Source organism: Urocampus carinirostris, chromosome 11 (genome assembly GCF_059441175.1).
Source record: "Urocampus carinirostris isolate Australia breed hairy pipefish chromosome 11, RoL_Ucar_1.0, whole genome shotgun sequence".
Classification (NCBI taxonomy): domain Eukaryota; kingdom Metazoa; phylum Chordata; class Actinopteri; order Syngnathiformes; family Syngnathidae; genus Urocampus; species Urocampus carinirostris.
Genome location: NC_142359.1, coordinates 18,171,313 through 18,292,235, shown reverse-complemented (window position 1 = coordinate 18,292,235; position 120,923 = coordinate 18,171,313). Strand labels below are relative to the sequence as shown.

Genomic DNA, 120,923 nt, shown 5'->3' with positions numbered 1-120,923 from the left:
TCTGTTGCTGGGCTTGGAAATCTTCCTCACAGGTCATGGAGCAAATTTGGTTCTGTCTGAACTGTAAAGCCATCTTGGTCATGATTCACATCCTCCTTGAGAAGCAAGATAGTGTGGTACCTCTTTATATGAGCACTGCTTCACACGACAATTTCGATTTACAAGGTTTTTATTCAAACAAAAATCTACCTAGCTATACGAAGGAATATCCAGCTCACGAGCAGTCCTAGAGTCTACCACTAGAAACCGTTCAAGACCCCTCTCCGCTCAGGACTGCTTAGGGCCTGCATCAGCCAATTTTTGCATTCAGACTAATAAACCCCCCCAAAAACTGTGTTATAAAGATTTGTGAGTACATTTATATTTAAAGTTACAGCTACTTTAATTCTAAGTGTACAGTAAGTGGTTATTTTATGTTAACAATATCTGTTTATTATTTGTTATTGCAACATCCATTGCAGCCTGGTCATCCTGGAAGGGGGATTACCTCATGTGCAAGGTTTCTTCATTTTCCTCATGTTGAGGTTTTTGAGTTTTTCCTTGCCCTCATGTAAGTTATAGATCAGGGCACGGTGTAATAATAGTCTGTGGTTTGCAGTAATCTGTGGTCAGTGCAGCCCTTTGAGACTCTTTGTGATTAGATGGTAGTGTGCCCGCTTTGAGACTGGGAGGTCGCTGGTTCGCGCCTCGACCGAGACATACCTAATTGGTATAATGGCGGCGCCCTCTGGCTGCGGCTGCATCGACCCGCTACAACGGGTCAGGTGTATCGACATTTCGTTCTGTGTACATTGTTACAAAGAATGACAATACAAAGGAAATTATTATTATTATTATTATTATTATTATTAGGGGATATACAAATAAACATGACTTGACTTGACTTGGTTATGTCACGAAACGGACCGGGAAGCAAGAAGTCGGAACTCATATCCGTAGACGATCTGTCACTTTAATTTAGGAAAGAAAAGTTGTCCAATACACAAACGGACCAAAAACAAAACAAAACAGGTTCAAAGGCAATCAAAATTACAAACTAAGCATTACTCAGATCAAACAGGCATGAACAGGTCTTCAACAAGGTTAAGCAACGGTCTGGCAACGGGCAGTCCCAAAAGGAGTGTTTAAGTACTCCAAAAGCAATCAGTCCAATGCGTCTCAAGGGGCGGGGCCAGCTGGGCACCCGGACAACCGTGCAGGACATGACAGGTTACATATCATCAACATTTTCTCAATCTCATACCTGTCAACCTCAGCCAATTGCTCCCCGTATAAATGGTTGCACCTCCCTTTGTGAAGCGAGAATAAACCTTACAATCACAACGTGGCACATATTTACTCACAACAAGACGGACTATGTAGAGTATTTATCTATCTATCTATTTATTTATCTACCCTGGTCATATCCCTCAAAAGGGGTGACAGACAGCAAGACAAACACATACAAAAACAAAGAAATTTAAAAAAAGGGAACAAGAAGCAAAAAACACACACAAAATGTTTGGGACCATGGCCAACCCAAATGCCCAAACACTCAAACAAGTTAAGCACCTCGGCACCCAAATTGGTCATTCTTTCGTCCCTCCAGATGAAACAGGACTCAAGAAAGCGGCCATGTAACTCACAACACACTCTTCTGTTCAACAGCAGGGCCCGACAGTTTTCACTGGTTTACCCCTGCCGCATCATACAGGTGCCCTGCCCATCCCTCAGAATGCGTCTAAACATCCCACTATCCTTTTACAACACGACAATATTAGCCATCTACCACAACGTTGTCTGCTACTAGTGACAGAGACAATTCAGATTAGAGCTGAAATGGGCAAGATGACTTCTGTCTTTTTTTTTACATTTTTTCCTGTATTTTTTTTATATGGCATTCAACGATTTAAATGATCAAAAAACAAAATAAGGGGAAAGCATATTTGTTGACACGTATGAGATATCCGTGACTTCTCCCTGTAACTGCCCCAGACCATCACACTGCCACCACCATGCCTTACAGTTGGCACCATGTTCTTTTGTCAAATGCTGTGGCATTTTTAAGCCAGATGTAACGGGCTGCACACTTTCCAAAAAGTTCAATTTGTGACTCATCAGTCCACATATTGTTTCTTCAAAAGATTCTTTTTGCCAAATGTGAGAAAATTATTTGTGTTCTTTTGTGACTGCAGTGGTTTTCTTCTGGGAACCCTACCATAAATGCCATTTTTTGCCAGTGTCTTCTTATAGTGGAGTCATGAACACTGACCTTAACTCCAGAAAGACATTCTACTCTTTCAGACCAGAATGGGTTTGGCCAGCATCACAGTCTTTGACAAACAAGCAGGTGGGTCACTCTAGAGGTGAAAATGTCAGGAAAAAAAACAACTTTGTAGATAAATGATTGTAGATTTCAAAGATGTTGAATATTTTCATATATGAAACTGAATGGAGGACGAATAATGACCCATCGATTCCCAAGTTTACAGCTGTGTGTACGAGTTAACCTTTTGACAAGAAAATACATTTTATTCACACTCTTTTTTCTGCAGAAAAAACAATCCTATCTCCAAAGTATTTAAAAAAACGTCAACACGTGCTTTTTGAAAAATGGAAGTGGGAAACCTAAACTGAAATCTAATGTGATCGTGGGACTTAGTCTTGCTTCACAATAAAGCAGTTGTAGACTAAAATACTAGCCTCACGTCAAGATTTCTTCTGCTTGAATTTGAAATAGGGGTAGATATATAATTTTCTTTAAGCGGTAGGTATTTTTACGGGGTAAACTAAGCGGCCACTTAGGGCCCAACGACCACTAGAGGGCGTTAAAGAGCCGTTAACTTGTTTGGAGCCAACTTTGTCAACATTGTCACATTCGTGTGTCTCCAACAAAGACACTTCTACAGAAATACTACAAAACAACTGCAAAACTAAATATATTGCTTAGAAACAAGGCCCTCTTATATTATTTTGCTTTCATTCGGAAAAGAAAAAATAGTTATGGAAATACTACAAAAATACTGTGATATTTTGGTCAGTGTCTTCTTATAGTGGAGTCATAAACACTGACCTTAACTGCAGAAAGACATTCTACTCTTTCAGACCAGAATATCTATCTATCTATCTATCTATCTATCTATCTATCTATCTATCTATCTATCTATCTATCTATCTATCTATCTATCTATCTATCTATCTATCTATCTATCTATCTATCTATCTATCTATCTATCTATCTATCTATCTATCTATCTATCTATCTATCTATCTATCTATCTATCTATCTATCTATCTGATACAAAATACTACAGAAAATATTACCCCAGTATTACTACAAAAACACAACTACAGTAATATTATAAAAATACTGAAGAAATGTGACAAACACAATACTATTTGAACACTTTAAAAACATATAAAAATATTACTAAAAGGCTGCTTGGAAAATACTTAAAAAATACTTCTACAGAAATACTTTAAAAATACCACTTCATAATACTATAATACAAAATACTACCAGAAAAATATTACTAGAGAAGTACTACTACAGAAGCATTACAATAGAAATACTGCAAAAATACAACTAGAGCGATAGAACAAAAATTCGACTGGAAATACCAAAATATACTACAAAAATAAAACTACAGTAATACTTTAGTACAGAAATACTACATATGAACATAAAAAAAATCTACAACAGAAATACTACAAAATACTACAAAATTACAAAAAAATTACAATCAAGTTTTTTTTTACAAACACACTGAAATCATTAAAGTACGGTAGTACTACAAAAATACTACAGACATACAACAAAAAATCTATTACCGTAATACAACAAAAATACTACAGAAATACTAAGAATTTGTTACTCTGGAAAAACTACCAAGAAAACTACTGCAGAAATAGTACACAAATAAAACTACAATAATACTACGAAAAAACAAAAATTGTCTTCAGAAATACTAAAAAAATACTGTTAAAAAGTACAATGACTGTAATGCTTGAAAACTGAATATCAAATGAATTTCTTAAAATATGTATATTTTGCTTTAATTGTGATTGTTTCAAAACCAATTTGATTAAACCAATCTAGTTCAATCCCTGGATTAGAACATGGAGTGAGTTCCAGTAGGTATGCAAATGATCAAGTAATAAGGGGCTAATTTGTTAATTTGGTGTTTAGAACAGATCCCTTATCATCCATGATTATAATATGTGGGGTTGGTTACTAACGTAGACTGAATGATAACGCAAAACACCGAAAAACAAAGCTAAAAATTCGGAGTTGATATACTTTTACTGATCTGGCCCGCCTGAGAACAGAGTCTAAATCCGGCCTCTAAGTAAAACTGAGTTTGACGTCCCTGGTCTACATAGACTAGCAGCAGATTTTATAAAGCCAAAACACTGACAAGCAATGTTCCCTGTAATTTTCCAAGGGTCTGAGCGTTCACACAAAGTCGGTGAGCAACGCTTGAAACAACAGTGAGCAACCATAATCCCAAGTGTGGGAAGATAATTAATGATCAAACATGTCCAAAACTTGACATCAAGTTACATTTTGCTGAGTTTCTGGCAATGCAAAATTATTTTTCTTTTTTGAATGAATTGACTCATGTATTATTGCAAAGGTTGTACGGCCAACAAACGTCATTCGTTTTTACAACAATTATTTCACAAGATTTCCATTTCTTTTTATTTTCTGATATATATTGTCGCATAATATTAACATTTTTGGGGGCTTATATAGTCGGTTGTAAGATACAGAACAGTACTTAATCACATTTTTTAGTGGAGTACAATGATGGGAACAAGATTCACTTGATATAATTGGAAATTATTTGAATGCAACACAACTTTTTTTTCTTTTTTCCCTGTTTTTTTTCTACTTTTTTTTTAAAATTCCTTTAAAAAAATCTCATTGTGTTTATTTTTTCCGAGCTTTTATTTTTACTATTATTACACCATCCCCTGATCTAAAACCTACATGAGGGCAAGGAAAAACTCAAAAACCTCAACAGAAGGGACCTCACATTTACTTTTTTCCTACATTTCTTTCTTTTCTTTTTTTTCTGGCTTTTTTTTCTAAATTTTTCCTTCTTTTTTTCCTCTTCTTTTTTTTCTCAGCTTTTCACTACTTTTTCATTTTGGTATTTTTTTCTTTTTTGTTCTATTCCCCCCCTCCTTTAAGTCATTTTGTGCATCATTTTACATAATATTTGGTCATGTTGGAATTAAAGAAGCAAAAACAACCTGAGGGGCCGTTTAGGACCCGAAAGAGCCGGTTCCTTTTAGTGAGCCGAGCCGAAGAAGCCGTTTCTCGACAAACTTTACTCAACTTAACTCGACTTCAAAATACCGCATTTAGGACACAACGTGTTTTTACCTTGATGCACTGTAACTTTGACTTAAGTCGCTTCTTAATTTGTAAATTTTGAGCCCTCATTTTTTGTGCGCTGGCTAGATTTTCTTGTGCGCTGAGAATGTGCGAGCAGTGCGCAATTGCACACGCACGCAGCTTAGAGGGAACAATGCTGACAAGTCTAAAGCAGGGGTGGGCAAACTCTTTGAGTCGTGGGCCGCATTGGCTTAAACATTTTTTGAAAGGGCCGGGAGGAGAAAAAAATGTTGATTTCATTTTTTTGTATATAGCGATACAGTCTTGAATACAAACCTCAGCAATAACTGAGTGTAGCTCCTATGCTGTAAGACACAGGAAAGAACTGGACTTGTTCTAGGTTTGAAGAGTAACGTTTGTTTCGTTAAATATGTTTAATTTCGGGCAGCATGGCGGGGCAGTGGTTAGCACGTGTGCGGCACAGTTCTGAGGTCATGAGATCGTACCTTCCTGTGTGGAGTTTGCATGTTCTCCCCGTAGGTTGCGTGGGTTTCCTCCGGGCACTTTGGCCTCCTCCCACATTCCAAAAACATGCATGTCAGGTCAATTGGCCAGTCCAAATGGTCCCTAGGTGTGAATGAGCGAGCAAATTGTTTGTCCCCCTGTGCCCTGCTACTGGCTGGCAACCAGTTCAGGGTGTCCCCTGCCCACTGCCCAAAGATAGCTGGGATGGGCTCCAGCACCCCTGCGACTTTACGGAAGATAAGCGGTGCAGATAATGGATGGATGTTTTATTTATTTTTCAGTTTGATAGCCGGTCATCTACTCTAATTTCGTTGTTAACTTATTTTTAGTACCAAAATTTACGTTTATCTGCTCTGATAGGGTTTAGGATTAACAATCAATATATTTTGTGTCAGAATAAGTTACACAGTAATACACTTTGAATTTCAATGACAGTTCAAATGAATTACAAGAAGGTTCATTATATATGCAAAGAAAACACAATTCCAATGCTTTCCAGTTCAGGGGATCTCAAATGCATGGGTGGAGAAGCACCTTTTCCGTTACTGGCTCTATCTAGTGTTAAAACTGAGAAGTGCAACAGAGTTGAGCTCAAGCGCCATATGCGGGCCATATTCAACTATATTTTCAGAATTTGCTGCGGACCAATAAAAACTGACCCGCGGGCCGCGGTTGGCCCGCTGGCCGTAGTTTGGACACCCCTGGTCTAAAAACTCTAAACAAACGTCATGTCACCACCTAGTGATCAAACGTAAATTAGATGCACTAGCGGCAGAACAGATAATCATTTGAAATGCATTTTAAACATTGAGTCATGGATGGCAGAGAACTTCCTACTATTTAATCAGGACAATCAGAGGTCTTAGACATTGTTCCTCAAAGACAGAGAGGGATAAACTTTTCCCGTACCAAGAAGATTTTAATTCACAATCTGTCAAGAGCTTAGGCCCCCAACTAGTAGGGTGAAGTTATCTGTCTGTCTGTATGTCTGTCTGTCTGTCTGTCCGTCCGTCCGTCCGTCCCTCCCTCCATCTACCTATCGACCAATCGACCAATCGACCAATCGACCTATCTATCTATCTATCTATCTATCTATCTATCTATCTATCTATCTATCTATCTATCTATCTATCTATCTATCTATCTATCTATCTATCTATCTATCTATCCATCCATCCATCCATCCATCCATCCTCGAGAATTACCCTATTTTTTGATTACTTTGTTTTCATTTTATGTTATTCTAACCATTATGTGTGTGTGTGTGTGTGTGTGTGTGTGTGTGTGTGTGTGTGTGTGTGTGTGTGTGTTTGCGTGCGTGCGTGCGTGTGTGTGTGTCTGTGTGCGTGTGTGTGAATTTGAAGGGTTGGTAAAAATGAGGGAATTTTATTTTCCAAATGTACAGACACTAATTCAGACCATTGAACAACTGTATGCCAATGCCACCAGTGGGGTAGTTATCAGCGTGGTTTCAAACCCCAGTCGGTGTCAGACAAGGCTGCATTCTTTCTTCGACTTTATTCAACATCTTCCTGGAGAGGATCCTGTCCGAAGCTCTGGAGCAACATGAAGGTACATTCAGTATTGGGGGACACAACATCACCAACCTTCGTTTTGCTGAGGATATTGCCGGATTAGCAGGAGTCAAACAGGAACTTAGAGATCTGGTCAATCCCCTGGACAAAGCATCAACCTAGTACAGGATGGGAATCAGCACAGACAGAAGTAATGACCAACAATTCCCAAAGTATCAACCGAAACATCACCATCAACCACAGAGAACTAAAACCTGTCACCAAATTTAAATATATTGGAGGTGTCTTAACAGACAAGGGGTCAGAACCAGAAATCATGGATAGGACAGCTCAAACATAGCCGCACTTGCCAGATGTAAATCCATCTGGAGGAACAAGAACATAGCAGTGAAATCCCAAATCAGACTGATGTAGGCGCTGGTTACTTCCATCTTCCTCTATGCTTGCGAGACATGGACTCTCACAGCAAAGCTGGAAAAGAAAATCCAGGCCTTGGAGACACGATATCTACAGGAAACTTCCAGGCATCAGCTACTTGGCCCATGTGAGAAAAACGAAACGGTGCGCAACACCATCCGGGGCACATTATACCCTATCAGGGTTGGGTAGGGTTACTTTAATTTGATTACTTTCAATTACTTTTGGATTACTCCAATACCAAATATGCTAATAAAAGACAAAAGAAACTAAATATGAATAAAATGATGACTCACAACACGTGGTAAGCTTTCTCTCCTGGCTTTGATCTCTATTAATCTCCGGCAAAACTAACATAAAATGCGACAGAAACAAAATGAAAATAAATCCAAACAGCTTGCCAACATGTGTGGCACGGCGGCGCAGTGGTTAGCACGTGTGCGGCACAGTTCTAAGGTCTTGGGAACCTCCTGTGTGGGTTCAAATCCAGCTACCGGACTTACTGTGCGGAGTTTGTATGTTCTCCCCGTGCTTGCGTGGGTTTTCCTCCAGGGGGCTCCGGTTTCCCACATTCCAAAGACATGCATTTCAGGTGGATTGGCCGGTCCAAATTGTCCCTAGGTGTGAATGGGTGAGCGAGTTGTCTGTCCCTGTGTGCCCTGCGATTGGCTGGCAACCAGTGCAGGGTGTCCCCTGCCCACTGCCCGATGATTGCTGGGATGGGCTCCAGCACCCCTGCGACCCTATTGAGGACAAGCGGTGCAGCTAGTGATAATGAATGAGCTTGCCAACATCATTTTTGCCGTTCCATGAAATTCCGTTACTTCCCAAGCCTGCACAAAATTTAGTCATTTTATTCATATTTAGTTTCTTTTGTCTTTTATCAGCATATTTGGTATTGGAGTAATCCAAAAGTAATTGAAAGTAATCAAGTCAAAGTAAACCTACCCAACCCTGTACCCTATATAGGACCGTTGTCAACTGCGCAGACGGAAACTTCATGGAATGGTCATGTCACAAGATCCTCAGGACTGACCAAGATAATACTCCAGGGCACAGTCCAAGGGGGCAGGAGGAGAACTGAGCCGACAACATTAAGGAATAGACTGGTGCCAACTTTGCCGCGACCAAAGAACAGACCAGGAACTGTCAACAGTGGAAAAGGCAGTCCAGAACTGCGTCCTCATTGGTGCCCAGAAGACCTACGCGGTTACGGGGAACCGTGAGCCGTGAACATTGAATGCACTTTGAGCTGCAGTCCGTTGCCTAAAAACTGCTAAACAAATACAATTTGTTTGATTAGTTAAAAATTGCAATCTCTATCTCATGAGCCTTTGTGTGAATTATGGCCGTCACGTGCGCGCCAGACAGTCGGGACGTGGCGTCGTTCAACTTTGCTGTCCTATCAAACCGAAGTAGACTTGACCTTATCTGACCAACTGGCAGTTTCACCGAACTCTTGTACTCAGAAGTTTAGGAGATTATGCCACAGTGGACTTTGCTGTGTGTGCATGAGCAGACATGGGAAGGCATGTTGAGACACGTGTGCCAACATCTGTATGACCCACTGATCTGTTAAATCGGGGGGTTGGGAACCCATGGCTCGTGAGGAAGATATGGCCCTTTTTGGCTCGGAGATACATCAAGGGCCGTAGTAATCTTCTCTGGATTTTTAAAAAATTGTTATATACGAAGCTGAAGCAACACCGAGAGCCACTTGTTTGGTCCGAAATATATTGGGCAAAGTTTCAACTACAATTTACACCAGTCGTGGGCCGTCAGCGCCTGCAAGCCCTTCTCTGCTGGCCTAAGAATATCTAAATCATGTACCCAAGACGCAGAAGAAAGTGTCCCTACTACCCAGGGGGTAAAGGTATTTGTGAACACTGAAAATCAGGGTGGGTTTGATCGATGTTCTCTAGTTGTTTGACGGTCAGAGAAAAAATACGAATGTCTCAACTTAAGACAATATAAAAAAATTCAGGTTTGTGTGATAGTTCATGTATTTTGCAAATTATTTAAATCAATATTGTTTTTTTTCAACAAATAATAGACACTGTCCTTTTAAAATGATTTACCTGGAGTACTAATTTCTCTAGAAGGGGGTCACAAATGCTTCCAGACATCACCGCGGTGTTTTGTATTTAGAGTGCATGTGTTCTGGAAAAAAAAAAAAAGTAGAATAAGCCATATCGGATTTAAAGCTGCAGTGAAATGTAACATTTAAAATTTAGCAAAAAGGTTGTTATCCAGAATTTACTGTATTTTTTGATTACTTTGTTTTCATTTTATGCTATTTTATATATTATTAAGAAACTGAAAAGATGTGGCATCAGGGGTGTGGCTTTGCAATGGATTCAAAGTTATTTGACAGGAAGGAAGCAATATGTAAAAATGGGAGAGTTGTCACCTGAATACTTGGAGTACCACAGGGTTCCATCCTGGGTCCAAAGTTATTTAATTTATGTATTTAAATTACATATTATTAATATTGTTTTGTTTTTAACCACTAAATAATACACACTGTCCTTTTAAAATGATTTACCTGTAGTACGTGGTAAGATAAATTTGCTACATAATAATGCAGCGGGGAAAATGAGCTAATGAGCATTCTCCATACCACAGACCGACTTAATGTCTATATTCATGCCCGACAACACTAATAATAATACTGAGAAGCCCAAATTAACTGTTTATTAGGGATCTAGATGACATAAAAAAAGGTATTCGATTTGTTATCAACACACTATTCTTACACACGGTACCATTACGCACAATGATGTTTTTGCTGAACTCTTTCCCACAATGCTCAATTATAACATTGTACAACGTGGAACATTAAGTAACATTAGTGCGATGACATAAAATCAAATTATTTTTTTCTCTATCTACAATCCTGGTGGACCAGAGGTTAGGGGCTCTTTCCGATGAGATCCCGGTTTGATTTCCATTGCTGAGCAAATAAGTCAGTGATATTTGTCGAAACTTTTTGGGGAGAAGGAGTTTATTTACACAAATAAATACGACATAAGCCATTTTTTCTTTCAGTGCAGCCCAGGACCAATGGCTCCTTACCGATCCCCAGCCCAATGGTTGCCAACCACGGAGCTAAATAATCAGTATTATTGTTTTGTTAGGTTTGTTTCTTGGAACACTCTCAGAAAGGTTTCGTTGTACACTTGTTTGCCACAGCACACAGTGTGAGAAACAGAATTAATTCAAGAATCGGGATTGGATAAGAAATTGATATTTGGGAACTTTTCTTACATTTTAAACCCTGGGCACACCTGTCACCAACCACTTGGGGAATTTGGCAAGCACATATTGGTTAGCGCGTGTGCGGCACAGTTCTGAGGTCGTGGGAAACTCCTGAGTGGGTTCAAATCCAGCTCCCGGCCTTACTGTGCAGAGTTTGTATGTTCTCCCCGTGCTTGCGTGGGTTTCCTCCGGGCACTCCGGTTTCCTCCCGCATTCCAAAAACATGCATTTCAGGTGAATTGGGCGGTCCAAATTGTCCCTAGCTGTGACTGAGCGAGTGAGTTGTCTGTCCCCGCGTGCCCTGCGATTGGCTGGCAACCAGTCCAGGGTGTCCCCTGCCCACTGCCTGATGATTGCTGGGATGGGCTCCAGCATCCCCGCGACCCTACTGAGGATAAGCGGTGCAGCTGATGAGATGAGATGAGATATTTGCTACAGCCCCGAAACAAAAGCAAATGTGGGCTGCATGTAAAATATGAGGCCTGAATTTCCAGACAAAAGCGCCAGGGCAACCATACTGTGGAGAAGAGTGCTAGATTTTTGTGCTGTAGTCATTGGTGGTTGCCATAGTAATGTACTAAATTGCATTTGCTTGTCATCGTTCTTCGGAGATTAAAGGAAACAAATAAAAGGGAAGTGTAGCGTTTTTAATGGATAATGTTCATTGAGGACTTGTTTTGTGGGTGAAATGTGAAAACTATTTATAATATCGTAAATGTTGAATAAGGTTTTACTCAGTCAATGATACAAAAAAAAAAATTAATATTAAAAATTGGCTAAATCTGCTCATTAGTCTTTTGTGTTTGTTTTTTTGTTTGCCAAACCACAGTGTGAGAAACAATGAATTATGCCAGGACTAGGGATTACTGAGGAAATTCATAGATGCAGAAGTTGAGACCTAATTCATGGTTCTTACAATATCTTCATAGACACATTCAAGCACTTTTTAGGTTTTCAATTCTTCCAGTACCGTTAAAAGAAAAATGGGGTAAATCTTGACATTTGCAGACCCAAAAATTAAAACTCTGTTTGTATATGCGATTTTTTATCTTGTGTGTACATGTATCCAGATAATAGATTTTGGTAAAATTAATTGCTCTAATAGATTTTTGGATTTGAGCAATACGTTTGAAAATATTTTGGAGACACTAGGGTAAAATGACAATATGTAGCTTACTTTTTCGGAAATTCCACTGGGAAATACTACCTTCATGCATGGCCCATAATATATGACCATAATATGTAATCCTTGCACTAATACACATTTCAGAGTGCCCTGCTTAAGTGTAGTAGGCACCTGTCCTCATGGGCGCGATGATTCTTCATAGGACATTGCCATACAAACTAATTCAACTGTCATTAATCACGAGGGAAGAAATGCAATGATGGAGTAAAGCAATAGAAAGCAGTGTCTGCATCCTTTTTAAGTAGACTTGCTGTAAAACAAGGCAACAGTTTCAAGCATTCACAATTACTTCACACAAAATGCAAGCAGTTCCTTAAGATCAAAACATTAAAATTCAAGCATTTAAGGATTTCAAGTAACCCTACAAACCTTGCTAATGAAGAACAGAGATTAGCTTTTAGAAAACATGCTGTTCATTTTATTGATTTTCACTCACAATAAAAAAAAAAAGGGCACCGATGAACATTTCTCTCCTTTGTGCGTTTTTCTTTGGTTATAAATAGGTACAAAATCCACAATTTGAGCTTCACATCCTGCATTTTAAAATAGGGTCAGCGTCATCCTGAAGTGTGTTTAATAAATAAGCCATAACAGATATTGGAAATTTCAGATCGAGACGGCAGAGAAGAAGAGATGCTTTCAATGTTTGAGTTTCAGTTGGAGCAAGTTGGAGACGTTTATTTTAAGTGCTTGACACAAAAGTGAGGACGACTCGTGTACGCCCCGGTCCCGAACGAGCGCCGATTTCAAAGGTTAGCGGCGGCGCTAGCGACACGTGCAAGACTCCGCCACCATGTCCTCCAGTTCCTTGTATTCCACCTTCTTTTTGTGTACTACCAGCACACTCATGGGCATGTATTTGTAAGGTACGCAGGACGGGGGTGGGACGTCACCCATCCCCAGCTCGTGGATGATGGTCTGGATGATGGCATGGTTGGGCGAGTGGTAGCCGTAGGTTAGCACGCGCGGGCAGTCACCTTGGCAGAACCGCGGGTTATAGACGGGCGGCGCGATATAGTGACCCCAGTCCAGCTCGTCGAACGAAAGACGGAAAGAGTGCAGCTTGCAGCGGTTCTTGGGCGGACCTGTTTTGCGCATCGCCCCGGGGGGTATGTCGGCGATGACGGAGGCCAGGCCGGGGGTGGGCGTAGGGTCCGACGGGGGGCTTTCTGAGCTGCGGCGCTGGCGCAGAAGGTGATGCCACCGGCTCAGTCGCCTCATGACATTTCCTTCTCTAGCCACCGGCAGCTGGGCTGAGATCCAGTCCAGACCAGCTCGCTGTTCCTCCAGGTACAAAAGCAGCGAAGGGGCTTCCAAGTGGGGCAGCCCGAGGCCTATTTCAGCCTGTTCAATGCATAAGTACTGGACGCTTAGGTTCAAGTGTCCGCCCTCCCCACCGAGGAGGACGCGAGGACCGATGTCTGCTTCCGTCCAGCGCTGATGGGGCTCCACTGTAGCGACCAGGCTCTCCTCGCCCGGCCAAGTGACCCGGGCATGGCAGCGGGGCGACGGGAGGGCAGACGAATAAGCAGAGCGAAGGTGCACGAATGAGGCACGGATCAGCTGCTCCGATGGTAGCACTTCCACATCGTATTTGACGCTGAAGTTGTAATGGTGGTCTTTAAGACAAAATGGACAAAAAAAGGCATTAAGAAAAGGAGACCTCAGGAAGGGATATCTGACCCTAAATTCAGGGTGTTTTGACTTTTATTTAAAGCGGTGGTCCGCAAACTACCACCAACTTCCACAGTTGGTTCTGCTACCTGAACAGTACCAGAGAGCGTTTTGACGTATATTTGTTTATCCCTTAAAAGAACTCAAAGTTTGGGTGAATATTTTTGTTTGTAATGGGATTCAAACCCGGGTCACAGCAGTGAAAGCGCCAAATTTACCACTGGACAACCATTGATATAGATCTATGGTCTTCAACCTTTTTCAAGCTGAGAGCTGCTTCGTGTTACTCATTAGCGCAAAGGGCACCCAGTTTGATATGCATTCCTAAAATAGCAACTTAGCTAGATAACTTGCTAAATAACTAAAAAGTAGCTTGATAGTTAGCTAGAAAGGTAAAGAGGTATAAAACTGAAAGACAGCTAGATAGTTATCTAAAAGAGTAGAAAGCCAACTAAATAGCCATATAGAAAGCTGAAAAAGGCTAGATAGCTAGCTAAAAGGAGGCAAAAATTTAGCTTGATAACAAGCAAAAAACAGAATGTTAGCTAGATAGCCTGGAAAAATGGCTAAAAAGGCATGAAGATATCTAGCTAAGAATCCCAAACATTTTTTGTTCATTCGCGTTATAGAACCTATCTATCTATCCATCTACCTTGGTCATATCCCTCAAGAGGGGTGACTGACAGCAAGACAAACACATACGATAACAAAGAAAATAAAAGGGGAAAAAACAAAATAGCAAAAAAACAAACAAAAAAAAACAACATTTTTGGACCATGGCCAACCCAATTGCCCAAACACCCAAACAAGTTAGGCACCTCGGCACCCAAGTTGGTCATGCTTTCGTCCCTCCAGATGAAAGGGGACACCAGAAAGCGGCCAAGTCACTCGGGTCAGGGTGACACAACACTTGTTCAACAGGGCCCGACAGCTTTCACTGGTTTACCCCTGCCGCATCATACGAGTCCACAATCCCACTATCCTTTCACAACACAACATCTCTCAACTCCTTTCTATCACCAACAAGAGCTCTAGTATAGCTAGTTATAGAACCTATAATTTGGAATTCAGTTTTTTTGTATTCGATGTAAAAATAAGCCAGCTCCCCATCAATAAGAAGCCGTGGGACCCAGCTTCCTTAGAGACACTTTTTTGCCCCCTTTCCCTCACTCGCTCTCTAACTTTCGTTCTAGAAGGCGCCGTTGACTGGTTAATATGCGTGGCGTCATCTCTCTATCTGCCTGCTTTGCGCGCTGAACAATGGGCCTGAAGTTCAACACTGAGGACAAAAAGAAAGTTCTTTGTGTAAAAATAAATGAAGCCATTTAAATTATATGGATGCAAAGCAGAATGCATAATCTATCAGTGGCAGAAGAAGCCGAATCAATCCCTCAAACCTAGGGAATTTTCGAGATCGGTGTTTCTCAACCAGTGGGTCGCAGGCCTTTGCACGTTAACTGCAAAATAACTGAGGGTCATGTATACAGTAGATGGTGATCATGTCCTGCGAATGAGAGTTGACGCCTGCTATTTCAAACTACATAAAAGAACGGACAAGTTCGTTTACACATGTTCAGCATGGTAAAACGCAAAAAACAACGAAGAATAAACAATATATTGATTTTATTATCTTGAAGATAAAGCACGGCAAAAAAAACTCTTGGAATATATCTTGATAGTTTAATTTTATTGTTTACTGATTGTGCATGTTGAGTCCGTTAAGAATGGCTAAGGTCATTGTAGTGAAGTATTCTGGATTTTCTTGAAGCGTCAGAGTAATATTTAGTGCCGCCCAGTGGTATGAAAAACAGTAGAACTAACATTTATCAGAATATAAGCCAACAAAAAAAATGAACTATCATACCAACGTTAATTTTTATAAGAAATCATAGGTAAAAAAATATGTATCTCTTTTACACTTCGGTCGCATCCAGCCACCACACTGTTTTTAGTGGCCCTGCCCGTTGCTTGCATTAGATGGCACAGTGCCATCTAGTGCACAAATATTATACACTGGTGCTTTGAAAATGCAGAGGATTGAGCTTTAGAGGGAATATTAATACTTCATTTTGGTTTTGCTGGTCTTAATTGTTCTACCTCTGGTTTGAACTGAACAATTCTTTCATTCAGTAAAAAAAAAAAAAAAGTTTTTGATTTGTTTGGGTCAAGACAATTAGCCTAAGATGGTGGGTCCCGAGTCAAACCAGTTGGGAAAAATCTAATGGTTTGTAAGGCCTTGGAGGTTGATAGGTATGCAAACAAATAGACGAGGGTCTCAAACTCAATTGAGTCGGGGGCCGCTGAAGCTAGGATTCAGCTGAGGTTGGGCCAAATAGGGTTTTCCACAAAAACATTTGTCTGTTGTTAAAGGGACAGTGTTTTATATTAGATGTCGCTGTGGTGTGTAGTGCAGGGGTGTCAAACTAATTTTAACTCGGGGGCCGACGATAGAACAAACATTCTCTCGGGGGTCGGACTAGTAGATGAGAAATACAAAGAGAGAAAGAGAGGGAGAAGCAAGGAGGGTGGGACAAAGACGGAGAAAGGGAGAAAGAGAGAAAAAGAGAACAAGAGAAACAAAAGAGATAAAAAGAGAAACAGTGAGGGGGAAAGAGAGAAAGAAATCCAAAGAGAAATAAAAAAGAAAAGGGAAGGAGAGAAAGAGAAGACGAGAAAGAGAAGGGGAAAGCAAAAGAGACAAAGAGAGAAAAAGAAAAAGGGGAGAGAGGAAAAAAGGTAAAAAGACAAAGACAAAAAAAGGGAAAAGTAGAGTGAAAGAGAGAGAGTGAGAGAAAAAGGGACAAATAGAGAGAGCTAAAAAAAAATACAAGTACAGCATCTTTGTGAGAGGCACATGGCTTTGGCAACATCAAGTGGACATATTTCAACCTGCAGCTCGTTTTTCTCTTGCGCTTCCCTCAGCCTTGTCTTGTGGGCCTGATTCAATCCTTCAGTGGGCCTGATCCGGCCCGCCTGTTTGACACCCGTGGTGTAGTGGAACCTAATAAGAGTCCATGGAAGACTAAAAACTACAGAGACTGGGAGTGAACAAAAAGCACCCCTTTTTCTTCATTTTTTTGGAAAAAATATTTAATTGAAAAATTAAAAATAGGAAAGAGTAAAATAAATAAAAAGGAATAAAAAAGTAGGGAAAAGAAAGCAAAAAAATATGGAAAAGTAGAAAAAAAGAAAATAAAATAAAGAAAAAAACAAATGAAATGCAATTTTTTTTGTTCGTTTCTTGAGTTTCTCGTTTTTTCCCCTCGACTTTTACTTTATCTCTTAGTTATTTTACTTTCATTCTTCTGTTTTTTTTTCTATATCTGCTTTTCAAAAGTGATAAGGTGCGTTGCGGTCACTTCAATGTGTCCGTATATTGTCTCCTTCCGGTGCTTTTAGCACTCGTTTTCAGTGGCACGGCACAATACAGCCACATCTAGTGGAAAAACAATACACACTGCCCCTTTAATTCAAGTCAAGTCACATTTATTTGTACAGCCCTTCATCACAACACGTCTCAAAGGACTGTACAGGTTACAATCACACCGTCCCCTGATCTGAAACCAACATGCGAGCTAGGAAAAACTCTAAAACCTTAGCAACTTTTATCTTAAAGAGGGGGCTTCAAACTGTCATCCTGGGGGCCGCAATTGGCCCCAGAGTTTGACACTCCTCACACAGAATCAAGCAAGGGGAAAAGTAAGGCGTTCCTTCCTCACCTCCGGACGCAGCCAGGTAGTGCACCGACGACGCAGCGGGTCTGAGCATGCGCACTGTGTTGGAGCCGAACTTCCGGTGGTGCTTGGGTCGACCACCCGGCCCCGCCGCGCTGCGGTACAAACTCAACATAAACTGAAGGTTCTGGTCCGACTTTTGTTCTTCGGTCAAGGGCCGATGGCGAGCGCCTCTGACCTCGGGGTCCCGGCGGGAGGAGCGACGCTGGGATATTTTAGAACGGGCTGCGACTCCGAACGGCAGGAGCGTGAGGAGGGAGAAGGACAGGGACAGGATCAAGACGCGCGGGAAAGTGTGATGGCCGCGCATCTTTAGCAACGAGAAGCTAATCGGCTGGGACGCGACGGACGGCGACCATCGTCGGCGTGGCCGTGGGCTCAACTGACTGCAGGTTCACCCGGTCTTGCGTGGGCCATCCAGGTGGACTCGACCTATCGCTCACGCAGAGTCCCCGTGACCCCAATTAACCCTTCGGGCGCGAGGGCTACGCCCCCTGCGACCCCGCCCACGGAAATCACGTGACCAGCTCTTCCAAAACGGAGGTTAAATCATTGTTTCTCGACATGTTTGAAATGCAAACTTTTTATTTTAATTTTTATATAACTTTCTCTTTCACTTTTACAGTTTGAATGTACTTTTCATGCAACACTGGTAAGATCTTACCCGTCAAGCTCCAGGGCTCCATGCGCTTACAAACTCGTATTTTCCCGTACAAAATACAAAAAAACCTTACACCATATTGTTTTATTCAAACGTGTTTATTTATGTAGTTTAACAAGTTATATTGTACATGTGTTTCGTTGTATCATTCTCTACATATTCTTAATAATTAAAAAAAAAAAAATCGGGAACAATTGTAATCAGCGTGACTAAAATATCCGTTAATCTCATTAGCTGCACCGCTTATCCTCAGTAGCGTCGCGGGGGTGCTGGAGCCCAACCCAGCAATCATTGTGCAGTGAGCAGGGGACACCCTGAACTGGCTGCAGGGCACACAGGGACAGGGACAGACAACTCGCTCGCTCATTCACACCTAGGGACAATTTGGTCCGGCCAATCTACCTGAAATGCATGTCTTTGGAATGTGGGAGGAAACTGGAGTGCCCGGAAGAAACCCACGCAAGCACGGGGAGAACATACAAACTCCGCACAGGAAGTCCGGTAGCTGGATTTGAACCCACACAGGAGGTTCCCAAGACCTTAGAACTGTGCCTGCACATGCGCTAACCACTGCGCCGCCGTGCTGCCCATATCCATCAATAACACTTTAAATTTGTAAATTAAGATATTTTTGGAGGAAAAAAATCAGTTTCAATTTCTGTTTTGTAAACCAAACTACAATATCAGCCATTGATGTATAGCGCCTAATTTCGACTCCCCCGCAAAATCCTCCCCCCTCACGCGCATTCTGCTGCGCTTCCGACAATAGCTTTATTGTTTTAATAAGCTTATTATATAGAATAAGCTCAGTAGCCTAGATGGTAGTGTGCCCGCTTTGAGACTGGGAGGTCGCTGGTTCGCGCCTCGACCGAGACATACCTAATTTGTATAATGGCGGCGCCCTCTGGCTGCGGCTGCATCGACTCGCTACAACGGGTCAGGTGTATCGACATTTCGTTCTGTGTACATTGTTACAAAGAATGACAATACAAAGGAAATTATTATTATTATTATGATTGGGAGGGAGGGGGAGGATTTTGCAGGGGAGTCGAAATTAGGCACTACAGCGGCAGACGCATGCGTACTGTAGCATCAAACGCTCGCTTTGTTTGCAATGAAAAAAAACGATACCACGGCGAACTCGTTTGACTTGATTGATTTGCCGTTTCGTGATAGTCGGTGTATACCGGATGGTACCCACCATTGACAGATTTGCGTTTTTCCGTACGGATTTTCTTGTACGTCGTACACGTCTTAAAATGCATAAAAAACGTACTTTGTACGGCAAAAACGTACAGGTTGACAGGTATGTACGATGTCTGTATGGTAATGTATATGTAAACTTTTAATAAAGCAAAAAAAGATAAAAAACATCCATTGCTACCCTTATCGCAAGCCGCAAGCCAAATTAAGAAAATCAAAATACTCTTCTCAAATGTATTCAATGAAACTTTCGAGCAGTTTTAACCAGAGATAGTAGAATATCTCATCTCTCATCTCATCAGCTGCACCTCTTATCCTCAGTAGGGTCGCGGGGGTGCTGGAGCCCATCCCGGCAATCATCGGGCAGTGGGCAGGGGACACCCTGAACTGGTTGCCATCCAATCGCAGGGCACACGGGGACAGACAACTCACTCGATCAGTCACACCTAGGGACAATTTGGACCGGCCAATTCACCTGAAATGCATGTCTTTGGAATGTGGGAGGAAACCGGAGTGCCCGGAGGAAACATGCAAACTCCGCACAGTAAGGCCGGGAGCTGGATTTGAACCCATGCAGGAGGTTCCCACAACTTCAGAACTGTGCCGCACACGCGCTAACCACTGTGCCGCCGTGCTACTTATTAAAAAAGAAAAAAATTACCAGCCAAAATCATAACTACTTCAAGTAATACAATCCTCGCGTTTTTTTGTTTAGTTTTTGTTTGATTGATCCAAAACTTAACTCGGTTTCCCCTTTTAAGTCATTTTATTACATGTTTATCTTGGACACAGTTGGAAAGGTTACTTTAAAAATGTGAAATTCAATACTGTTACTAATTGGTTGGGTGGATCCCTTAACCACTAGGGTCATATGGGCACCATTACCTGTGGTGTGTCTTGGGCAAGTACAGCCTGGTGGCAACCATCCCTCCCCTGGCCAACATATGATTCTATTCGGTCTTAAACTGGTAACCTTTTGCGGTTTAGGCGGATGTGGTAACCACTGCACTACAGAAACGTTCCCGACCCCTGTTTTAAGGCAACAAAAACTTTGAAGAGCCGTTTTACACCCGGAAGAGTCAACTCTTTTTATTGAATTGAGCTGAAAGAGCCACTTCACCAAGGAGCTGGACTTCTAGTCACTACTTGCTTCGAGTCTTGTGCTTCAAAATTGTGCTTTAGCACCCTCAAGCGGCGGGAGTTCCAAAACTCATGCATTTTCTCTCACAGCTTCTCGGTATCCAAAAGCCATATTAAAAATAACCAATACACTCTACTGAACAACATTGAATCGATCCACGGGCTTTTCATTTAGGATAATTTGCTGGCCGTGTTTATTCATTCTAAACAATGGCTCAACTTGTTCAGTGTGGTGACGTGTCGTTCGGGAACGAAACGACTCTATGAGCCTCCTCTTTAAATCAATCGAGGGGAGCCGGCTCCCCACCAATCAAGAACCTGTTCCTTTCGAGACACTTTTTCTTCGCATGTGATTGGTCAATATGCTTTTTGTCATGGTTTCGGAGTTGTTGACATGAAATTTGTTGAGTATATGAAATTTTAAGAATATTTTTTGATAGATTACCTTCTTTTAAATCATTTTTCTTCTCCTTTTCTTCTTCTTTTGTTTGTTTTATTTATTTTCCCTAGTTTTACACATTTATTTTTCTTCTTCCTCTTTTCCCCTAGATCTTCACTTCCTTTGTTTGCTTTTTACACTATTTTCTTCTTTCTTTTTTCTCTCCCTTCTTTCCTTTTTTACAATGTTTTGTTTCTTGTTTTCACAGCTTTTTACTTATTTTACTTTATTTTTTTAACGAAAGAGTGGCGGGGCATTATGACCCGAAGACAATAGGAGACATTTTGTGCATATTCTTAAATAATAATCGGTGATATATGGATGAAAACAATACCATACCTGTCAACCTGTATGTTTTTGCCGTACAAAGTACGTTTATTATGCATTTTAAGACGTGTATGACATACGAGAAAATCCGTACGGAAGAACGCAAATTTGTCAATGATGGGTACCATCCGGTATACACCGACTATCACGAAACGGCAAATCAATCAAGTCAAACGAGTTCGCTGCGGTAGCCTCTATCTCGGTACCATTTTTTTTTCATTGCAAACGAAGCGAGTGGTTTGATGCTACTGTGAGCATGCGTCTGCCGCCTCGGATTTCATGTGGTAGTTATGTAGTGAAAGGAAGTCCGTCTCTTTTTAAAGAAACGGCTTTTTCGGCTCAACTCATTAAAGAGAGCCGGCTCTCAAACGGCTCACTTGCTTTGATGCATTATATTACGAATCATTATTGTTGTATAAGTAAGTTTAGAAAAAAACTGAAGTATAAAAGGAGAAAATGAAAAAAGACAGGTTTGTGGTTATCCCTTTAATCAATATATTACCAACAATAATTGAATGCAGAAAATGAATTCATAATTTGAATAAGAAAATGTATTATTCGACTTAATTATATTTGCATGTATGTTTTTCCTTCTACAGTGAACGTCCAAGCTAGTTCATTTTTGGACTTTTTTTTAATAATAAACCTCATTCATGTCGAGCAACTCAGGATCTCACAATAAAATGTTATTTAACAATATAGATGATATAACGAAACATGTTAAACTACATAAATAAACATGTTTGAAAAAAAATGGTGTAAGATTATTTTGTATTTTGTAAGGGAAAATACAACAGTTTGTAAGGGCATAGAGCCGTGGAGCTTGACAGGTATGATATTGTTTGATAATAATCAGTGATATATGGATGAAAACAATACATAATCGGAAGAGCCGGTTGGGATCCGAAAGAGTCGGCGGAAAGAGCCGGTTCTCGAAAAAGAGCCGGGATTCCCATCACTACTCTCCAAAGTTTCCCCAAGTCCCTCCCACTCCCTGGTGGTTCTTCTGCCGCTCGTGCTTGCTTCCATTGTGGCCTGAGCGCCGATGGGGAAGCGGCGGCCGGCTTCGGGACGTAGCAGGCAGCATGGAGACGGTGCAGCAGCTCGTCTCCTTCCACCGCATTCAGGTGCAACTGAGCGGCGGTGCGCCTTGGGGCTTCACGCTGAAGGGAGGCACGGAGCACGGAGAACCGCTCCTCATCACTAAAGTGAGTAGGACAGCTTGGCCGCCCGTAGCGTTGTCGCCAACTCTTTAGCCTCTCTTCCTTCCATTTCTACTTTCTTTCAATGTGTTTTGAACAATAATTGTGTTACTTTTACAGAACTTGCACAAGTTAAAACTTGGTCCCTCAAAGTAAACAAATACAAGTACAATAAGTATTAATGGGTAGTACTGATTCAGTGTTACCCATAGAATTTTGTGAAGGGTGGACAGTCTAGGGCAGTGTTTCTCAACTGCTGGGCCGCGGACTTGTTTTCAGTGGGTTGTGGGCCTTTCCCTTGGCTAAATAACACTTAGGAGAAAAAATAGAGGGTCTGTTACTTTCCTTTACTGTAAATGGCGATAATGCTTTGCTCAATCTTGACTTCCTGTTCTGTCAATCGTGCAAAATGTGTTACTTGAAAGTAAACCAATACAAATAGGGCTGCAACAACGAATCGATACCATCGACTATTAAAAGTGTCGACAGTCAATGGCCTCATTGATTCGTGGTGTTGCGCAGTTTATGATTCTCTAAGCACGTTAATCAATACAAAAAAATGTATTGGATATTGTTACAGACGCTCCCCTATTTACAAACATTCGAGTTACGAAAAGCGGTAGATACCACCCTTTTTTCCGGGATGTCGGAAAATATCCGGACATTGCTGTAAGTTATATTTTGTATTGTGGGCACCTTTTTCGGAGTACAGGACAGTACTGTAGTGCTTCTTTACACCGCGTGTTGTTGTGAGAGCTCACCCAGCATCCACCCCGAAGAAGAAATCCCCTTCCTCTTCCTAGTTTGTGTGTAAACACACTGCACTGAATCTCCAGCGTGCTAAGAACTTTGACATTTGTTAATATCCATTCAATATGGTTGGTGTAAAGTGTAAAGAAGAGGCGAGCTGTTTCATTTTAAATGAAAGTGGAATAAGAAAGCTTGATGCGGTTGAGAAAATGGTTGGATCGGTTTTTTTCTGACACTTTTTACCACAAAGGAGGAAATAGCCCAACTCTTGAAGCCATCTTCCAAAGGTAAATTCAACTTTATTTATCTTTAAAGAGCATATTATTCTATGAAATGTTTAGTTTTTCAATATGGTTGGTGTAAAGTGTAAAGAAGAGGCGAGCCTTTTCTTTTGAAATGAAAGTGGAATAAGAAAGCTTGATGCGGTTGAGAAAAATTGGATTGCTTGTTTTTGGCCACTTTCTACCACAGAGGTGGAAGTCGCCTAACTCTTGAAGCCCATCTTCCAAAATTAAGTTGAACTTAACATTATATATCTTTATAGAGCATATTATTGTATTAAATGTTTATTTTTCAATTCAAATGCTACAGGTTACTTATATGAGCCTTAATCTTACTTATACAAACCTTAAACATACAAAATATAGCACTGAGGCGACTTATGAAGAAATTCAACTTACGAACAATCGGCCGAAACCTCGTTAGTAAGTAGGGGAGCATCTTTATTAAGTTGTAAAGTTCTAGTACTACTTTGCTCCAGCAGCAGGCACCTTGAGACCGTTTTTATAAAAGTATCGTACTTTTTTACTAATTTTTTTTTTTTAACATTGTATCTTTACAAACAATGTTAGCATGAAGCAGTCAAACACTAGAAAGTTAACAAAGGAAGACAAAGTGCTGCAGAAATCGAGAGAAAAAATATAAAAATAAATTGGTAAAATATATAGAGTGAAAAGAAAATAATAATGATGACATGTTTATTTCAATTGTATATTCAAACAAATTCGTTGACAACAGTTTTAAAAGGGGGTTTAGACTTTTTCATAATTTTTGACGGATATAAATTTTCGCCCCACATAAAAAAACCTATTTATTTTTCTCCGTTTATGTTTTGTATGATAAGTCTACATGTAATATGATCTTTAGATGAGGTGGTATGAAAAAGCATCTCACACATTTGCAGGTGTATAGCATACATTTGTATGTATTTTGTTTGTTATTTTTCAAACTCTTTGTTTTTTATTGTTTTATATTATAGAATATTCTGTTGTGGTGTTACTGTTTTTTCTTCTTCTATCCGTCCAAAACTTCAATATTTCATTATAGGAGGAAATCATAAAAGTGGATTATGAAAATCTGATTCATGGATTAATCGAAAGAATAATCGGCCGATTCATCGATTATTAAAATAATGCTAAGTTGCAGCCCTGAATACAAGTACTTAAAGTTAGGTTTATTATACTATTTCTGCTTCGAACTGTACAATCATTTCATTTGAGAAGTGGAATTTTTATCTTGATTTGGGTCGCAGCTGGTTATTATGGTTGAATAGTGGGTCCTAACCAGTGCTTTAAAGTAAACAAATACAAGTACAAATAGTTAACTTGTGGTAAAAAAAAAACGAAAGAAAAAAAATAGTGATTCAGTTTTTTCCGTAGAATATTGTTAGACCCTGGTTTAGATTGAGGGTCCCTTTAAGGGCTGTTTGCTCAATTAAGTCCATAGTGGTCATCAATGCCACTACAGACGCTGCCCTACTTCCGAAAGGTTCCGGACAATCGTTCGTAAGTTGAATTTGATCGTAAGTAGCTTCAGTGTTATATTTAGTATGTTTATGGTTTATATAAGTCTTTTTAGGGGTTGTTTAAGTAACCTGTATTGTTTTGTACTGAAAAATAAACATTTCATAAAATAATATGCTCTATAAAGACAAATAAAGTTGAGTTTAACTTACCGTAAATTCCGGACTATAGAGCGCACCTGATCATAAGCCGCACCCACCACATTTTAAGAGGAAAACCGATTTTGTACTTACACAAGCCGCACCTGTATATAAGCGGCATGCGAACCCAAACCCGACTTTAAGTGCCGCGATTGAAACTAAATGTCTTTCATTAAAGTACACAGTCCAAAAATCACAGCCGGCATAATGAACGGAAAATGATACCGGTACTTAAGGTTTGATGCAGACCTGCAGAGTCCGGCTCCCGTTGAAAGTAATCCAAGGAAAAAAGTGTATATTTCCAAAGGTAAGGGTGGGAAAAATATATATCCACTATTGTCCGCCGCGTCCACTAACAGGTCTGTTCCTCACCTTTACCCCACTTCCCGTCACCCCCTGTGTGTTCCGCCCCTCCTTTTTCATTCGCCCGTGCAAAACATTTCAGAATAAGTGTCTAAAATAGATACATTACAAAAATATACAGTCGCAAATACATATTATACATGGGTTCCACATATTTACAAAGAAAGACGGTACACCGAGAGAGTTTTCAAAGCTTTAATAATAATAATATAACTTTCATCCCAAACGGTGCCTGTGACAGGGCAGTTAATGGTAGCAACACGCTCGCAACACAGTAAACGGGTCTGGTAAAAAAAAACATACCGTACTTGTAAAAATCACGGTAAACCGTCCGGACTGCTCGATTGCTTTTAGCTTGAATGCTGCGTCATGTGCCTTTCTTTTTGCATTTTGCATGATGAGGTTATGTTTACGCTAATTTCATTTATGCACAAGCCAAGAAGTTGCAGTCTTCCTCGGCGCATATATTCCACCGGTCTAAATCTTACCTTTTGTACTCGAGCGCCGCTAGCGGCCGTTACAAAAATTACATAAATTGGCCGCATCACTGAATAAGCCGCAGGGTTGAAAGTTTTGGAAAAAAGTAGAGGCTTATAGTCCTGAATTTACGGTACTTTTGAAAGATTCACTTCAAGAGTTTCTCCTCCGTGGTAAGAAGTGGCCGAAAAAAAGCGTTCTGACCATTTTCTCAACCGCATCAAGCTTTCTTATTCCACTTTTGTTTCAAAAGAAACGGCTCGCCTCTCCTTTATTTTTTTCATGAACCTACCTACACAAACGACACGCTACATTGGTGGCAGCGGTGGGATTACAAGCGGGAGAGATGTTTACACATGAACTAGGAAGAGGAAGCGGATCTTTTCACTTCCGGGGGGATGCTGGGTGACCTCTCACAGCGCCACACCCCGATAGCTGCGGAAGGAAGCCTGTACTCGGAAAAAGGTGCACACAATACAAAATCTAACTTACAGCAGTGCCCGGATATTTTTCGACATCCTGAAAAAAATGTTCGTATCAACTCTTTTATGTAAGTTGAATAGTCGTAAGTGGGGCAGCATCTGTAATACAATCATTAGTTAAAAGACCTTTGTCAATAATTTTATTTTCTAGTTTGTGAAAATTGTACTACCCAGCGGCCAATAATGTTGATGAGCACCTTGTAATAGGGCCTGATATCACCCTGATACTAATAACTAGGACTGGAACAAACAATTATTTTAATAATCATATTTTTTGATAGTTAAAGCTAAAATATTTGACTTTCAACTAGTGTATTTTAAAACAACATTAATTTACTATATTATAGCACTTAACATAACACTGATGATAGTTCGGTTACTGGTTTGGTTCCTTACATGGCAAAAAATAGGCAAAAAAATTGATACAGACGCTGCCCTACTTACGAACGAGATATATTTTGTATGTTTAAGGTTTATATTAGTATGTTAAAGGTTTGTTTAAGTAACCAGTATTGTTTTGTACTAAAAAACAAACATTTCATAAAATAATATGCTCTATAAAGTTGAGTTTAACTTACTGATGGAAGATGCGCTTCAAGAGGTCATCTTCCGTGGTAAAAAGTGGCTGAAAATAAGCGTTCCGACCATTTTCTCAACCGCATCAAGCTTTCGTATTCCACTTTCATTTCAAAAGAAACGGCTCGCCTCTTCTTTACACTTTACACCAACCATATTGAATTGATGCATGAGATATTAAACAATATAAATGTCAAAGTTCTTAGCGCGCTGGAGATACAGTATAGAATGTTTACACACGAACTAGGAAGAGGAAGCGGATTTCTTCTTCGGGGTGGATGCTGGGTGAGCTCTCACAGCGCCACAAGGCGGAAAGAAGCACTACAGTAATGTCCTGTACAGTGGAACCTCGGTTCTCAACCATAATCCGTTCCATTTCTTTGTACGAAAACCGATTTGTCCGATCTCAGAAGTTTTTTCCCATTAAAAGTAATGTAAAGTCGTTTTAATCCGTTCCAACACCCTGAATTTTCACAACGAACGTAAACATGAAGCTAACCCAGGCTAATCGTACGTTCACGTTAGCGTAATCTTCCGTACGAAAGATTACGCTAACATGAACGAAAAATCAGGTCGTTTACACGTCATTTAGCACCCGGGTCTCCACAACAAGTGGTGAGCGGTTAAAGGATAAAGAAAAGAATTATTTCTTACCGGTCGGCAGAAGCCATGCTCTATTCCTGAAAGAAGGGAAACTCGCACACCTTCTTCATATTTTGCTATTATTTCTTTCTTAAATGCAATAGTTGTACGCACTACTCCTCTTTTTTCACCTGTAGCAACTTTGCTGCTTGCACCAACCTTCTTCCGAGGCATAATGAGGGGCTAAAACACTCCCTTCACCGCTTTTGAAAAACGAAAGCAGAGAAGGAGTGCGCGTTGCCGTGACAACAGTTCTTCACGAGGGGTGGGGGCAATCTACACTCGTACGCCGCTCAGCATCGCCCCTAGCGTACCGGCGTTTTTTGAACGAAAAGCGAAGCAAGAATTTCTCTAAATTTTTGGTCAAGAACCGATTTGTTCGAACTGAGAGGCGTTCGAAAACCGAGGTTCCACTGTCCTTGGAAGAGGTGCACACAATACAAAATCTAACTTACAGCAATGTCCGGATATTTTCCGACATCCCGAAAAAAATCTTCCTATCTACCGTTTTTCGTAAGTATGTATTTATGCTCCAAAGTCAACTGAGTCGGACAAGCAGAAAGGGCGTGGCAACTGTTTAGCCAGAATGCAAAACTCAATGCACAATGAAAATCCACCAAGTAGCGAAAGCGCAATTATTAAACCGGGATTCAACAAGGTATTCCTGTATAGGTATACATTTCTGGCACGGACAGGAAGAAACTTGAAATGTTTACACATGATTTGCTCTAATGATCGAGAATTTTTATGACTTCAACCGCAAAATTTCAACAAATTGACGCCTACTGTTAGTGAACGACTTTGTACGAAACCTTAACCGTGATGACAGGAAATGAAACTTTTACCACCGGCAATTCCTGCTGCGTGTTTTCCTCTTGGTGGTCGTAGGTGTTTATGTTACATGTATGCATATGCGTGTCTGCAGTAGGTTTTGACTGGCTCGTGTCTCCCATTTACTAGCCAAGCAATGGAAAAGCCTAGCTCATTCATCTGGAAACGCATGAACAGCCGCTGGGAAAATGTGACTGCGGGTGATAAAAATCATACTTATCACCGCGCCACTTAAAGCTCGGAAGGCGAGTCCAAAATTCACGCTTATGCAGAACTGTGTGTGGGCAGCTTGGGGGCAGGGTGGGGAAGGGCGTCCCCGGAGCTCCCGAGACGGCAGAATGATAGAAACCATTTGGTCAACATTCCAGCTGAAAAACCACAAACAACCGCTGCCCAGCCTGCGCATGGCAACAACAACGTATTGTTGGTGAAGGGGATCGTACGGTTGTTCTAAATTGGGGGTGTCGAACTCATTTAAGCTCAGAGGCCACATGGTAGGAAAAAAAACACTCACATGGGTCACTCTAGTAGATTCATGACAAGTAGAGATAGAGGGAGAGAAAGAGGGGGAAGAAAGGGAGTAAAAGAGACATAAAAGACAGAAAGAGCAAGAAAGAGAGATTTAAAAAGAGAAAAAAAGGGAGAAAGAGATAAACTAAGAGAGATAAATAGAGAAGGGCAGAGAGAGGAAGATAAAGAGAAACAAAGGAAAAAAGAGAAAAAAAGACAGAGAGAAAAAGAGGGAGACAGTGTGAGAAAGAGTCATAGAAATAAATAGAGGGAGTTTGAGAATGAAAGGTAGAAAGAGAAAGAGAGAGTTTGAGAAAGAGAAAGAGGCACAGAAAGGAAGAAGGAAAGAAATACATCTCTAGTAGCTTTGTGAGTGGTGCCTGGCTTTGGCGGGATTCAGTGGACATATTTTAAACAGCAAGTCATTTTTCTCCCGGATTCTTGCGGGCCGGATTAAAACCCTCGGCGGGCCTGATCTGCCCTGCGGGCCGCATGTTCAACCCCTATGTTCTGAATCTTTGAATTGTATGTTGTGTTTTTAATGTCTGAAAAGTGCTCATATTTTGGGTGAACTGTTGTAAGTGCTTGTAAATGCTTGAAATTGCTGCCTTGCTTCTCGCTTGTAAGACTCAATACAACCATGTATTAAATCAAGAAAAAACAATACGCCGATGCATTTCTTCCGCATTCTTGGCGTTCGACAGTCAAGTAAGTGTAAACCAGATCGCCACAATAACTTACCAGATATAAAATAGGCATCGCAAACGCGAACATTCCGAAGGATGTCCTCATTCCAGTCGGTTATTTTAACGGCTTGTAGTCACAGGCTCCTACAGTGCTTTTAAAAAAGCCTTTTTCGTCTGGGAATTTCTAAAAAATGTGTTCCCTAAGATTGTGATTTGTGCACCCGAAAACACAACAGCTGACCATGTTGTTTTTGTAAATTGTGACTCTAGAAACCCGTATCGCCATACAAATCTTGCCTGGCTCTATTCAATCTCGTACTCCTACTTCCGGTGTTTTGGGTCAACACTGCGCACGCATTCTTAGGAAATCCGGTCATGATGAAAGCTAGAATATGGGGAGAGAAAACATTTACTTGCGTATTATTCAGATCCACAAATACTGTAAATTTCGGACTATAGAGCGCACCTGATTATAAGCCGCACCCACCACATTTTAAGAGGAAAACCAATTTTGTTCTTACACAAGCCGCACCTGTATATAAGCCACATGCGCCCACATTAAAAAAATGTATCACAAACACAAAATTAACCCAGACCCGACTTTAAGTACCGCGATTGCAACCGAATATCCTTCATTTTAAGTACACAGTCCAAAAATCACAGCCGGCAAAATAAACAGAAAATGATACCGGTACTTAAGGTTTGATGCAGACCGGCAGAGTCCGGGTCCCGTTGAAAGTAATCCAAGGAAAGAGGTGTATACTTTCAAAAGTAAGGGTGGGAAGAATATATATCCACTATTGTCCGCCGTGTCCACAAACACTCACCTTAATTGGTCCCCACTTCCCGTCAGCCCGCGTTTGTTACGCCCCTTCTTTTTAATTCGCCCGTCCGAAACATATCAGAATAAGTGTCCAAAATAAATACAAATAAATACATTACAAAAATATACAGTTGCAAATACATATCATACATGGTTACACATATTTACAAAGAAAGACGGTACGCCAAGAGAGTTTTCAAAGCTTTAATAATATTAATATAACTTTCATCCGGGCAGTTAATGGTAGCAACACGCTAGCAACACGCTAGCAACACAGTAAACGGGTCTGTTAAAAAAACATACCGTATTTGTAAAAATTACGGTAAACCGTCCTCATCTTCCTCCTTAGAACTGAAGCCATCAAAGTCGTCTTTCTCAGTGTAGCAAAGAAACTTTGTCATATAGACGTCATCCCACGCTTCCATCCACTCCTGATTCTGTGCCCTCCCCTCTGTCACGCAGCAGACCGGCTTTTCGGAACCCATTGGTGATGGTGGATTTTTTGATGCTGCCCCACGCTGTCAGGATCCACTGGCAGACTTGCGAAAATGTTGCCTTTCGCATGCGGCCAGTTTTAGTGAAGTTGCAGTCTTCCTCGGTGCATATATTCCACCGGTCTAAATCTTACCTATTGTACTCGAGCGCCGCTGGCGGCCGTTAGAAAAATTACATAAATTGGCCGCATCACTGAATAAGCCGCAGGGTTGAAAGTTTGGGGAAAAAGTAGCGGTTTATAGTCCGAAATTGACGGTACTTTTGGAAGATTCACTTCAAGAGTTTCTCCTCCGTGGTAAGAAGTGGCCGAAAAAAAGCGTTCCAACCATTTTCTCAACCGCATTACCCGATTTCCTCAAGATCCTAAAATCAGATGTCTTATTAAATGCACACATAAGATTAAAAATCACTTATGTAAATCGCAGATATATTTCTGGACCTGAAAAAGATTGTGGACATAATTGAGAAACACTCAGTTACCTCAAACAACAGGGCTCTAGATCGATTCTCACCAAATATCTTCTTTAAAGGTACTTGGAGAAATTGGAAAATTGGCTTTGAAGGTCCTTAAAAAGTGCTTGAATTTGGACATGAAAAAGGTTTACTAACTAACTGTGGTGAAAACGTGTAGAAGTGGGAAATTTACTGGACCGGTGCACACACGGAGACATCACTGGTTAGGAGGAAACACATTCCTCTCCTCCTGTTTTTCTCTCCTGCCGCTGCTGTCAATGTTGACACAAAACTGGGGATTGTGCTGAAGAATTTTTGGTCATGTGATGGAAGGTGGGCAATCTAACCACCCCCAATGTATGCGTTTCTACATTCCAGTAAAAGTTGCCTCCAGTCAGCCTTCTTTGTACGTGGTCAATGAGGATGCCATCAGATAGGGATTCTGTTGTCCTGTGTGTGTGTTTTACTGTCCTGACTAAGCAAAAGTGCATGGCATGTAACCGCATTTGTGTTCAAATGATGAGCACTGCAGGTTCATGAGGCAAGTGCACTTTGTTAGACTAAAAAGTTTGTATTTGTGTGCGTGTGTCGATCAGGGTGGGTCAGGAATGCGTCTATCTGTTATCTGGAGCCGAGAGCATTTTCTCCCTGGCAGTTTCTGGACACATAGAAATGAGGTTCCAGTCAATTTGAGGCCTTTCAAAGTGCCTTGAAATCAGAGTTTTTTTTTTCTTTTCTGACAATACTATTAAAGGTATTTCCAAAGACCATGTTTTTCCCGCTTAGGCACAGAACTTATATTGTTTCTCAACAGAATTACAGAAATATGTTGAGACATATTCCACGCTCTAGGGGACTATGTGAGTTTGGTCCCAAAGTTGACCAATCTAGCTGTGATCTCATTGAATATACACAACACTTAAAATGGCAAATCCCATTAACTCAACCTGTGATGCAGCTCTGAAACAGACCGTGAATGTAGTGAACAGCGATGGCATACAGCTAATTTCTGCTTGGAGGAATTGGAACTTTGCCTGCCCTGTCGCTGGGGGTCTTGTGACTGTTTTGTCGGAGTTGCGTTCTATGACCTCCAAAAGCCAAGTGGTATAAGTTTAACTGTGTGCGATCTACTTTGCCTTCTCCTTTTAGTTTTGCCATTGGGGCTTGTGTTTTACACCGCGCGGGTCACGGTTGAAATAAGTTTGTCTGGCTAGTTACCCGAGAGCTTGGGGCTTGTTTGTTCCTTATAGATCCAGTTAGGTGAACTCAGTGTGCTGTTTGGTCGGCTGGCCGGATAGCCTGCCATGTCCCAGGTTTGCGTTCGTTGTTGTAGCCGTTTTATGGTATTGGTTCCTGGTTGGCTTGGTTGCTCACTGCATGTTTTTTGGTTGGCAAATATGATCAGTCCCGGTTAGCCCTTTTAGCTACACACAGTATGTTGTTTGGCCAGCTAGCTTGCTAGCCTGCTGTGTCCCTTGGTTGATTCCCAACCCGGTTTGCATTTGTCACCGTGATCTTTGCATTTGTCACCTCAACCGTTTTTTGGGGTCAGCCAGCCTTACGTTTTTCCGCTGAGGCTGCTTGCTTTCGTTCAAAGTAGTACACTCCATTGTGGAAGATCTTAAGTTTCTTGGCAATTCCTTGCATGGAATAGCTTTCATTTCTTAGAACAAGAAAACTGTCACGTTTCTCATCAAAATTACCGTATTTTCCGCACTATAGGGCCCACCGGATTATAGGGCACACCCCCCAAAAAATAGTTTTTGGTTCTATATCTTCCATACATAAGGCGCACCGGATTATAAGGCGCTACAATGGGAACGTTGACAAAACAGTCAGATAGTTCAGTCCAACTCACCCCCTTAACATTCCGAAAGCTTGCAAAGAAGCAAATACGTGTCGTAGACACGTGCGGATGCGGTGTCTGTACGATGTCACTCAAATGCATCGTTCCAAATATCATTCGGAAGGTTAAAGTCTTGGGATTCAAGAAATGCCAACCATTCCTTAGTTTCTATTTTCTTTTTCGCCCGCAACTTTACTGTGCATATGACAATAAACACGACCCATCACAGAAACAAGATACTGGGAAAATATATAGCCGGAGTAGCTCACCGAAGTCGTTGTGTTCAATAATAATGTGCAACCATGGTCATCTTATATCCGTGAGTGTAGTAAATCCAGGAGAGTAAAATATTTACAAATACAATACAGAATAGTAAAATACTGTTTACTCTATGCCGTAGTTCTACCGAACATGCTATTCACATTCATCTTTTTTGGCCAATTGCAGGCTTTGTTTTGTCCCTTTAGCCTATGCAAGCCTGTAAATGATAAAAAGGATCCGCCCCCTTTACCTCCGAATAACTTTAGCCAATAGTGATCGATTCAACTGATGATTGACACATCTTTTTCGGCCAATTGCAGGCTTTTTTTTGCCCCTTTAGCCTATGCGAGCCTGTAAATGATAAAAAGGATCCGCCCCCTTTACCTCCGAATAACTTTAGCCAATAGTGATGGATTCAAATGATGATTGACACATTGGTTAGCCAATGAAACGCCGGTATATAAATCCCGGCATACACCGCGGACTACTTCGCGTTCGGGGGAAAATCTAGTCGGCGGCTGCTTGCATTAGTTGCAAGACTTTGCGACTTAATATTGATCCATATATAAGGCGCATTGTATTATAAGGCGCATGGTCAGCTTTTGAAAAAAATTGAAGACTTTTAGGTGCGCCTTATAGTGCGGAAAATACGGTATTATTTTTTTGGGCCATTCTAAAAGTTTAATTACACCTACAAATGTGATGCTCTCGATACTAGCTCATAAGAAGGTTTTTATCTGTGCTAACACCATTGCACCAAGGGTTTTTCTAGTCCTCCTTTAGCCCTCTAATGCAATTAGCAAACAAATGAATAACTAGAAAACTGGAGTGTTTGTTGCGGAAAATTGGTCTCTATATAATAAGTCATCTATTTCTCATACTGATGTGCTTCTGACTTTTCTTTGTACGTATTCTGTTTAGAAACTGTGCTGTTCTGTGAAGTAAGTACTTCACACCATTGTAGAAGATATTCGGTCTATTGGCAATTTCTTGCACGGAATAGCCATCATTTCTTAGAACAAGAAGAGACTGTTGTATTTTCTGGCTATTCTAAAAATCTAATGGCACCCACTAATGTAATGCTCCAGATACTCGACTAGCTCAGAGAAAGGTCAGTTATAAAGCTTCTCCCAAACAGCTAAACTGCTTCCAGCTGTACCAACATCATTATCAACACAATTAGCAAACACGGTGTACTATTAGAACACTGGAGTGTTGGTTGCTGGAAATGGGCCTCTATACCCCTATGGACATATTGCAATAAAAACGGACTTTTGCAGCTATAATTTACCACATTAACAATGTATGGGTGTATTCCTGATTAATTTCATGTAATCTTTATTGACTAAACCGATGATTTTTCCTTGAAAAATATAACCACTTCTAAGCGACCCCAACTTTTTGACAGAGTTGCTAATAATGATGCTACCAAAGAAAGGGAACCTCCAACTATGCTCCAACTAAAGAGCCATCAGTCTCATCAGCCATGCAACTAAAGTTATGCTTAAGGCCCTATTGAGAATACTGAAACCACAGGTTGAAAACATCCTAGCTGAAAAATAAGCAGGTTTCAGGGAGTGAAGGAGCACCACAGAGCAGATTTTCAAGCTATTTGCAAGTTCTTGGAATGAATATGGAAAAAAACTGCTTATGTTCATGACTTTGCTGACTCCTATTTGTGTCTACTGTGACTAATGTTTCCTAATTGGCATTTTTAAACAGTCAAGTGTGATCAAACTAAAGGGGCAAACGTTTTTGCCTTACAAGTCAGATATTACAAGCCTTTACTCCTTTTCTGGTTGTCCGTTAAGTTTTTCATCCTTGCGACTCCTCTCATTTTGTGCATGTTAGCTCTTGCTTCAAATTGTTGCAGTTCTGACTTTTTTTGGGTAATATTAAATGTGAGGTGCATTGTTTAAATGGTCCTTAAAGGTGCAGTATGGAATCTGAAACTTAGCTACTCTCTATCGCCATCTCCTGGCTTAAATTCATTAATGAAGCCTCAGTCAGCTCATTTATTAAGTACGTGCATTTCTTAAATGCATGCAAATAAACTCTTATTTTTTCATCTTTTTGGAGATTTGGGTTTGCGTTTGGACTGTAAAGACGCTCCCCTGCTTAGACCATACGACTTAAAAAAATGGTAAATACGAACAATTTTTTCAGGATCTCGAAAAATATCTGGACATTGCTGTAAGTTAAATTTTGTATCGTGCACCTTTTTCCGAGTAGAGAACAGTACTGTAGTGCTTCTTTCTGCCGCGTGGTGCTGTGAGACGTCACCCAGCATCCACTTCGAAGAAGAAATCCGGCTTCCTCTTCCTATTTCATGTGTAAACATTCTATACTGTATCTCCAGTGTTCTAAGAACTTTGACAATTTTATTGTTTAATATCGTGCGCATCCATTCAATATGGTTGCTGTAAAGTGTAAAGAAGAGGCAAGCCGTTCCTTTTGAAATGGAAGTGGAATAAGAAAACTTGATGCGGTTGAGGAAATGGTTGATTGCTTTTTTTTTCGCCCACTCTCTACAACAAAGAAGGACCTCTTGTAGCCCATCTTCCAAAAGTAAGGTAAACTCAACTTTATTTATCTTTATAGAGCATATTATTTTATTAAATGTTCATTTTTCAGTACAAAATATTACAGGCTACTTATACAAGCCTTAAACATATTTATATAAACCTTAAACATACCAAATATAGCACTGAAGCAACTTATGAACAAATTCAACTTACGAACGATCGTCCGGAACCTCTCGTTTGTAAGTAGAGCAGCGTCTGTATTTGGAACGGGCCTTTTATTACTTCTACCATTTTCATGTCACACTAACAAAAATTGCGATGACAAGCATAAACTCACTCTCCTACCTCCAAACCTCATTTCCTGCCCTTTCTTTCTTCCTGATGTATTGCGCGTTCTGGAGCGGTGTTGCTAAAACTTGGATAAAAGCAGAAAGGCACGGTGGGGGGAAAAAATTATACAGCCTCTTTGAAATCAGTTGGGCATTGTTAACACAAAGTTAATAGAGAAAATATTCTACTTTCGCCTTTGTAAGGACACCTCAAATGACGCACCGCACCTTTAAATAGTTGAAAGTTCATTTTTTTTTGTCTCTATTAAGAATGTGTTAACAATGTCCAACTGAGTTCAAAGAGTCATTATGCTTTTTGTCCCACTCCCGCTTATCTGCTTTCATCTCACTTTTAGCAAGGCTCTTTGGTATGGAACACATGAGGAAGGGTGAATTGGGGGAAGGGGAAGAGTGGTGGAGAGTGATGCATTCCTGTCCCCACATTTTTCTTTTCTCTCTATTTGTGAGTATTTGACACATGACCTATAATTTACTTGAAAAGTATTCTGAACCTCCTCCATGGGTTCAAATCCAGCTCCCGGCCTTACTGTGCGGAGTTTGTATGTTCTCCCTGTGCTTGCGTGGGTTTCCTCCGGGCACTCCGGTTTCCTCCCACATTCCAAAGACATGCATTTCAGGTGAATTGGCCGGTCCAAATTGTCCCTAGGTGTGACTGAGCGAGTGAGTTGTCTGTCCCTGTGTGCCCTGCAATTGGCTGGCAACCAGTTCAGGGTGTCCCCTGCCCACTGCCCGATGATTGCTGGGATGGGCTCCAGCACTCCCGCGACCCTACTGAGGATAAGCGGTGCAGCTGATGAGATGAGATGAGTATTCTGAAACATTACGCACTAGAAAATTGCAATAAGTACCGATCAAGATGACAATAGCAGTCGTTTATAGTTGAGCAGTTTGCTCGCTACCATCAAGTGATTATAGAAGTAGTAGAAAAACAATCATTCCGAGAAAAATAACACAGTTTTCCCAGATAGTTAATTGGTGTAAGCACTACCTAAAAAAACACATGTCTTAGTACTGCAGTCACATGCGCATTATTACTATTGGTGGACGCACCAACATTACCAGGCTAAAGTAACGAAAAAAGTGAAGTGATTTTGTAAAAATAATAGCAAGTATAGTAGCCTCATTTATCAGGAGAGATCTTTCATGAAATGTCCGTCCTTAACTCTAACTGGTCTTGTAACGCAATCCTGCTCATCAAGCCTGATAGTTGCCTGAACGTATCCAGAATTATCTGAATTTCTTCAGGTAGCTCTTAGCTAATTTATCAATGCACGTTTGGTTGGACAATCCAGTTTCCCTCCTGCGTTTAGTAAAATGCAAACCCTGGTAAGGGGACATTTTTATGCTCTCGCATCCCTCTCCGACATCCCAGTTTTGTTTTAATTTACATCGGTCTCGAAACCATCCATATGCGCCATTGCACGTACAGGTACGTGCATCTTGAACACGCTCAACAGAGACTGCAATGCCAACACAAGCCAGAGATGGCGGCCACGAGTAAAAAAGTTCCAAATTTTTGTAAAGTTCCTTTAAGTTTAACCTGTGGCCCGTGCCGTCTGAGTGAGCGTGGGAGCTTTTTTCTTTTCCATTCCCCCCTTATGCCATAATAAAGAAAGCCTTGTGTGAGGGAGAAGGAGAGGCTCACACAGCTACAACCATAGGGCAGGGGCCCGAATCGTACTCATCTGAAATGCTGCAGTTCCTTTTCTTGTTTTCCAAGGAGGGCCCACGACTCTGACCCTTCTGGACTGCCTGAGGGAATCTTTGTCAGGGCTATATACTCACAGATGTTTTTCTGCTGCATGCTGAAGCGGCTTCTTAAGAGCGCTTGTGGTAACTGAAGTCACCGTGATGTCTGTAATCTGCTTCTTGGCCAATGATAACTTTAAAGTTTAGTAGAGACCCAAAATAAGGAGAGAAAACATCAATGAATTGTGTACTTACAGACGCTCCGTCACGACCATTCGACTTGCGAAAAACGGTAGATACAAACATTTTTTTCTGGATTTCGAAAAATACCAGACATTGCTGTAAGTTAGATTTTGTATTGTGTGCACATTTTTCAGAGTACAGGACGTTACTGTAGTGCTTCTTTCCGCCACTACCGGCATGTGGCACTGTGAGAGCTCACCCAGTATCCACACCGAAGAAGAAATCAGCTTCCTCTTCCTAGTTTGTTTGTAAACAATCTATACTGTATCTCCACCGCGCTAAGAACTTTGACATTTATGTTGTTTAATATCTCGTGCTTCCATTCAATTTGGTTGGTGTAAAGATTAAAGAAGAGGCGCGCCGTTTTCCTTTGAAATGACTAGAATAAGAAACCTTGATGCAGTTGAGAAAATGGTCGTATCGCTTTTTTTCTGAAACTTTTTACCACGGAGGAGGAAGTAGCTCAACTCTTGAAGCCCATCTTCCAAAAGTAAGTTAAACCGAACTTTATTTATCTTTATTAAGCATATTATTTTATGAAATGTTTATTTTTTATTACAAAACTATATAGGTTACTTATACAAGCCCTTAACATACTTATACAAACCTTAAACATACTAAATATAGCACTGACGCTATATATTGAACAAATTTAACTTACGAACGATCGTCCGGAACCTATCTCGTTCGTAAGTAGGGCAGTGTCTGTACACGGAGAGAAGCCAGACCTCAGATAAGAGATTCCAACCTGTTCAAAAGGCCCTCCTCTGAGCCCTTTGTTTTTTTTAACCTATTAGATTGCAAAAGCAGTTCTGTCCTAAAGGGTGTGGTGTCAAAGAATAGCAACAGGACTGGCCGATAGCAACAATGATATAAACAGTTCAAAGTAGTCAAGTCAAGTCATTTTTATTTGTATAGCCCTAAATCACAAAGAGTCTCAAAGGGCTTCACAGATTATTACACTATATCACACAGACTATTTTTCAGCCGACGAGAAGAGTAGGTTATTCATATGCTATGGAGTAGAAGTGAATTTTAAGCTTAGATTTAAACATTTCCACTGAGGTTGCAGAACGGATCTCAGGGGGAAGAGCATTCCACAGCACCGGTGCCCGGATGGAGAACGCTCTCGAACCAGCAGAACACTTCTTCGCTCTTGGGATCACCAGAAGACCGGCACTCTCAGATCGTAGGCTTCGGACCGGGACATAGGGGCAGATCAGATCTGAAAGATAAGAGGGAGCAAGTCCATGTATGATTTTGTATAATACTAAGAGAACCTTGAAATCACATCTAAGGCTAACTGGGAGCTAATGCAGGTTAGCCAAAATCGGTGTTATGTGATCGTACTTTTTTGTCCTAGTTAAAAGCCTCACTGCGGCATTTTGTACCAGCTGAAGAGACTTGATTCTAGACTTCGGGAGACCAGAGAGTAGTGCATTACAGTAATCGAGACGGGAGGTAACAAATGCATGAATTATAATTTCCGCATCCGACTGAGACAGTATTGAACGGATTTTAGCAATGTTACGCAGATGGAAGAAAGCGGTTCTAGTAATTTTCTTTACATGCATTTCAAAGGATAGATCAGGGTCAAATATGACACCTAAATTTTTAACTGAGTCACTCTGTCAAAACGACCAACAACAGTGTCATATTATATTCAAAACAACTAACTGGCATCGTATTTGATTTATTTTGCAGGTGTCCAATATTAAAAAGAGAATAAACTTCATAGACAAGTACGACTGAATTAGTCCTAGGTTTGATGAGTGGTAAAATTAAGAAAGGAAATACCAGAGTTAAAATTCAAAAGCTGGCAATTTAATGAACAGGGGACAAGAATTGTAAGCTACAGGAAAAGATCACTCTTGATTGGTTAAATGTATTGAATGTGAGGTTAATCTTCGTTTAATAATCCTGTTTTATTACTAGTTCAGTGTAAAAACCGGTATCTACTTTAATTTTGGTTGATAATCTATTATTAATCAAAATGTTCTTTCATGAGCACACAGGGTTTTATAATCAACCAAAATCTGCTTTTGTGTCAGAACTTAAAATAGTACAATAATACACTTCAAATTTCAATGTTAATTCAAACAAATGAGAAGAAAGTTGATCAATTAAGCAAATAAATCACACTACTGATGTTCTCTAATTCAGATAATTGCAAATCCATAGGGATCACCGGTTTCTCAAAGTCCAGCAGTCCACATTCAAGCGCAAAGGATTAAGGTATAATCCAATACCTACCGCAACCTTGATGTGGAGCTCAATGATGAATCAGATTCTTGATGGATTCCTGGTTTGGGTAGCTCTACACACAGCTCATCTAGATTTCCTATTGGTCAAGGGATCGACAAATTTTCTCGAGGGGGAAAAGACAAGGCCCAAAACTCGTCAAGTTGGGGTTTTTTTGTCCTCCGGGTGGAGTCAAAATAACGAAAAGGAGAGATTTGGTTTTCCATGCAATGACTTGCTAACAATTTCTATTGATAGGTCCTCTGTCGTCTAGACTGAGGTGCGTGTTCTGCCTGCAGCAAGCAATGACAAACCTTCTATTGGTTCTAGCTATTATGTTTATATGTCTTTGATGTGTTTTTTTCCAATACTTGGTTGAAACAGGGAACAACAACAAATCATTGTTGGGTAGTTAAAATATTTTATTTCATTTGATAATTCCATTATTTAATCAAATAGTTACTGCAATGGCTTTCGAATTTTAACAATGTGTTTAAATGTCGCATTGTCCATTATCCGCACTGCCCATCCTCAGTAGGGTCGCCGGGGTGCTGGAGCCCACCCCAGCCATCTTTAGGACAGGGGACACCCTGGTTGCCAGCCAGTCGCACGGCACACAGAGACAGACCCACTCGTTCATTCACACCTAGGGACTATTTCAATCGGCCAACTAACCTGACATGCATGTTTTTGGAATGTGGGAGGAAACCCACGTAAGCACGGGGAGAACATGCAAACTCCGCACAGAAAGGCTGGTAGCTAGATTTGAACCCATGACCTCAGAACTGTGCCGTGGATGCGCTAACCACTCAGCTGCCGTGCCCCCCATGTTGAATAATCCTTTTATTAATTTATCTATTTCTAACTGGCTTTTTAACAGGGATTAAGCTTGACAGGATTATTGGGTGAACAAATGAAGCCGCGCAAAACTGGTGGCCCGGCTGTGAGGCGTCTCTTAGGAGCCTCCAGACTTCTTTTGTCCTAAACTTGGAGGGGGTGGTCGCATTCAGCTTGTGGTGTTTTGTTGGCTGTCTTAAAAGACTTTGGCGTGGGTGCACATGGATACACTTTTGACAAGATTTCCATGCATCAAAACACTTTCAATTATCAATTATAAGCTAGGCCGTTTTTTCAGCTAAATGTCTGTGTTTTAATTCAAATGAACATACAAAACATTATTTTTTTAGTTTCTGCTTTTTAGTTTATTTCTTTATTTTATTTTATTTTTATTTTTTTAATTTTTTGTATTTTTTTTTCTTTTTCTTTTATTAATTTTTTCAATTTTATTTTATTTTTTATTTTTTGTATTTTTTTTCTTTTCTTTTTTTCAATTTTTTTTTTCAATTTTCTTTTCTTTTATTTATTTTTGTATGTGTTGTCTTTCGGTCACTCCTCCCGTGGGATATGACCAGGGTAGATAGCTTTACCCCAAAGAATCAAATTTGACAGATGTAGGTGCTTGAAATCCTTAAAATTGCTTTGATTTTAAATTTGTACTTAATGATTGAAAAGCGGTTGAATTTTGGGTGAAGGGCTTGTAAATGCTTGAAATTGTTGTCATGTTTCTCAATAAGTCTGTTTCAAAAAGACCCCGACATTGCTCTCAGGTGTCTTTGCATTTCTTCGTCCCTTGTTTGTAAAGGCAGCTGGTATTCGTATTTATGGCATTGGCCTATGAACCCTCATCGCCCCCTTCGGGTCGCGCCCTAAAAGAGAGATGCATGTTACCCCCTTGCTGGACATTTTAAAATGTGTCTTAGTGTAAGGACTATGTGTCATTTACGGACATTTCTTATGGGTCATACAAAAAAAATCAAGGTGGCCTTTCCCAGTGGTAAATTGTAGTCTTTCAAGAACTTCCTGCAACTGAAAATATAAGCTTCAAATTAATTGTGAGGAGAGCTTTGTCTCCAAAACGAATACATTTATAATTTACTCAACTTCTAAAGCTCATATGTCTTGATAAACACACACGCAAGATTAAAAATGGCATTTGTAAATCGCAGACATATTTGTTTTTCTGTAAAATACACCATAAAAGGTACTTATATTTGGCCATGAAAAGCCTGACTTTAACTAGTTTGTACTTCAAGCGCTTCTGATGTTTTTCCATTTGTGCAGAGAGACACACTGACTTTCTCTGAGCGAGAATCTGTCATTTTCTAGGGCTCGACCCCACGCTAATTCAAGGTTTCACTCTGGGTTATTTTTTGCTTACACTCACACAGATCTGTACTTTACAGTTGTTTAGGAAATGTATGTTACTTCTGTCTGTCTGAACCCAGAAATGCACACTCCCATTTGTCAGACATCCAACGATTGTTATGAAAGAGCCTCCTGTTAAACACAGTTACCGTATTTTCACGACTATAAGGCGCAGATTAAAGTATGGAATATTCTTCAAACATGTGGCACCATGAGAGGGGGAGGGGGATTGTGATCATTGATCATTTATAATCGAATGAATGTGATCAAAATGTGCATGAAGGAGGAAGCATGTATCAGTGTGTGTTTGTGTATTTATAAGAGATGCGCTTGTGGACAAGAGAGTATGTACAGAGACATCTCACTACTTCACTCCTCTGTTATTGCTGGTTTACTGCTTTTCAGATTTTATAATGAATTGTCTTTATTGTCATTGATATCAGCCTGTCGTGCATTGTGTTCTGCTGCAGACAACACACAGCAAATTCACAGCAGATTATCAATGGGGCAGTTTCAGGAAAGCTTTGGTGTAGGATGGGCGTGACAGTGTACACGACTGTAATAGGCTGGTGTATGCTGTCAATCAAGCAGCCAGGGATGGGCGAGCGCACAATTTATTGTGTCCACCAAAACAAACTTCCAAGCACGGCAACAGCTGGTATTTTAGTGGCTTGTTACGTTGAAGAGAAATTCATCAAATAAATTGGACTCTGACGAAAGTCAGAAGAGCGCAAAGAAATGTTGATCACCAGTAGGTGCTCCGTGGATTGTTATTGGGTCCGGTAAGAAACAGCGTCAGGAGAGAAGGCAATAGCTGCACTGCTGATCCAGCCTACAGTGGTTACGTAACAACTCTCACAAGCTAGCCCTGCTGAGCCTGTATCTCTTTGCTGTCAATAGAGAGGGTCCTAACATAGGAACTCAAACTGCGGGAATCGGTGTTAACTGGTTTTTCAAAGAAAGACTAGGAAAGAATGGTAGTCATTTGTCTTCGATATTTAATCAAGTCCAACCAAACTCAGGTTTCTTTTGATTGATTTCTGCTCAGCATTTTTCAGATCTTTCCACAAATGCTTTCTAGGCTTGAGGTCTGGACTTTGGCTTAGCTATTCTACCACTTTGTATTGTTTCTTTTAAACCATTCCATTGTACATTTTACTTTGTTTAGGGTCCTTGTCCTTTTGTAAGTTGAACCTGCACCCTTTTGTCAGGTCTCTTGCAGACACCCCCAGACTTTCTTCCAGATTCGCCCAGTATTTGGCTCCTTCCATCATCCCATCCCCTGCTGAAGAGAAGCAACCCCAAAGCATGATGCTGCCACCACCATGTTTGACAGTGGGGGGTGGTATTTTTAGGGGGATGTGCAGTGTGCAAATGTAAACGCTTTGTATTCAGCACAAGAAGTTTAATTTTGGTCCCATCTGAATGTTCCACATGTTATATGTATCTCCCATGTGGTTTCCTGCAAACTACAAACCGGCAGTTTTATGGTATTCTTTGAAAAAGGCATTTCTTCTTGCCACTCTTCCATAAAGGGCAGATTCATGCATAGTATGACTTATAGTTGTCTTATGCGCATATTGTCCCACCTCAGCTGTGTATGTCTGCAGTTCCCGTGATCATGGGCCTCCTTTCTTTGTGTTTGGACTGAAAGTTTAGAAGGAAAGCCAGGTCTTGGTAGGATTGCAGTGGATTTAAGCTCTCTCCATTTTAATATTATTGCTCCCACAGTGCTATGAGAGATGTGTGATTCTTGTAAAATCTTCTTGTATCCCATTCCTATTTGTAACCTTTCCACAACTTTATCTCGAACCTGCCTGGTATGTTCTTTTGTTTTCGTTATGCTGCTGCATAATGTCAAGTCATGACATGTTCTTTATCAAAAGAAGTCTTAAAGGGCTGTACAGACTACAGACTTCTATGACACCATCTCCTGATCTAAAACCTACATAAGGGCAAGGAAAAATTCACAAGCTTCAGTATGAGGAGAATGAACAGGGAGTACGCAGACATCGTCAACGTGAACTATAGCTAATAACAGAATGTCAGGTTGACTGATAATTGAGGCCAACATTATTCACAAGCTATTCAATTTAAGTGTGTTTTAAGCCTGGATTGAAACACTCCCGCTGAGGTTGCAGACCGAACCTGAGGCCAGAGCATTCCACAGCATCGGACCCTGAAAAAAAATCGCTCTCGAACCTGTGGATTTCTTCTTGGCTCTTGGGATCAGTAGTAGACTGGCGTTTTCTGAGCCAAGGCCCCGAGCAGCAACATAGGGGGATAAAGAAAGATATGAGGGAGCAAGTTCATGCATGATTTTGTATAATACCAATAGAACCACCATTGAGAAGTCATTGGGTAACTTCTGGAGTCAGATGACTTCATTGAGAGGACAATGTTGAAATAATTTGGTTCCACTTCACAGTTGTGTGTTGTTAATTCTGTCGGGAAGTTTTGGAAAGTTTGGAGCCTTTTATGTGGCAATCTGACAAAAGGTTCATGCGGGGCTAACACTTCCACTAGGCACTGTATATTAGGTCCACGCCTCATTATCAAGTGTGTATTATGGGTATGCCAAAATCTAACAATAGCATATTTAACAGAGGCTGCCCCTTTTTTTTTTTAATATTACTTTTTATTTTTCACACACACTGCGACAGAGGTTTGATTCCTCCATCATACATCAACACAAACAAAATATATACAATTGACATACCCATACATAACAAAAGAAACAACAAAAGATGTTAATAAAATAAATAAAATTAAAAATGAGGTGTTTATACATCAAGTAAAAATTGTGTGATAAGCTTCCATCTTTTCTCGAATTGATCTAGTTTCAGTTGAAGTCTTGCAGTGATTTTTTTCCAAAATATACATATGCTGTCAATGCCTGTCCTTCGAACACTTGGGTAATCAACATCAATCCTTTTTGGGCCAATATTTCAAATCCTACATCCATAACCCCGGGTTTAAAGTCTGGGTTTTTCACTATTTTTGTAGCCCTATTCACAGACCTTGATATTTTTATTTTTTTTTGTATTGTTGACCATGTTTTAATAGATCTATTAAGCCATTCATTCTGGATTTTTAACTTCTTCCACATCACTACCAGTGTTCCCTTTTAAGCTGCTCGCACATTCTCAGCGCACAAGAAAATTTAGCCAGCGCACAAAAATGAGGGCTCAAAATTACTAATTAAGAAGCGACTTAAGTCAAAGTTACAGTGCATTAAGGTAAAAATACATGGGTTCCCCTGACGTTGAGTCCTAAATGCGGTATTTTGAAGTCAATGTCGAACGAAGTTGAAAAGTAAAGTTAGTAGAGTTTGTTTAGAACCGGCTTCTTCGGCTCGGCTTACTAAAAGGACCGGCTCTTTCGGATCCTAAACGGCTCTTCAGGTTGTTTTTGCTTCTTTAATCCCAACATGACCAAATATTATGTAAAACTATGCACAAAATGAGTTAAAAGAAGGGGGGAATAGAGCAAAAAAGAAAAAAATACCAAAATGAAAAAGTAGTGAAAAGCTGGGAAAAAAAAGAAACAAAAGGAAGAGGAAAAAAAGAAGGAAAAATTTAGAAAAAAAGCCAGAAAAAAAGAAAAGAAAGAAATGTAGGAAAAAAGTAAATAGAGAATAAAAAGAAAAAAGTAACAGCTCGGTAAGAATAAACAATGAGATTTTCTTAAAGGAATTTTTTTTAAAAAGTAGAAAAAAAACACAGAAAAAAGAAGAAAAAGTTTGTGTTGCATTCAAATAATTTCCAATTATGTCAAGTGAATCTTGTTGCCAACATTGTACTTCCACTAAGAAATGTGAGTAAGTACAGTTCTGTATCTTACAACCGACTAAATAAGCCCCCAAAAATGTTAATATTATGCGACAAAATATATCAGGAAATAAAAAGAAATGGGTATCTTGTGAAAGAATTGTAAGAACAAACGACGTTTGTAGGCCGTACAAGCTTTGCAATAGTACATGAGTCAATTCATTCAAAAGAGAAAAATAACTTTGCATTGCCGGAAACTCAGCAAAATGTAACTTGATGTCAAGTTTTGGACATGTTAGATCATTAATTATCTTGCCACACTTGGGATTATGGTTGCTCACTGTTGTTTCAAGCGTTGCTCACCGACTTTGTGTGAACGCTCAGACCCGTGGAAAATTACAGGGAACATTGATCACTACTGATATGTATGGTAACTATTCCACAGCCATATTTGGACAAGATCGCTTCTCCACGTCCACCCATATTGTATCTTTGTCTGTATTAATCCACAAAATAAGAGCTTTAATTTAAGCTTCCCAATGATACTATTTAATCTTGGGTAGGTCCAGGGTTTTGTATTTTATTCAAGTTTCCTTATTGCGAAAAATACAGTAGCTGAGTGTATGCGCGTGTGTGTCAGGTGATTGCAGAGTTCAGAGTGTCGACAGCTTGCGGCCAACTTGGGAGTGTCCTCATTTTTTCCAGGGCACAATCATGGGTACTGAGACTTCTACAACATTGGCACACACCCACACACCCAATGACTTGAAATTGCACCTCGGATTACAAAAGAGGCTGCGTCATCGTGCACAGAGGGACTATTCTTCTCTCTTTTGCTTTTTGCAATTTTGAAAGTGACCTCACCCTGTCTGGATTCTGGCGCACATTGTAGAGAAATGTCAGTTGGGGTCTGAAGATGCACCAGGAAGTTTACACGGGGGGCACTGAAATGAACATAAAACGAAAAACGAATGCAGTAATCCCTCGTTTTCTGTCGGGGGTTCCTTTCCATAAACATCTTCTGACCTTCAAAACCAGGGGTGATTTTAGGTTCAGAGCTTTGAGGGTCCTGGGCACCCAGAGCAACAGTGGGCAAACTAAGCCTGCGGGCCACATGCGGCTTGTCAGACTTTTTCACCCGGCCCACCAAACCAAAATGCTCAAATTATGATAATATATATAATAGTTTTTAAAGTAATCCTAATACAAATGTTTTCTGGGTGGCAACTTTTCCCCCTTGTCCCTTTGTGTGTCTGCAACAAAAATACTACCACATAAATATTACAAAAATACTACAAAACTCAATATCAACATCAAAAATACTACCACAGTAATACCAGGAGATAAAAATACTATTACAGAAATATTACAACAAATATACTAAAAGAATACAACACAAGTAATAATAAAAATGCTACAAAGAAAGTAATATAAACACTTCAAAAGTACTAATGCAGAAATATTACAAAAAACACTACAGTAATACTATAATACAATAACACTGCTACATGAATATGATGACAGAAATACTACAAAAAATTCAACCGCAGTAATATTAAATAGTACTAAAAATATATTACAGGATACTTGTACAGAAACACGTGAAAAATACTTCTCTAGAAATAATGCAAAAAAAACACTATAGTAATACTATAATACAAAAACACCGCTAAAGAAATATTACCACAGAAATACTCCAAAAATACTTCTACAGAAATATTACGACAAATGCTACATGAATACTACAAAAATACAGAAATACTACAGAAATACAGAGTAAAGTAGGGGCGCGGGCGCGTTTGACTCCGGGAACCTTCACCTTTTTTCCAGAACAAAGTGCAATTGCACCTTCACTACACTAGGGGGCAGTGGCAGTCAAATAACAAACTGGAAATAACTAAATAACTATTACTCAAATAACAAACTGGAAATAACTAAATAACTATTACTCAAATAACAAACTGGAACTACGAATCCTTGAAAAAAACGCTGTGTTTTGCGGTAAAACTATTGCACTACTTCACATCGCGATATCGATTAGATTTCGGTTAATCATGCGGTCCTAGTGTAAAGTATGTGATTGAGAGAGTATAGTAGGGTGTGCATGAGAGTATAGTAATATGTGTGAGAAAGTATAGTACTATGTATGAGAGTATAGTAATATGTATGCTTGACTACTGTAACATGTGTGAAAGAGTAGTCTGTTTATGAGAGTATAGTACTACGTATGAGAGAGTATACAGTAGTACAGTTTGTGCATGGGTATGACTGTGTCTGTATGAGAGTATAGTTCAGGGGTGTCGAACAGGCGGCCCGCGGGCCGGTTCAGGCCCGCTAAGGGATTGAATCTGGTCTGCGAGACAACGCTGAGGGAAGCGCAAGAGAAAAACAAGCTGCAGGTTGAAATAAGTCAACTTGATGTTGCTAAAGCCCAGTGCCTCTCAAAAACGCTGTACTTGTATTTCTTTCTCTCTCTCCCTCCCTCTCTCTTCTTACTCTCTCTCTTTTCCCCTCTTTTCCTCTCACTCTATCACTGTCTTTCACTCTCGGTCTCTTTTTCTCTTTCTTTGTGCTTTATCTCCTTCTCTTTTCTCTCCTTCTCCCTTTCTCTCTATTTCTCTTTGGATTTCTTTCTTTGTCTTTCTTTCCCCCTCTCACTATCTCTCTTTTTATCTCTTTAGTTTCTCACATTCTCTCTTTCTCTCTCTTTCTTTGTCCCATTTTCTCTTTTTCTCTCCCTCTCTTTCTCTTTTTTCTTTCTCTCTCTTTGCACTTTCCAGAATGTTTGTTTTATCGTGTGGCCCCCGATTTACACCCCTGGTATAGTTTGTACACTAGCCAGAGTGGCTTCTCATAAAAATGTCTTGTGATTAAAAACCCAAAATACACTTTTGTTTATTGTTGGTGCTGAGAATGCACCACGGTCGCCATCGCCCTAACATTTCACCGATGTTCTTTAGATGGAGGAGGGAGGGAAGGCGGCCGGCTGCGAGAAGCTGAAAGTGGGCGACGAACTTATTAACATCAACGGATCAGCGCTCTACGGAAGTCGGCAGGAGGCGCTCATCCTTATCAAGGGCTCACACAGGATCCTCAAACTCGCCGTCAGAAGGTAATTTCAATTCTTCTAAAATAACAGAGAATGTTTTTTTTTGTGTTATACAGTCATGCGTTGCTGTATTGCGGTTTACTTGGCTACTTCACGGGTTTTTATTGTGTTCTGCATTCTGATTGGTTTAACAGTCGCCCTGGCCTTTTTCTGCCTGTGTCTGACCGTGCGTCAATAACCTTGCGGTCTACATAAAACAGCTTTTTATACATTATATATAGACAAATCTTTTTCTACTTCAAGGGCAGCAGGGCGGCCTATTGGTTAGCGCGTGTGCGGCACAGTTCTAAGGTCTTTGGAACCTCCTGTGTGGGTTCAAATCCAGCTACCGGAGTTTGTATGTTCTCCCCGTGCTTGCGTGGGTTTCCTCCGGGCACTCCAGTTTTCTCCCACATTCCGAAGACATGCATTTCAGGTGGATTGGCCGATCCAAATTGTCCCTAGGTGTGAATGAGCGAGCGAGTTGTCTGTCCCTGTGTGCCCTGCGATTGGCAGGCAACCAGATCAGGGTGTCCCCTGCCCACTGCCCGATGATTGCTGCAAGTCATCACGTCAACAAAACATTTTGGATTGACAAAAGAACCTAAATGCAGCGAAAGACCCTTTCTATCGTTAACAAATATGGACTTATTCACCCTCTAAACTTGCTTTGGAGCCATATGCAGCTCCTTGATGCTCCCTAGTGGCTCCTTGGTGGTTTTAAAAAATGTTTGATAATGGAAAAATATATGGTGTCTCTAAAAGGGAAAACAGGACACATTTTTAATGTGTTCCAATGAAAATACATGGATACAGTGTGTGTTTCCTACTTTTAGGGCTTATATAAGGCTTTTAATTTGCCTGCGGCTCCGGACATAATTTTTTGTTTTTTCTGTGTTTTTGGTCAAAGATTTCCGTAAAGTAAGTAGTTTTCCATAATGTCCACATAATGGCATTTCAGTATCATGTGAAGTAAAATTGATCATTTTCTTAATCAATAAAAGTGCAATAAAGCGGCAAGATTATTTTATATAAGTTATTTGTAAAGTTAAAAAGAAAAAAAATACAAAGTAGAGTACTATTATTGGTTTAATCAATTATTTAGCTTGGAAATTAGGTTTGTTCTTTTGTTTCAATGAATAACAAGTTATTTAATGAATACATATATACATAAAGGTTTTTACTTTGTGTGTTTTGACTATCGCGGTACCTATTTGAACGCAACACCCACGAAAGACAAGGGACTACTTTATTTGTTTTGTCACATGTACAACTTACTTTATAATAGCTTTTCAACAAATATATGCCCGGCCAAACTTGTTAATTCACTTACCAGCAGTTCCAATCTTTTACGGATAGTGCATCGGTAAGAAACGTACGGCTCGTGAGGTTTCTGAATACATGGTTTTCATGAGTACATATGGCTTGGAGATAAGAAATTATGGGTTGTATTACTTGAAGCAGAGCAAATTGTCGAAGCAATACTTATATGCAGTGGGCTCGGTCACTTTATGATAAAAAGGCACAGAACCAACTTTAACCCAAAAGGTTCTACCCAGAAGCTCTAGCAAAGAATGTAGGAGATATGATCAGGTGAGCAATAGGAATTGGCAGAGCTATACACAGCGTGCACGCAGTGTTTCCTCTTTACCCAGCGCCGTCTGCACTGAAGGTAAATGCGTTGGTATCCTCGATTGCAGTATTTTGTGACATTTTTACAATAGAACATTGCTTGCACCTTGTTTTAAAACAACTCTAGTAACTGCAGGAGAGAGATGAATTTTAAGCGGTATATTTATATTGAAACGGGACACATTATTTTACGGATTTTATCAAATTATCTAACGTCACAAAGGCAGATAAAATGCATTGAAGAATTAGCTTTTTTGGAGAGCAGGTTTGTTGGCATTGAAATATTTTGTCCGAAACAATACGGTGTGACTCACTCGGGAAAAAAAACTACGATAGGGCATGCTAACTAACTGACCAGATAGTATGGACCGAAACGAGATTCTGATATCATATTGCCTCTGAAAATGGTGATTAATATGATGTTTTAAAGGGGAAATCATCGGTTGTTTAGAATATTTTAGCCATTTTAAAAGACCAATCTAACACTAAAAACTGGGTCAATGTGGTGTTATGTTCCAATCGCCCATCTGTGAAAATTCCAGAACACATTTTACTCGCACATTAAAAGTGTAACGATGAATGAGCTGTCTCTTCTCCTTCTCTGAAAAATCCTGCACAACTCTCATTTGTTCAGCATGGTTTTGAATGGATGTCAAAGTTAAAAGACTAGATTATTTTGTCTTTTAAAAACTAAAGTTTTCTGTTCGTTTCTGAGTAAATGTTGATCGCATCATTGGCGGATTCTATCACCCCTAAGCAAGGTGTTCCCATCACATGTGCCGGTTTCCCGACAGAAAGTGGCCTGTGGGAGGAGTGCAGGCTAAATATGGGAAACCACGGGAATTCAATGTACCGGCCAAAGCTCAGGCGGATGGCGGTTTGTGTTTGGGTCAGTTTTGTCATGATTTTCAGCTTAGATGTTTAAAAAGAATATGTGTGCTACTGCGGTTCAGCACGCCAGGAAAGAACAAGAATGCGAAGCTCAAAAAGGGTCATACAGTGCTTTGCAAAAGTATTGCCCCTGCCCTCCATTCTCATGTCCCTTCCAGACTTCTGCAAATTTTCTGCCAGACTCTGTTTTTGGCTCAATCCATCTTCTTATGAACTCTAACGATCTTACCTTGCTGAAGAAAAGCAACCACAGAGCATGATGCTGCCACCACCATGTTTGACAGTGGGGATGATGTTTTCAGTGTAATGTGCAGTGTTACTCTTGTTCCAAAAGCAACTCTTTGAATTCAGCCTGCGGGTGTGCAATATTTTCGCTAGGCACTGTTCGTGTTGTCTCGATTAGCAGTCTTTACCACATGAGTGTGGTCACGTGAACTTTTTACCTGTTTATATTTATTTGAGGATGGGAAAATACGTTTAAGGCTTTGTAGCCTTGAAAGGAAATGTTCCTCCCTCTTTCCTGTTTTCAGACACCCACTGAAACTGGACATTCCTCTGCTGGTGTGCAATTTCCTCTTCTACTTTAAGTCGTATCCTGTCAAACTTGGGAAAGGACTTATCCAACCAACTTATACACTTAGTTTTTTTGTGTGATTGTATGGGCTTCTTAACTGAAGTGAGTTCTTTGATTTTTGTTTTGATTCAAACAATGTTATTTTTGTTCATACCCCTGCGTGTGTGCGTAAATTCCGGACTACAGAGAGCACCTGATTATAATCTGGGTGCTCAATTTTAAGAACGAAATTCAATGTTGTCTCTTTACAAGCCTCGGTGGAGCCGTAGGCTTACAGTCATAAAAATAAACGAATTCTCTCCATTTTTTACATGCCGAGCACACACGAATTATGTAAAATGTGGTGTAAGCCCTATAGTTTTAGACGACAGCGCCAGGTCAACCATACTATCAACCATACTAAGAATAGTGCCAGATTGCAACACACACGTGTCTTTTTGTCATCTGTGGTTGCCATAGTGGGCTGGGTGGGAGTTTCAGATCCTTAACTACTAGGATTGTAAGGGCACCACTTCCTATTGTGTGTCTTGGGCAAGTACATCCTGGTGGCGTCCATTCCTCTACAAGCCAACAAATATTTCCACTAATGTACTAAATTGCTTTTACTTGTGATTGTTCCTTGAGGATTAAAGTGAACTGACGCCGATAATCTGGAGGAAGATGTGTAGCGTTTACAATGGATATTATCCACTGCTGTTCAATTTGATTGTATAAATTGAGGACTTGATTTCTGGGTGAAAAAGTTGAAATATTGTGAGTACGTTGTAATTATTTAATGAAGTACTGTCAAACCCCCTGTTTTTTCTCCTTTATGTATTAAGGTAATCCTTGGCAATATTGCGGTTTACATTGTGCATTGTGTATTGCAGTCTGGTTAGCGGTTTACATTGTGCATTGTGTATTGCAGTCTGGTTAGCTAACAGTCAGTTACTCCCGTCGCTTACCCGTATTTCATAGAGTTTCTTCACTCTGACATTCTGAGCACTGCACAAAAATCAAATTTGTTTTGCTCATTAGATAGTCTGATTGCCTGGTCCGCTCCAGTTCTGAGCCAGCTGTGGGAGCGCATGGCCCTGCAGGACCCTGATTGGTGAAAGGGGCATTGCGGTAGTCCAGTCCAACACTCGCGCCTCTCACGTAAATAAAAAAAAAGGTTTCTTCTTTGAATACTTTTACTATCCCCGGTTCTTTTTGGAACGCAACTCTTAAAAATAGGATGACTGTAGTCACCACAGTGTTTTGTAACCATTGTGGAAAAGAGCAGCATGCCGTTTTCCTCTATGTCGCTACATACACACACACACACACACACACACACACACACACACACACACACACACACACACACAGACACACACAAAAGAAGAGCTGCAGTGTTTAAAATATAGAAAAAAAGCAGAAATTCGTTGTCTGGAACTTACGGCACATTAGACATTTAAGGTTATATACCTTTGGTAGTTGTTTTATTCTTATTTTTACTTACGCACGGTTCTGTAATTGTAGTTAGATACATGGTGTAAGTACTTTTGATGAGTAGGGCTAGGATCTTGGGCCCGGACTCAAACTCAGCCCGAAATTTGGGCTTCAAAATCACTAAATCCAAAGAAATGTTCCTCCTCGGTGTCAGGGTAAAAGACGCGCCGCTTCCTACCTCCACCTCCCTTACATCAGACGTCATTTCTGCTTCTTGCGAATAGCGTACAAGCTTTACAAACTTTTTTTCTGCTTTTTGGCCAAATCTTTCACTATTTGCGCCTCGTATTCTGCAGAATTAGATTTTCTTTTCGGTGCCATTTTTTTCCTTTGCTGCACTTTGCTGAGATGCGCACTTTGGCGGCAAACTGTTCATTCAGGCGCTGCGATTGCAGTGCACACTTGATTTGAGAGAGCCCCAAGTAAACCCCAAACTGTGTACTTCAGCCGAAACGCTCACTTCGGTGCCGAGGTGCGCACAGCCGGAGTAAAGCCTCCCGTTTATTCTGGCGGCAATTTCAGGCTCACTTATTAACTCAAGTGAATCCGTCAGGTTTCGGCGGGTTCGGGTTTATATACCCTCGCCTCGGGTAGGGTCGGGCTGAATTTTTTTAGGCCTAATCTTACCTCTAGTGCTGAGGCCCGAACTTAAATTTTTCAAGAAGGGTGCATCGGTCGTATATTTGGTAGAGGAATTTGGAATATGTCCTCTTTTGTTTTCCTAATTTGACATGCTTATTGTGAAATAAATCCCAGTTGCAGGTGGTTTGTCCGCGCCAAACAATCACTTGGTTGGCGCAGGGTGTGCGCGGCTGGACTCGACTGCACTTGCTGACTGTTGCTTATCTGTTGTTAGCAGATGCTTGCTCAGAGAACCTCAAATGCTTTTGCTTGTTTTACATTCATGCACATGATTGTTCTGAATTTGAAAAAAGACCGATGGATAGGGCGAACGCATACAAACACACTCAGACGCACACATCCCTTTGTTTTATATGTAGTGCCACCATTTCTCTGGGGACCCGTGCAGGAGTAAGGTCCACAGTGCCAAGAAGCTTGCAACACAATAGTCTGACCCCCCACTCAGTGCTTCTGCAAACTAACAATACACATTCTTGGGATTCTTCAAGAACTCTTTCCCTCACTCCTCTCTTTCAGTGGATGTTTACTTTCAAGCTCAACATAAAACAGAAGTGCATGTAGTGCATTTTTTGCCGTTACAGTCATCCCTCGTTTTTCGTGCGTTCTAAAAAAGTCCTATGATAAGCAAAACCCATTAAGTAGGAACCTTTATTTATTAGATAGCAGTAACATATAATACATACACCTGAAACACAATACCAACTATACTTTTTACGATTAAAAGCCCAGAAAACAGAAATGCAGTTGAATGAATGAATAAGTGAAAGGTCTTTATTGTCATTATACAACAGTAAAACACCATTGGAGGGCTTTTCCTTTCTGTGTAAGAAAGTGATTTAGAGAGTGGCCGGCTAGCAGCAAGTTAACATTGGAGATCCTCGGGATTAGCCAGTTCTCCATGATAATTAAAATACAATTGTCACAGATGTGGCGGTTTCCAAGTGGTTGTAGCTCCAGTTCATCAGTTTTATTGGTAATGGATCTGGCATTGGTGGGATACAGACTCGGCAGGGGTGGTCTTGTGAGAGTTGTTATGTGGCCGGACTTGCAGACCCGCTGTCGCTTCCTTTTCCAGAGCCACCTACCTCTCTTTCCGGACTCGATAACAATCCACGTAGCACCCAGCGGTGATCAGCATTCCTTTGCTCGGAGTTTGATTTCAGAGATACATTTATTTTCAATGTAACAAGTCGCTAAAATAGTCGCTGTCGCCATGCTTTGCGGTTTATTTATGATTGACCAATTGACAGGCTATCACAGTCGCGCGCAGACACATAGACACACACACACACACACACGTCCACCACCCGCCCCCGTAAATGCATTGTCTGTGTGTTGTCTGCTGCAGAACACAATGCACAAGGAAAATCCGCGACAGATCGAAACCAACAAAGTACTCTATTTGTTTTTCATGATTAGTAAACATTACTTTGATGTTTTCGTTCATAAGCTAAAATAACCTCAGTTGTAGTAGTCGTGGGTGATTTCTCTCATCAACAAATAAATAGGCACAATTTATCCAAAGTGAACTCCCAGCAATTGGGACCACACTTACGTCATCATCTCCCTAATTTACCTACATGATTGTTCTCTCGGCTCTTGTCCTTTATTTGGGAGGCTTAATTTAAAGCAGCATGGAGAGGTGTGTCTGTGTACTGTCCAGTTTATTTTCTTTTTGGCTTTATAGGATTGTATTTGTCTATTTCCAACTGTATGCATTTGGTTGCGCTTCTCATACTCTTATAAATCAGTGATACTCAACCTTTTCTGTACCACGGATTGGTTAAACGTCTGACTATGTTCAGTGCCCCATAATAACAGTAAGATAAATTGGCACTACTGAATTTCTTTTTTTAAGTTTTTTGTTTTATTCATGGGAGGTAGAAAGACAGTCTCAGTTATTCATATTCTTATTAACTTTTCAATATTATAATTCTAAATGATTAAGAATCCATAATGTAACTGTCTGCATGCAATAATGGCCTTAACTACTTACATATCTAGTATGCCGGCGTAGCCCTACTGATGTACTTTAAGGCCATTATCGCAAACTACGTATATAATTTCAAAATTTGGTAATTTTATTATTGATTCTTACAAATTTGCCAGATGTTTGTAAGGCCATTTCAGCAAATGAATTCTGTAAACAGTAATGCCACTGTCACACTGAGAAATGTTTTAATTCTTCGCAAATTTGCGATCGTTTCAAATATTCATTATGTGGTATCAACACTAATTCATTAGTGAGTTAAAAAAAATAATTATTGTTTTCAAATTTTTTGCAGTTTTTACCCGTTTTCTCAAAAAACAATTGTCAGTAATGCCATTTTCACATGATGAGTTAAATGCATTCATCATAATAATAAGCTTAAATTCACTGTGTAATCACAGGACCACTAGGGATATAGGTGACAATGGACAATGCATTAGATTTGATCCCATCATCCCATTATTTTTACCCGCAGTACCACGTTGTTCAAAGTTATTTCGGCTGAACTCTTTCCCATAACTCTCCATTAAAACCTAGTACAATGTGGCACAGTCAAAATGGTGTTCCGATGAGATAAAATCTAATGACTTTTCCTTCTTCACCTACCAGCTTAGTGGCCTCATGGATGAGATTTGGCACTCGCCCTGTTGTGATCTGGGTTCGAATCCCGTAGCAAATCAGGTCAGCAATATTCATTGTTTAACAGAGGTGATGTACTATTGTTCAACCTCAGTGTAACATACACTCAAAGTTTTTTTGGCAGCAAAAAAATTGTTTACCCACGAATAACTACGGTATAACAAAAAAATAAGGCTTTTTTCTGTGCTGCCCCTGGTGGTTGCCGACCACTCTTATAAATAATAGAATTAATTTCCCAATGATGAACAGTTGTCAGGCAACCGAATTGAGCACATAACCCTTCCTCCAAATGCCGAAAAAGCAAATAGGTCCTGATGGCAGGGTGACACACAATAGTAGTCAGGGGAGATGGTGAACTTGTTTTCCGGCTTGAGCCCTTTGAAGGTAATGTGAGGAATGTAAGGAATCTGACAAGCAGCATCCACATACGTAACACATGTCCTCGGGGTCCGCAGAGGATGTCGTTGAGGCCCCGAATGACCTCCAGTTGTTAGTGGTAGTTAAATATTTGGGTCGCCACACTTTGAGAGTTCCCAATCCATACATCTTACAATTGTTGACAATTACAAAAAACTATATACAGTATTTTCCGAAAAACCCCATATTGGACACAAACTTGAAAGTTTGCCTTATAATCTGGTGGGACTTATATAACGGAAAATAATTAGAAAAGCATAGTTACGATTCTATTATACTGCATACAGTAACTGTTTTGCTTTTGAGAAACCTATAGAGTCGTGTTTGAGTGCCCACTTGCGCTTAACATGTTGATTTTACAAACAGAATTGTTACATTTCAACTAATGATGAAAGGGGTTCTTATAATAACCAAAAGGCAAGTATAAATGTTGTTTATCTTTATTCATTTTTTTCCCAATTATTTGAGAGCTTATCTCTAAAAGTTGGATTTTTTTTCTTGTGTATGTTTTATCAAATAGATATAAATAAGATACGGTTCTCAATCATTTGTTCCAGTGTAAGGTCACAGTTCTGCCTTTGAGAAACATATAACGTGGTCTTAGAGCACCCTCTTTTGGTTAACTTGGTAATTGTTAGTTGCTAAAAGAAAAACAGTCTATTGTCTATGAAAAAATATATTTTATATGTATTTTTTAAAAAACATTTTAGACAAAAATTATACTCAACTTATTCAATGCCCACGGCAGCTATTGATGTTAATGACATTTAACTTCTTCACTGTCTTTGACTGCTGCAGGGGTCAAAGATCCATTTTACTAGGGCTGGCAGTGAATGAGTTAAGTTTGGTAATACCTTCTAAAACTACTCTGAATCAACAACAATTATACTGAACTTATTCATTGCCATTGAAAGCTATAAAGGTCAATTACTATTAACTTATTCTCCGTCATTGGCGGCTTAAGATGTCAATTACTCTGAACTCATTCACTGCAATTCACTATAGACGTCAATGTCCTTTAATTTATTCACTCCCATTAATAGTTAAAGAAGTAACTTGAGTAAAAAAATCCGAAAAATACGTACGTTGACAAAAATTATACTCAACATTATTCAATGCTTATGGCAGCTGTTGATGTCTTTTTCACTCCCATTGATAAGTAAAGAAGTCAAAGATCTATTTACCAGGGCTGGAAGTGAAAAAGTTAAGTACAAAAATCTGAAATTATACTAAACGTATTCAATGCCCGTGACAATGCCATAAGCTATTAATGTTAATGACATTGAACTTCTTCACTGGCATTGACAACTCCAGACATCAAAGATCCATTTTTATCTGAGCTGGCAATGATTGGGTTAATCAAGTGCGCTCTGTAGTCTGGAATTGACAGTAGTTCTTTCAGCACATTTTGTCTTCAGAATGAAGGGAAAAAAAATCCCCCTTGTCTGTCCCATTTACTCAAAGCCACTTAGGAGGAAGAACCTCTGCATTTTCCTCCCCATCAAACTATAACAATGCAAAACTGTTTGCTATTATTTTAGAAGCAGCGTTGCACTTTATCTGCTCGCCACAAACTTCCTCTGGAGCTGACTCACACATCCTGCATGAAAGAGAGGCAGGCAAAGACGAGAAGGGGAAAAACGGGGAGGGAGCGAGTGAGACGGCCAGCGTGGGCCTGAGAAAAAGTCAGGAATGTGTTCTAGCAAGAAGACTGGAGGAAAGGGATGGAGAGGGGATGTCTGGACTTCTCCACTCAGCCCGGCAACACTTTTCCCAGCTTTCACTGCGTTCATGGTCCAGTGCACCGGTCTCGCCCGGTCCAGATGAAGGAGGAGCTTGATTGGGAATCTGGGACCTCAAAGGCTTCATTGTTTTCACTTGGAGAGTGAACGCGTTGAACTTGACATTTAGCCTCTGGATGCTTCTTCTCGTCACTTCGGTGGGTTCAAGTTTTTTCGGGCCGTCTGGGCACCAAAAACGCTTTTATCTGAGCTGTCTCACCGCTTATCTTTTTGTCTGGCATTGCAGACAAACGCGATGTGTACCTAGACTGCGTGTGACTCAGATTATGCACCCTGACCTTTGTGCTATCGCTTAGCTGTTGCAGCAAAAGTTTGACATTCCAGAGGTTGCTTTTCTAAATATGAGTCTTCGGTTTCAAACGCCCTCATTATTTAAATCATGGGTCACCATTGTGGTGAATGTGGACTCCAGGTAACCTGCAAAGAACACCTGGGTAGATTGTGGACCAATTCCAATAACTCTAAATGCATCTTTTGAGTCAGTTTATGAATTAAACCAATGGTGGGCAATCTACGCCCTGCAGGCTTTTTCCTCAGGCCAGCCAAATTTAAAAAATGTTAAAAATACAGGGTGTTACAAAAAATGTGATGTTCTTTCATTATATATATATATATATATTATTATAAAACATATATGTATTTCCCTGTAGTAACCAATGAGCAGATAATTCATATATAAAAATAAAAAACATTGTAATCTGTTTGAGACTGTTACCCAAGATATGTTTCTGCGTGTTTGGCAGGAGCTGGATCACAGAGTTGACTTCTGCTGTGTCTCTGGCGATGGGCATATTGAACATTTGTGGAATTATTCACATAACCCACATGCTTTTGCATTTGTCATGCAGAATACGTCTTGTGATCTTCAACAGTAGTTCTTTATATGTCATTATCCTTAGTCATGCACCTCCTGTAATATTTACTTCTCAAAGGATATAATTTTTTTTAAAGGCACTCTATGATGATAATAGGTATAAACTATTATTATGATTTAGCTGGCTACATATTTTATTTACTTGCTACTTTTATTTTATATATATATATATATATATATATATATATATATATATATATATATATATAATTCAATGAAAGCAAACAACTTCTGAGCTAGCTGTATTGCATTTGAGTTCAAATTACTAGTTTGCTTTGATTCTGAGTGTTTGAAAACCACTTCGATCAAATGGTTTATTTATATACAAAAAAAGGAACTGATCGGTGCCGGTATTTTAAAAGGACTTCTTCATTTTTGGATGACTTTATTATTTATATTTTTGCCTGAGTGCAATGTGGAAAAAATGCACAAGCAAAAAACCTTGAAATAGAAACATGTTTTTTTTTTAAATGGCAGCGAATAAATTAGATAAAAATGGATAAGCTTACGTCATCTTTTTTCTTTCATGTATTGCAAAGATATCAGATTCAAGACTATCCTGTGGATGCAAAAAAAGAAAATCAATCATATTTTTACTTCTGAATATTTTGCAAAACTTTAACCCAACTTAAAACGTTTGCGTTCCCCTGATTTGAAATGTATTATGATTAATATTACTATTATTAAAAGTAAATGGTGTATAGTGCTTTTCAAGTCACTGACGACCTTACAAAGCACTTTACAATGTGCTTCACACTTACCCATTCACACACACTCACACACCGATAGCAGCGTCAGCCATGCAAGCCAACTACCTGCTTATCAGGGCTTTAGGGATTCAGTGTCCTGCCCAAGGACACGTGGACATATAACAGGAGCCGGGAATTAAACCGATAACTCCTTGATCCCAAGACAAGCACTTTACCTCCTGAGATACCATTTTATTCCCATTCTTAATTAGACAATATGCTTCTGTCATGATTCTGATTACATTTATGTCATGATTTTCGATAATTAAGATTTTACAAGTATTGCGATTTGGTATAATTGATGACAACGATTTAATTTTCTTTCCTATTAAACAAGCAACTTAAATCATTCCTTTCTGGGACAATAAACCATGAATGATGTCCAAACAATGCACATCATAAAAACCAAAAGTGTACGAATTTTTAAATTAAAAGTTATGGGCCCTGGTGAATAAACTCTCTGAATCTGTTAGTCCTTGTATTAAAGGACCTGTTTGCTCATTTTTTTCCTCCATTTTCCACTCCTGTTTGCTCTTTCGCATTTTTACACTCAGGATTTGCCGTCACAAAAATCGATTTGAACACCCTGCTATTTTGCTATTTCTCCCACTTAGAAATGATTGAGGGGTCTGAAATGTTCATCGTATGTGCATGTCCACTGTGGGAGAAATAAACTAAAAAGAAATATCCAGAAATCAAAATGCATGATATTTTTTAAAAATTCATTTGTGTGATACAGCTGCAAATAAGTATTCAAGCACCTGAGAAAATAAATGTTTGGTACAGTAGCCTTTGTTTGCCATTATAGTGGTCAAACGTTACCTGTAGTCTTTCACCGGGTTTGCACACACTCAAGGAGGGATCTTGGCCCACTCCTCCACACAGATCTTCTCTAAATCAGTCAGGTTTCTGGGCTGTTGCTGAGAAACACTGAGTTTGAGCTCCCTCCAAAGATTTTTGATTGGGTTCAGGTCTGGAGACTGGCTGGGCCATGCTAGAACCTTGATATTCTTCTTACTGAGCTACTCTTTGGTTTCCCTGGCTGTGTGCTTTGGGTCGTTGTCTTGTTGGAAGACCCAGCCACGACCCATCTTCAATGCTCTGTCTGAGGGAAGGAGGTTGTTCTCCAAACTCTCACAATACTCTGCCCCAGTCATCCTCTCTTTAATACAGTGCACTCATCCTGCTCCATGTGCAGAAAAACACCCCCGAAGCATGATGCTACCACCCCATGCTTCACAGTAGGAATGGTGTTCTTCGGGTTGTACTCTTCATTCTTCTTCCTCCAAACACCCTTAGTGGAATTGTGACCAAATAGTTCTATTTTGTTCTCATCTGACTACAAAACATTCTCCCATGACTCCTCTGTATCATCCAAATGGTCGTATGCAAACTTAAGACGGGCCTTCACATGTGCTGGTTTAAGCAGGGGAACCTTTCGTGCCATGCGTGATTTCAAACCATGACGCCTTGGTGTATTACCTACAGTAACCTTGGAAACGGTGGAAACGGGCTGATTCCTCTCCTTTCTTAGAATTATTGAGACTCCACGAGATGATATCTTGCATGGAGCTCCACTCCGATTGAGATTGACCGTCATGTTTAGTTTCTTCCATTTTCTTATGATTGCTCCAACAGTGGACCTTTTTTCACCAAGCTGCTTGGTAATTGCTCCGTAGCCCTTTTCACCCTTTAGAGGTGTACAATTTTGTGTCTTTGGACAGCTCTTTGGTCTTCTCCATATTAGTTAAAGTTAAAGTCTTACTGATTGTATGGGGTGGACAGGTGTTTTTATGCAGCTAACAACCTCAAACATGTGCATCTGATTCAGGACAATACATGAGGTGCAGGGCGGACTAACGGGTCTTTTAGGGTCAGAATTCTAGATGATACACAGGTGTTCAAATACTTATTTGAAGCTGTACCACACAAATAAACTGTTAAAAAATAATGCATTGTGATTTCTGGATTTTTCTTTTTAGTGTATCTCTTTCACAGGGGACATGCACTTACGATTTCAGACCCCTCCCTGATTTCTAAGTGGGAGAAATAGAAAAATAGCAGGTTGTTCAAATACTTATTTTCTTCATTGTACCTGAATAATTTCTTTGTTCCAACCCTATTTCAAATAATCTCTACCAAGTATCCCCGCCTCCTTTGTTTTTTCCCCAAAGAGGGTTCTGTTTATAGTTTTATGACATCTCCTGTACGCCACCAATCCTTGTTATATGTTTACATGCGCACATGTATGTAACTGTACAAAAATCAATTTTAGTAGTAAACCCAACAGACGTCATCCATAGTTTGAGCAAGAGTTCAATGTTTCAGTACTTCTTGTGCAACTTACTGTTCTGTAACATGGGGTCATGACATGTATTTTAACCTCCACGATGCACCTTTATTCATTCTGGAATTGTATCCTTTTCCACCCGCTGACCAACCTGCTTTGTGTCTTCAGGCGCATCATCCCGCACATTAGGCATCCCTCTTGGCTTCCGAGCGAACTGCCCCTTCCACCTCCGCCAACCCAGCCTTGTCTCCCTCTACCAGACGAACCCCAGCCGCCGCCCCCGCTTCCTGTTACACCTGCCATGCGGCTCCCCCCCTGCGCCTGCACGGTATCCTGGAATACAAGTGACAACAGGTGAGCCGTCGTAGTCCCCAAGCGACCATTTCACACCGAGGCGTTCAGCATTGGTGAATTTTTGGACTTATTTTAGGCTTCAAACTCATAGATTAAAAACACTCCAAATATTTTCCAAGAATTAAAAACATGTGAGATACAGTCATGGAAAGAAACCAAATTTCCTCAACATTTTATCTTGTAGAAACAAAAAATATCATTGAAAAGTAGCAAAATATTGGCCCCTTTTCAGATATTACCGTATTTTCACGACTATAAGGCGCCCCGGGTTATAGGGCGCACCCCCCAAAAATAGTTTTTGGTCCTATATTTTCCATACATAAGGCGCACCGGATTATAAAGCGCTACAATGGGAACGTCGACAAAACAGTCAGATAGTTCAGTCAAACTTATTACCCCCTTAACATTCCCAAAGCTTGCAAAGAAGCAAATACGTGTCTCACACATGTACGGACACAGTGACTGTACGAAGTCACCAATCACTCAAATGCATCGTTCCACATATCATTTAGAAGGGTAAAGTCTTGGGATTCAAGAAATGCCAACCATTTCTTAGTTTCTATTTTATTTTTCGCTGGTATCTGTGTGGACGGCAAAGTAAGAATTTTATTGTGCAGGAAAACGTGGTTCCTTACTGTACATATGACAATAAACACTTTGAATTTAATTTAGTTTAAAAATAGACTCATCACAGAAACATCAAGATCATTTTAAAACAAGATACTGGGAAAATATAAAGCCGCATAGCTCACCTAAGTTCTCTTGCAGCCATCACGTTCAATAATGATACACAACCATGGTCCTCCTACAACCGTGAGTGTAGTAAATCCATCCGTGTATAATATTTACAAATACAGACTAGTAAAAAATGTTTTCTCTTTGCCGTAGTGCAACCCTTAGGGATACTCTTAGGGATCACTTCTATAGTTTCTCTTCGGTATAATGCCAGGTCCTTAGTTTGGCCTTGCTAGATCCTTAGCTTGGCCTTGTGTACTTTCTATGAAGTCACTATCTTTGATTTTTGCATTTCGGAGATGGAATATGAGCTTGCTCTGTCCACTCCACGCATCGGCCCGGTATAGCAGTACCTCCGGGAACGGTGCATTCGCAATGATCGCAGCAAGGCTTTAGGGCTAGGACCTTAGCTTGGCCTTTTGGCTGAGAGTAAGTGTCCTGGCTCCTAGGCTTTGTAGCGTATTATGAACTGACCGATAACGGATAATGGATAATGAATAACGAAGATAGATCAATAACCTTTAAAAACCCCATATTCATCTTTTTCGGCCAATTGCAGGCTTTGTTTGTCCCGCTTTAGCCTATGTGAGCCTGTAAATGATGAAAAGGATCAGCCTCCTTTACCTCCGAATAACTTTAGCCAATAGTGACTGATTCAAATGATGATTGACACATTGGTTAGGAAATGAAACGCTGGTGTATACATCCCAACATACACCGCGCACTACTTCGCCTTCGGGGGAAAATCTAGTCGGCGGCTGCTTGCCTTATTTGCAAGACTTTGCGACTTAATATTAATCCATATATAAGACGCACTGTATTATAAGGCGCATGGTCAGCTTTTGAAAAAAGTAAAGACTTTTAGGTGCACCTTATAGTCGTGAAAATACGGTACTTTGTACATCCTCCTTTTGCTATGATCAAAGTCTTTTGTGGTATGTCTCTAATGGTTTTGCACATTTTGAAACAGAAATAACTGCCAATTCCTTACAAAACAGCTCAAGCTCCTGAAGGTTTAAAGGCGATCGTCTGTGCATCACATTTTTCAGATCTTTCTTCAAATGCTCTATAAGGTTGAGGTCTAGACTGTGGCTTGGCCATTGTAGCACATTTATATTGTTAGTTTTAAACCATGCAATTATGATTTATGTTTAGGGTCGTTGCCCTGATGGAAGTTCAACCTCCACCCCATTCTCAGGTCTCTTACAGACTCCAAAAGATTTTCTGCCAGAATCGCCCTGTGTTTGGCTGAAATGTAGCAATATAACAAAAAGTTCTTAGAGGGATAATACTTTCGCAAGGCACTGTAACTTTTTGATGGCTATAAAACCTTTACAGCAGCTACAGCTGTGACACATAAAAGGAGCATCAATAATAACCTCGTAAAATTGCAATATTATTTAGAAATATAGCAACATTTTACTCACCTTTGCTTTTGTATGCAAAATCCATCCCTCTTTCTTCACTTATTATTGGACAGGTGATAATGAATATCTGTTTTTCTAAGCAATGAGAAAAAAAGGATCCACAGAGTTTTCCTTTGTTTTTTGATCAGCACTTTAAACGAAAAATACATTCTATCTAATGATTTAAATTGTTCCCTATTTTTACTTCAACTTTTTGTTGTGGAGTTCTATTTCCCTGCGCACTTGCTTGTTGAGCTGTAACTCCACTCGGTTCGCCCAAACGTTAGGGAGAGTAGAGTCGCTCGTAAATGTCCAGCAATATTTTGGTATCTTGTTGATCTGGGGCAAAAAACGCGCACTCCCGGAAATTCCATTTGCAGTGTTCTTTGGAGCCTGTGAGCCGGGGGACCGCTCGTAGTCAGTGGGCTGAAAATGGCTGACGAACCCTTATCCTGGTTTTGACAGGCTTGCTAACTTCGGAATTGTCCAAACTTCTAATAATGTCCAGCTTTTCTCAAAGTTCGTCTTGAAAATGGCAGTAACAATAACACTAAAACCAACACAATATATTTTCCTGTGTAGCTTGCTACAGATACAGTTTGCCAGCTTTGGCTAGTACACTCAAATCACGAGCCAATCATTCTTCAACTTTAACAGCAGTTGGCACCATCACTTTGGTGCATTACCGCCCCCTAGCTGACGCTGACGTTTCCCAACAGCTGTCAGAAGGCCTTGGTGACAGAAACTCAAAGTCTGATTGGCTAAAGGGACACCTTTATCAACGCGTATATTATGCTACAGGGCCTGCAGTGCTGATTGTGAGGGCCTCCAGGTAGTTTTCTATCCTGGCAACAAATAATAGCTGACATGTGATTGGGTTAATGCTTGAATATAAAAACAAACATTTGCAAGCAGCGGAACCAGGTTGCAATGAAAGAGAGCTAACAGACCATTTTGAATTATTTAATTCAATTATATTTTAATTCTGGGCAGCACGGCGGCGCAGTGGTTAGCGCATGTGTGGCACAGTTCATGTCATGGGAACCTCCTGCGTGGGTTCAAATCCAGCTCCAGACTTCCTGTGCGGAGTTTGTATGTTCTCCCCGTGCTTGCGTGGGTTTCCTCCGGGCACTCCGGTTTCCTCCCACATTCCAAAAACATGCATTTCCGGTGAATTGGCCTGTCCAAATTGTCCCTAGGTGTGAATGAGCGAGTGAGTTGTCTGTCCCCGTGTGCCCTGCGATTGGCTGGCAACCAGTTCAGGGTGTCCCCTGCCCACTGCCCGGAGATGGCTGGGATGGGCTCCAGTCCCCCGCGACCCTAATGAGGATAAGCGGTACAGCTGATGAGATATTTTAATTAAATTATTATTTAAGTATTCATGGGCAAAATATCAATAGTATAACATGATTCAGATATTTATAGCCCTGCAGAGAAGGCCTTGCAGGCCTTAATGACCCACCAATGATATTACCAAGTCATGCAAAATTATGCCGAGCAGCATGGAGCGCCACTATCAGTTGGTCTCAAAAACCTAACAAATGTATGCCTGTGGGCATTGTTGTATGCTCATCGGCTGTGTTGGTAATCCTTGTTTGCTACATATCAGGTACTCTTCATTTGAAGAACGGGGGTTCACTGTTATGTACTGTTCGGTTAGGCCAGTGCCTCATTATGTACTTTACCTGCCCCGTCACTGCCAAAACTTGCTAGGGTATGACACCATCCATGCAGGGCACCCCCCTGTTCTATTTATAACTGTCTATGTCAACATAGAGATTACTCAGTGAACTGTTCTTTGTCTATGGCACAATCAATGGTGCTTTCATGTTGTTTTCTGTTCAATTTTTCCACCGGGTTACAGTGTGCCCTTTTGTCTAATTTTAACATTTACTTTTGAATGTCGCTCTGTAAGGTTGAGTTTCGGACCGTTCAGAAAGTCAGTGGAATAAATCATTAAGTTCACCACTCTGTAGATTTGAGTAAGGATAAGGGAGTGCTGAATCTACCGTGACAAAGTATTGGAAGAATAACTGGCATTTTTTATAGTGTCTATATTTAAGACAGCGGCTGATACCAGTACAGACGCTGCCCTACCACGGAGGATCGTTCGTAAGTTGAATTTGTTAGTAAGTTGCTTCAGTGCGATATTTTGTATGTTAAAGGTTTATATAAGTATGTTTAAGGATTGTAAGTAACCTGTATTGTTTTGTACTAAAAAAATAAACATTTCATAGAATAATATGCTCTATAAAGATAAATAAAGTGAGGTTTAACTTACTTTTCGAAGATGGGCTTCAAGAGTAGGGCGCCTTCCTCCTCCGTGGTAAAAAGTGGCCGAAAAAAAGCGTTCTGACCATTTTCTCAACTGCATCAAGCTTTCTTATTCCACTTTTATTTCAACAGAAACGGCTCACCTCTTCTTTACACTTTACACCAACCATAATGAATGGATGCCCGAGAAATAAAACAATAAAAATGTCAAAGTGCGCTAGAGATTCAGTGCGTATGTTTACACACGAACTAGGAAGAGGAAGCCGGATTTCCTCTTCGTGGTGGATGCTGGGTGAGCTCTCACTGTGCCACACGCCGGTAGCGGCAGAAAGAAGCACTAGAGTACTGTCCCGTACAGTACTCGAAAAAAGGGGCACACAATAGAAAATCTAACTTACAGCAATGTCCGGATATTTTTCAACCTCCCCAAAAAAATTTTCGTATCTACCATTTTTCGTAAGTCGAATGGTCGTAAGTAGTGGAGTGTCTGTATCAGCTCCTGTCTTGTGGCCAGTTTACCCTAAGGTACAATGTCCTCTTTCATTTAACCAATAATGACTGAAACAATTTTTAATCTGCAGATTAGCACATTAGCCTTTCATAATGGGTGCTTCTTAGCTTCTGAACAACATTTTTCATTTTGGATATGGTTTACAATAATTCGCCTTCAGTCTATGGATGTGATCTTACACACAGTGTGTATGCGGTTTCAGTTTTCAAGCACATATAGAGTGAATCAAAATTAAATTTGTTTTTGAGAAAAGCTTTCAGGAGAAAGGTTATTTCGGAATTTAAGGATTTAAAAATTCTATTTTTATTGACCCTTTGTACACACATGACCTACACGTGATGACACCATGACAGATGGCAGCAAACCGTAGCACCTCATTTTGGCAAAGTTAAGACACAATTGTTAGCTGTCTATGCTAATATGTTTTATCCAGGATGTCATCTAATCTCAAATCGACTGTAACCGAAAGCGGCTCAAATTGTTTATCATTTTTAATTTCAGGTACAATAGCTACATTGTAGCCATTGTACAGTGTATTTGGTGTCACTCATTGTGGCTAATTTCCACACCACTGCAGAATCTGCCAAATTGGGCTTAGAACCTTTCCTGTTTGTGCAGCAAAAAATCACGTAAAAGGTTGAGGTTATATTTTTCTGTCATGGTTATTAGTATTTGCCTATTCAACTGGCATGCATTTAAGTACTAATGCCGTACGTCATGGCTCTCATTTTGCCGGGAAAGGCTACGTGACATCATTAGGGGGTCAATAAAAGAGATGCATTTAGTGTGACATATCTAATAGCAGCTAGATTTTAGAAACAAATGTTAGATCCAGTAAACCCTATTTTACAAAGCACAGGAATTGCCTGGTGTGGGGTCTGCATTGAAATTGTCTTTTTTGTCATTGATAACAACGGAGTGAACATTGTTTGCGGCAAGATTGGACGGATCAATCCAGGTCAAACGCTTAATAAAGATTTTAAAGAGAAAAATTAGGTAAAAGAATGTCACTATAAATTGGCAAAAACTTGGAGTCTGGCATGAGTTGTAATGATGATGCTATGAAAATTGGTGCATTATAACACTAGTGCAATGAAAAATATTGACATTACCTTTAGCAGCAACAGAAATTCTCAACTGGCAATATTTTTCAGTTTTGTGTGCTTCTGTAATGAAGTGATGGCCCTGGTGAAAAAACTGTCTATGTGCCTGTTATTCCTCGTAATGTTCCGGTCTGGAGCCTTCGCTCTGAAAACGCTGGTCTACTAGTGATCCCAAGAGCCAAGAAGAGTTCTGCAGGTTCGAGAGCGTTCTCCATTCAGGCCCCGGTGCTGTGGAATGCTCTTCCCCCTGAGATTTGATCTGCAACCTCAGTGGAAATGTTTAAATCTAAGCTTAAAACACACTTCTACTCTATAACATATGAATAACCTATACTTTATGTTGATAATATGTGTATCATTTGCCCTCATGTAGGTTAATAGTCTGTAGTAATAGTTTGCAATAGTCTTTGAACTGTGCAACCCTTTTGTGATTAAGGGCTATACAAATAAACATGACTTGTCTTGTAATAAAGGACCTGTAGTGCGTACCAGAGGCTAAAAGGTCTAAGAGATAAAGGCCAGGGTGATAATATTCCTTTATAATGTTAATTGCTCTGCTGCTGTCAATTTTGGCTGAATTTGTCTTTAATGTGTGTTTTTTTACTGTAATGAGTTTGAATTTAATACAGCATTTTGAATTACCATTGTAATGTATGAAAGGTGGTATATATATATAGAAGAAATTGTGTCTAATCCAGTGTCATGGAGGCTTTTTGTATTAACCGTCCTTTGAGACAGTTTGTGATTAAGGGCTATACAAATAAATTTAAGGAAACTGCAATGACGCATGACTCAAAGAATAGCCTCTTCTTTGTTCTTCTGCCTGTATTCGATAGGAATCAATGATATCATACTTCTTCCATTCTGCTCAGACGGAAGACGTTTGTGTGTGCGTGCGAATGTGTGTTTCTTTGCACAACTGATCTCATCCACATAGCCGCATAACTGTGCACAACGGTATGTGACTGCCACAACAAGGGGACAAAGAGAGGAAAAGGGCCTGTAAACGGCGCTAGTGTGCGACCCCTTTTTTCACTCCCCTAACTTACAAGCTTAAACTGTTTGGTGCCACTTGGTCTGTGAAGCGGCTGGCTTGCATGTTCTGTGTTATGCCTCATTGGGCAGGTGGGGATCTCATTTCCTGTTCCGTTCACTCTTGTTTTCTCATATCTTCCTCCTTGTTTTGTGTATGTTTGTCCCGAAACACAGCGAATCAAATGGAAATGAAATTGTTTTTAAGTCCTTTCTCTATTTCCTTGTAGTGACTTGCCCATGCAGTGGGGCCAGCTGTGCCGGCCAAACTCATCCACTGATCGGAGCAGTTCCCTCGGCTCCATGGAAAGCTTGGACACAGCAGCAGCCACTACGCAGCCTTACTCCCATTCGCACAACTCACCCGAAGACCCGGCCCTCTTCACTAGCAAGAGGGACTCTGCCTACAGTTCTTTCTCCGCTAGCTCAAACATGTCTGACTACGCCACATTGCCAATAAGGCCTGCTGAAGTGTGCTCAATGGACAGCTTCCTTGAAAGTCTGGGGCCGACTTGCACCAGCTCTGCTGCTGTTGACCCAAGTTTATCCAATGCCGCCCACGCTGAGGCACACCATGTCAACTTCAAGTTCAGGTCGTTGACCAGACCTAGGCCAAAGCCTGTGGAGGCCAAAGAGAGGCCCTCCTCCTTTTCTTATGAGGAGGACCAAAGGGTAGAGGACTATGATATGATAGAAAATGGAGAATGCAGAAAGAAAGAAAGGATCCATGCTGCTCAGTCTCCAAACAGAAGGGATAGTTTTAAGAATAAACAAAGCTACCAACATCTTTCAAAAGAACGGTGTGCTTCTGCTCCGACAGACATTTCCTATGACAAAAACGTTCTTTCTCACAACGATTTTCTCAGGGTAGAAACTGTTAACCAAACTGGACATTTAGAATGCTTCTTTACCAAAAATCCACAGGAAGAATATGTATCTGATTTGGGAGACGGCCCAACTTCAACCACACATCGACTTTCTTTGTCTACTGCAGGAACTTCTTCATCACCGCTACATCACTCCCTCGAGGTTCACGACCAGCCTGAAATCAATAACTCCAGTTCTGCAAATCTTCCTTTGCAAAATTACCCTGATAACACAACACAGTGTTTGGCTCTGCTCAATAGCAAAAACTCCTCCCCAGAACCTTACAGTCCTTCTTTCAGCCAGTGGTCTTCCTTACCTACTGGCCAAGCTGGGAGTAAAGAGACGGAAAATTACCGTTGCCTTAAGCCACCCAAAATCTGGAGTGAAAGCTCCCACTCCACCACTGAATCTCTGTCACTGGAGGAAGGAAATGGAGTCATGCAGCATCACCACCCTTGGGGCCGTTCTGTAAGTGTACCTGAGGATACAGCCGGGTCATCAACAAAGGGCGGGTCAGAAATCCATGGAGATTTTGAGCCTCTTAGCACAGCTGCGAGTGTGGACACTTTATTGGTGGAGCAAGTGGTGGACGGAAATGGCAGAACTGAAGGCAGATTCAAGGACCATGTTGCCGTTGGGGCCGCTGCGAAAAAATCAAACGCATCGAGAAACCAACGGCGAAACCGCCGCCGTAGCGAACGTTTTGCGACCAATCTCCGAAACGAGATCCAGAGGAAAAAGGCCCAACTTCAAAGGAGCAGCGTACCTGGAGCATTGCTCACTTGTGAGGAAAAGGTCCTGGAGGAAGACCTTCACAAGGAGTATGAAGACACAGACGTTCAAGCTAAAGATCGAGAAAGCACAATTATACTTGCCTCAACTCTTGGGTCCACCGATCAGAGTAATGCACCGAATGAGAAAATAATCACTTCTATTCAAGAAAACTGTGATCATTTACCATCCACATCCAAATCCGTTCAAATTGTGGACGCGGCCATTCCAAAATTTGGTGTCGGTGTCCGAGTTGTGGAGGAGCCAGCTCCAGCTGGCAAAGCTCGCCGCTGGCGATGGACTCCTGAGCACAAGCTCCAACCAGAACCAGAATCAAGCCAACTATCTAGCATTATTGGAGAGAGTGTATTGGGAGTTACCCATTCGAAGCATGGAGTTTGTGCCTTCACCTCCGCTTTGGCACCATCCTCCGAACGCTCTGGTTCTTGTTCCCGAATAGAGGAGTCTGATATCCTTCCATTTGCAGAGAGGAAGAAGTTCTTTGAGGAGACAAGCAAGACCCTTGCTGGACCAAGGATATCCGAACCTCCTAGGCGTGTGGCCCAGGAAGGGGAACAAAGGAGGTCCTCTTTTCAGGGGCAGGTTCATCAGGAAAAGCCAAACATAGAGGAATACAGAAGATCAAAAGTAGGTGCCAGCCGTGATGGACAAAAGGAGAACGAGCACATTAGAGGATGGGATCAGAATGCTAGGGAAAGAAAGGGGGATGATATGTTAGAAGACCTACAGGAAAAGGAAAGACAGAAAAGGGAAGTGGAAATAGAGAGGGAAATGGAGCGACATGATAGGGTGAGACAGTGGGAATGTGAGCGAAAGATGGAGTCAGAGAGGACGATCGAGCTAGAGCGTCTCCAACGCGGGCGAGAGGAAGAGATTGTAAGGGAAAGAAATGAGTTGTACAGCAGTTCTCTTCTGCAAGGCAGGAATCCTGAAGGACACTTCCATCCCATTTACAACAGCCAATCGCAGGCATCTGCATTTTACCCGCTCAACCAGCCTTCCCAGCCAAACTTGTACCAGGGATTCACAGCAGGAAGCAACACCCCATCTCAGGTAAGATGACCCTGATACATTAGTGGGCTTTTTGGTTTGCCGGCTTAGCGTTCAGTTGGACTTGTGGAATCTTCTTGACTTTTGAAACAAAGCAAATACGGCAACATAGTTTGAAAACATTCTGAAACCCCACCTTGCATTTTTATGCTGAAATCTGTATATATCCTTACAGTATCCTGCCCATCAACATGAAATGGGCAGACTGAACAGGAAATACAGCCTGAATGAGAGGTGAGACACTTCCTTTGTGTAGATGCTATGTTAACTAATTGGTTACTAAGTGATTAACAGCAGAATTTGGGTGGGTGGTCGCCGTTTAGGAGTTCGCCAGGGAATTCACTCAGTCATGCTTCGCTATCGCGTGGTTGGAGAAACCTTGTGCAAAAAGCAATTTGGATAATTTCTTGATAGGCTGATCTTAGAAATCAAATTACCGGTACTAATATTTTCTCATTTGAAATAATTCACACACCAGGAAGTATGTTTTATGGATTTAGGCCTTGGTCAAGTTGGGGTATACAAAAGTGCAGTTTATCTAATGCTGAGTCTTTAGTGTTACCACATAAATTGCTTTACTTTCATTGTTCATTGCCATTGTTAGCCAGTGTGCCACAGGAAATATAACAATTTCATTTATTTGCCAATTATTCACAAAATGAGTGCTGTTATTGGGTATCAATGCTGTCTTCCTGTGATCGGCAGAGTAACTAATTGTCTCTCAGATCAGTTGGTGGCAGCAGTAGATTGTTAAAGGTCTGCTGGCAAACAATTTTCCTCATTTTAAGTTTTCAATTTTCTTATTTTACTTGAAAACATTTTTAAAAAATTTTGCGAGGGTCATTAGCACATGAGAATGAAATACCCAAATTGTAAGACTGAGTGCAGATAGAGACTCAAATCCTGAAATGGTGTTACTTACAGCCCAAATATATAATTTTGTGCATGTACTGGATATTGTTTGAAAAAAAAGTACCTCAAGATGCAAAGAATCCAAGGAAAAAAAAAGAAAAAAACACCGGAGACTGGAACTTGAAAAGCAGCTGTTCAAGTCATCCTCTTGTTCCTTTTTGCAGAAAAAAATTCTGGGTCAACTAAACCAGAAGTGCTGAATCAGCTTATTTTTGGCATTTCTCAAATCTTTCACTGCCTGCGAAAGATGATGGTCTTATCAAAACTCCCGCCGTCTTTTCTTGGGTGGACGGACACAAACAAATAATTATAAATAAATAAAATACTTTGCTTGTGAGTGATGGAAATGATTTACCCGTACCACGACCACCATGAATGATAATTTCCTCTTCAAGACGCATTGGATGGGGATAACTGACTAAATATTGTCATCTCAGGCTATGTTCCAAACTGACTTGATAATTTAAACTTCAAAATATTATAACTGGATCTGTAAGTTTTATTTCCTACGCTTGAGAAACTCTGGTTTAATGTACTTGTGTTTTTCACATAACAGAGACTACACTACCCGGAGACGGGAGGCCCCGCTTTCAGAGGGTGTCAATCTGCATTACCGGCCTCCACACCAGGGGTCCTGCAATGGACATGCCTTAGCCCCCCTCTCGCAGCGGGGGCGCATCATGTCTGAAAATGATCTCCACACCGGTCAGCACATGTCGCATTCTACCAGTGCCGGCCAGCTGCTGAGCCAAGTGGAGGACTTGGCAGAAGACTTGTTGACCCAGAAGAAGAAAAAACCTCCCCCGAGGCCACCACCACCAAAATGGGAGCAATTTCACCGCAGGCGATCATCCCAGCACACGCTGTTTGCTCCCTCGCATACTCATTTGTCGCTGGAACACAACCCTGCTGCTTATTCTACCGCTGAGCCGTCAAGGCAGAGGTCCTACAGCCTCCCGCCTCAGAGGCAAGAAGTGACGGAGAGCTGCCTGCACTGCAGCTGCCACCAGCCTCTGACTCAAGAAAATGCCATCCCCCATGATCAGTTCCCAGGGTTCTCCGTTTCTATCGGCCCGCCCAGTCCCATGTTCTCCAAGCGGGCCTTCAGACCCCTAGTACGGACATTCGAACAGCCGCAATCTGGACCTGTAGCTGAGTGGAGAGCTTCGCCCAGACCTCAAAATGACAATACTCTTCCACCTGCCATGGCAAACGGACAACTCGGTGGAGTTTTATATGAGCAGCAAATGATTGTGGGCTCACATATCCAACGCACTCATCCGCAGAATATATTTGAAACTGGAACTGAGTCTGAGAGGACCCTAAGCCAGAGCTCTTGTCAAAGCCTGGAGGCGGAACTGGATGTTCCTAGAGAAACGGACATAGATGATTTTCAGGTAGGGCTGCAACTAACGTCTATTCAAATAAGTCGACTGGTTACACACTGTTGACACAATTAGACTAATAAGCGGATAATTCTTATTTTTTTCTTAAATTTAGCATTAGATTGATGTATTTATGTAGCAAATAATAATAAAAATAAGAAAAACAGGTGCAGTGGAAAAAAAACACATTTTATTGAACATACTGCAGGTTTGTGCAAATTTAAATACAAATGCCTTAGCTAAAATCAATTGGGCACAGTGCTTAGTCGGTGAAGACATAAATCTATTAAAATACCTCTGAATTTTTCAAGGACAGGCAAATAAATATCACGTTAAAATCCAGTAAACTTTTTATCAATGTCAACCAAAAACAGGCTGATTAGAACAGAAAATGAAACCGTTTTAATCACTGATAAATGTCATTTCTATTGTATAAATACCTGCCATTTTTTCTTCTGACTGAATGCATTTCATTTCAAATATGTTTGTCAAACACAGTCTGGCATAACGCTCCAGTTCTTGTTTAGAGTGAAACGTATGCGTATGAAATGTACAATCATGTCATCAAAACCGTATCGACCCTGTGACAAATGTTACCCAACCACGTGACGACACCATGCTGGACGGCAGTAGGCGGAAGTAAACAGTGAACTAGGGCAGTAAACGTTACACAACAACAACAAAAACAGATATACTAATCAACACCATTGGCAATGACTAGTCCAACGAATATTGTGCAGCTGTCAGATGAGGTGGCTCACCTTGTCTGAAATTGCGTAAAGCGCTAACAGAGGATAACATTAGCAATGTTAGCTACTAGCGATGCTGTCCTCCCTCTAACTTATTGACACATCTAAACAAATCATCTACTCTGCTTAACTTCAGTCCACACCATCTTCAACACTATATTGTAAATGGAGTACCACTCTACACCAGTGCTGATCTTAAACCGCATCAAATTTCTGATTCTTACCAGTTCTTCGTAGCTGGTACGCGTTACTGTGCTTTGTTTTGACGACAAATTAATCCCCGGCGTTCCCTTTGCGCCAACATTACTAAAACGGCTTTTGCAACTTGTATAGAAATCACTTTTGAGCATGTTGAAAATATTTATTTAGGAGGAATGACGTTTTTCTTCCGAACGTTGGTGTCTCATTTCATCCATTGATAATTTGGAAGTTCATTTTGGCATAATCAGGGTTGGGTAGGGTTACTCTAACTTGATTACTTTCAATTACTTTTGGATTACTCCAATACCAAATATGCTAATAAAAGACAAAAAAAACTAAATATGAATACAATTATGACTCACAACACGTGGTAAGCTTTCTCTCCTGGCTTTGATCTATTTGATCTCCGGCAAAACTAACATGAAATGCGACAGAAACAAAATGAAAATAGATCCAAACAGCTTGCCAACATCATTTTTGCCGTTCCATGTATTCCGTTACTCCCCAAGCCTGAACAAAATTTAGTCATTTTTTTCATTTTTAGTTTCTTTTGTATTTTATTAGCATCTTTGGTGTTTGAGTAATCCAAAAGTAATTGAAAGTAATCAAGTTAAATAATAATAATAATAATAATTTACTTGTATTGTCATTCTTTGTAACAATGCACACAGAACGAAATGTCGATACACCTGACCCGTACAGTTAAACTGTAGCGAGCCGATGCAGCCGCAGCCAAACAGGGCGCAGCCATTTTAGTCATTAGGTGAGCAAACCCCCCATTCCACCCCTTAATGCTGAGCGCCAAGCAGGGAGGCAATGAGTACCAATGTTGTAAGTCTTAGGTATGACTCGGCCGAGGCTCGAACCAGCGACCTCCCAGTCTCAAAAGTAAACCTACCCAACCCTGGGCATAATAAGCTTTATGGTAGGTAGAGCACATTACAGTTTTCGTTACATGTGACATTTAGAAGATACTGTTTTCTGAATCCCTGGCTAATCCCAAAAGTAGTAAGTAATGGCAACGATAAGACGCTAACATAGCTAGTTAGCCATAGCTAACTTATTTTTTCGAGTGTCTTAGACGTGCCTCGGACCTACTTAACATACAATTGCTTGGAAATACATCGAACGTACTTTGTAAAATGTTCGCTGCAAATCCTGGAAAACTTCAGTGCGGCCACAACTCGAGTCATTTTGGTCTATTTGCAGATAAACATCGCCGTCTTCTGTCTTCATCAAAAGAGATACAAATCTAAATCGGGCTAACAACCTTGCGCCACAATAAATCACCATCGTAACCACTGTTGGTTATATTCTTCTGTCATCATTATTGATATTTGTTTCAACTTAAATCATAATTCTCGGGCTGACGGCGAGGGCTTCTCTGCTGTCATTCTTTTGGGGAAGGCAACGTGACGTCACATGCAAAGGGTCAATTGTCTTGAATCATACTTGAATTGTACAGAGGAGAGTTAGACTATATTTCGTTTAACTGTAAGACGTGCTCTTTAAATGTTCGTGTGCCAACCATCTACCGCCATGATACGCAAGGTCTCTCTTTTCAAACATTGCCAGTAGTCTTTTGATTGGCCTATCCAGGGTAAAATGCTCCCAAACTTTTGAAGTTTTGGTAGTTGATGTTAGACCGTCATTTCTGGATTTTTATGTTACTGCTCGAGACCGAGACACTTTTGACCATTGCGCATGAGCGGGTCTCACCTGAGATTATATTCATGTATAGATGTCTCTCTGTTCAAAAAATGTGTCTGGCATTAATAGTCACAGTGAAATTCACTTTTGACAAATTTTTACTATCGATTTTTGTCGATGTCGACTAATCTTTGGAGGCCTACTTTCAGGACGACGACCACCGGCTTCTGGCAGAAGAGGAGCTACTCACCAGCGAGGTTCCTTGCTTCGCATTGCCGGCCACTGTCCTGGAGACAGACATAGACACCTTACCCGAGCCACTGGTCGATCCAGTGGACGTCGCCCGTGATGAGTGCAGCTCCTTGGAGGATCTGGAGAGCAACAGCGCGGGACTCAGCTTGGACAAGATTTTTCCTCACAGCAGCGAGGGCGGGTCAGGCACGGAGAGCTGGAGAGGTCTCATCCATCAGCACAACACCCATAGTTTGGAGAGGTCATCAGAGTCTATTTTGTTGTTACTCTTACTTGAAGGACTCTTTGCAACAATCTCAATGTCCTCACTTGGCAGGCAGTCCGGCACAAGCTCCAGCTGCTCTTCATATTATTACAGCACGTCGGCGGCCAAGGCTCAGCTCTTGTCCCAGATGAAGGACTTGAACGACAAAGAGCAAGAAGATGACGACGAGCTTACTTACAAGGTCTGATACTGCCGTTTCCTACGACTACTAGGGCTGCAACTTAAGTCGACTAATCACCAACTATTGAAACGATTGGTTGGATCATCAAATAATTGTTATTTTTTTGCTCAAATTTAGCATGAAGTTGAATTATGTGGCAGACGATAATACGCACAAAGTTCAATGAGAAATACATTTAAAATCTCAAATAAAAATGGAAACAAAGACAAGTAGGTACTGTGCTTAGTCAGAAGAGACATCAATCCATGAATAAACGTCTGTCCATTTTTAGGGACGGGCAAATAAGTAAAACATGTAAATATTATACATTGTAAGAATGTGGTACCATTAAAACTAAAAACAGAAACCTGTGACAAATAAACTTTTTTCATCAATTTGAAATCTAATAGTTTTAACAACTGACCTTTGTTCTTTGGACAGCATGTATTTAATTTCTAATATGTTTGTCAGGCATTGTGTGGCATATCGTTTAATCTTTCTTTTTTTTAAGGAAATACGCGTGTAAAAGGTACAATGCATGTTAGGAAAACCGTATTGGTTTGAATGTTACTTGAAGCTTACCGAGGCGAGTTAGACTTCGTTTCAGTCAATGATTTGACGTGGTTTCTCTTTAAATGTTCGTGCATCGCCCAAGTACTACTGTGATACGCAAGGTCTAAACTAAACTTTGCAAACGTTGCAAGTAGTCTCCCCCTACTAAAAGGCTCCAAAACTTTATAGATTTTTGTGTACGTACTTGATGTTGACACCGTCATTTCTGCTCAACACAGAGAGGCTATTACGCACAAGAGACTCAGCAGAGATCATATCTATGTAAGATGTCTCACTCGGTTTGAAAAACAGCCTAGCTAACACTAGTCGACAATCACATTCGTTGTCTATTATTTCTATTATTAATTTTTGCCAACAATGTCAACTAATCGTTTCAGCCATACTCGTCTTACCCTCTTTTACCCCTTTCGATGTTTTTCCTGTGCACAGAGACAACTAATGGAGAGTCTGCGCAAGAAACTGGGGGTACTGAGAGAAGCCCAGCGAGGGCTTCAGGATGACATCCGGGCAAACGCTCAGCTGGGGGCGGAGGTGGAGAGCATTGTGGTGTCCGTGTGCAAGCCAAACGAGGTGGATAAATTCCGAATGTTCATCGGGGACCTGGATAAAGTGGTCAGCCTGCTACTGTCACTGTCGGGGCGTCTCCTGAGGGTGGAGACCGCGCTGGACTTGCTCAACCCTGAGACTGATGATGAAGATGAGAGGGTAACTCGGCAGCAGACCTTTCTTCATGTACAGTAATCCCTTGTTTTTCGCCGGGAATGCGTTAGAAAAATAGTCGAAACCCACAAAGTTGAAAGATTCGTTTATTTGTTAAATACTCGGGAACAAAACCAATTTACATTGAATTTGTTTAGCATGCAAAAGTATTGTACTTTACAAGTAACTTCTGTGCTTATTAGTAAATTATCTTGCCATTTTATTGAGAACTGAGTTGATTAAGGGTGGGGTGCGGGCTTGAAGGGTCCTTGAAAAGTTGAAAGTAAAATACTTTTTCTATTAAGTATGTGTTAACAATGCTCAATTGAGTTCAAAGAGCCTTTATACATTTTATCGCCGCTGTTCCAGGACTCCCAACACATTAGGAAGCAGGAAAGGGGGACGGTTGTGGGTTTAAGAGTGCTTTCATGCTCATCTTTGCAGTGATTTATTTGTGTTGCATGAAAATGCTCATAGTAAGAAAAGTTCTGTTTCAAATACAGCCAACCAAAACACCCAAAAATAGGAAAAAAGCAAGTGTTTATTCCAGTGTATATGCATGTACCAGATGAATGAACTGGTGGAGGCTGTGATCATGACTTTAGGCCCGTTGATGGCAGCAGAGAGTAACAACGTTTCAAGTCATGTCAAGTCATATTTATTTGTGACGCCCTTAATCTCATGGATTTTCAAAGGGGCTACAGAGACCACAGACGATTGCAAACCACAGGCTATTATTACACCATGCTCAGATCTGAAACCTGCAAAATAGAAGAAATCAATAATTTACTATTTTTATTTTTAGAGTTTTTCTTGTAAAAGTGATATAATAAAATAGACAAATTTGTCCGGTATTGCAGATTGGAGTTTATTTTGCTAATTTTTCTAAATTTTAGTAGAAATCATTCAGAAAAGAGAAGAATATTTGTCATACTTTATTACAAATTATGGTATTATATTATTACTTTTCTCTTTATTGTAAAAAAGAAGCAAAACATTTAGAAGAAAAAAGTATGCATATTTAAAAAAATGTTAGGGTTAAAAAATAAAGATAAACAGACAAATTATAATAAATTATAATCATTATGTTGTATTTTTTGTTTACATTTTCAAACACATACAGCTAAAGTAAATACATTTCAAATTTTGTACAGCACGGTTAAGGACACAATCCACTTTACATTATTCTTTGTCGCGATTATGTGCACTTTAGGGAAAACTACATTTACCTTCTGGTTAGCTCCCAAAAAAGTCATAGTTTAACAAAAAAAGCCACATTGGAACATACAAATAAATAAATATAAATTAAATACAAAAAAAAAATCAAAAGCCTCTTTTGTATAAGCAGTGACCTTATAAGAAAGCAAACACATACTGTATGTATCTATCTATATTCATTGGAAAACGCAAAGAATGTGTCCTGTTTTATCTTACAAAAAACATACATTTTTCCATTATCAAACATTTTTGGCTCCAGAGCAAGTTTAATGGGTTAAGAAGTCAAACTTGGCGATAGAAGTCTTCTTCCTCTTCTTTTTCGGTCCGGCCACAGGTGCCTTCGTGTTTTGTTGACATGATGGCTTTTACAGAAACTTGAAAACGAAAAATATTTGTGCACACATAATGTAGATTCATCAAGCTATTTTACGTATGTGTACAACTCAGACCGCTACGTCATTGATGCACAGGCAGACAAGCAGAAAATAGCAAGGGCAACAATTTAGCCAATCAGAATGCAGAACACAATGCACAATTAAGGGTTACCGCGATATTTCAAGGGATTACTGTAAACTCTCTGACTAAAGATGAAATTGAACTCAATGTGGTCCCTTCTCGGCTGATCTTTAGCTCTCCCTGCTGGAGAAAAAACGGCAGCTCATGAGGCAGCTCTCTGAGGCCCAGGACTTGAAAGACCACGTCGACCGCCGGGAGCAAGCCGTCAGCCATGTTCTGGGCCGGTGTCTCTCCCCAGAGCAGCATCGAGATTACAGGTACGACAATGAACCCTGTCGCAACGATGTGAGCCAGGCCTCAAAAGCACATTCAAATTAAGACTTATGTATTATCCGATTAAAGGATCTACCAGAGCAAGCCCATTTAACAAATTTTCACTGATATTTTAAGGTCTGCAGAAAATTGTGTGGTATAATCAATAGCCACATAATAAAAGAGTTAGAAAAAAACACGTACACCAACCTTTGGAAGCGATGAAGCCTTCATATTTTTATGTCATCTCGAGTGCTAGCAAACAAACACTCATCTGAGACACTCCATATCCTTTTTGTCCTCAGGTTTCAAACCTCTCTGAGATTTCCTTCTCCATTGCTAAGTACTGTCCATTTTATTTTCTTCCAAACATGGTGTATCGCAAACGCAAAGACCAAAATTCAGAACACGTTTAAAATCTGTGCGTCCAATTTCCCCATTGATTACCCGTTGGTTTGTAGTTCCTGTATAAGCCAAGTCCCCTCCCTAAGTGCTGCGTATCACTCCCTACTGGTGACACACAACAAAATTTGTGTATTTAAGCTGACCCCCTGATTTCTGTATTTTATGTTATCGTTGTCAATACAGCTTAGATGCAAGTATCTGTGTAAGGGAGAATATCAGTTGGGATAAATTCTTCTACTCTGTATTGAGTTATGTTTTTAAGGGCCATGTAAACATACTTTCACGACGGGAGTGATGTGATGCTGGCGAACTAAGGGTTAAATTTTTGTTCTGAGCGAGGGGGGGTACAGGTGGCGTCTCTAGTAGCAGGTTTATAGAATACATCTATATGTATTTTTGTTTATTGTTATGCTATTTGACACACTTGAATTTTTTTTAATAGTTTTATGTTATAGGTTATTCTTTTGTTTTGTGCACTATTTTTCTATCCGTCCAAAACGTCAAGATTTGAATACAGAGGAGGAAATTCAAAAGGTGTTTTTTAAAAATCCGATTCAAAGATAATTTAAAAAAAAAATGATTTACCGATTCTTCAATCATTAAGATAATCGTTTGTTGCAGCCTTAGTTTAGCGCATACAGTATTTTTGACGAATGAATTCTTGGGCTTGTTAAAAGGTTTTGTTCTTTAAATTCAATGTATTGTGCGGTTTTCAATTGTATCGTATTTGTAAAAAAATGAAAGATTTTACTTCAAGGATATTGCTTATCACAACTTCATTTTGGAACTTAACCACACCACTGTTAAAGGGACAGTGTATGTAACATGTATTGCCTTATAGTGGGGGAAAGGCCCGCAACCCACTGAAAATGCACAACGTTATCGATGCACAGACAGACACAGGCAGAAAAGGGTGGCGTTATTGTTTAGCCTATTGGTGATAGGCTAATAAAAAAAAAAAAAAAACTAGTATTTGTGTTTGTGTTGAGATTCTAGCTATGGAAAACTCACTTCCGATTAATCGACGCCTTGTGTCCTCTGTAGTCACTTCGTGAAGATGAAGGCGGCTCTGCTGGTGGAGCAGAAACAACTGGAAGACAAAATCCGCCTGGGCGAGGAGCAACTTAGGGGGCTCAGAGAGAGTCTGGGGCTGGGCCTCTGTCTGGGATTGGGAATGTCAATGGGATACGGGCACTATTGACTGGATGCCTGAAAAAAAAAACCCTGAAACGGGAACAAATAGCTTGACGTTTCTCAGGATCACACGCAAATTGAAACAGGATGTCCAACTTGCATATCAGTCAAAACCTGCGTGGAATTATTCTTAATGTTACTTGATGAGGTATGCTACACTCGTGTGCGTGATCTCCATACCAAAGAAAGAAGGCCTTACTTTTTTTGTGTTTTGTATTTTTGATAGTGTTTCAACACTATATTGCAGTTTATTGTTTCATTTATGACGCCATCGCGTCATATCACCTTGACAAGTTGTATTTACGGCGTGGAGTTTGACACTCCTCTCACATAAATGTATAGCGGAGCCTACTGTTTATATTGTATGTATATAATGGATTTGAATGTAGCTGGAATAGCCGATAACAAATGCTTAGGAAATGAGCTGCAGTCTCCCAAAATAATGCACATTTTTGCTTTATTTTTTTAACTTTATACTTCATCCTGTTTAAGTTGGCTGGTATTGTATTGTTTTTTTTTTTTGCATTAAAAGCAAAGTGCCACTTGTTGTCCTCTTGTCATCATTAATAAAACTTAGTCCATGTTACTTTTTAAAAATTATATGAGTGCTGTGCTGTTTGTTTGGTCTAAAGCAGGAGTGTCAAACTCATTTTAACTCGGGGGACACACGATAGAACAAACATTCTTTCGGGGGCCGAACTAGTAGATTACAGAGAAGGAAAAAAAGGAGAGAAAGAAATGAAAGAGGGAGAGCATAAGAAACAAAAGAGACAAAAAGAGAAAGTGAGAGAAAGAGAAAGAAAGAAATCCAAAGAGAAATAGAAGGCGAGAAAGAGAGAAGGGGAGAAAGAGACCAAAAAGAGAGAGAAAAGGAAAAAAGGAAGAGAGAGCAAAAGGTAAAAAGACACAGAGAACCAAAGAAAGAAAAAGAGAGGGATGGAGTGAGAGAAAAGGGAAAGGAGAGAGAGAGAAATAAAAGTACAGTACAATTTTTTTGTTCAATATGAGCACCATTAGTCACACAACACACATCAAGCTGACAGTCAAATTATCATCAAACACATCCTAGCATTGCATTGTAAATGGTTGCAACAGCTTCTATTATTCGTTCCTTCGGCTCTTCATTGTCTTGGAATAGGGGGCAAAGTAGACCAAACATTTTACAAATCCCCACAAAAAGATCGCATGGTGTGATGTCTGTTGTGGTCAGAAACTGTCTAAACCTAAGGCTTAAGAATGATGGGACGCTGTATCATCTTATGTGGCCTGCAAGAGCTTAAAATGAGATGGCACAACATTCATTTGGACAGGTAACTTAAAATTAGTTTTATCTGGTTATATCAGTATCAGAAATATTTTATTAACACTCCACTTATTGAAACATGGATATTTTGTTTGTTTGTTTGTAAATGATTCAAATTGAATCTTTTCTTCCGGCGCCGTCACGAATGGCAGCCACTCCAGCAGCTCCCGTGTTATTTTCGATTGTTCTCGATTGTTCTCAGCTCAGGGATGCTGCTGGAAATGTGAATTTCCCTTCGGGGATGAACAAAGTATCTATCTATCTATCTATCTATCTAAAATGTCTGAGTGTCCAAAAGTAAACCTGTTACATTGCTTGGATCAAAAACTACATTTCCCTTAATGCCAAGCGACTATGATCCCCCTGAATTGACGGCTCAGCGCCACTACACGGCAGTATTTCCATATATATGCCAATGAGTGGAATTTAGGCATAAATGATCTAAAAAATGTCCAAGATTTTCTTCTTTTCATGTTTAGTCAATAACAATATATATGTGTAGCAACCTTCTACCATGGTAACTGTAATGTGTGTAACTTGAATAAAGTATCCGCGATAAAGTAATCTTTGAGGTAGAAATATTTTTTTCAATCAATATACAACTAAATACAACACATCGAAGCCAAAGAACAAACCCATTTAGAAGACTAAGCATTTTTTTAATAAAAGAACAATATTTATATTTATGAATACCTACTACCGTACTCCTTTTTCATATCAAGGAGGCTATACTTCAGATAGCCACAGGGGGCGCTCAACAACGGTTGACTTCCTTGTTTCAGTAATTTAACTCCTGATTAACGGTTAAATTTGAAAGCCCAGGGTTGGTTAGGGTTACTTTAACTGGATTACTTTTCAATTACTTTTGGATTACTCCAATACCAAATATGCTAATAAAAGACAAAAGAAACTAAATATGAATAAAATGACAAAATTTTGTGCAGGCTTCGGGAGTAACGGAATAAATGGAACGGCAAAAATGATGTTGGCAAGCTGTTTGGATTTATTTTCATTTTGTTTCTGTCGCATTTTATGTTAGTTTTGCCGGAGATCAAAGAGATCAAAGCCAGGAGAGAAAGCTTACCACGTGTTGTGAGTCATAATTTTATCATTATTTAGTTTCTTTTGTCTTTTATTAGCATATTTGGTATTGGAGTAAACCAAAAGTAATCAAGTTAAAGTAACCCAACCCAACCCTGTATATAAATACACATAGACTTTTGATTGAGATTTCTTCTGGAAGCAAGATGACTCAAACAGATGTATTCAATCAAAATTAAATGTTCGAGAAAGATGTTTTGATACGCTTACAAACTGCAGATTTTTTTTCCTTGCCCTCGTGTAGGTTTTAGATCAGGGGATGGTGTCACCATACTCGGTGCAGCCCTATGAGACTCCTTGTAATTAAGGGCTATACAAATAAACAGGACTTATTTTACATAAATGGTGAAAGTAAGAAAAAGACCTGCCTTAAACACGGTTGAAACGCCAATCAAAACCTTAAGAAAGATGAAAAAAGTTTATTCGAGCGGGTCCAAGAAATGCACTAACTTGGACACGCATGAGCTGTACGAGGCTGCAATTGTGACTTTAAGCCAGTAGGTGGCAGCAGAGCGTAACAAAGTTCCAAATTCTGTATAGCTCTTTAATTATAATAACAATTTGAATTAAAATGTGTAGAAGAATTGCAAGTACACATTTCATAATGACACCTTATTTTAAATATTAAGAGCTACATTAAATAACTGACCTTATTTTACACACTCTTTTATTTCAAAGGGTAGTTTTATTCATTTAATAGTGAAATATGGTACTCTTGGGCGTTCCTAGTTCCTCGTTTTAAGAATACATATATATATATATATATATATATATATATATATATATATATATATATATATATATATATATATATATATATATATATATATATATATATATATATACAATATATGGCATTTGGTACATTTTGTGATTAAGGCCTATACAAATAAATGTGATTTGACATGACTACCGTAAATTCCGGACTATAGAGTGCACCTGATTATAAGCAGCACCCACCACATTTTAGGGGGAAAACCGATTTTGTACATACACAAGCTGCACCTGTATATAAGCCGCATGCGGCCCACATTAAATAATTGTATCACAAACACAAAATTGATCCAAACCCGACTTCAAGTTCCGCGGTTGAAACTAAATCTCCTTCATTGAAGTGCACAGTCCAATAATCACAGCCGGCAAAATGAACGGAAAATGATACCGGTACTTAAGGTTTAATGCAGACCTGCAGAGTCCGGGTAACCGTTGAAAATAATCCAAGGAAAAAAATCCTATATTTCCAAAGGTAAGGGTGGGAAATACATATATCCACTATTGTCCGCCGCGACAACAAACAGGTCTCACTCACCTTTACCCCACTTCCCGTCAGCCCTCGTTTGCTCCGCCCCTCTTTTTTAATTCGCAAAACATATCAGAATAAGTCTTTCAAATAAATACAAATAAATACATTACAAAAATATACAGTTGCAAATACATATTATACATGGGTTACACATATTTACAAGGAAAGACGGTACACCGAGAGAGTTTTCAAAGCTTTAATAATAATAATAATATAACTTTCATCCCAAACGGTGCCCGTTAATGGTAGCAACACGCTAGCAACACGCTCGCAACACGCTCGCAACATAGTAAACGGGTCAGTTAAAAAAACATACCGTACTTGTAAAAATCACGGTAAACCGTCCTCATCTTCCTCCTAAGAACTGAAGCCATCAAAGTCGTCTTCTTCAGTGTTGGAAAGAAACAGTGTCATGTACACGTCGTCCCACGCTCCCGCAGCCTCACTCGCGCTGTTACTGTCGCTGGTGTGCCCTCCTCTCCGTCACGCAGCAGACCGGCTTTTCGGAACCCGTTGGTGATGGTGGATTTTTTGATGCTGCCCCACGCTGTCAGGATCCACTGGCAGACTTGCGAAAAAGTTGCCTTTCGCATGCGGCCAGTTTTAGTGAAGTTGCAGTCTTCTTTGGCGCATATATTCCACCGGTCTAAATCTTACCTTTTGTACTCGAGCGCCGCTGGCGGCCGTTAGAAAAATTACATAAATTGGCCGCATCACTGAATAAGCCGCAGGGTTAAAAGTTTGGGGGAAAAGTAGCGGCTTATAGTCCGGAATTTACGGTATGTGACTATCATGAATGTAAAATAAAGCATAAAAGGAGATTATTTTAAACGCAAAGGTGCTGTCCAGAATCTGAAACTTCGTTACTCTCTGCCGCCATCTCCTGGCTTAAAGTCATGATGGCAGCCTCAGTCAGTTTATTCATGAGTACATACATTTCTTATACGCGCTGGAATGAACCCATCCCTTTTCATTCGTTTGAGGGTTTGAGTTGGCATTTAGACTGTATTTGAAAAAGGTTTTTTCTTACTTTTACCGTTTTCAAGCTACACTAACAAAAACATGTGACGACAAGCATAAAGTTATAATCATGGATGAAAGAAGATATTTTCCAAGACAGGGGTGGATCCAGATTAATTTTAGTGGGGTGAGGGGTTAGTTAAAGGGGGTTTAACAGATATTTTTTGGGGGGGCATCGAAAAGTTATCAGAAGCAATGAAAATTCTGTCACGACCAGAACTGAATTGGGACCCAGATACGTAACATTACCCACAAGTTTATTGAGATAAAGAGGAAAGGCAGCGCCTGCGATCCGGTTGTCTCTTTAACCTCATAGGAAAGCTGTACTGTATATGACCTTTTCATTTTAGACCGTTGATATTCAAATAATGATGGACTCGTCTCCCTTGTTCAAGGTAAATTACATCAGCTGCAGCATCTGCTTATTATGTAAAACTAGTAGCTGAATAACCGGATCCCAAACGAAGGGCAATTACGTAACAATGTATTGTACAAGAACAGTATTATATACAACCTTGTCAATTTCCATTTCTTAGAATATTTAGTCACAATTATTGCACCCAAAATAAATAATCTTCTGTACTTTTAGCTACTAATTCTCAGCTTTAAACAATAAACATCATATGTTGTTTTTTTTCCATCAGTTTATATCAAAATTACCACAACATTTCAACAATCTTTAGCCTTGGTCTGTGTTAAAATTATATGAAATGTTCTGTGCTTTGATTTAAATTTTAAGTTACAAGAAAATACAACAAAGAGCAGTCCATACATTTAATAGTAAACCTGGTAAAAATGAACAGTAATAATATGGTTACAATATAAGAACATGCATTCAGGGGCACTAGAACAGCGCAGTTGCCTTCATGAGCGTCGGAAATCGGAGTCTCAGTAATTTAAATGTTCAACGAGGGGGGGGGCATGGTATGGCCAATTAGATCTCTGGGGGAGGCAGTAAACCCTTCTCCCCCCCATGACCCCACGGGAGATCCGCCAGTCTTCCAAGCATATCTATCTATCTATCTATCTATCTATCTATCTATCTATCTATCTATCTATCTATCTATCTATCTATCTATCTATCTATCTATCTATCTATCTATCTATCTATCTATCTATCTATCTATCTATCTATCTACCATGGTCATATCCCTCAAGAGGGGTGACTGAACGCAAGACATACACATACAATAACAAAGAAAATAAAAAAGGGAAAAAAAATACACACACAAACATTTTTGGACCATGGCCAACCCAAATGCCCAAACACCCAAACAAGTTAGGCACCCTGGCATCTAAGTTGGTCATGCTTTTGTCTCTCCAGATGAAACGGGACACATGAAAGTGACCATGTCACTCGGGTCAGGGTGACACAACACATTCTTCTGTTCACCAGAAGGGCTCGACAGCTTGACTGGTTTACCCCTGCGGCATCATACAGGTGCCCTGCCCATCCCTTAGAACGCGCCCAAACATCCCACTATCCTTTTACAAAACCTCTCCACTCATTCCTATCACCAACAAGAGCTCGAGCTTCCACTAGATTTAGACCTCTTTCCTGCAGTGCACTTACCACATTATCCATCCACGTCAATCGCGGCCTTCCTCTTGGTCTCCTTCCAAGAAGAAGAAGAAGAAGAAGAAGAAGAAGAAGCATATATATACAACATATATTCACAAACGATGCTAAAAATATTTTTTGCATGTTTGACTTTGAAAAAGCTAACTCACTACACTAAACAAACAAGTGAGAGCTATAATGGAGTTTATTTAGGCACAACACAAAACATGCCCGCCAAACTGTCATACTGCTTTGAAATAAACCAAATGAAATACAAAACAAGAGTTTTAGCAGTGAACATCAGATACAACGACCAGGTTTGGCTTACTCAAGCTGAGAAAATACCGCACAATATTGTCTTTAACATGAAACCAGATACGTCCTATTTTCAATCATCTGTGCAAACAAATATTTGGACATCTCATCTTTCCCCCTCCCTCTCTCATTGCCCTCCTGCAATCTACTTGCTGCTGCTGGCTCCTGAAACCTGCCAAATATTTTTCTTTATAAGTGCATAAATATTAGCTGTCAAACCCTGAGTAGTAGTAGTTTTAAATGTGTCATTCAAGTGTTTGTTCGTTAACTTTGAGTGCTGCTTTGTTTTAATATTGTGTATCACAGAGAATACCTATTCAAAAGTAGAAGTAATCCCAAACATGGATAAAACCTTTGCTGAAGGTGAACTCTTTTACACTTTTACTGCCCTTTTTCTTCTTTGTATTTATTTTTGTTTTTAAAAATCATAACTTTTGATAGAAATGAGCGACAGAATCGCTTCTTTTTTTTTTTTAGAAAAATACACCGAAATTGGGCAGCACGGCGGCGCAGTGGTTAGCGCTTGTGCGGCACAGTTCATGTCATGGGAACCTGTCGTAGGTTCAAATCCAGCTCCAGACTTTCTGTGCGGAGTTTGTATGTTCTCCCCGTGCTTGCGTGGGTTTCCTCCGGGCACTCCGGTTTCCTCCCACATTCCAAAAACATGCATTTCAGGTGAATTGGCCGGTCCAAATTGTCCCTAGGTGTGAATGAGCGAATGAGTTGTCTGTCCCCGTGTGCCCTGCGACTGGCCGGCAACCAGTTCAGGGTGTCCCCTGCCCACTGCCCGAAGATGGCTGGGATGGGCTCCAGCCCCCCCCGCGACCCTACTGAGGATAAGCGGTACGGCTAATGAGATGAGACACCGAAATTTACATTGGGCCGTATGTTTGGCCTGCCTGACATGGAAGATATAGTAAGAATGTATTTTTTCAACTGCTTTGCCATTCAAACACAAATCTAAAAAGTCTGTTAACTGGCTGTCCAGTTATGTGTATTCATTTATTTCTTCTAAATCTGATTGTGAGTGAGTTGCAGTCCGTGGCCATTTATATGCCGCAAACAAATGGTGTGTTCAGGTGTGTGGTTTCAAGACCCGCCCTCGAACTGTGTGGGAGTTTCCTAGTATCTGTGAAAGTGGGTGTCCTGTTGGTTTTATTGTGAAGGGAGCGCCGTTCAGACAACATGCAGAGTGAGTTTTCAATGGCATGTGGCCATCAGGAAATAATTTCAGTCTTCTTTTCAATTTTGTTGTTGCTGTTTTTTTAGCATCTAGTTATTGTATTACTATTCTATTCAAGTACTGTAACAAAATTGCTAAAGCTGAGCAGCCTTGAATAACCAGAGATTTTGTTCTGTTTGGTATAAGGAGATATTTTACCCAAAGGAAACAATATACTAATTGGATTAAAGATACTACTTGGCACGTTTTTAATGAAGATTCAAAGCGTTGTCATTGACTTGGATTACATGGATAAATGAGGTTATGCTGTCAGTGGAAGCTCCTGTTGATCAACATTCCTCACGCGTACCTTAATGCTAGCTTGACTTAAGATAGGAAAAAAACACACTCGCTCTCCAGCCAGAAACAGTTCTTCCCTACAATCTCCTCGATTCCAGGCATGAGTTCTCTGAGTGGCCACGTCCTCAACGAGGACCAGTTCAGTTGCTCCATCTGCCTGGAAGTGTTCGTGGAGCCTGTGTCTACGCCGTGTGGACACAGCTTTTGCAAGGCCTGCCTACAGGGATACTGGAACCATAGCAAGAAGTTTCTGTGCCCCATGTGTAAGAAGAGCTATTCCAGGAAGCCCGAGATGAGCGTCAACAGGGTTCTGGCGGAGATCTCCTCTCAGTTCCAGGGCCTGGCGGTGGCCGGCAAAGCTGAGTCGCCCGGGGTGTCCACTCGAAGTTCCTCACTCAATCTCAGTTCGGAGCCAGGATCCCCTAGCTACGACACGGGCCAGTTCGCACAGGCTGGAGACGTTCCTTGTGACGCATGTATTGGGAGGAAGTTGAAGGCGCACAAGTCATGTGTCAACTGTCCAGGGTCGTTTTGTGAAACGCACCTACGACATCATAAAAAGGTATTGATAATGGAGAAAATGATACAACTGAAAACTGTTTTGACGTTTGACTTGAATTTCCAGGTGAAGTCGTTGACCTCCCATCGCCTGATTGAGCCCACGTTCCACTTGGAGGACAAGATCTGTAAAAAGCACGAGCGTCTCTTGGAGGTTTACTGTCGTACCGACCATGCCTGCATCTGCACCGCCTGCGCCGATTCTTTCCACAAATCACATGATGTGGTCTCGGCAGACCACGAGTGGAAAAAAAAGATGGTCGGTGGTGATAGTCGTCTGGCACATGGGGTTCTTTGAAGACCTGTGACATTCACGTGAATGCTGTCTTCCGTCCACAGAGCAGTCTCGTAAAGAAGCGCTCTGAGCTTAAGCATCTGATTAAGGAGCGTGCCAAAAAGCTGGAGGAACTCAAGCAATCAATTAAAATCATCAAGGTGAGACTGCAGATTCTTTTGAACCTGGCCAAGTGTAATTCAATGAATTTGTATGGCCTGTAATCATTAGATTCTCAAAACTCTAGTTCAGTAGGCTTTTATTCGACTCCATAGCTGCAAGGGGCACCCTTTGACATCACTTTAACATTGCTATTCATCTTGGGCAGTGAATTCTCCTGAGTGCTCGTCCAACCAGTGCAACCAGTCTCTAGAAAAGCTTTACGTGCCTTTGTTAGCACGGACCAAAGGAGTGTACGTTAAAGAGCTTTTAATTACCATGCACTCACGTTGTCTGCAGGGAATTGATTAGGGTCTACTTTCTGCCAACTCACTTTTTCAAACATTTGTCAAAAAGGTTGCGAAGAAGTTTGGCAACAAACTTTGAACAAACTCATGTTCACAAGCTGAACTTTTATTGGACGTCTTGTATCTTTATTATTATTATTAATCCTTGAATTTTAAGTTATGGAGTCTGATTCACTTATTTTAAGGCGACGATTTAGCCATTTTTGTAGACCTAAAATTGTATCATATTAGCTCACGGCTTGGGGAACAAACCAATTTAGGGGTAGTTTGTTGCCGTTTGCTTGCTTGCTCATGACCAAAACCAGATCGGCCTTAATTACCCTAGCTGACAACACATTGAGGCTTTTCACTTAGCGTTTGCTCATGAGATGTTAATAATCTGACCCTTGATTTGGTGTTGGCTCAGGTAACAAGTGAAGGCTCATCTGTTTTTGGTCAAAGTTTGGTTATGTGATGTTAAGCCGATTCTTGATTGGTTTTGAGCTGAGACCTGAGCAATTTTGAAGTCCTTTAGAGTCAACAAAGAGTGGCAAAATGGCCATCCATCTGAGATGGATGCAAACAGGCGGAGTAGAACAATTTATTAAAACTTATTATTCTCATATATGAAGTCCAATACAAATGTAGCCCTAGTTTACTTAAACTGACCTGGAGACTTTTAAATAGACAGTAGTTCTTTGTTGTAAACAAGAAGTTCATGTGCTATGAAAACAAGTCCACAACCTAAACCCTGTTAAACCTACGGTTCTGTTTTAGACTAGCGCCCAGAGGGAGCTAGAGGAAAGCTGGCAGGTCTTTGCCGAATTGCAGCGTCTGGTAGAGCAAAGCCAGGCTGAGTTGGTGGAGCTCATCGCTACGAAGCAGCGCGAGGCCGAGCGCCACGCGCAGGAGCTGGCGCGAGGTCTGGAAAACGAACTGAGTCAGCTCAGGAGGCGGAGTAATGAGTTAGACACTCAGGCTCAGACCAAGGACAAAGTAGTTTTTTTGCAGGTAGGCTTTCTATTGCACTGTCATCGCTCCAAGATGATAAAATACAGTGTGAGTCTCGGGCATGATCGTGTTCATTGTTCCCATTGACTTGGTACAGCACTTGGCCACTTTGCCACCACTTCCCGAGCCTACCGACTGGTCGGTGGTGAACATCAACACGGATCTTTACTTAGGTACCATTCGTACCTCGGTCAGCGGCCTTGTCGACAAGTTTCAAGAGGAGCTGAAGAGGCTGTATGGCAAAGGTAAAACTGTGCCGTCTCCACTTTACAAATGGAAATTTTCTCTTTAACTCTCTAATACAGTCTCTTTGTCTTGGCCTTTAGAACTCCGCAAGGTCCAGAACTACTCCAGTAAGTTGAAATGCTTTAAAGATGGAAAACTGCCCAAGTTACTAATAATTGAGTGGTCTTTTGATCTCATGTTGGTGTACAATTGTTCTGTTGCTTAGGTGAGGTGATCCTTGACCCAGCCACTGCCCAAAAGAATCTGGTGCTGTCCGAAGATGGTCGCCAGGTGAAGTACGAGGAACGAAAGACGGCTCATTCTGATGGCCCCAAACGTTTCAGTCCAGCACTATTTGTAATGGGCCGAGAAGCTTTAAGCTCTGGACGTCACTACTGGGAGGTAGACGTCACCCGCAAGACAGCCTGGACTCTGGGAGTGGCCAACGCCTCAGCCCGACGCAAAGGCGAGATCAAACTGAGTCCATCTGGAGGGTACTGGTGCTTGTGGCTGAAAAATGGCCAAGTGAAAGCTTTGGCTTCTTCCCGCCTTCCTCTTATGATTCCGTCCTTACCCACTAAAGTGGGAATTTTCCTGGATTACGAAGGTGGCCAGGTGTCTTTTTATGACCCCAAAGCCCGGCAGCATCTTTACACCTTTCTTCACTCCTTTACTGAACATCTGTACCCAATCTTCAGTCCCTGTCTTAGCCAGGAGGGCAAGAACACATCCCCTCTTGCCATCACACCTATCAAACAAACCTGACATGATAAGTGCTGGAAAGAGGTAGAAATGTTAGCGAAAATCTCTGATGAAGTTCCATGTTATTTGTGAAAATTGGAGATCATTGTTTATTGACTCTGAGCACGTTAACCCAAACTCACAGTGGTCTAATGTGTTGACTTGCTTATGTTGAATAAAGAAGCCTTCGCATGAAAATGGCTGACAGATACCAGAGTATATTTGTTCTGTCCTTCCAAGGGCCTTTAAACGCTTATGTATGTGGGTTAAGGGGAGGGGGGTATATTTTAGGTTGTAGGTGTCTGTGTGTGTGCGTTGGTTACAGCTGGTTTCATGTGTCAGTGCACTGCTGAACTTCGAAGCAAATGGTGAGTCTACATGGTTTTGTAACAAATGTGTCTTCTGCTTGTTGTTTTCAGTGGTTTCATTTGTTGGCATTCAATGTTGTCAGTCAAAACATTTGTGACAGTTGGATACTGCACGTTACACAAGCCTTTGTAATCAGCGCAATGTCACATTTTGGTTATGGCGGAATGGTATCTGCTAAAATGTTGCCCCTTCCACAAGCAGAGAGGATAAAGGTTGGAGGACTCAAGTCTCATGAGTTGACTAGACAGAAATTAAATTTTCGAATTTTCAGGATTTTAGGCTTGTGCCATTAAAGGTAGTTTTCCTTTTTTTTGTAATAATTCATTTATTTTTTAAGGTCCTTATCGTTTTTTCTGAGTTTCAGTACCAACACGATCAATGAATAAAATAATTGTAGGAACCTATGAATAGAGATGATACCTCAAAAAATTGTTACACATTTTTACATTTTGAGGTCATTTTTAATGGTCATCATGAACAAACAAATTTACAGTTGAGACCTCAGATTGAATTTCTTCTTCTGCACCTAACTTTCACAACATCACTGTCACAGCAGGTGGGAAAAAGGCTGCTCTGTTAAAATGACGCTGCCTCTCCGCCGTGCAGGGATGTCTTCTCCCGGAAACCTTTCGGAAGAACAAGTCCACTGTTCCATCTGCCTGGATGTCTTCACCAATCCGGTGTCCATCCCGTGCGGGCACAACTTCTGCCAGGCTTGCATCCTGGGATACTGGAAGAGCAGCCCACTGTTCCAGTGTCCAATTTGCAAGAAATCCTTCTACAAGAGGCCTGATATAAGCGTCAACACAGTCTTAAGGGAGATTGCTGAGCAGTTTAAGGAAATGCGGTTAAAGAGTGTAGCTGCCAAAGGAAACAAGTGGACGAGGGAAAGGTGCAGGAAAGAGGATGAGGAGATGCTTCTTCATTATGAATGTGAAGAGATGAAACCTAATGATGATGTCAATACTAGTAAAAAGAAGGATACACTTGGTTCACAAGAATCTAACAAGGAGCAGCTTACGTTACCTCATTCAGTGCCACCCTCCTGGCAGGAAGTCCTCTGTGATGTTTGCCTCGGCGGAGGTCGTCCCAAAGCCGTGAAATCATGTCTGTTGTGTCTGACGTCTTATTGCGAAGAGCACCTAAAGTCTCACGCCACCAGATTCACCAAACATGAACTTATTGAACCTGTGCCCAATATGGAGGACCGCATGTGCTCCAAGCACCAGAGACTCCTGGAGCTTTTCTGCAAGAAGGACCAGACGTGCGTGTGTGTCCTATGCACAGAGACTGACCATCGGGCACACTACACCGTCCCCGTGGAAAGAGAGTGGAATGAAAAAAGGGTGAGTGAAGATGAAAAAACAAATAACATGATGGTTATCCAAGTTATCTAGTCAAAGTGAGAGAGTTGATTTAATCGATTGTTTCTGGGTTTCAGGTTCAGATTAACAAAAATATTAAGCCCAATGTATAGCCCGGTATCAGGAGTGCCATCCTTAATCACTTGGCTGTTATTGTTTTAGGCGCAGTTAAAAAAGATCCAGGTGGATGTTAATCAATTGATCCAGGATAGAATAAGGAAGGTGGAGGACATAAAACGCTCAGTTGACCTCAACAAAGTGAGAACCAAAGCACACATTGGCAGTGTTTAAGTCTTCAAGCTAACTTTTTACTTGGCTCATGATAACAGGCAAGTGCCACAAAAGAGATAGAGGACAGTGTCCATGTCTTTCAAGAACTGGTGTGCTGCATCCAGCGGGCTCAGGCCGACGTTGTTGCGGCTATCGAGGAAGAACAGAAGCACACAGAGAGTCGTGCCCGGGATCTGGTTGCCCAATTGGAACAGGAGATCGAGGAGCTGACACAGCGCAGTGCTGACATGGAAAGCATGGACAAGACCGACCACATTCACTTCTTGAAGGTGGAGATAATACAGACATTGACTGATGTTATGTTCAAGTTTATCATTTTCTCTACTTCATTGACTCATTAGAACTACCCTGGCATGGGCTCCACCCCAGTTACACATGATTGGACCAACACAAATGTTCCTCATGATGTCAGTATTGGCTTGATCAGGACAGCAGTGTCCAAACTGGACACCTCTTTGAAACAAATGGTGGAGAAACTGGCTGACAGAGGTACATTGTTGTAAACTTATTACTGATGCTTAGTTCTTAAATATGAATATGAATAATATGTATAAAGTATACTTGGATAGTTTTTCCAAAAACAGCTGAATCAATCTTAATTTGCAATGCATTCCACCCCCACTCCCTTCTTCAAGTCGTCTTCAAACTCCATTTCCTAAAAATAAATTGTACTCCCTCAACCGCTTATCTCGCTCTCTTTCTCTGACAGAGATCAAAAAGGTCCTGAAGTATTCAGGTAAGCTCTCCACCCTGGCCTACATGCCCTAACCCTAACTAACCATTTTTCTTTCCTTCATAGAGGACGTGACTTTAGATCCAGACACTGCAAATCCATGGCTACAGCTGTCCCAGGACAGGCGGCAGGTGCGCCACCTGGGGGCTTGGCAGGACCTCCCCGACCACCCCAACCGTTTCGACACTGTGGTCATCGTCCTGGGCCGAGAGGGTTTTATCTCTGGACGACATTATTGGGAAGTCCAGGTGGGGGAGAAGGATGACTGGTACCTGGGAGTGGCCAAGTCGTCTGTCAAGAGGAAGGGTCGGATATCTGTGAGCAGCGCCCACGGATACTGGGCCCTCGCTATGAAGAAGGGCCAAGGCTACCGTGTCTCAACTGTGCCTCCACTGTCGCTGGCGCTCAACACCAGTCCCAAGAGGGTGGGGGTGTACCTGGACTACGAGGAGGGACAAATATCATTCTATGACGTCAGGGCTCGCACACATCTTTACACTTTCACTGACAGGCTGACTGAAAAGATTCTGCCATTTTTTTATTTGTACTGCTGTGATAAAGCATCTGACACCGTCGTCATCTGTCCTGTCACAGAAAAAACCCTGATTCAGCAAAGTTAAATATAGGTAACAGTTAATATACTGTTTGATAAGGCTTCAATCATTGTTGAGATCTGTGTATAAATAGATTGAGTTATGAGCTAGGTCACAGGAAGTACAACTGTATTACCAGAATCAATAAATATTCACGTAATTGATTTCACGACTTTGCAGAGAATCTGATCATTTCCCAATTATTTCTCTTTAAATTTCATGTAGAAAAAAACACAAGCAAAATGTAATGTCATTGTTAGATTTTGGTTTTATTTATTTAGGACAAGAATATTGGCCTGGCATTGCCGGTCTCGGCATTGCTGCACATTCTACTTGGGCAAGGTTGTTGGGGCAGTGGTTTCTTGAAAAAGCACCAGGAGCCACTAGGGAGTGCCAGAGAGCTGCATGCAGCTCCAGAGCCACTTTCACACGAAAGCAGATGTTTATCAATTTTGTTAGTGTTTAACGGGGGTTCCTTGATATGAAACCTAGCTAAAGACATTCGCAGAGGCCAAAGGTCAAACTGTGCACAGATTTACGAAAATCAGTTTGGCTGTTTCGGAGCCTACGAGTCACATACAAACAATAAAGGTTTAGATTACAATGAAAAGCAGAAACGGAAACTTGAATGAATTTTGTCGAGAATTTCCCAGCCATTTTTCAATGTGTCTTTATTTCTTTCCATACCTTTTTACACATTTTACTCAAAGTGACTCTACTAAGCTCCCAGGTAAAAAAAAAACACTATTGCAGGCCACTTTGTGAAGAGAGACATGTTTTTTTCATTGGTGGGTGTCCGTGCCACTTGCCGGTCCTTTGTATTTCTTCTTGCACAAGAAGTAAGACTTCCTCGTGGTTTGACTGGACTCAAAGATGGTCGTCGTATATTTACCCATCATCGTCTTTCTCAAGATTTACACCAGAAACTATATTCAACAAAATGATTGGACAAAAAGAAAGTCACGATGTTTCTAATCATCTTCGTCGTCGTCATCGTCATCATCATCGTCATCATCATCGTCGTCATCGTCGTCATCATCGTCGTCATCATCGTCGTCATCGTCATCATCGTCGTCATCGTCGTCATCGTCGTCGTCATCGTCATCATCATCATCATCGTCCTCTTCCTCGTCATCATCGTCGGGGTCAATCTTTCCTGAGAGAACGTCCTCAATCCAGCGCTCCAGTTCATCCGCAGTCGGCATTTCATCATGGTCGTCCATTTCCAGCCACACACTGTCAGCCTAGAAAATCAATACAAGCACTCAATCCTTAGAATCCTTGCACTGAAGTAGCAAAGACCGCTTACATCTTCCACGTCCACAACTCCAATTTGGGGGGACGAAATGTCAATGCGGAAGGTCTTCTCCCAATAAGGCACCAACTAAGGACCAAGGCACATGGATGTCAGACAAAAATGTTCAGGTCCACAATTTATATATTTTTCCATAGGACCACTGCGTTTAAGGCAGACCTGGGCACTCCAGTCCCCAAAGCCAGCATGTCCTGTATGATTTTGGAGATTTTTACTGCTCCAATACTGGGGATTACAATCACCAGGTTCATTAACAAACTCTTGCCAGTTTGTAATCAGCTGATGAATTGTGTCACCTGAGTTTCAGAAGAGAGACTGCCAAAATCATGCAGGAGATCCGGCCCTTGAAAACCAGAGTGCCCATATCTGGTTTAAGGTGAGTCTTTTGTAAGTGTGAAGTTTTCCTACCAGGGGGAAGTTATCTGGGTCGATCCAGATGATGCTCAGGTTGGGATTGTCTGTGTTCTCGCGCGCCACCTCCTTTAATATCTCCAGGAACTCAAAACCATCTAATGATTCCAAAATATAAATGAGTATTGAGGTTGCATTAGTGGGTCCAGGAGAGTAGATCGTTCTTACCTGGGTCATCTTCCTCGGCAAAGGCAACAATGTGTTCACCATTAATATCGTCCTCCTGGTGTCGGACAGAGTTTGTGTTTGGGAAAAATCATAGGCCATTCCTATTTTAAGTGACCCAGAGTAAGTATAAGGAAACATTTTTACCCAGATCTCATACATGCTGTGGGGTTCCAGTTTCCTCAGAGTAGGTCTGAAATTCATTAGATTTCAAGCAGAGACTTACTTTCCCACAGGCAGTGATCAGGTTTAAGGTAAAACTTTTACCTGTCGTGCTGCTCAATGTACTCAACTAGCTCTGCTTCGGTGTAGGGCTTCCCGGGAATGGTTACAGATTCCTCCATGAAGGGCTCATAGAAATCTACCTCGTTCAACTTCAGCTTAAGCTTCTTGGCAATCTATAGTGAGATAGACAAACGCCCACTGAGATTAATAAACAACCTATGTATCGTATGTTCTTTCCATTTTTACTCCTTATATGTCTTAAATAAGACAGCTCCCTAAATTTGTGACTTTTATTGTTTAGTATTTAATAACGGGAAGAACAAATGATACACAAAACGATTCACAAACTCTGGACCCCGGATTCTAAGCCTTCAAACCTTGGGGTCAAAGGTGGCAAAGAATTTGATGAAAGGGTGGAACTCCTCCGCGGCGTCATCGAATTCGATGAAATCTGCAAAAGATGTAAAAGCTGAAGACATTTCTGTGGCCCGAGTGTTCATTTGCGTGTTGTCCACCTACGTGCAGATTTCTCGCTCTTGAAGTAGCCCACCAACTTGATGACCTCGTCTATGTTATGGAAGCCTTTGAGTTCCCGTTCATTGTCAATGATCTCCACAGGCTCTTCCATTACCTAATGCATCAGTCAATGGGAGAAATGTTATCACAAAGATTCAAAAGAAGATTTCCCAGTGACATTTTATGTAGCACTTTGTAAGGCAAATGCCTGTACTCCTTTTGAAAGCCTTCTAAGCCACCTATTCACAATGTCTTATTGATTTTATTTCTTCAGCATCTGGATAAGTCCAAAACCATTTGGTGGTGAAGAAACTCCAAACGACCAGTTGTAGTCATAGTTTCATTTAAATATGTTTCTGCCTGTCCTTTTCAGAAGATGAGTGAAAAGGATTTTAGGATTTTTTGAAGATTTTTTTTTCGACATTATCAAATTCTTATGGTATCTGGATAAGAAAAAGGAAATGTTTTATAAAATCATTATTAACTTTTCAGAGAAGGCCAGGTTTGCTTTGTCACATTCAACCCAAAAAATGCTAAACTACAGTGAAGAAAATAGGTATTTGAACACCCTGCTATTTTGATATTTCTCCCACTTAGAAATCATGGAGGGGTCTTAGATTTTCGTCATAGGTGCATGTCCACTGTAAGAGACATAAACTAAAAAGAAAAATCCAGAAATCACAATGCATGATTTTTTAACAAAGATGTATATCAAGGTTGTAGCATGGCACAGCCAGTCTCCAGACCTGAACCCAATCAAAAATCTTTGGAAGGAGCTTTAACTTTGTGTTTCTCAACGACAGCCCAGAAACCTGACTGATCCAGAGAATATCTGTGTGGAGGAGTGGGCCAAGCTCCCTTCTGCAGTGTGTCCAAACCTGGTGAAAGACTACAGGAAACATTTGACCTCTATAATAGCAAACAAGAGCTACTCTACCAAATATTAACATTCATTTTCTCAGATGTTCAAATACTTATTTGCAGCTGTATCACACAAATAAATTGTTAAAAAATATTGCATTGTGATTTCTGGATTTTTTTTTAGTTTATCTCTCTCACAGTGAACATGCACCTACTATGAAAATTTCAGGTCGCTCCGTGATTTCTAAGTGGGAGAAATAGCAAAATAGCAAGCTGTTCAAATACTTACTTTCTTCACTGTATGTGTCAATACGTCTTTAATGTTCTTGGGTGTTATTAAGGTTCTTGGGTGTCACTCATTCGTTCGCTAGACACCTGTCAACAACTGTTTCCAAACAATTTGTAATTTTCCGGAAGGAATCATATTTTGTTTTGAGCTTACGTCATAGAGAAACTCCACTAGAGTATCAGCGGCCAGCTGTCCATCATACTCGATGATCTCGTTGTTTGCGAATATGTAGACGCTCTCCACCTCATCAAGGCCTGGTAGGAGGAGGAGTTGAGGAGGTTTATAAAACTTGACATTAGGCAGTTCAAGCAGTGCAAAATAAAAAGAAAGAATCTACAGCAAATATATCCCAAACTGTATCCCAGTGTAGTCCCAATTTGCCTGTTTGTACTGCAAAATCTGACCCAAATTCTGGGACATTAGTATTTAACTTTAATTAATTTCAATCAAATCTTTAATAACAGTAGTGCTCTAACATGCGAGTTACCTAACCACCTCTTGTCATTGTACATAAGCAAATCACCACGGGGAATATGTGCAGTATCACATGTGTGAGTATGGGGCCTGATAATGTCTACAAGGCCTGCTATGGAGCCGGCCGGAACCACTCATTTCAGGTTTCAGGTTTTCAGGTTTAATGGATCAGTCCCAAACGCAACACGCCAACCAGGGGCAGTCAGGGTATCGGATCTAATTGCTATGTCGATCTGCAGGCTTCTGGCCAGATCCATATGACTGATATCTGGTCTAGTTTGATGGTCTGGGCTACGAATGGCACACAGAGGCAGATCGGATTTAAATGCTGTGCGTATTTGCCAACTGGTGGGTGGATCCAGCACGGATACCGCTGCTATCAGTGCAGGATAAAAGTGGCAAAAAGTGCTCTTACCGAGCTTTTTGGCCACAGCGCTGTCTTTCTTTTCATCCACAAGGCCAAATCCAATGTCTTCATCTTCAAGATCGTCCAGAACCTGAGCTGCTAGCTGTGGTCAAGAAAGTAAAAATACAATGAAGGAGGTCAGTGTGCACTCCGAGAAGCTGCGAGATGATTTAAGATGTTTTTCTTCTCAGTTGTTAGTCTATTTATGAACTGTCACCTCACCAGTTATAATTAGTCAGTGACCTGATTTGAATGGATTTTGTCAGCGTATTAAGTTTACAAATAGTGCGTAAGCTCCAGAAAATTAGTGATGTGCCTTGAGCAATTGAACTGGGTCTATGAGCCAGCTCTTGGAAGTGAAATTTCCTCTATTATTTGAGAGAACTCAAGGAGAGTAGAGCTCATTTGGGCCAACCCCGGCCACCGCCGCATGATCGGTTCTCTCGGTCCGGCGGCGACCCCCCCTCAGACTGTAGTCTGCCTGGGTATCCGCCAATGTGGACAGTGTAAGAGGGGCTAGAGGGGAAGGCAAAGGACACGCGACACGTAAAGCCTGTCTTTTGTAACGGAAAGTTAAACAACACTGTATCAAATAGAGAAGAACAATGATGGGTGGAAAAGTCAGCGAGAGAGAAGCTCAACCTGACCCCAAAGTCCTAACCAGCCAAAAAATTTGGGTCGGGTTGGGTTTGGCCTAAGGCATGAGATCTCACCTCTGGGCTGAAAGTAGGGGGAAAATATGTTTTCCGCTTGCAAAAGGCTTGCTCACTTTGGAATTCTCTGATATTTTGCTATTAAATCAACCCAACAATATTTCCTTTGGCAGCTCAGTCTCTTAAATTATAACGACTGTTGAAATAATCGCTTTGGTGGATTACCCCTCCCTAGCCAATATTAGTTTGTGAAACCAGTGACATTACCCAGTGCCGCAAGCAGGCACTCAGAGGCCAAATCGGAATCTGATTGGCTGATTATACAGTACACAGCCTCAAGGATTTTTTCTGAAGGCCTCTGGGTAGTTGGCTGTAATATGATAAGTTAAATTCTTAAGTCTGGAAGCAGTGCAACCAGGGAGAAGCAATAAAAAGAACAGTTTGAAATCATCATAGTATAAGTATCGATGGAGAGAATATAACTAACCTCACATGATTCAGATATTTTGCAGGCCCTGACAGCTCTCGACTAGTATTCTCATTAAAATGTATGTTCCATGGGCAGCAGCAAGACATTTCCCCCTGTTGTCTTATGTCCATTTATTTAAGCCAAAATCAAATCAGGCATATTTTACACGCGATTTCTGCCAATCTGCTGTCTTCCTGGATAAAGACTCCGTCACTCCTAGTCCACCTCGTGACCTTAAAATGCCTTCTGCTGGTGCTCAGAGCCAGGACTAAACAGGGTGAAGCTGCGTTTCAGTTTCATGCAGAAAAACTCTGGAATAGTCTTCCTGATGACGTCAGACAGGCGTCTACTCTGACAATGTTTAAGTCCAGGCTGAAAACAGCTCTGTTCAACTGTGCATACAACTGAAAGGGTTCTATCTGCACTCTTCACTTTTACCTTATTTTAATTCATTGATTTTATTATGTTTTATCTGTGGTTTTAATGCATTTTAAAAACCACATTTAAAATTTTCAATGTCTTTTATTGTGTGTTTTTAACCTGTCTGCCATTTCTGTAAAGCACTTTGAATTGCCTTGAGTATGAATTATGCTATACAAATAAACGTGCCTTGCCTTGCCTTGCCTTAAAAGCAAAAGCCTTGGATTGCTGCCTCAGACTTTCTAAATCGGAGCGAAACAAGAGCCAACAATTGACAGATGCCGCCTATCCCCTGTTGTAGCCCCTCTGAGCACTCCCAATAGAAAGGGCAGTTTTTGGCAAGGCCCATGACTTGAGGTGCTGCAGCAGGTGCTTTGCTACCTGCAGGTTAGATACTTTGAACATGACTTTCACTGGACTGGCAATTTAAAAAAATATATTTGGATGTCTGGCATGAATCCCTCTGTGTCTAAATACGCGATTTGTAACAGAGTACAGTAATCCCTCGCTGTACCACGGTTTACTCCTTGAGTTGTGTTCTTAAGCAGATAACGCACAGTAAATGCTATCAACATCAACAGTAAAGAGATCACTCTGAGATGCTGGCCGAAAGGCAAAGTGACAAAGAAAAGTCCATATCTGAGACTAGCCAACAAAAGCAAGAGATTGATTTAGGCAAAATAACAATGAATTTGATAAATAAAAGTATCTATCTATAATGGAAAACACAAAATCATCTGGTAACCTTAAACTTTTAAACGGTAAAGTATGGTAATTGTAAAACATAATATGTTTAGGATAACCTTCAATTTAATGTTCAATAGTGTTTTTCCTTTTGGAATTTATGTGGTTTGTCCAGAGCGAGTGTGGAGATAATTTTTCCATTTCGAATCTAAGAATGTATATTTGTTTGTTTTTCTGTTTGTTTTTGTGTCTGTGCACCCAAAAAAGGAAGAAGGAGCACCATCTTTCACAGGAAGTCAGGTAAGTTACCCTAGGTGTGAAAAATATAATAAAAAAAAGAAACAGAAAAAAGCACTACTGGTTTTGTTGACCCAGCATTTTTCCCCAGAAAGGCATTCCACTCTCCCAGGCCAGAAAGACTATTAATATCAACACCAGCTTTTACAGGCACTCACGTAGGTTACCCCAGATGTGTAAACTGCCTCAATAAGCCACATCTGCATTTTTTTTTGTTATACTCACTCAGCAGCTTTCCCAAAAAGACATTCTACTCTTTCAGGCCAGAACAAGTCTTCACAATATTTTACAAGCAATCACGTAGGTCACTTTGGGGGTGAATGACCTTGCCAAGAGGGGAAATGTCACCTAGAAACACAGGTGATGTATGCTCGAATGGCGCACAGTCATTCCAATCATCTATAATGTCTTTTAAGTAACAAAATTGCTCGTAAGAATTAAAAACTTGATAAAATTCAGAGTTTAAGAAGCGAGCGCTGTAAAAAATAAGGACCAATAGGAATTACTTTTTTGTAAATACAACATTAGGTTTTGGGTTAATCAGCTTTGCACAGACACTCTGACTCCAGCACAATATCATAAACGATGCATGTATCCAACAAGTGAGCATTAAATGTGGGACAGCTGGAAAGTGACCGACAGCTGACGCTCTCCCGTCTCTCACAAGGTTTAATCGGGAGGTTAAAGAGGTCTTAAATCTCCTCATTGGACTTGACGGCGAGGTCAAACTGGGCAGATGATGCAACAGAAGCTGCTCCACAAACTCCCTGCCAAAGGCATGATGTCACGTCGGCCTTTTGGCCAGGTTGAATCAGGTCGTTGCCACGGCTACATGGACCCACACCATTATGTTTTGCTACTGTAAGGTAGTCCTTTGTGTAACCCCCTTTTAAAAGCGGCTGATAAACAAACAAAATACATCATAGACATCTTAATGAGTGCCGATAGCTATTCATTCAGCGTTACGAGCTGCGTCCAGAACACCAAACCAGTTAGACGACAGAAAGGACCTGCGATTATGATAGCAATCGTTAACAAAACATTGCTTGGAATTGGAAAACTGAATCCCTTCTTCTTCCGACTGACTCTACCAAGTGATTCATTCATAATGGACAAAAAATCCGATCTAGACAAGTTTTGGTGAGTTTTGTTTCCGTTTCTTTTTGTAGTTCTAAAAAATTCCATTGATACACTAAGAAAACATTGCTCATAATAACGTCTGATAAAATTGAAATCAATTTAATATTTAATGTCCATCCATCCATCCATCCATTATCCAAACCACTTATTCACTGTAGGGTCACAGGGGTGCTGGAGCCAAACCCAGCTATCTTCAACTCATTCACACCGATGGACAATTCAGACCAGCCAATCAACCTGACACGCATATTTTTAGAATGTGGGTGGAAAGTGAGGTGCCCGGACGAAACCCACGCAAGCATGGGGAGAACATGCAAACTCCACGAAGGGAGGATGCAGTTGTTGGGCATATAAACCTGAACCTCCGCACCTAAGGGGTGTGTGCTAACCACCAAGCCGCCGTGCAACCATATATGATGTCTCTGTTGGTTATATTTTTATACTTTTACTTGACTTTCCTAATTTCTGTGTAAATTCATAAGGTATTGTAAGTCGCCTTTTTAATGTTTCTTGACACATAGCCAAAAATGACCCGTTGTCGAATATTAATCTTAAAAAAAATATTTAATATTTGAGTTTTCGGACGATTGGAAATCTCTGTAATCCTAATGGTGAGCTACCCCGGGACCAAGAGTCCAACAAAGATTTGATTTATCATAGAGCTTCACCCCAAGGTTGTGGTAGGAATTGGATTAATCCTGATTTTTTTCTGATTGATTTTGACAGTGGAGCGCTGAACTTTGATAAACCAGCAATACTGATGGATTTAAAAATCCCTGATTTAGAGAAGATCAGTCTTCTTTGATTATTTGATGAACCTTCTCGTGTTTAATTCAAATTGTCATTAAAATTTGAAGTTTATTATTGACTTTAAATTTAAAGAGACAGTGTGTTATATTTAGTGCCTTCTATTGGTATAATAAAACCTTCATTCAGTAAAAAAAAAAAAAAATCAAACATTAATTTGAATAATGGGCAAAAACACTTCAACTATGATACTTGTGTTAATTTTTACAAATATTCGTAGGTCGGGAAGATAGCGGTATCCATAATAGTCACCGCCATATTTGTCTGCTACTCTGTGCTCATATAACACTTTTTTTTTGTTCACGTTACACAATGGAGTGCCATCTACTGGTCAAACATTACACAATGTACCTTTCAAGTGACACAAAAACAGATTTAGGTTTGCATAGAAGTACAACCGAAATAAAGTAGATTTTTCAATTAAAATAGAAATAACTGTGTTATTAGTAAACCAAGATTAATCAAACATAGAAGGTCTCATTCGACACCTTAAACCAAATGAGAGATTTCTTTTACGATCATTTATGTTAAATACTGTCAATTGTCTTCTTCATTGTTCATTAAATTGACAGCTTGTGTTCGGATAAATTATGACTCTGGTGTTTCCTCTTTTCATTTTCCCACTCAACAAACCCAGAGCTTGTCCATTATCTTTTCCTTCTTCTGCCTAACAACAGTAGGGGCAGCTCAACTCTAGCTAAGGGCCAAAATATCATCTGGAACACACATTGAATAAATAAACCATGCACATGTCTGGGAATTTTATGTACCATTAAAAAAGAAGGAAAGCAAAAAAGATGCCTTTTTCTATTTCAAAATAATGACAGCAAAGCTAGATTTTCAATGCAGCTAGCCAAACTGGGAGTGTGTGTTCACAGATGGGTCCTGTTAGTTTTAAATATGCATTTTTGCCATCACAAAGAAGATTTTGCCTGCATGAAATATTCTGTTGGTCATCGAGCATGTGCTTCTGTGACCATAGCAACTGTGTCACTCTCCTCCACAGTGTGCCAAGCGACAGACAGAAAAAAGCGAAAGGGAAAACTTCGTTCAATGCTGATGCTACGTTAGCTTTAGCACACAATCCACAGCATCGGTGTTTGTCCAGCTTCTAAATGCTAACGGCTAACCAGGTAACTATTTACCTTTTAGGATTAGGGGTAATCCAAACAAAGTCCAAGTACTACTTTAGCCTTCTTGACTATATTGCCATCCCGTTACCCATTTGTCTTCAAGACAATTGTAAAATCATTTTGAGTGCTGTCGTATATGGAACACTGAAAAAGACAAACTTCAAAAAGTCTTAAGCCATTTTGAAAAGTCTTTTGTTGCTATTGATAACTACATTTAGCATGCACTGTACTAAAACATAGAAGTATCCAGGTGTTCATTTAGGACCTGTTGTCAATTCAGTTCCTCTCCTCAATAATGACGCCATGTAAGTCCAAATTAAAACATTGTTGCTTGAGCCAGTTCAAAGACAAGAGCTCCTTAAATCCTGCTTCCTCCAACCCACCTCCAGAGCGAGCTCCTCAATCTGCAACTGCTTGATGGCGTTGCGGTCCCCATGCACATTTTTGTGGTAATAGATGACCATCACGTCGTACTTCTTCATGATGGACTTGTAGTTCTTGTCGCTGAGGTCATGAACGCGGTCCTTGCCGTCATACTCTGGGACTTGCAGGCATTTTTCGCACCACCCCAGGGCCTCCAAGCAGAGGAGGACCCCCAGTATCCCCCAGCCCCACTTCATAGTCATCGTCCTCTCTCCACCTTCTCTCTAACTTGACTCAATGGTCCACAAAACAAAATCTGCTTCCTGTACCCACTGCCGAGAGAGGAGCAAGACCAACGGCGAGTGATTCACTTGAAGAAGCGCTTCCGCGTGGATTTTCTACCGACACGGGCTGGGTGGGGGTTCACTTCTCAGAGAGACAAACTGGAATGGCTGCCAAAATTTTACAATTAGAAGGGTGTGCGGGCACGGGGAGGAGTTTGGGTGGCACAGCCACCTGTTGGAAGCCTCTTGTCAGGGGAAGTATATCCTCTGAACTGACGAAAGAAGACCCCGTCGCTCGACGTGCCATTCCCATATTAAGTTTGGCTAAGCTGCCAGAGTCCCACTAAAAATAAAACCCCTGCAGGACAACACTGTGGAGAAGACGTCCTCTGTTGACAAAAGGCCATTGATTTAAATTTAAGGAAATTCAGTACTGAGGCCTTAAATTGTTAATTAATAGTGTTGGGAGTAACGCTTTTCCGTTTCCGGAACACAATTAAATTTCTCGGTAACTACCGTTCTTACAAAATGACGCATTACTCTGCTACTTTTTAAAAGCAGGGTAATGACACTAAATACACTGACTTTTGTACTTTGACGAATTCCTCCTTCGCTTATGAATGACATGTCATCCTCAATCTACCAGTAACACCATGTTTGGGGTGGGTGGGCGTGTTTACACCTCCCTACAAAATACAACTGAATACAAAAAGTACAAGGCTGCGTAATTTCTCCCTACTGGTATTTTGATGTTCTTCCTACCGTATATACTCACACTCATGAGGTAGGCAGCGTGTTGGGAGGGGGCGTGATTTGTACAGAAACCAAAAGGGGCAAACGTGAGCTCAGAACTTATGGAAAAAGAGTGCTGAATTTTGGTATTTGTATTAGTAAAATTATTTTTGTAGTACATCATGCATGGAGAAAAAGAAGAAAACGACTTGAACTTTACTAAAAAACGGAGAAGGAAATATTCGAGGGCTTTGAAGACCAGAGACAAAATGGATATGGAGTGTCTCGACTGTTCGTTTGCAAAAGCCATGAAATACAAGGTGTTCACTTCTTCCACAGGTTGTTCTACGTGTTTTTTCTATTTCTTTTATTATCTGGCTTTTTTTTTAAGTCGTTTTAGGAGGTCGGTTTCCATGCAAGCATATACGGTAATTTGTAACTATATGGTTACTTTCAGGGTAACGCTCTTCTTTTGGGTGACAGTAATTACTTTTTAAATGAAGTAACAAGTAACTGAGACAAATTTTCTTTTTTTATAACACAACACTGCCGAAAAAGTTGCCAAACTCCCTATCAAGTTTAATTATGATGTTATTTTTAAGTAATCAAGAAACTTCTTGATTTAATGAAATTCCTACCACAGAAAATCTAAATTGTGATTCATCGTCTACAAAAATTGGTTCATCATTTACCAGCTCAGTAGCCTAGATGGTAGTGTGCCCGCTTTGAGACTGGGAGGTCGCTGGTTCGCGCCTCGACCGAGACATACCTAATTGGTATAATGGCGGCGCCCTCTGGCTGCGGCTGCATCGACTCGCTACAACGGGTCAGGTGTATCGACATTTCGTTCTGTGTACATTGTTACAAAGAATGACAATACAAAGGAAATTATTATTATTATTATTATTATTAGAAGACTCACCTACCCAAATGTCACCCTAGTAAGGGGGAAACAGCGCTTCCCTACGGTTGCAACTCTAAGTGCGTCTACTTCATATTACAAAACGAAGGAGATCCTGAGCAGAGGTGGGTGGAGTAGGCAAAAATGTTACTCGGGTAAAAGTCCTGTCAGAATAATATGACTGGTTAAAGTAAAAAGTAGTCATCCAAATATTTACTTGAGTAAAAGTAAAAAATTACTTGGTGAATAAACTATTCAACTACTGATTACTGTAAGGTACTTTTTATTGGCTTTCTAAAGAACCATAGAAGCAGATAAAACCAATCCAATCAACAATAATTTACATTCAATTTAATGATAGATTCAAGGTGAATTCGAGTACTTAAATAAACAAAATATCAATAATAGTATAAATCAAATAAATGAATTAAGCAAAAGTTGCACATTTAAAGCCCCAGTACTTATTTTTATCAGGCTCTGAAGGCAGAACAACCCTGGGGTCGGCAACCCAAAATGTTGAAAAAGCCATATTGGACCGGAAGAAAAATAAAAAAAATTTAGAAGTCGCAAAAAATCAAAAACTTTATATAAGCCTTATGATGAACGTGACACATGCTGTATGTATCTATATTAGCCTACTGTCAAAATGACTAATTTGGATGCAGCACATCCTGTGGAGAACGACGTGACTACTCTGTTGTGTGATGCCACCTTAAGTTTAACTTCAATACTATATCAATGAATTACGGTATGTCATATTGTTTTGATAAAGTTCAAGAAATGCAATTGAGGAATCCAAGTTCCCATGTCATTTTTATTTTGAGAAATGGAAAAAACAACAACAAAGGTGCCTATTGTGCCCCTCATCTGGGCAACAAAAAGAATGTAATAAAACACAGCATGCATTGATAAAAATAAAATAACCTTTTGAAAAGGTAAATACATTTACATTAATTCAGTTTAAGTTTGATTTCTGTACACTTATTTTTCTCTTTTTTACCTTTGATGGATCACACACACGCCGGTTTGCTACCTGTGTGGCTCCTTTAAAAGGGCTTTGCCTTGGGCCGCACAGCCTGGCTCTCAGTGAGAGCCTCTCCCTTAGGGGACACGCGAGATGAGAGAAGAAGAGAAGCAAGATAAGGAGGAACGTGCATACCTACTTAAATACTGGGTTCAATGTAGCCTAATCTAGGTGGAGTGAGTGTACAGTTTCTTCTTCACAAATCTATTCAAGTAAAAGTAAAAAGCATACCGATTTTAAAATGTTCCAAAACGTACTCAAGTCAATGGAATGGAGTAAATATAACTCCTTACTCCCCAGCTCTGGTCCTGAGCTTGTTGCCACGGCGACAATCTCCAAACCACATTTTAACACATTGCTCTTGATTCAATGTGTTTTGAGGGAAGTGGGAGAACATCGTGGAGTGAAGTTGAACAGCTGAACACACTCGACACAGAGTCGGGGCGCTAATGAGGACGGGATGTCGCTCTTCGGGCACTCTTGTCCAAAAAAAGAGTTTTGATTTTTTTCAAAACCAAATTGCTACAGTTTGAACTTAAATCGGGGCTGTCGAAGTCATTTGAGATGGTCGCCACGTTGTAGAATAAACCTGCCTACGGGGCCAGACTATGAAAATAATGGCATAAAAAGTGTGCTTGAACTTGTGGGGTATGGTTATTTTCACTGCCTCGAAATTAAATTATGATAAAGGGTTGTGAGATTTGATTAATGAGAGTTTTTCTCCTTTACTTAGGCAAAACAACTATTGACTTCATTTCCACTACCGTTTGTTTTACTGTGGGAAACATGTGCAGACTGGAGAGTAATAAAAATAGCACACAAACACACATTTATGTCGGAACCAGAACAGGAGGACCCAGGATCTATACCCGATAGGATACACAAGCAGGATACCGGACAGAGTCAAAACACACGTCTTGCGGGTGCAGAGGTTTGTTGACGGACTGACAAAGGGTGAGTGACAGCACTGAGCTTAAATAGGAGGGAAGCCAGTCAGGCAACGAGCTGGAGCTTGTGCCAAAACCTCCTCCTGAAAGGCTACTACTCACAAGGTACTGAAAAATCGTGTGTCTATATGTTTGTGTGTGTTAAAAAATGTATCATTTTCAGGTTTCTCAGGCTTTCTGTTTCCAAGTGTTACTCCACCTTGTGTATTCCAAAACCTTTTATATTTTTATTGTGATTTGTGACAGAATACTCCCGACAGACTATTTTTGTTTTGTTTGTTTTTTTATGTATAAACAACCTGGGGGTAATTTTCAACACCATAATAATTCTCAATTCTTAAAGGGACACAGTGTGATGTATGACCACAACCGAAAACGAGTGCTACAAAGTGATTCAAAGTGAGCAAACCAAACCATTTATCTTATTTTTTGCCCAACCTTTCACAAGGTTTTCTTTTTTCTGAGGGGTATCCGTAGCAGCAAGATGGCGAAATATTATGTCAGCTCCCTTTAGGTGAGCCTTATGTGGTCTAAAATAAATACAAATTTCTTGACCTGAGTATTTAAAAGAATGCACTTTCATATGATAGTCATGCATTATTTAGATCAAAATCACGGTTCACAGATCCTCTAATGCTAGGGTCATCAAAGAACCGTTTCCTGTGCTGTGTCTTGGGCAAGTATAGCCTAGCGGCGCCTATCCCTCTGATGGTTGGATTTTTTTGTGTAGGGGTTTATTTATTTATTTAAAATTATTCAGCCAGTATCAACCATCAACATGATATCTACCGGAAATCATTTTGTCACGCGAAGCTATCGACATGACTCGTCGCCTTCGATCGGCGCCGGGTTTTTGGACCCAACTGCTGTGTTGGGAGTCATTAGGTGACCAAACCCCCCAATTCCAACCCTTAATGCCGAGCGCCAAGCAGGGAGGCAATGGGTACCAATGTTGTAAGTCTTAGGTATGACTCGGCCGAGGCTTGAACCAGCGACCTCCCAGTCTCGGAGCGGGCGCCCTACCATCTAGGCTACCGAGCTTTGCTCTCCCAAGTGAAACAGATAGTACTGGTTTCTATGGTAACCAATAACAGGAGAAGCCTCCGAAACTGACTTAAATACAGCACCTTTAGCATCTGGTCACCGTTGTTTTTCGGTGTAGAATTATGTAGCATTGACGAGCAATATCGTGTAACAATACTGACATTTTTTTAATGAAAAAAATTTATTTTACCACAAGGAGGCAATGAATAATACACAATGTTCCTTTGAGTTTGCACTCAAAAGTCAGAGGAGGTGGCTAATATAAAAAGGAAGTAATGAGTTGATCACTCTATTTTCAAGGTTCCATTTGAGGCTTTGGCTTATGAGCAACATACCAGGAAAAGAAATTAAATACTTGCCAATGGGTGACGTCATCGAGGATAAAGTTGTTTTGGAAAGAAGTGTGAATCTTGGGTGCCATCTTGCACACGCCTCCTCCTCCTGGCCCACTCATCGTATGCGGTTTACCTTTTGTTTTTGCAAAAAGCCTTCCATGCAAATACCTCTTCACACACACCTGCAACAACGCAGTCTCACGATATTTAAGACCCGATAATGTGAAATTGATTTCGCCGCTACGAGTGATCCGGGATCTCGTTGGTGTCGTGGTACCCGTGCGAACGTGAACTTTTGGGGTCTGGAAATGTGTCTACATGACAGCTGGAGGATGGGAGGTTGCCTGGTAACGGCAAAGCATACTCATCGAGCTTTGACTTGCAAACAGTTGGTGCATGAAGGATGGAAAATCTGTGTTTGTGCTTGTATGTGTGCAATAGAGAATGAATTGGATTGACGAGAGTGTTTTCTTGAAACCAGAAGATGGACTGATGGTAGAAGCGGCATTGTTGTTGGGAAAACAACCCCATCTTCTGCTTCGTCTTGGTCGGTTTAGAAAATGGAAGCGTACTTGTCGATCTCAACCAATCGCTTAACTCATTTACTAATTGCTAACTCATTCACTGACAATGACAATCGTAAGTTACTATGGACATCGTGTTCCAGTCCGGAGCCTTCGCTATGAAAATGCTGGTCTACTAGTGATCCCCAGGGCCAAGAGGAAATCCGCAGGTTCGAGAGCGTTCTCCTTTTGAGCCCGGGTTCTGTGGAATGTTCTGCCCACTGAGATTCAATCTGCAACTTCAGAGGAACTGTTTAAATGTAGGCTTAAAACACACTTCTACTCTATAGCATATGAATAACCTATATTTTTTGTTGACAATATATGTGTATTATTTGTTATTGCCACATTCATTGCAGCCTGCTCATCCTTGAAGAGGGATTACCTTTTGTGCGATCCCTTCTCAAGGTTTCTTTATTTACCTCATTTTGAGGTTTTCAGTTTTCCCTTGCCCTCATGTAGGTTTTAGATCAGGGGACGGTGTAATAATGCTCTGCGGTTTGCAATAATCTGTGGTCTGTACAGCCCTTTAAGACTCTTTTTGATTAAGGGCGTCACAAATAAACATGACTTGACTCGTATCATATTTTTGACTCATTAATTGCCATTAATTGTTAAAAACATCAAAGCTCAATTTTTCATTTGAATTATTTTTTCAAAGCCGGCAGGGAATTTAACAATGCTAGAATCAGAATGATCTGGGAGATAATTATCTCATTTACTGCCAATGACAAACTCATATATGATATAATACATTCAGTGCCATTACAAGAGACAAACGTCACATATTTTAGATAGATAGATAGATAGACAGACAGACAGACAGACAGACAGACAGACAGACAGACAGACAGACAGACAGACAGACAGACAGACAGACAGACAGACAGACAGACAGACAGACAGACAGACAGATAGACAGATAGATAGATAGATAGATAGATAGATAGATAGACAGACAGACAGACAGACAGACAGACAGACAGACAGACAGACAGACAGACAGACAGACAGACAGATAGATAGATAGATAGATAGATAGATAGATAGATAGATAGATAGATAGATAGATAGATAGATAGATAGATAGATAGATAGATAGATAGATAGATAGATAGATAGATAGATAGATAGATAGATAGATAGATAGATAGATAGATAGATAGATAGATAGATAGATAGATAGATAGATAGATAGATAGATAGATACTTTATTTATCCCCGCAGGGAAATTCACATATTTTCACACATTCAACACGTCAAAGATCAATTTTCCATTTGAATGGGTAAAAGAACTAGTAGGGGATGAGTTAATAAGGGATAATAAACCTTAATAAGGGTGGCTAATACTACTACTACTTTGTATTATTACTGTATCAGAACAAAAGTTAAGCGTCAAACCAAAAAAAAAAGAAGAAGCCATGTAACAAAGTCAACGTGACAACTCTAATACCTTCCATGTCATAATATTTTGAAAATGAGGTCAAAGTGCAGACAGTGTAAACAATACAATGTGCAAAACCTTTAACGGAATAAAAAATATATATATTTTTAAACGACATCAACAGTTTCAGAACAGAAGTCAGGACAGTCAAACCGAAAAAGGCAGCAATGAAATAAAAATACAAATACTGTATAACAATGTCAACAAGACAACTAAATTATTTTCTGGACTTTAAGGTGCACCCAAAATCCCCAAATTTGCCAAAGATTTGAAAATGCCAGTTATAATCTAGAGCAGAATGCTCATACATACACATTTATGAATAATTTATTTTAGGCTGTTTCAACAACAACTCATGCCTCTGATAGTTATTTGTGGTTATCCGTGTAGAAATAAAAGGAAACAGGCAGAAGAATTAAAAGTGTATTTCGAACAAAACACAGACAGAAAGGTTCACGTTGTGGGAGACTCACCGTGTATGCGGGCAAGTTAAGCTAGCTGAAGCTAACCGTCATCGACTACAATCATTTGTTTACCAACAAAATGCCATCAAACTTAATCGTTTTTTATTTTATTTCGTGTAACCGTTAGCCTAGTAAGTGTTTCATTAACAGGGTTGGGTAGGGTTACTTTAACTTGATTACTTTCAATTACTTTTGGATTACTCCAATACCAAATATGCTAATAAAAGACAAAAGAAACTAAATATGAATAAAATGACTACATTTTGTGCAGGCTTGGGGAGTAACGGAATACATGGAACGGCAAAAATGATGTTGGCAAGCTGTTTGGATTTATTTTCATTTTGTTTCTGTCGCATTTTATGTTAGTTTTGCCGGAGATCAAAGAGATCAAAGCCAGGAGAGAAAGCTTACCACGTGTTGTTAGTCATCATTTTTTCATATTTTGTTTATATTGTATTTTATTAGCATATTTGGTATTGTGGTAATCCAAAAGAAATTGAAAGTAATCAAGTTAAAGTAACCCTACCCAACCCAATCATTAGGTTGTGTGTGGCCTTATTTTTCGATGCACATCATGGATAGGTTTTTGTTGTGCAGGATATTAAGTTGATGGTATTTTTAATGTCTGTGTAAGCTATCACAGTCCATTTTTTGTAGTGCATTAATTACCCACTAAACATTTTAAATGTTATAAATGAAGGTGGATTTATTTTAAAATTAAAATAACCATCATTGTACACGTTTAACTTCCTGAATGTAGTTACTAATCCCATAATCGAACAGGTCAATAAGCCTATCACGACTCAATAATCTTCAGAAATATTTCTCATATTACAAAATTTACAAAAACATCGTGAAAAAAGTTACAGAAAGCAGCTGCAACCAGAAATGTACACATGGTACTGTTCCTGAACATAAACATGTAAATCTGCTGTCATTATAGCAACAGATCCGAAAAGGGCTTATTCATTAAATTGCTGATTGTTAGTTTCAGTCTTTTGGCTTTTGTTCTGAAACATCCATCAATTATCTGTACCGCTTATCCTCAGTAGGATCGCAGGGGTGCTGGAGCCCATCCAAGTCATCTTCGGGCAGTGGGCAGAGGGCGCCCTGAACTGGTTGCCAGCCAGTCCCAGGGCACACAGAGACAGACAATCCACTCGCTAATAAACGCCTAGGGACAATTTGAACCGGCCAATTATGGAATGTGGGAGGAAACCAGAGTGCCCGGAGGAAAACCACACAAGCACGGGGGAGAACATGCAAACTCCGCACAGAAAGTTTGGTGGCTGGATTTGTACCCATGACCTCAGAAATAGTTGTAATTAAAATATGAACTACAATAAAAACAACAGCAAGTGTAATTTGTGTTCAACACCCCAAACTGGCACCCAAAAATGTAAACATGTTGCTGTTCTTGGACAAAAACCTCTAAATTCGTTGTCACTATAGAAACAGAGCCAAAAGCCAAAGAGTCCATTGACACTCTATTTGCATTACTGACTTAATTTTCAAAATATTGTGCAACAGAAAGTATTTTAGTTTTCTAGTTGACAAAGACAGACTGTGTTTATATTTTCTTTACATTGCTGCTTTTTTGGTTTGACTCCCTTGGCTTTTGTTCTCAAACAGGCTGTTTTTATTGTCATAATATAGTAAGTCAAGGGTGGTTAGATTATTCAAGGATCATCACATTTCCAAACAAAAAGTACCGGTATCGGATCGGTATTGATCGATACGATCGTTATTTACTTCGATCGGATCGATTGAAACCGACAAAACACTTTTGTTTACGTTTTCTCGACTTATCAACCTAGACTTTAAGCTCCATCCCAATTCCTGGTTCACCTCCCTTCTTCTTTGCTCCTCTTGGAACCCAAATATTTTCTTGAGCGAGTCGGATACCACAGCAAGTAAGTTTTATAAGCTGCTCCGGTTACACGTTTCGATTTGGCCTTGTGATAGAGAGAAAACAGAAAAAAGCAGAACGGATTTGCAGGCCGGAAGGCTCTCGTGACATCAGCTTTAAAAAATGTGTGCATCTGTGTCCGCGAGTAACTGTGACTAAAAAGCATGGAATTGAAGCAAATGAAGATCGAAAAATCTTCATCTGCTTTTTTTTAATTGTCTTTGTAAAAAAAAGAGAGAGAGAAATTGTTTCAAGTGACGATCTGATTTGACACTTTTAAACACCACGTCTAAGATCTGAGCTGCTTTTACTAAGTTTTGGAAGCCCGTTTTAAGAATGTTGCTTCATTGTAGTGGGACAGCAATTTGTGGAGACGATCTTTGAAAGAACGAAGGAGGCGATGGAGTGTTGGTGAGGGAGAAGTATAGTAGTGGTGGGAATTCCGGCTCTTATTAGAGATACGGAATTTACGGCTCATCTCACTTGAAAGAGACAAGCTCTTTCAGCTCCCAAACGATTCTTCAGTTTTGTATTATACTACTAATATAATATTCTATATTGTTTCTATACATAGTGAACCTTTACCTAATTCAAAACTTAAAAATGTTTATATTAAGCAAATTACAAAGAAAAAATGCCACTCATCTTGACCAAGCATAAGCCAGTTCCAGAAAGAAAGAGAAAGAGAAAGAAACAGAAAGAGACAAAGGGAGAGAGAGAGAGAGAGAGAGAGAGAGAGAGAGAAAGAGAGCGAGAGAGCGAGAGAGAGAGAGAAAGAGAGAAAGAGAGTGAGAGAGAGAAAGAGAGAGAGACAGAGACAGAGAGAGAGAGAGAGAGGGAGAGAGAGACAGACAGACTGACTGGCTGACGGACAGGGGGAGGAAGAATAGAGGGGGCGTGAGAGGAAAATACGAGAAGCGAGAGAAAGAGGAGAGAAAAAAGAGAGAGAGAGAGAATAAACGGGAGAAAGAGAGTAAGAGCAAAATATGAAAAAGAGGGAGAGAAAGAGAGAAAGAAATAGAAAGAGATTAAAAGAGAGAGAGAGAAAGAGAGAGACACAGAGAAAGAGAGAGAGAGAAAGAAAGAGAGAGAGAGAGGGAGACAGAGAAGGAGAGAGACAGAGGGAGAGACAGAGAGTGAGCGAGGGACAGACAGACTGACTGATGGACAGGGAAGGAAGAAGAGAAGGAGCGTGAGAGGAAAATATGGGAACCGAGAGAAAGAGCAGAGAAGAAAAGGAGAGAGAGAATAAAGGGGAGAAAGAGAGTAAGAGCAATATTTAAAAAAGATAGAGAAATAGAGAAAGAAATAGAAAGAGACTAAAAAGAGAGAGAGGAGAAAGAGCGAGAGAGAGAGAGATAGAGAGAGAGAGAGAGGGGGAGAGCGAGAGAGAGAGAGAGAGAGAGAGACAGACAGACTGACGGACAGGGAGAGAAAGAAGAGAGGGAGCTTGAGAGGAAAGATGGGAAGCGAGAGAAAGAGGAGAGAAGAAACAGAGAGAAAGAGTAAAGGGCAGAA

General features: G+C 40.5%; 5 protein-coding genes and 1 non-coding gene across 8 annotated transcripts; 4 read left to right on the top strand and 2 right to left on the bottom strand.

Annotated features, from left to right (window-relative positions):
- Positions 1-12,901: 12,901 nt before the first annotated feature.
- On the bottom strand, positions 12,902-18,120 carry bmp15 (bone morphogenetic protein 15). Its single transcript, XM_088348278.1, has 2 exons — positions 17,638-18,120; positions 12,902-13,863 (listed from the first exon to the last, which is right to left on the bottom strand). The coding sequence occupies exons 1-2, from the start codon at positions 17,960-17,962 to the stop codon at positions 13,010-13,012; spliced, it is 1,179 nt and encodes a 392-aa protein (XP_088204404.1). The 5' UTR covers positions 17,963-18,120; the 3' UTR covers positions 12,902-13,009.
- A 4,353-nt stretch (positions 18,121-22,473) lies between these two features.
- On the top strand, positions 22,474-84,942 carry shroom4 (shroom family member 4). Of its 3 annotated transcripts, XM_088348029.1 has the most exons (11): positions 22,474-22,630; positions 49,745-49,896; positions 64,014-64,199; positions 71,491-73,972; positions 74,145-74,203; positions 75,438-76,278; positions 79,076-79,359; positions 79,435-79,564; positions 80,546-80,821; positions 82,664-82,806; positions 84,251-84,942. In XM_088348029.1, the coding sequence occupies exons 1-11, from the start codon at positions 22,508-22,510 to the stop codon at positions 84,405-84,407; spliced, it is 4,833 nt and encodes a 1,610-aa protein (XP_088204155.1). In that variant the 5' UTR covers positions 22,474-22,507; the 3' UTR covers positions 84,408-84,942. The 3 variants fall into 3 exon arrangements, with proteins under 3 accessions (XP_088204155.1, XP_088204153.1, XP_088204154.1); XM_088348027.1 differs by lacking the exons at positions 22,474-22,630; positions 49,745-49,896 and adding an exon at positions 59,872-60,069; XM_088348028.1 differs by lacking the exons at positions 22,474-22,630; positions 49,745-49,896; positions 64,014-64,199 and adding an exon at positions 68,303-68,452.
- On the top strand, positions 65,123-65,309 carry LOC148356615 (U2 spliceosomal RNA). The gene has a single exon (XR_015852149.1). It is a non-coding gene; the product is annotated as a U2 spliceosomal RNA (small nuclear RNA).
- A 7,208-nt stretch (positions 84,943-92,150) lies between the features above and the next one.
- btr12 (bloodthirsty-related gene family, member 12) lies at positions 92,151-95,991 on the top strand. Its single transcript, XM_088347011.1, has 8 exons — positions 92,151-92,195; positions 92,624-93,087; positions 93,151-93,342; positions 93,423-93,518; positions 94,581-94,814; positions 94,912-95,059; positions 95,141-95,167; positions 95,266-95,991. The coding sequence occupies exons 1-8, from the start codon at positions 92,189-92,191 to the stop codon at positions 95,802-95,804; spliced, it is 1,707 nt and encodes a 568-aa protein (XP_088203137.1). The 5' UTR covers positions 92,151-92,188; the 3' UTR covers positions 95,805-95,991.
- Positions 95,992-96,140: 149 nt separating this feature from the next.
- Positions 96,141-99,672, top strand: LOC148356612 (E3 ubiquitin-protein ligase TRIM39). The gene is made up of 7 exons (XM_088347010.1): positions 96,141-96,148; positions 96,706-97,495; positions 97,676-97,771; positions 97,843-98,073; positions 98,146-98,293; positions 98,514-98,540; positions 98,604-99,672. Exons 2-7 carry the CDS (start codon positions 96,731-96,733, stop codon positions 99,155-99,157), a joined length of 1,821 nt encoding a protein of 606 aa, XP_088203136.1. The 5' UTR covers positions 96,141-96,148; positions 96,706-96,730; the 3' UTR covers positions 99,158-99,672.
- Positions 99,381-110,184, bottom strand: casq1b (calsequestrin 1b). Its single transcript, XM_088347012.1, has 11 exons — positions 109,779-110,184; positions 103,802-103,895; positions 103,066-103,166; positions 101,766-101,877; positions 101,624-101,697; positions 101,289-101,419; positions 101,169-101,214; positions 101,025-101,079; positions 100,854-100,954; positions 100,440-100,514; positions 99,381-100,374 (listed from the first exon to the last, which is right to left on the bottom strand). Exons 1-11 carry the CDS (start codon positions 110,019-110,021, stop codon positions 100,102-100,104), a joined length of 1,305 nt encoding a protein of 434 aa, XP_088203138.1. The 5' UTR covers positions 110,022-110,184; the 3' UTR covers positions 99,381-100,101.
- Between the last annotated feature and the right edge of the window lie 10,739 nt (positions 110,185-120,923).

Excerpts from the sequence above, each read along its gene's own strand:
- bmp15 (XM_088348278.1), bottom strand. The coding sequence starts at position 17,962 with ATGCGCGGCCATCACACTTTCCCGCGCGTCTTGATCCTGTCCCTGTCC. Across the intron at positions 13,864-17,637 it reads CTACCTGGCTGCGTCCGGAG|ACCACCATTACAACTTCAGC; the intron begins GTGAGGAAGGAA and ends TTTGTCTTAAAG.
- shroom4 (XM_088348029.1), top strand. The coding sequence starts at position 22,508 with ATGGAGACGGTGCAGCAGCTCGTCTCCTTCCACCGCATTCAGGTGCAA. Across the intron at positions 49,897-64,013 it reads CTCAAACTCGCCGTCAGAAG|GCGCATCATCCCGCACATTA; the intron begins GTAATTTCAATT and ends TTGTGTCTTCAG. Across the intron at positions 79,360-79,434 it reads AACACCCATAGTTTGGAGAG|GCAGTCCGGCACAAGCTCCA; the intron begins GTCATCAGAGTC and ends CTCACTTGGCAG.
- btr12 (XM_088347011.1), top strand. Across the intron at positions 93,343-93,422 it reads ACGAGTGGAAAAAAAAGATG|AGCAGTCTCGTAAAGAAGCG; the intron begins GTCGGTGGTGAT and ends TTCCGTCCACAG. Across the intron at positions 95,060-95,140 it reads GAAGAGGCTGTATGGCAAAG|AACTCCGCAAGGTCCAGAAC; the intron begins GTAAAACTGTGC and ends CTTGGCCTTTAG.
- LOC148356612 (XM_088347010.1), top strand. The coding sequence starts at position 96,731 with ATGACGCTGCCTCTCCGCCGTGCAGGGATGTCTTCTCCCGGAAACCTT. Across the intron at positions 97,772-97,842 it reads GCTCAGTTGACCTCAACAAA|GCAAGTGCCACAAAAGAGAT; the intron begins GTGAGAACCAAA and ends TCATGATAACAG. Across the intron at positions 98,541-98,603 it reads AAAGGTCCTGAAGTATTCAG|AGGACGTGACTTTAGATCCA; the intron begins GTAAGCTCTCCA and ends TTTCCTTCATAG.
- casq1b (XM_088347012.1), bottom strand. The coding sequence starts at position 110,021 with ATGACTATGAAGTGGGGCTGGGGGATACTGGGGGTCCTCCTCTGCTTG. Across the intron at positions 101,698-101,765 it reads CAAGAGCGAGAAATCTGCAC|ATTTCATCGAATTCGATGAC; the intron begins GTAGGTGGACAA and ends CATCTTTTGCAG. Across the intron at positions 100,515-100,853 it reads ACCCAGATAACTTCCCCCTG|TTGGTGCCTTATTGGGAGAA; the intron begins GTAGGAAAACTT and ends CTTGGTCCTTAG.